The sequence below is a fragment of the Carcharhinus amblyrhynchos genome, chromosome 18 (genome assembly GCF_965287045.1).
Source record: "Carcharhinus amblyrhynchos chromosome 18, sCarAmb.v2.hapA, whole genome shotgun sequence".
Taxonomy (NCBI): domain Eukaryota; kingdom Metazoa; phylum Chordata; class Chondrichthyes; order Carcharhiniformes; family Carcharhinidae; genus Carcharhinus; species Carcharhinus amblyrhynchos.
The window spans coordinates 13,342,884-13,487,062 of record NC_137341.1 but is presented as its reverse complement, the minus strand read 5'-3'; the positions used below and the strand labels follow the sequence as shown (position 1 = coordinate 13,487,062).

Below are 144,179 nucleotides of genomic sequence, written 5' to 3'. Positions count from 1 at the left end.
TTCTTCTTTGATGACGGATTCTAGCATTTTTCCAACTACAGACGTTAAACTAACCAGCCTATAATTCCCTGCCTTTTGCTACCTTTTTTAAACAGCAGCGTAACATTAGCCATTTCCCAATCTTCCAGCACTTCCCCGGAGTCCAGCGAATTTTGATAAATAATTACTAAAGCATTCTCTATCACCTCTGCCATTTCTTTCAGAACCCTGGGATGCATTCCATCCGGTCCTGGGACTCGTCCACCTTCAGTCCCATTAGTCTATCAAGCACTACCTCTGTAGTAATAGTAATCGCATTTAGGCCCTCATCTCCTACCATCCTTCTATCTTTAATATCCGGCAAACTATTCGTGTCCTCCTCCATGAAGACCAAGGCAAAAAACTTATTTAAAACCTCAGCCATTTCCTCATCACCCACCGCTAAATCCCCCCCCTCATCCTCCAAGAGTCCAACATTCACTCTAGCCAGCCTCCTCTTCTTTATATATTTGTAAGAACTTATACTGTCATTTTTTATATTTAGTGCTAGTTTAGCTTCATACTCTATCTTTCCTTTCTTTACCACCTTCTTAGTCATTCTTTGTTGATTTTTAAATCTTTCCCAATCTTCTAATCGTCCACTATTTTTAGCCACTCTGAACGCATCAGCTTTTAATTTAATACTCTCCTTCATTTCCTTAGATAACCATGGCTGGTTATCCCTTCTCCTACAGTCCTTCTTTACCATCGGAATATATTTCTGCTGAGTACCAAAAAAGATCTCCTTAAAAATCCTCCACTGTTTCTCAGCCGTCCTACCAACCAATCTGCGCCCCCAATCTACATTCGCCAATTCCGCTCTCATCCTATCATACTCCCCTCTGTTCAAACAGAGGACACAAGTTCGGGACCCTACTTACTCATCCTCCATCTGCATCAGAAATTCAATCATACTATGATCACTCGTCCCAAGAAGATCCCTAATTCTGCCTGCCTCATTACACAACACCAGATCTAAGCTCATTCCGTCATAAGTTCCGTCATGTACTGTTCAAGGAAACTATCCTGACAGCATTCCAAGAACTCTTCCTCAAGCCCACCATGTCTGACTTGGGTCATCCAATCAATATGCAGATTAAAATCCCCCATAATTACTGCTGTTCCGTTTCTGCACGCATCAATTATTTGCTTGTTTATAGCCCACCCCACCTCAAAGTTATTATTTGGGGGCCTATAGACCACACCCACCAGTGTCTTCCTCCCCTTACTCTTTCTTAGCTCCACCCACAACGATTCCACATTTTGCTCTTTGGAGCCTATATCTTTCCTTACTACCGCCCTGATATTATCCTTAATTAACAGAGCTACCCCACCCCCTTTTTCCTCCCATCTATCCTTCCTAAACACCTGATACCCTTGGACATTCAGCTCCTAGTCCCTGTCACCCTGCAACCACGTTTCCGTAATGGCCACTAGATCATATCCATTTGTGCTGATTTGCACCATCAGCTCATTCACTTTGTTCCAAATGCTTCATGCATTCAGGTAAAGTGTCTTTATACCAGCCTTTATTTGGTAACACGCTCTAAGCCTTCTTCATGGTTCTATCCACTTGAGTAGCAACCTTCAGAGATCTGTAGCTATGGACCCCAAGATCTCTCTGTTCCTCCATATTCCTCAGAAGCCTGCCGTTGACCCTGTAATCTGCATTCAAGTTTGTCCAACCAAAATGAATCACCTCGCACTTATCAGGATTAAACTCCATCTGCCACTTTTCAGCCCAGCTTTCATCCTATCAATGTCTCTTTGCAGCCTGCAAGAGGCCTCCACCTCATCCACTACTCCTCTAATCTTAGTGTCATCAGCAAATTTACTAACCCACCCTTCAGCCCCCTTTTCCAAGTCATTGATAAAAATCACAAGTAGCAGAGGACCCGGACTGACCCCTGTGGTACACCGCTGGTAACTGACCTCCAGTCTGAAAATTTTCCCTCCACCACCACCCTTTGTCTTCTCTGAGACAGCTCGTTACTTATCCAGTTGGCCAAACTTCCTTCTATCCCACACCTCCTTACTTTCTTCATGAGCCTACCATGTGGAATCTTATCAAGTGCCTTACTCAAATCCATGTATGACATCAACTGTTCTACCTTCATCTACACACTTAGTTACTTCCTCAAAGAATTCAATCAAATTTGTGAGGCAGGACTTATCCCTCATGAAACTGTGCTGACTATTATGGCAAAATCATGAACAGCTTTTGCTCAAAAGCAAAAAGATGGGGAAAAGAACTGCAGAGAAAACAAAAAATGTAGAGACAGGAAGCAAATTGGGGGCAGAGGCTACAATCTCAAGTTGTTGGACTCAAGAATGAGTCTGGAAAGCTGTAAAATGTCCAGTTCAAAAGGTGATATGTTATTTTATTACTCTGGCCAGCGGGCACACTACCTCACTGATTCAACTCTGCACAAAAGTCATCAGCTCAGCTCAAACTCACTCTGGCAGGTGCCTCTGATTAGTTTGATATATCCTTAATTCCCAGTACTCAAGTGCTGAAAAAGGGCACAAGCCTGAGTGTCCATTCTCTCCAATCTGATCTCCAACAGGTTTGGGAGCTTTTCTTGTATCACACTCCAACATTTGTAATGTTTTGTTGTTTTTTGGTGATATCATTTTATTTGGATACCAGAATGGTGACACAAATTCAACAACAATCTCTCAATTTTAGTTGTGTTTCCCAGTGAGCCACAGGATTATTTCATAATGATTTCCCAAGAAAAACAGTGCAATGTAATTTTAACACAATGTAGCCAAAACATGTTATTGATTCAAAGGTTTTAAATTTATTTGATGTTTGTTAGACATATAATATTGCTTAATAAGTGATAAAAGTATGTAATTAGTTTACAAAATCCTTTCCAGATATATTTTCCATAGAAACATTTGGTATATTAGAATGATATATGATTACTTCAGAATTTACTTCAGTATCTAAATACATCTACATTTTAGCAACATTCTATTGATTTGACAATAAAGTTTAACTGACAGATGTTTTATAATTGAATAAACACTATTATAGTATCTCTGCAGAACACTGGTGACCCCCCCCCCCCCCCTCAACATTCAGACAGCTTTAGCCATTGGAAGTAGATTGTGGATTCTCAGTGTATCATTATTTTCTCAGATCTTGATTCTCTATATTCTTGTATGTTTGAGCCCAATATTGGGCTCCCTCCCGCATGAAGAGTGGGTAGCAGCAGGCATTTAATCAGGTAATCAGGTGAAAGGTGGCAAATGAGGACTTTGTGGTGGCAGGTCCTCCCCTGGGGGAGATGATGGAGCTGCGGTAACATCACTGGACTTGTCATCTAGAGGGGACTCAGGTTCAAACTCCAGCATGGCATCTGGGCAGTGAGCGGCACAGCTGTTAGCACTAATGCTTCACAGCGCCAGGGACCCGGACTCGATTCCGGTCTTGGGTGTCTGCATGGATTTCACATTCTCCCCATGTCTACATGGGTTTCCTCCCGGTGCTCTGGTTTCCTCCCGCAATCCAAAAATGTGTAGGTTAGGTGGATTGGACATGCTAAATGCGCGAGGTAGAGGGTCTGGTAAGCTGTTCTTTTGGAGAGTAAGTGCTGGCTGAATGGCCTCCTTCTGCACCGTAGGAGTTCTATAGTTCAATGGAATTTAAATTAAATTAAAAATCTAGTATGGAAAAGCTAATCTCAGTAATGGTGACCATGAAACTATCGTCGATTATTGCATAAAGAGCACCGGGTTCACTAACGCCTGTTAGGGAAGAAAATCTGCCGTCCTTGTCTGGTCTACAAATTACTCCAGACCCAAAACAATGTAGTTAACTGTTAACTGCCTTCTGAAATGGCCTAGCAAGACAGTTAGTCCAAGGGCAATTTGGGATGGGCAAGAAATGATGGCCTTGCCAGCAACACCCACATTCATGAAAAAGTGAATATAACGAAGACAAACTCCAGGCTGGAAGACATGTAGATACAACTTCTCAAGCTGCCATCAATTGAGGCCCTTAAGTGGGTACCTAGAGGTGGCAATTGGAGTTTAATGCGGAAAAGAGTGAAGTGATTCACTTTGGAAGGAGTAACAGGAATACAGACTATTGGGCTAATGGTAAGTTACTTGGTAGTGTGGATGAGCAGAGAGATCTCGGTGTCCATGTGCATAGATCCCTGAAAGTTGGCTCCCAGGTTGATAGGGTTGTTAAGAAAGCATATGGTGTGTTAGCTTTTATTGGTAGATTGAGTTTTGGAGCCATGAGGTCATGTTGCAGCTGTACAAAACTCTGGTGCAGCTGCACTTCGAGTATTGCTTACAGTTCTGGTTGTTGCATTATAGGAAGATGTGGAAGCATTGGAAAGGGGTGCAGAGGAGATTTACCAGATTGTTGCCTGGTATGGAATGAAGGTCTTATGAGGAGAGGCTGAGGGACTTGAGGCTGTTTTTGTTCGAGAGAAGAAGGTTAAGAGGTGACTTAATAGAGGCATATAGGATGATCAGAGGATTAGATAGGATGGACAGTGAGAGCCTTTTTCCTCGGATGGAGATAGCTGGCATAAGGGGACATAGCTTTAAATTGAAGAGTGCTAGATATAGGACAGATGTCAGAGGTAGGTTCTTTACTCAGAGAGTAATAAGGGCGTGGAATGCCCTGCCTGCAACAGTAGTGGACTTGCCAACATTAAAGGCATTTAAACAGTCATCGAATAAACACATGGATGATATTGGAATAGTGTAGGTTTAGATGGGCTTTAGATTGGTTTCACAGGTCGGCGCAACATTGAGGGCCAAAGGGACTGTACTGCGCTGTAATGTTGTATGCTCTATGTTCTAGGGAATACTTCGTGCCGTCCTTTGTAGTAAACCAGCATAGTGCAGGGGGGAGCATGACAGGCATCCTGGAATGTTTGCTTGTGGGTTCCTAGAGGCAGGGCCCCACATTCAAAGGCTATTCCAGTGACCCAGACTATGGAAGGGGTAGGCCCACAGAGTCAACTCCCTGCCTTCCTCTCCTGTGGCCCCATTCTCACCACCGCTCACCTGTGGCTGGTTCCACATTTGATCTGCAGCCTCTGCATGTAGAAGTGGCAGCCATCACCACCTCCCTAGTGGCCCTGCTGTATACAAAAGAGCTGCCACTCTCTGAATGGCCAGTGACTCTTGGCGCACAGATCTTGATCCCAGGGGAAGGCCGGTCACAAACCCGATAAAGTAATTATGTGATACAAGATGCAGCAAAAAGGCTGTTTCTCCAGGGGCCAGGACCCCCTTCACAAGATTCTGCCCAAAGCTTCCATATATTTTCATTTGATGAGTAGCACAAAATCCAAATTTACATTTAATTTCAGATGTACACAGTCTTGCACATTTTCGCAGCTTCCTATGAACCAAATTCTTTATCCTTTCAATCAGTATTGACTCGTGGCACAAATTTCAGGATTATGGGTTTTTTAGGCCTCATAAATTCAGACATATCCAGTTCCAATGGGATCTGAAACAGAAAGGGCAATAGTCATACGAGGCCAACAGGAAAGTTTTATTACAGCAATGGATGGCTCTGTCCCTCCCATTATTCCCTCCCCTCAGTTTTCACTTCAACAAATAAAACAAATTAAATTCTCACTGGTGTCTCCTTGCAGGGTACGAAGGTCAAGTGTTGCAACAATGAAGTGAGTGCCATCTTCATCGCAAGTTGGGCAAATCTCATTCCGATGCAGTTCCGAGGGCCCATGCCAAATGGTAGGAACACACAGGGACCCTGAGACTGCTTCTTCTCTTTACTGAACCTGGGTTTTTAAACAAAGTCAAAACAAGTAAATTAAATCATTGTCAAATTTAAATTTATCAGAGTGGATGGAGTGTGAAACAGATTAAACTGATTTTGTCTCAGTAATTCCTTCATTTACTGATTTTCTTGAGCTGCTGTTACACAGATACTGGGTGCCAGTCTCGATGCCAGTCCAGACTGTTGAGTGTTGCCAGATTAATCAACTATGAAGAACAGCAGCAGAGTCAAGATTGATTCTATCCTTATCTGAAGTCCCGCTGTGTACAGGTCTGTTCAAAACCCCAACTTTAAAATGAGCCTAAACATCCAAACAATATATATTTTCTTTGTAAAAAGACAATAAAATGTAAAAAAAAGGCTGAGGATAAATCAAGAAAGGTTATTTTTTTAAAATCATAGAATCCCTACAGTGCAGAAGGAGGCCATTCAGCCCATCGAGTCTGCACCAACAACAATCCCACCCAGGCTGCATCCCCGTAATCCCACTTATTTACCCTGCTAAGCCCTCTAACGTACACATCCCAGGCTACTAAGGGGCAATTTAGCAGGGCGAATGCACCTAACCCGCACATCTTTGGACTGTGGGAGGAAACCAGAGCACCCTGGGGAAACCCACACAGATACGGAAAGAACGTACAAACTCCATACAGACAGTGACTCAAGCCAGGAATCGAACTCAGGTCTCTGGAACTGTGAGACAGCAGTACTAACCACTGAGTCACCATGCTGCTCTTTTTAGTTAACTGGGTGCCACTACTTATAGGTAATCATTTCACTGGCTCAGTAACCTCTGATGTGGAGATGCCAGCATTGGACTTGGGTAAGCACAGTAAGAAGTTCACAACATCAGGTTAAAGTCCAACAGCTACTAAATAAACCTGATGGACTTTAACCTGGTGTTATCAGTAACCTCTAGCCATGATTGAGTCCAACTACTCAAATATTTTAATATCTTGGATAAAATAACCTAAATTACTATCTATAAATGAAATAGAAAGTTATACATACTACAGTTTTAAAAGAACACCACCACACGAAAACCATAACATATTTTAAACTATTAAGAACTTACGTAAAAGTACTGCAAGTCTCTGACATCAGTCTCAAGAGACTGTTTACATTAGATTTCTCACTGAGGTAAAACATACTTAGATTACAGATCACCAGCTGCCTTCCAGTTATGTAAGTGGGGAGCAGAATTTTTTCTGCTCCTGGTCCTGAGCTCTTCAACTCAAAAGTGTCACAACCATCAGTTGGTATTCAATCTATCTACTCTTCAGAATTTTCAAAGGCTGAACACCTTCTCAGAGTGGCGCTATTGGGCTGATGTTGCAAGCGTCCTAGCATTTGGCGAAGGAGCAGTATTCTTCCATCTTGTGGATAGAACAAAATCCCATAGCATTATTCAAAGCAGAGTTCGGGATTTTTCTTCCTACACTGGCCCATATTTATCCTTCAATCACCATAATCAAAAAACTAATGACTTGGTCATTAATCTTGCTGTTTGTTTAGTTTATCTGTGTACAAATTGGCTGCTGCAATATTTCCCCACATGCCACCAATGTCTAGACTTCAAAAGTACTTTATTGAATGTGAAACATTTTGGGGCACCTCAAGGTCATGATAGACATTGTATCAATGCAGCATGTCCATAGGTCTGGAAGCAGATGGTACAGCAGTAATGGATCCTTTTAAAACAAAATAAATTAGGTCTATTGTGTCCATCATAATTTATGCTGACCATTCTCTGATACTCAACGTTTTTATTTTATGTACAATCCAAATTCTGTTTATCGTGAATATTTTCAGTGTTTCACTGAAAATGATTTTTAGTTGAAAACTTTTTGCTTTGATAACAGGAATCATTTTTGAAAGGCATTGCTACAGACTAGGCTATGATATCAAGGTGTCATTTCTACAATAACTTGATTGTTGTTGCAAAGAGTACTTGGGGATTAAAATAATGAGTCCAAATGGAGCTCTTTTGAAAATTGCAGTTTTTTTCAGGACAATTGCAAATTTTCAATCAAATATAGTTTTGTAGAATGATCATTCAGACTCTGTCTTTCTCCGCAGATGGTGCCCGATCAGCTGTGTTCATCCAGTATTTTCTGTTGTTATTCTGAACATTGCTGTCTATCTGGCTGATACTGGATCAAATTATGCAGAGCTCAGTATTGGGTCCTTTACTGCTCGTAGAGCAATAATTCAGATTTAAGTGGGGAGAGCATGATTAAGAGGATTGCAGATGATATGAAAATTACGCATGCGGTCAATAGTGTTAGAGGATGTTTCCACTTGTGGGGAATCTAGAACTAGGGGCACAGTTTAAAGTTAAGGGATCTCCCTTTTAAGATGGAGATGAGGAGGAAGTGCTTCTATCGAAGGGTCCATAGTCTTTGAAATTCTCTTCCAGAGGGAGCAGTAGAAGCTGGAAATTTGAATATATTCATGGTGGAGTTAGACAGATTTTTGATTGACAAAGGAGATAAGGATTATCAAGGGCAGGTAAGAAAGTGGAGTCCAAGGCCCAAATCAGAACAGCCATGATCTTATTGAATGGTGGGAGATGTTCAATGGGTAGATGGCCTACTCTTGCTCCTATTTCTTATTTTAAAAAAAGCTATAGATGGCAGGAAGACATCTATCTATTGGACTGGTCAGGTGGACAGTAAAGTCAAAAATGAAAAGCAGTCAGCAAAAACATGACCTCTAGAGAGGTTAAGCAAAGTAAGAGAATACACAGTAAATGGTAGGTTGAGGCACCTTGGAGTGTGTGTCCAGGTAGCAGGACAGGTCGATCAGGTGAAGGCAGTGCATACTTTATTGGCCAAGGCACAGTATACAAAGTACCTTGACATTATATTAGAACCGAATAGGCCACAGCTTGAGTGTCGTATAGAGTTTAGTCATATAGTGGTCAGCACATTACAGGAAGGATGTGATCGCATTAGAGGGTGCAGGAGGGATTTACAAGATTGCTGACAGGACTGGAGAATTTTGATGATGAGAAAAGATTGGATCAGCTGTGTTTTTTCATTACAAGTGAGAAAGGTGAAGAGATATTTATTTGAAATGTATAAAATTATGGGGGTGCTGGGAGCTGAGATTGTGTGGAAAGCGGATTCCAGTAACAGAGTGGGAAATAATCAAGTACCATAGATATAAAGTAGTTGGTAGAAGAATGAGCGAGGAGTTGAGGGGATAATCTTTTCACCAAAAGGGCAGTGAGAATCTAGAACTCAGTGCCAATAGGGTGGCAGAGACAGAATTATGCATCACATTTAAAAACTACTTGGATATGCAGTGGAGGTGTTGTGGCCAACAGGACCATGGAGCAAGAACTGGAAAGTGGGATCAGGCTGGATCACTCTTTTTCAGACTGCACAGACATAATCCATCTAATAGCCTCTTTCTGTTTCTTTGTTACTCGATGCTGATAGGATTAAGGAGAATCCTAAGGCGTTCTATAGGTATGTCAAGAATAGAAGGTTGGTTAGGGCAAGATTAGGGCCAGTTATAGACAGCAGAGGGAAGTTATGTGTGGAACCGGAAGAGATTGGAGAGGCATTGAACCAATATTTCTCTTCGGTGTTCACGCAGGGGGACAAGGATATAGCTGAGGAGGACACTGGGTTGCAGGGGAGTAGAATAGACGGTATTACAGTTGATAAGGAGGATGTGCTGGATATTCTTGAGGGTTTGAAAATAGATAAGTCCCCTGGTCCGGATGGGATTTACCCTAGGATTCTCTGGGAGGCAAGAGAAGTGATTGCAGAGCCTCTGGCTCTGATCTTCAGGTCGTCGTTGGCCTCTGGTATAGTACCGGAAGATTGGAGGTTAGCGAATGTTGTCCCATTGTTTAAGAAGGGGAACAGAGACTTCCCCGGGAATTATAGACCGGTGAGTCTCACTTCTGTTGTGGGCAAGGTTTTAGAAAAAATTATTAGGGATAGGATTTATAGTTATTTGGAGAGTAATGAATTGATTGGAGATAGTCAGCATGGTTTTGTAGCGGGTAGGTCGTGCCTTACTAACCTTATTGAGTTTTTTGAGAAAGTGACCAAAGAGGTGGATGGGGGTAAGGCAGTTGACGTGGTATATATGGATTTTAGTAAGGTGTTTGATAAGGTTCACCATGGTAGGCTTCTGCAGAAAATGCAGAAGTATGGGATTGAGGGTAATCTAGGAAATTGGATCAGGAATTGGCTAGCAGATAGGAGACAGAGGGTGGTGGTTGATGGTAAATATTCGTCGTGGAGTTCGGTTACGAGTGGTGTGCCTCAGGGATCTGTTTTGGGGCCACTGCTGTTTGTAATTTTTATTAATGATCTGGATGAAGGTATAGTTGGGTGGATTAGTAAATTTGCTGATGACACCAAAGTCGGAGGTGTGGTAGATTGTGAGGAAGGGTGTCATAGTTTGCAGGAAGACTTGGACAGGTTGCAGCGCTGGGCCGAGAGGTGGCGGATGGAGTTTAATGCGGAGAAGTGTGAGGTAATTCACTTTGGTAGGAATAACAGATGTGTTGAGTATAGGGCTAATGGGAGGACTTTGAATAGTGTGGATGAACAGAGGAATCTAGGTGTATGTGTACATAGATCCCTGAAAGTTGGGAATCAAGTAGATAGGGTTGTTAAGAAGGCATACGGTGTCTTGGCATTCATTGGTAGGGGGATTGAATTTAGGAGTCGCAGCGTCATGTTGCAACTGTACACAACTCTGGTGCGGCCGCACTTGGAGTACTGTGTGCAGTTCTGGTCCCCACATTACAGGAAGGATGTGGAGGCTTTGGAGAGGGTGCAGAGGAGGTTTACCAGGATGTTGCCTGGTATGGAGGGGAGGTCCTATGAGGAGAGACTGAGGGATTTGGGGTTGTTTTCGCTGGAAAGAAGGCGGCTAAGAGGGGATCTTATTGAAACATATAAGATGATTAGAGGTTTAGATAGGGTGGACAGTGATAGCCTTTTTCCTCGGATGGAGAAAGCTAGCACGAGGGGGCATGGCTTTAAATTAAGGGGGGGTAGTTATAGGACGGATGTCAGGGGTAGGTTCTTTACCCAGAGGGTGGTGAGGGATTGGAATGCCCTGCCTGCTGAGGTTGTAAATGCGCCTAGTTTGGGGGCATTTAAGAGATCTGTGGATAGGTTTATGGACGAAAAGGGATTGGTTTAGGTTAGTGGGTCATTGTTTTTTAACTGGTCGGCGCAACATCGTGGGCCGAAGGGCCTGTTCTGCGCTGTAATGTTCTATGTTCTATGTTCTATGATGCAGAGACCTTGAATCACCCTACAGCAAGAATCACCCTGACAACAATCAATATACACATTTCTAACAAACTGTGAGTTTGTCTGGTCTTCCAAGGGATCCCATCAGAAACCTACATGTTTTCTTGCTACAGGAGGTGGACAGGAGGAGAGAGGATCTCTTCCCTCAGGGGGCCCAGGAGGACCTCCAGACAAAATACTGTGAAGGCAGTGGAAGCAGATAGCCATTGTGGCCAACAAGCTGTCAGCCTCTGGCACCTGGATGCAGTGCTGTAAGAAGCTCAATGACTTCACACTAATAGTTAAGGTCAGTGAATGTATTAGTATTGCCAGATTCTTACAATGAACCACACACCTCAGATAGTGCTTAATTCAGCACCCACCCTTCACTCACTTTGCAACAATCTGGACAATACTTTCCATCCTTGCTGATGATTGAGAGTCGACTCTTGGGCAGTAATTGGTCTTAGTGGATTTGTGCTGCTGTTTGTGGATGGGACGTTCCCGGGCAATTTTCCACATTTTCAGGTAAATGTCAGTGCTGTAACTGTACTGGAACAGCTTGGCTAGGATTGCAGCTAATTCTAAAATGGCTTGTGTCTTTTTTGTGACCATTCTATAATTCAATGAAAAAAAAACAATGTAATTTGAATTGCTAATACATTCAGTTGAGCCAACAACTGCCTGAATGGGACTGTGTCACACTCCTGTCTAGGCTTCATGTCATTGAGGAGATTGGTTAGTTTTAGCCATTGTTTGTATTGATACTGTTGTTACACAATAGTGGTTTCTCAAGCTATCACAACTGGCTCTTCCAAGGTGGCAGTTCAGTTCTGTGGTGTTAGGCAGCCCTTCCAAAAGAGGAGAAATATACAATTTCCAACATTCCCAAAGTGCTTTTCAGCATTTGTGATAGTTAAGAAAACAGATACAGAAGTTCAATTTAAAAAAGAACCAGAAGGTTGTTGATGGTTTAGCTGATAATGTGCTGAACAACAGAAGTCCAGAATTTGGTGTCTGTTCAGTGCTGGGTTAGTTGGCCTCCAACACAGAGTGGTGATAATAACTCTGAAGTCAGTAGAATACAACCAAGCAAAGCATCATTGGTGTCTGTTCCTAATCATCAGATCTGCTGGAAAGGAGGTGGATATGTTGGTATCTAAAGAGGACATTGTTCTGCCCAGTGACAACGAGCCTTTGACACAAACACAATCATTACTACATACCGTTCAGGTCTGAACTCTTCAGGTTCTGGCCAGTGTGCTGGATCACGATGCAGGACATAGGCAGGAACCATGACCACAGTCCCCTTTGGAACTTTTACCCCACTGAGTTGGACATCTTTCTTGCAGACTCTGTCAATACGGGGTGCAGGAGGGAACAGTCGCAGGGTTTCACATATCACCATTTCCAAATACTCCAACTGCATCACTCCTTCATAGGTGGGAGGAGCCTTCACACAGAAAAACTCTTTTTATAACTGAACAAAATACCAGTGAGAAATAGATGCAATCCAGAAAATAAAAATATTTTGCCAAAGGGAAAGGGAAATATTCTTTGTTGACTTGCAATGGTAGAGAAGATGTTTGCATTTGTGGGAGAGATCAGAACAACAAGGCTGTGAATATAATAATCACTAGTAAATTGTATAGGGAATTCAGCAGAAACTTTTCACCCAGAGAGTGGCAAGTTTTATTTATTAGTGTCACACGTAAGCTTACATTAACCACTGTAATGAAGTTACTGTGAACATCCCCTAATCGCCACACTCTGGTACATTGAGGGAAAATTTAGCATGGCCAATGCACCTAATCAGCATGTCTTTCAGACTGTGACAGAAGTTCAGAGTACTGAGAGGAAACCCATGCAGAAGCAGGGAGAACGTGCAGACTCTACATAGGCAGTGACCCAAGCTGGGAATTAAACCCGGGTCTCTGGTGCTATCAAGTAGCAGTGCTAACTACTGTGCCACCATGTCACCCTCTGTGCTCTATGCTACCAGAAGTGGTTGAGGTGACTAACTTGGTATTTGCAGCCCTCTTTCTATCATGTCATGAGCAACACAAGAACAAAGCAAGCACCATTAAATGCACGATATTCATAATGATCAAAAGCATCAGACAGAGCTGTTGTTGTGAACGCTGTGCAGATTATAAACCTCAGCACATCAGCAAATACTTCAGCTGCATCTACTTGTGTTAGAAATATTGATGCCAGCATATACTGAAACACATTCAATTCCATTTAGCCAAAACACCAAGAACTGAGGCAAGCTGATTAAAATGCAATATGCATGCTAATTATAACCCAAGTGTTTCCATTCGGGGTTATATGGTAACCCATGTAATGGTAATGCAATGTTACCCAAAGAGGTGGGCATTAAGGAATCAATGATCAAGAAACTTGGTTAAGATTAAACCAAAGTAAGACAAAAATTCAAAGGCTGACAGAAATTGACACTCTGGGTCATAAGGAGTAAACAAAATGGAAGAAACTATTAGCTTTCCAACAGGAATAGCCAATTTTTATTATCACTCCTTATATTTCAGAACAACACAGAATAACAGAACAGATTATTCCTAACAGATAATATTTAGATGAAGAACGATCAAGGAAAATCTCAATAGGAGTGCAGGAGGGTGCCATGGAGAAAGTAACAAAATAATTCGATAAAGAGCGACAAATCGGGGTGGGGCAGCAGGGTGGTTTTCAGTTAACACATGGAAGGAGAAAACAGAATTAAGTGAGGAGGATCCAGAGATATTGGACACCACAGTCCAGCATGGAATGCAATATCAATGAGGTCATTTGCTTCAAGGGAGCTCATCATCAATAGGATAGGAACAGCTCTTACTATTCTTTTCCTTCCTACAAACATTTGGCTGAATATTGAAGACATGTAGATGGACTTGACTTCTAAACCCAAAAGATTCAGCACATTGTGGACATTTGAAAACCATCACCAGTAGATGATCAAATACAATTCATTGCCTAAGGCCCTTGGTATTAATTCTCTGAACGCATGGCAATACTGTCTAAGCCAAAGGATGGAAAATCGGATGTAGAAAGTTCATTACTTTCTCTAGTAAGTACTCCCACCAAGTTAAGTTTCATATCAGCAACATGTGCTAAGGAAATGGCCCCCATCGGTAGATCTCAGCTCTGAGCATCAGCCATGCCTCAGCTTCTAGCACTCTCTCCTCAGTCAGAAGATTGTGGTTTTAAATCCACACTCGAGACTTGAGCACAATAATCCAGGCAGACATACCAGTGCCACACTGAGGTCTTTGTGATGAGATTTTAAATGGAGGCCTCTCTCAGTTGGATATCAAACATTTTATGGGAGGTTCTTAAACAGTTTGGGAGTTCTCGGGGCAATTGCTATCTGGTTATTCTCACATTGCCGTGTGTAATGAGGCTGCCGTTTTTTACATTGCAATGGTGATCACAACTCAGAAGTTAGCCATAAAGAGCTTCAGGATGTCCTAGGGTTGTGAAAGGTGCTACAGGAATGCAAGTTCTTTCTTGTCCATTCTCAAGGACTCACGTTGTTTGGAAAAGCCTCATCGATTTCCTGCTGCAGTTTCTTCTGTATGTCTGGGTGCAGCGCCAGATTGTATGCGGCAAATGACAATGTGCTGCTACTGGTGTCATAGCCGGCTATGACAAAGGTCAGGGACTGTGCCAGAATCTCCGTGTCAGTCAGAGCTGCAGAGAACCAGAAGAATCAGAGTATGGATCACAAAATTCACCTTATATATTGATCAAAAGCATATTACCAACTGCATAAAAGTGCAAAATACAGATAATTTAATGTTTCTAATAACTGAGATCGAAACTAAGCACTTGTATTAACATCATTGACTATATTCCCAGCAACCTGGTTGGAACAGATTAATAAGCGAGTCTTTATTAAGAGGACACTGCAAATAAATTGACAGTTCGAATCTCTTTTTAAATCTTGAGGTAAATAGCCACTTTCGTCATCTCGTAAGATGGTCAGCACTGACAAGGTGAATACTGAATGAAATTCCAGTGCCCAGACACACAGGCTGTAAGGATGATTAACCTGTGTCTTGATTTCCCCTGCATTTCCCAGTTCCCAAACTCAGATCCATGATTGGGCAGAATCATGGATCAGATACCAGGAAATTCACACTGCAGGAAAGAGAAAACTAATTCCAGCAGGGGTTAGACACCATCTCCACCCGCCCCCTCCAAAATGTTTTCAATGGGGTCTAAGGGTCTTGGAGTAGATCCCGTGTCTGAACTGTCAGTCAGGTAGGGTATCAGAAAACCAGAGAGAGAGGAACAGTAATAAAGTGAAAAGTGACATTAATTTCAGGAACCAGAAGAATCAGAGTATGGATCACAAAATTCACCTTATATATTGATCAAAAGCATTTTACCAACTGCATAAAAGTGCAAAATACAGATAATTTAATGTTTCTAATAACTGAGATCGAAATTAAGCACTTGTATTAAAATCTCAGAAAGAAATAAGGATGAAGGGAATGAGAAACATTCCACTGATGGTACCTTTGTCTGTTGACTTGCTGACATTATCTCGGTTCTGGGAGCTGGCTTCGGACATTTGAGAATCAACCATCAGCTGCAGAAAATCCACCCGATTCTGAGAATTCAACAAGAACCATGTGAGGACTCAGCTCTGACAACACACAAACAGGTTTCTTAGGAGGCAAGTCCCAGACCTTGCAATTCCAGAGAGGTGCAAAGGAGGAAGTAGAACATATTTCCTCCAGAGAGGCTGGAAGCAGAACCACCCAGGATTCTAGACAGAACGATTGAGACTGTCCAATTAGGCATTCAACATCTTAACAATCTTCTGAACACAAATAATCTCTCCTTTTGATGGTTTTGAATTGATGCTCGCTCACTCCATTCCCTTTAACTATTTAAAGATGTTTCCTTGATCACCTTAACCAAATTTTGAACGTGGTTTTCTTTGAACTGTCTCTATTCCAGTGAGAAGCCTCTACTTTCTTATGTCTCCCCTTGTGTCTAAAACCACTCATCTGAATTTATATCAGTAAAGTTCTCCAAATCCTCGTCAGTAAGTGTTGAACATGGCAAGGAGACAGTTGTTCTACATAATTATTTGTTGTGCTATCAATTTAAACTCTCTGGGCAGAATTCTCCCAAAACATTTCTTCACCCCAAACAGAAAACCAGTGAGATTCCCACTGACAAGGTTGGTGTGATTCAGTTCACAATTCAACCACACTTGGAAATTTTTTTTGAGCCTGGGGAGATTCTCACTGAATTCTCTCACATTTAGAATTTTGGAGTGTGGCCCTAAAGATGCTGGCAATATGGGCTCCTCAGAGGTCAGGACACCCATTTCTAAGGGCACCTCAATCTGAGTGATAACCTGCTATGGGTTTGTCTAAGGCAATGCCAACTCCTCAGACAGGCCGTGCTGCCAGAGGGCAAAGCCAGGGCACTGCACAGCCATGTCCCCAACCACCTGGGGGCTTCAATGGCCTTTGAGACCCCTGGTGTGATGATCACAACTGGTCTCCATTTGTGGAGACGGGTAATGATTCGCATTGGGTTCCCGCTGCCCCAAGGTTCGGTGAATTGCAGGACCATAAACACAAGACCATAAGATATTGGAGCAGAATTAGGCCACTCGGCCTATCAAGTCTGCTTTGCCATTCAATCAAGGCTGATATTTTTCTCATCCCCATTCTCCTGCCTTTTCCACATAACCTCTGTTCCCCTTATTAATCAAAAACCTTTCTAACTCTGTCTTCAAGACACTCAATGACCTGGCCTCCACAGCCTTCTGCAGCAAAGAGTTCCACAGATTCACAACGCTTTGGCTGAAGAAATTGTTCTTCAGCTCTGTTTCAAAGGATCATCCCTTTAGCATGAGGTTGTGTCCTCTGGTTCTAGTTTTTTCTACTAGTGGAAAAATCCTCTTAATGTCCACTCTATTCAGGCCTCACAGTATCCTGTAAGTTTCAATAAGATCCCCCTCATCCTTTCTAGATCCGAATACAGACCTAGAGTCCTCAACCGTTCCTCACACAACAAGCTCTTCATTCCAGGGATCATTCTTGTGAACTTCCTCTGGACCCTTTCCAAGGCCAGCACATCCTTCCTTAGATATGGGGCCCAAAACTGCTCACAATACTCCAAATAGGGTCTGATCAGAGCCTTAGACAGCCTCAGGAGTCCTGCTCTTATATTCTAGCCCTCTCAACATGAATGCTAACATTGCATTTGCCCTCCTAACTGTCAACTGAACCTGCACATGAACCTTAATAGAATCTTGAACAAGGACTCCCAAGTCCCTTTATGCTTCTGATTTCCTAAGCATTTCCCCATTTAGAATGGGTAGAATTTGGTTCCAAACCAACCCTGTGTATTTTGAAGAATTTTTAAATTATGCTAATTTGGTTCTTGCCCTCTGTGGGCATGAATTACTTTGAGATGTGGGGGTTGGGACAATCCCAAAGTGTATTCTGGCGCCAAATGTGCTATCGCAACCCTGCGATTGTCCTGCTCCAGCGTCATCTGCGCATGAGCGTGTGGGGCTGGAGAATTGCAGCCAACTTAACTTTGAATGCAAAATATTCAACTTGAGAAAGAAACTCCTGGTTCTCTGCTGCACAGTCACTGACAGAAACTGAACCAAACCTCTAATTTGCTACTATTCTACCTTAAATGCAGCCCCAGTGTCAGACAACATGCTCTCGTCCAAGAATATCTTTGCCCCACAACAGTCAATACTGTTACTTAACTAAATAAACTCCATTTTGTTCTGGACATTTAATGGAGCAAAGTTCAAACAGCTAATAATCAGGGCAGAACATCAAACAGATTACATAACAGATTACACAATCATAAAACAAATTTCGAAGTGAGATGGAACAGTCATGGCTTTCACTGAGATCCCTAATCACTATAGACCAAGTTCACAACAAGTTACTAATATAGTCATCTCTTGTTGTCCCTCTCCAACTGTTCTTTAACAAAGTCTATTCACAGGAACGGCAAGAATATCTTTTACTATTGTGTCCCTAGTTCTAAAGAAAATGCACGGCATAAAATACAATGGGGTAGAATTTTGGCAGGCATTTGCTCTCCAGCTGTGACCTCAGCAGACGATGGAGAGAAAGGGTAAAAGTAACCATTGACCCCAGCATTTCAACTTTTTAGTGGGAGATTGGAGACCCTGGCAGCAATGCCAGATCTGTGATTGCAGAGCTGCCTGCAACCTGATTGAACTCACTTAAACTGCAAAAAATAGAAGCAAATTACTGCGGATGCTGGAATCTGAAACCAAAAGAGAAAATGCTGGAAAACGTTAGCAGGTCTGGCAGCATCTGTAAGGAGAGAAAAGAGCTAAGTCTAGATGACCCTTTGTCAAAGCTAAAAAGCAAACAATGTGGGAGATATTTATACGATAGGGTGAGGCAAGGGGAACCAGAGGAAAGGGCTGCTAATGGCAGCCGATAGAGCGAATAAAGGATGTGAATGCCCAAAAAGCAGAGAAGCTAAAATCAGAGGGTAAACTGCGACAGATGAAGATGTTGGGGGGAGGGTGGGGACAGAGGTAACATTGAGAAAAGAGGAAGCAAAGGGGGAGAAAATGTAAAGGAAGGGGATAAAGTAGGGGGGAAGAAAATGAAGAACGACAATAAAGAAATAAAAGGTCGAGAACAGTAAAAAAACAAACTGCAAACCTGCCCACTAAACTTCAGTAACTGCAAAAGAACAGAATATTCCCCAGATACCTGTCTGTATAAAAATATTACAACAATATTTTTGCGGCCACTTCCTTTCTAGTTATGAGAGTAGATTAGCAAAGGTCAGTGTTGAGAATGAGAGAGAGGCAGAACAGGTGTAGGAACCTGAATCATTTCACAGTTAGTTTAACACTCACAGTTTGCGCTCCTTTTTGTCTCTTTGCCTTCAAATCTGTCAAAAAGCTCATGAAAAAACCATTCACATGTCTCGGGTAGTAGCTAAAACCAAGTTTTCCCAGGATTGGAATAATGGCCGGAAAAATAACTGGAATAAAAGAAGAAAAATCATACAGATGTCTAATTTCCATACCTCTGCATAGGTATAGAAAGAAGGATAAGCATGAAAGAGAAAAGGGAGACAAAGAGCAAATGAGGAAAAGAGAAATATTCATAATGTCAATTTTCACAACTTAGGAACATCCCAAAATGCTTAGCAGATAAATGAAATATTTCTGAGATGTAATCACTGTAGTAATGTTAGAAACACAGAAGTCAATCAGCAAAATTGCAAGGCCCACAAAAATTGTTATGATAATCAAGTTATGAATGACAAGAAACTCAGAGAATTCCCCATTCTTCAAATTAGTCAAATGGGATCTTTTACAGCCACCTCACAGGAAGCACGTTTTAATATTTCATGCAAAAAATGGTACCACAAAAAAGAGCAGTGTAAACTATCTGGACTGAATTCGACATTGAGCTCCCAGTCCCAGGCTGAATTATCAGCCTGAATCATGTGGTCAAGTCTCCAGAATGTGGATTGAACCCACAATCTTCTGACTCAGAGACGAATGCTATCCACTGTGAATGGATTCTGAATTTCCATGGTCCCAAAACACACTCAGTAATCAGTTTGAACAAATGGTAGAGAAAAGCCTCCTGGCAGTTTGTGCGATTGTGAGTGATGGGTTCACATAGATAAATTTAGATGTAATATCTAATGATATCATAGAAAGCATTTTTTCTGGTTGTATCACAGCTTGGTATGGCTCCTGCTCTGCCCAAACCGTAAGAAAACTACAAAAGGTCGTGAATGTAGCCCAATCCATCACACAAACCAGCCTCCCATCCACTGACCCCATCTACACTTCCCGCTGCCTCGGCAAAGCTTCCAGCATAATCAAGGACCCCACACACCCTGGACATTCTCTCTTCCACCATTTCCCATCAGGAAAAAGATACAAAAATTTGAGGTCACATACCAACCAACTCAAGAACAGCTTCTTCCCTGCTGCCATCAGACTTTTGAATGGGCCTACCTCACTTTAAGTTGATCTTTCTCAACACTCTAGCTATGTCTGTAACACTACATCCTGCACTCTCTCGTTATCTTCTCTATAAATGGTATGCCTTGTCTGTATAGCGCACAAGAAACAATACTTTTCATTACATAGTAATACATGTAACACTAATGAATCAAATCAAGTCTGCTGTTGAAGACTTGCCCAACCCTTCCTTAACTTTAAAGAATTTTCCCACAATATTCCTGAAACATTGAAGCAAGGACCTGGGAAGTGGAGTAAAGAACAGGGTTTCTCCTCAAAGAGAAAGAGGTCATTACACTGTTTTCACAAAAACAAAACAATTTTTTTGAATCACTTACAGGAAAGAATTAGCATTGGATCAAAGAGGTTGAATTTTACTAGTTCCTTGGCATTTCTAACAAATAGGTCATTGGGGTTGTTGATGGAATCGACATCCACACTGAGCGCAGTGCTGGTGATCACATCCATACTGTACGCTCCAAAGATACTGGCAGAAGAGAAATGTCTCTGTTACAACTGCATACAGCTGAAAGAAATACTTTTTAAACAGTTGACCACTGAGACAAAGTAAACCACTCCATAGAAAGTGAAGCTCAGAAACAGGCCATTCAACCTAACTAGTTTGCACCAGCATTATTGCTCCGTCCTAACCTATCAACATAGTGTTGATTTTTTTCTCCTTCCACGTTTTATCTATCTTTCCCTTAAATATATTTATCCCAATTGCCTCTAATTCTCTTTGTGATAACAAATTCCTTGTTTTTAACACTGATCCCATTGAAGTTATTGGTGACTTCACTGCCTTTTCTCTTGTTCTCCCCTGCGGGAATTATTTCCTTTAGTTACCTTATCGAGTCCTTCATATTGTTAAAGACTCCTGTCAAGTTATCACTCAGCCTTCTAAGAGGAAGAGTCCGAACATTTTTTGATGAATAGAAAACCTCAGTTCCGCTATCATCCTTGTAACATCATTATTTTGCACCTTTGTGGAGTAGAGTTGCACCTTTGTGAATGTGGAGTTTGCATGCGCTCCCTGTGTCTGCGTGGGTTTCCTTCAGGTGCTCCAGTCTCCTCCCAGAGTCCAAAGACATGCAGATTAGATGCACTGGCCATGCTAAATTGCCCTTTAGTGTCCCAGAATGTGTAGGTTAGAGGGATTAGCTGGTAGCTGGTAAATGTATGGGGTTACAGGGATCGGGCCAGGGTGGGATTGTTGTCGGTGCAGACTCAATGGGCCAAATGGCCTCCTTCTACACTTTAGGGATTCTATGATAATTCACCAGTGATTCTGTTGGGTAAAAATTTTCTTCATACCTGTTTTGGGAACAGGGCTGTGATTCACAATCTGCCTGAGCCCATCCCCAATGAGTCAGGGAGCACTGCAACTTCATGCTACCTCCTCATTTGAATCATTTCAGCTTGCAGCCCAGCACATTGTCCTCTGGCTGGCTGGATGTGGTACACAGGGCCTAATAATGTGAGACCAGTATGTGTTTCCACTAGCATCCACCTCTAAGGGAATCCGCACTGACTGATAAGAGTCTGCTGCTGCCTGTGCTGCAATTGGATGAAAGGGAAATGGAGAACCAGGGCACAGAGAGGTCTCCACAATTAGAATACAGCACTGGATGTCATGGAGATGGAGATCAACAGGAGGGGAGAGGCCATGTTTTCATGGGGGAAGGATCATCTTCTAATGGGAGTGAGGACAGGTGTCCTGGAAAGCACACTCCTGGAGTCTAACCTCAAAGACCTGGCGTTAGTCTGTACTATCTACAAGATGTGCTGCAGGAACTCACTCAGTCCTTTAGCTAACTCAGGTGTTCTGTCATGCACATGGCTAATGGTAAATGCCGAGTTGTTCAAATCTCAAATCAAGAAATCGGAGAAGGGAAACTTGAAACAACTGCCCCATCTGTATTTTTGCAATTTGATATAATAGGAAGATTTAAACTCCAATTAGTACTCAATTGCCCTTTCGTGTCAGGGAGATTAACAGGGTAAATATGCAGGGTTACGGGAATAAGCCTAGGTGGGAATGTTGTCATTGCATGTTCAATGGGCCGAATGATTTCTTTCTGTCCGGTAGGGATTTTATGATTCTATGAAACTCACTGCTGCAGCTTTTAATGCAGGCTGACACCATTTCTGGGTCCCTACATTGATCTTTTCTGATCTCCTGCACCATCTTCCTAGCTGTTGAATACATAAGAATGAAGTGGAGTCACAGCAACCACACCAACCATTGTGGAACGGGAATCCGGAAAAGAAAAGGACAAACAATGTACTGGTTATGGACCTTTGATCCCTCTATCTGCCAAGTTTTGGTCTCAGACACCGCCAGGAAGATCTTGGTGGTGTCACCGACCTGTTCCCAAATGGCCACTTAATTGTCACTAATTTGCTATCCAACACTGCCAGGTGGGGTATTCGCTATCAGTGTAACCCAGCTCACCAAAATTATACTGGGTAGGTGCACCAACTGTCTTTAAGACTCTCCCCACTTTCTCTGCAGAGCTGATAACATGTTGGAACATGGAGCAGAATGGGGCGAGGTGGGGAAAAATGAAATTCAAGGAATTGTCACAACAATTTAATTCCACAGGAAAAAATCAAATTGACATGGGGAAATTCTAGACAGCAATTCATCAACATTCTCAGCTATCATCATTACCCAAGGACAAGAGGAAATAAAGCATTTAAGCTCCTCATAAGGATATAATATAAATGTAAATTTGGTTCTCCAGGCTTTATGTTCATGAACTGCAGTAAGAAGTTAGTATGTCCCATCATAACCAGCTGATAAACAGGTATAACCGGTTGACACAGGTTAAATGGAAAAGTCAACGATAAGTCGAACGTTAATTTCAGTCCAAGACCAATGTGAAGCAAAGTGAAGATAATTCAATGGGCTAGGAAAGGATGGAGATGTTCAAAGATCTGCAGTTACACAAATTACTCACTCTCTCATATTGGCAGATTCATTCAGCTTTGCTCTCTTTTCTGCATTTTTCACAAGATTTCCTGCATAGCGTTTGATTATTGGACATATCTGGAGAAGGAAAAGAAAAGGACAAACAATGTACTGATGTCAACGCTGGTCTGACCCAAATATGTCATGTGTTTTCCCGGATATTTCATCACATGACCCAGCCTCACAACCCGCTGCCCAGATATTGCCACGTTGTGGTTTGCCAATGTCCATCTGGTGATCAGATTTGGAGAATGGAGAGACATGCAAAGAGGTTTAAAAAGGAAGCTGGTGTTGCAGATACAATCCTGGAGTTCCTCACATCTTTCTGCAGTAATGAGACACCTTACACTCTTATGTTTCACTCTCATTAGCTAAAATCTTCCCATCACTTCAGGATGAACTTGATCTGGCAAAGGGCAATCCATCACTCCTTCATTTTCCAACAGAAACTGTTCATCAGAATTTCTTTCACAATCCCATAAATCTCATTAAAAAAACTCATGGTACTTCATCTGTGAAGATGATCTGCACACTCCTTCAAAACTCACCAGTGGAAACCCCACCTTGTGCCCAATCCCACATCGATTACTTGGTCTAGGTGATCTATGTTAGCTGCATCTCTCAACACATTAAACCAAACAATCTTCAAATCAGACCTCAGATTCACCTTAATTTCTTTTCTGCCTTGGTTTTCCTTAATCTCCTCCAGTGAGTCAACTCTGACCTTCTGTCTATCCCTTACACACATTAAGAGCTTTTAGCCACCTCACTCCGACACTGGAACTTTGTGTTTTCTCACATTGCGCCTTTTACGCCAATCTTTCAGGTACATCTCCCATCAAGAGTTAGTTGCTGATCCTTTTTGTAGTTTTCCTCTGTAAAGTATTTTAAACCCACTCTATGAAGGTAAGAATTAGTAACAGTAATCAGATGGATAGATAATCTAATCACAATATCTAGCTGCCACATCTGAACCTCTTGGTCACAGTATAATTCACTCAAGTGAAGTATTTTTGAAGGTTTTCAACATAAACACGGTATCCTTAACAATTAGGCAGATAAAGATTGAAATTACATCTAGTCAAACCCACCCTTGCAGCACTTTCAGTAGGAAGCATTCATGTTAGTTTATGTTTCATCAGATCTTTTCATAGAAGCCAGGAGAGTCAGGTGCTGTTACCTTGGATGAGATCGTCAAACAGATGGCTTTTAGGCTAAGACATAGACTACAATTGATGGGATGCCTTCCAAAGGAACAATTTTAGTTAGAAATGAGAGTACCTTTTAATGTAAACTCGAATATTAAGCCTAGATTCTCAGAAAATTCTTGAAAATGCTGAACTGGAGGAAAGACGGAGTCTAATCACCTCACAATCTTGCAGATGTTAACAGATTACATATACACATGTTCATCACTTTGTATTTTAACATCTAATGGGTGGGACTCTCCAGTCTCATCCATGGCAGGACCATTACGAGTGAGCACAGGAAAATTGGTGTCCCAGCCTAAACATTATTCACTTTCAGCGGCACCAGAAAATTCCAGCTACGAATGAGTACAAGAGAATTTTGGCCAATGCTTTACTACTTATGCATGTATCAGCATCTTCTGTCATGGCTTCAGAAGAAGTCAATTATGATTGTCTGATTTTGGATATAATTCACTTGCCGATACATCTTGCATATCACAAGTATAACCACAGCCAAAGAAGTTGATAATTGGGGTGTGGGATGGGGAACGTTACCTCTTTCAATCTCCCACTGGTGAAGGTTGGTGAAAGCACACTTCGGATTCTCTTCCAATGGTCATCTTCGACAATCAGAACGGACTCATTAAATAGCCCATTCAGACCAAAGTTCTACAGAAAAGGTAGGAAGTCTTAACATTTATTTTAAGTCATATATCAGGTTTAATGACATACTATTTCAGAATCTGATTTCTGCTGAAACTGCACAGTGTGTGTTCAGGCTGTATAAGGAGGGGTAAACTTAAGGGGAGGGGCGCAGGGTAGCAGTAGGATTGAACTGAACATTTTTGGGGCATAGAGGAAAAGACAAAATGTTACTAGAGCTCCATGCTGTTTACCACATACCCTGAAATTTTCCCAAAGCCATATTGGCTAATGTGGTCTTCAGGCCATCATGATGGCCCCTAAAATAGGCAGTAGACACATTGGAAAGCCCCTGATCCCCATTTCAGGCCTAATTTTGGAAATTCACGTGATTTGCAAGTATTTGGCCTCAGTTCTTTAGTTCCTTTGGTGGACTAACCAGAGATCCCTAAGCATACGGCTGGGAAACTGGAAAAAAGCTGCTTTTCCATGTGGCAATCTATGGTAACATAGAACCAAGAGGAGCAGGAATACACTTTTAATTCCACAGCAACCATGCCAACCCACCTTCCTCCTGTTCAGCCGCTTACCCACCACTGCTGGAATCAGTGACCCATCCTTGAATTCAGTAAACTGGCATCAGCAACTTACCAGAATTAATCCTTCGAAGCCTGTGGTCCAATTTGAGATAAGCCTGTGGCCATATTACCTGTCTTAGATTTGAAAATGAGCCTCGTACAAACCGAGAATTCTCTCTGCCTGCGAATGCTGAGACAATTACTGAGGCCGAGATTGACACTTACGTACAAAGGCGACAAGGCAGTTGAGGTAAAGATGAGCCATGATGTGACTAAATGATGGAGCAGGCACGGGAACGTAAGAAGCAGGGCACTGACTTATTCCTTTTGGTCTTTTGAGTGTACTGTCCCATTCAACAAGATCATTGATTTTCTACCTCAACTCCATCCACTTGTACAATCCCCATTTTTGATTTAGCGTTTATTTATTAGTGTCACAAGTAGGCTTACATTAACACTGCAATGAAGTTACTGTGAGAATCTTCTAGTCACCACATTCCGGCGCCTGCTCGGGTACATTGAGGGAGAATTTAGCATGGCCAATGCACCTAACCTGCACGTCTTTCAGACTGGAAGGAAACCAGATCATCCACCGGAAATCCACAGAGAGATGGGGGCAATGTGTAGACTGAGCACAGACAGTGACCCAAGCTGGGAATCGAACTTGGGTCCCTGGTGCTATGAGGCAGCACTGTGCCACCGTGCCACCCCTTAATTATAATTAATATCTCTTAATTCACAAAAATTATCAATCTCTGCAGCCACTCTGCATCTTCCTCTGGCTTACCTTCCAACCTAAATTTACATTGTCATTAAACATGAAAATGTCACACTCAGTTCACTCTTCCAAGTCATTAATGTAGACTGTAAATAGCTGAGGCCCAAGTACTGGTCCTTGTGGTAGACTGTTTGATGCAGCCTGCCCATGCCTAAAATGTCCTGTTTATCCCGTTCTTTGTTTTCTGTCCATTAACCAATCCTCAATACATGCTCAATTATTAGTCCCAATTTTGCATAATAAATCGTGTGACTTCTTCTCAACTGTTACTTGAAAATCAAAGGCACTGTATCCACTGGTTCCTCCTAATCCAGCCTACAGGTTGTAGTTATATTCTCAAAAAAATCAAAAATATGCTGTAAATGTTTTGTATTTCTAAAGCCGGGATTTTCCAGGACCATACCACCCCCGCACCCACACAGAGTGAATCACTGGCTGTGTAATGAGATCAGGTGCACATAGTGAGCTGTGTCATGCTCCCGCTGTGAGGTTCAGGTTTCATGTGTAACTGCCATCAATCTGCTGTATAAAGCAACTGTTCCAAAATGAATACCTGTCAAATACACAGTTTTCGTTTTAATGCTTAATCTCCTCTTCAATATCCCCTGTTTCCTGCCACAGTCTGAAAGACACGCTGGTTAGATACAGTGGTATTGTGAATTCTCCCTCAATGTACTTCGACAGGTGCCAGAGTGTGATGACTAGGGGATTTTCACAGTAATTTCACTGCAGTGTTAATGCAAGCCTACTTGTGACTAATAAATAAACTTTTAAAATAATTTTTAATTTTGCACATAACGTAGAAAATATGTATGTTTTGTAATTAAGCTACTCGACACTAGTCAACTATACCAAAGCAAATGTTTGTTCTTTTTCTAAGCAATTCAGAGATGTGCGGGTTAGGTTGATTGGCCATGGTAAATTGTCCCTTAGTGTCAGGGGGTTTAGCACAGTAAATACGTAGGATTATGGGAATAGGGCCTGAGTGGGATCGTTGTCGGTGCAGACTCGATGGGCCAAATGGGCTGCTTCTACACTGTAGGGATTCTGTAATTCAAATCCATTTTTGAAAATACCTGCAAATATGATAACTACTTTCCAGATCTGAACTTTATGTAGGAGGGGGCATTTATTGCTCGACTCCCCCCCCCACCACACATAAAGATTAGTTTCAAACTCACCAACGCACTAAAAGGCTGCCCTGCAACAATGGTACACTGGGGGCAGCCTAACAAGATTGTCTGAACAAGCTTCCACCCCTCCCGTCAAGTATATGTTTCCTTCTTGTTGGTTTCTTTAACCACCTGCTGCAGAACCAATCTAGCACCTATGTCCTTTAGGACTTGGCTAGTTCTGTCAACATTGGTACTACCGAGCCACTCTTGGTGATGGGCATTATGTCCCTCGCCCAGAGTACATTCTGTGCCACGGCCACTCAATGCTTTCTCCAAATGGTGTTCAACATGGAGAAGTCCTGATTCACTGGCTGAGGGATGAGGGGGTGGTGGCAGGATGGTAACCAGCAGGAAGTTTTCTTGCCCTGGTTTGACCTGATGCTTTGAGATAGAAGATAAATTTCCATGCTTATAATTGGGATACCACACATAACCCCTGGAATAGTTCATCAGGCAGATATTAATGAGACTAAACCACTTGCCTCAAATAGTTCACATTGGTGAAGCAGGAATACAACGAGGGGGAGGAATGACGAAAAAGGAAGAAGAGGAGAATTAGTACAATGATGAGGAGGAGGCAGTTGTGCAACCCACACAGCTACTCAAAATTTGCCAGGGCTTGTTCTTTAATTGGATTACAGTTGCTTGCAAAGTGTTGATGCAACATGATATAGCCACAAATAAGAACTATTCCATTTCAATAGATTACTGTCATTATAATGCATTATGAGATTTGAATATCAATCCTGGATTGAATTGCACCCATCGCTGCAATCTCCACAGTCAAAATAAATCACCTCATGTTCCTGTAAGCATCAAGTTGTTTCACACCAGAGAATTTCTCACTTCTTTCTTGAGTTATTTTGTCATTACAGTGAAATGAAATTATACATTTCAAACCCCAACACCCCTATAGCTATCAGTGGGTTGGAAATTAGAAATAGACATTTCCCTTGTTTCTTGTCTTGAAAAAGAAACAATCTAACTCAGAACTGCATAAAATTATCAGTGATCAGGGCTCTTCAGAGATCATACAGGATGTTGCATCTCTATTGTTAATAAACCCTCTCTTGTCCATCACAAATCAGGATGTGGAAACCTTGTCACTCCACTCTGTTACATGAGGGTTGCAAGTTCCAGGCAACAAGTCAGATAAAGTTTGGGCAAGAAACACTTTCTATTCTATCTCAACAACATGGGTCAGTCCAAACCCCCACAGATCAAACTGGAACAGGTAACCAATGGGAATTTGATTGAATCGAGAGAGATGGACATAAAGATAGGAGTTTAACCCACAGCATTAGTCCATTCGGTCTCCCCCATCAAACATACGCATCTCTTAGAACTCCTATAGTTTTTATTTGGTAAGCCTAACCTTTACCCTGCATATTATGTGATCAAAACACCAGATGAAAAAAAACAGGGAATTCAAATTACATTCTAGCTGAACCACCAAAATGAGTTTGGACAAAAAGAACAAAGGCTTAATGCAGTAGCGAGGAGAACTAATAAAAAGCAAATAACCTTCACTGAGGGTTAATGCTTACCCGCCTGTTAGTGAACACAGTGTAAAACTCTTTTACGAAGACGGTTTTAATCAAGTCAACATCCATGATAGAGAGAATGGGCAGTCGCCCATCGTAACTCCTGAAGGAAAAGGCAGAAGTGTTAGAAAGTGAATCTGGGCCATAGATAAATTGTAGAGCCTGACTTGGGAATTTGACTGACATATTGCAACAACTTTGGATGCTGTGAACAGCCATTTCCATCATTATAATGATATTACAGGCATGTAGATTTCTTCATAGAAGTAATAACCAATTTCCTTCATAGAAGTAATAACTGATCTCCAAATTGCAATATATAATGCAGGCTGCAGTAACACCACAACAACGTCAATGATAAACAGTTTTGCCTCACAATGGCATTTTAGCTGCAGCCCTGGTAGGACATCTCACTCTTTCTATCCTTTATACAAACCCATGATAATAGGATGAAATGTAGTTCTGATATTGGATCTGGTGTGGCACAGGACACTAGGGTTTTCAGCTTGTAGACAATAAAGTAGAGAGATATAGATTAGCACATATCTCAAGTGTCCAATCCCACCTAATCGTTGAAAGGCAAACACATCCCATGAGGGAGAGTTACCTCAATACCAACCCTTGCAAATCTCCTAATGAACAGCTGCCCACCATCTCACTCTGTCTGAGGCCAGAACTCACCCGACGAAGAGGGGAACCTTGAAAGCTTGTGAGTTTACTATCAAATAAATCGGTTGGACTTAAACCTGGTGTTGTTAGACTTCTTACTGCATAGAGCATGGACAGACGTTCAGACAAATCTCCAAGCCACTGCCAGAATTCCTTATACAAGGAAAATGAATTGATTCCCAGCGGATTGAGGCTTCACCTCATTATTCCAGTGAATTGAATGGAGAAGCAATCCTTCCATGTCTAAACCCAAACAGAGTGAATTTCAGGCTCAGTGCGAATATTCCACTGGAGACAGATCATCAGTTTGAATGTTTGCAGAAGAGCCAATTGTATTAAGGTTGCATACCCCTCCCTGGAAACTACAGAACTCAATACAAACATGGCATCTATTTGAGGGCAATGATAAACATGAAAGTACTCAGGCCAACAGTGTCACTCAGTGTAAACATAGTGCCTTTAGAAGGTTTTTTTATTCATTTGTAGGACATGATAGCACAGTGGTTAGCACTGCTGCTTCACAGCTCCAGGGACCTGGATTCAATTCCTGGCTTGGTTCACTGTCTGTGTGGACTTTGCACACTCTCCTCGTGTCTGCATGGGTTTCCTCCCACAGTCCAAAGATGTGTGGGTTGATTGGCCATGCTAAAAATTGCCCTTAGTGTCCTGAGATGCATAGGTTAGAGGGATTAGTGGGTAAATATGTAGGGATATGGGGGTAGAGCCTGGGTGGGATTGTGGTCAGTGCAGACTCGATGGGTCAAATGGCCTCTTTCTGTACTGTAGGGATTCTAAGTCAGGACATAGGCATCACTGGCTGGCCAGCATTTACTGCCCATCCCTAGTTGCCCTTGGAGGGCAGTTGAGAGCCAACCACATTGCTATGGCTATGGGGTCACATGTAGGCCAGGTAAGGACAGCAGATTTCTCTTCCTAAATGACATCAGTGAACTAGATGGGTTTTTCTGACAATCGACAATGGTTTCATGGTCATCAGTAGATTATTAATTGCAGATTTTTTTAAAAATCGAATTCAAATTCCACGATCTGTCGTGGCGGCGTTCAAACCTAGAACATTAGCTGAGTTTCTGGATTAATAGTCTAGTGATAATACGACTAGGCCACCACCTCTCCTGAGTAATAAATATGTTAATGTCAAGACTGCTCGGAATAATCTGTGCCTTTAAGCTTATCATCTGTACAGCAGATCTTGAATTACATTTCACATTACTGGAGTAAAATGCAGTTTTGAACTGGATAAAACTCTCCACTTTTGTACCCATTACTGGCTGATTAAATGTACTCACCCCCATATCTTTCCATACTTCTTGTAACATTTTACATCAAACTCTAAAATACCCTGGTCAGGAAGAAAACAAAACCATTAGCAACAGTATTCACAGAACACTAAAAGGCAAAATAACTTACTTATTCTGCAGTGGGAAAGCAAGGGACTTAGTTTTTAGATGCTGCTGGAAGGGAACATGGAGAGCAAAATTTCACCACTTCTGACCAATATGGTCACAAGCCATTCCCAACAATGGGATGGAGTGGGGTGGGGTTGGTGGAGGATCAAACTGCACAAAAGCAGCAGGTTGCCAACTAAGCCTATGAGCAAGGCCTTCAAAGGCTTAATGTCAGAGACTGACTAAAGTCTTCTGGGAACAGTGCAGTTATTGCAGAGTTACCTTCCAAACAGCAACCAGTGCTCCAGGCAGTCTTTGAGGACCCAGTTGACTTCTTGGCTTAGCTGAATCTACAGATCGTGCCTTCGAAAATAGTGACACATCTGATTTCTACTTTTAAATTTAGAACTACAAATTTAGAACTACTGGCAGGGAATATCCTACCCTCAGAAGGACACTATGTAAGCTTGTATTACCCTAAAGTCAAGGAACAAAATGCTATGGATGCTGGAAACCTGGAATTAAATCAGAAAACCTCTCTGGGGTGAAAAGCTGAGGGGCAACTCGCCAGATTGGTGGTGAATTCATCACCAACTTTTCATCAGCAAATGCGGAACCTTAGGGAAATGTCAAATTCTGCCCAATGATTCAGGCTAGTGACTTGTGTTGGGGTTCTTACAAATGATCTACTCACAAGAAACTTCTAGAACCACTGCTGCATCTTTTTAACTTCATTCCACATTTTGACAGCAGCCCCATCCCATTGATTGTTTCAGGTGATTGGATGGGGGTGCTACTCAATTGAAATATTGTCTTCCTGATGAAAGATTAACCTAAGGTTCCATCTACCCTGCCAGGTGGATGTAAAAAAAAATCCCACAGCACTGTTTCGAAGAGGAGAAAGGGCACTTTCTCTGCTCTTCTGGCCAATATTTATCCCTCAACAAACATTACCAAATGTTGGGGTGGCAAGACGACACAGTGGTTAGCACTACTGATTCACAGCGCTAGGGACCCGGGTTTGATTCCCGGCTTGGTCACTGTCTGTGCGGAGTCTGCACATTCTCCCCATGTCTGCATGGGTTTCCGGGTGCTTTGGTTTCCTCCCACAGTCCGAAAGACATGTGGTTAGGTGTACTGGCCAAGCTAAATTCTCCCTCACTGTGTCTGAACAAGTGCCCGAGTGTGGCAACTTCATTGCAGTGTTAATGTAAACCTACTTGTGACTAATAAGTAAACTTCTACTTTCAATCAAATCTGACATCAGGTTATTATCACATTGCTGCTATTGACTATGTACAAATTGACTGTTGCATTTCCTACATTACAACAGTAACTCCATTTCAGAAATATTTCACTGGCTGAAAAGCGTTTCGCAATGTCCCATGGTTGGAAAAGGAATCATTAATATTATTTATCATCACTGTAAACCAGGCAGAAAGAATAGACTCCAAGCTGGAGAAAGCCACTTTAGGATGAAAAACTTGGTCCAGAGATGAGTCTTAAGAAGGTTTGATGAGATAGAGGGCCAAATCTTCAAATCTCTGAATTGTCGGAAAGATATGATCCAAGATGTGTGTCAGAAACCGGCACAAGTCCTGATGCACTGACCTCCATGGGACCTTCCCAGAAGTTTCAATTCTGAAGGGTAATTCTACTGCTCCATAGATCCCTCCAGGAATGTCTCCAACTGAGTTAGTGTCGGAAACTGTGGACAGTTTCACAATACTTACCACAGAATGTTCAACAAATTAAAGCCTGATGCAACTCCTGGGTAACTCCAGAACAGACCCCCTCACCTCAAATCACTCCCACTGACCTCTGCCCTCGATTACTCCCCTGACCATCTGACTCCTCCCTGGACTGTCTATCCTGCCTGACCAGACTACCCCGACCCATTTACCCATCCTGCCTACCACCTCACCCATTCTACCTGTTCATTCATACATTCATCCCCTCACTCATTCACTAACATTCACATTGGATATTTAAGCTTATCATATGGAAATGCCATAAAAAGGGGACATATCCGGAATTCATTACCACAGGAAGTAGCTGATGCCAAAACATTGAACGTAATCAAGAGGCAGCTAGATATACTACCTGGGGCAAACAGGATCAAAAGTTATGGGGGAAAAGCAGGATTAGGCTATTGAGTTGGACAATCAGCCATGAAGGTGATGAATGGCAGAGCAGACTTGAAGGGTCAAATGGCTCCTATGTTTCTTTCCTGTCTTTCCCCCAACTCTTGCAATCAAATGGAGTTGTCTGAGGGATGCTCTACACCAAATTTCCAGTAACATTGGATTTGGAAGACCTGGCAAAAAATGTAGAGCTATTGAGGTGAGGCAAGGATCAAGCAAAGCAACAAACTGTTAATAATTGCCGTTCCTCAGATGATCCTGGCCAATGAGATTGAAGGAGATAATTCCAGAGCTTAAGGCCAAGACAGTTGTTGGTGATGGGGTGAAGCAAGTGGAGAATGGACAGGGGACCAAGGATCAAGGAACACACAGGTTCTGAGGTTTGTGAGGAGTTATGAGAATAGAAAAAAAAGCGAGGCCACAGAGGGAGTTAAACAGAAAAATGTGAGTTTCAAAAAGGTGTTTGAGGGCTGGCAGCCATTGGAGGTTGGGGGGGGACACAAAGACCATAAGATCAGAAGGAAGGAGTACAGTACCATTTAATAGTTTCATACACTAATCAGTTTCTGAGCAAATTAATATTTTCTGATATGATGAGCTTTGAAACATGTCAACTAGTGCCTGAACTATAAGATAACAGAATACAATTTAAAGAGCCTTCCCAAACTATGCAGAATCTGCAATTCTGACCTGGGAGGTGGGGTGGGGGGGTGGCTGGCTGGTGCAACTAATTTTGTAGGCAGGAGCTGACCTAGTCATGTAGAGTCAACTAGGCTTGTACTCGTTGGAGTTTAGAAGAATGAGGGGAGATCTCATTGAGACGTATAAGATGATGAATGGGATGGATAGGATAGAGGTGGAGAGACTCTTCCCGCTCAAAAAAGACAGTAGGACTAGGGGGCACAGCCTCAAGATAAAGAGGGGGGGCGGTTTAGAACGGAGTTGAGGAGGAACTTCTTCACTCAAAGGGTGGTGAATCTCTGGAATTCTCTGCCCGTTGAAGTGGTGGAGGCTGCCTCGCTCAATATTTTTAAGACGCGGGTTGATGGGTTTTTGATAAGAGAGGGGATTAAGGGTTATGGGGAGAGGGCGGGAAAGTGGAACTGAGCCACGACAGATCAGCCATGATCTTATTGAATGGCAGGGCAGGCTGGAAGGGCCAGATGGCCTCCTCCTGCTCCTATTTCTTATGTTCTTATGAGCCTACACCTCGTAAACACATGGGGTTTGAAGCATAAAATTCACTAATGATTAAAACTCCCTCATGTTTTACACTGGTTCACCTGAGCTGTCATCAGCAGTGCAGAATTACAGGCGAGGCCAAAGTTTGCATTGAGCATTTAATAAGCAACATAAAGAATTTCAGCAGCACGCTACTCCAATCATGTTTCCTTTCCCCATCACCACGGTATCATTAATCTCAGTCTGGCTGTTAGGGAGAAAGAGAGATGAAAAAGCAGTGGCTTTTAATCTAACTCACAACTGGCTTCTCTCATGAACCTCCTAGCAACCAGCAAGAGAAATGATCAGAATCCTGTAAGTAGGTCGCCTGCTAATCCATTTGGACCAGGGAAGAAAGGAAGTTTACATGTATTCTTGGCACAATTAGTAAACCCAACCACTTCAAAAACATTTGATGCGAAATTCAGTTCTCGAGGTGCTACAGAATCAGAGTTGTTTTTTGGATGTGTATAGCCCCACCAGTGGTTTCAAGCACAGCCTGCTGTAGACAGTGCTCTCGCAGGAATTTCCAACATGTAGTGGAAGCCTGAGAAGCAATGCAGTCCAGATGTTACACAGCATAACCATTGACACAATGCTAGGATCCAGAACTTGGGCAACAAGATAAGCCAGATGCAGAACCGTGCGGGGAAGATCTTTTTGATATTTTCTTCTACTGCAAATTGTCTGGAAGTACCAGGCGGCATAGATTTGATTCCTGACTTGGGTGACTGTCTGCGTGTAGTTTCCACATTCACCCCTTGGGTTTCCTCCAGGTACTCCGGTTTCCTCCCACAGTACAAAGATGTGTGGGTTAGGTGCATCGGCCATGCTAAATTACCCCTTAGTGTCACAGGATGCGTAGGTTAGCGGGATTAGCGAGGTAAATATGTAGGGTTACTGTGATAGGGTCCACGTGGAATTGCTGTCAGTGCAGATTCCATGGGTCAAATGGCCTCTTTCTGCAATGTAGGGATTCTATGATTCTATACCCTAAGATATTTCTGGAGGCCCTTTATGTTGAACTCCTTGATTTGCTGGAGTTGTTGCTTCATTCTCACAAAACAAGCAGAGCTGGTAAATGAATCATTCATGGCGCAGATGGAGGCCAGTCATGCCTGATCCCAACTCTTCACTAGCCTTCAAGTTACGTACACTGTCAGAATCAAATTTGGTGGATTTGAGTCTCAGAAGAAGCGATGGAGTTTCTTTATCAATGCTGAGCAGTTGCTTTCACTTTTCATTTTTGGGTTGCTGTGGATAGGATGTGACAGTTCTTTTTGCCTGAGGACAGGAACTCAGAAGGGGGAAGGTTAGGGTAAGGCATGAGAACAAGGGGGAGTAGGGTAGAACGCAAGAGGTCCATGGACACACCATCAGCAGTTTGCCCTGGCAGATGGCGAAATGAGGACGAGTAAGAAGTTCAGAAAACATACAAGACTGGAACACAAGGTCATTCTCAATACGTGTCCTGATGCACTGTATTTGGGTAATATTCCTGCCATAGCTGAACTGCTGGAGGAATATAGAGGCAGCGAGAGATGAGTGTGAGGCTGGCAACATTGCCAAATGTGTGAGGGTCAGGTGGAGTTCCAGGATATTAGGCAGTAATCTCAGAGTTCCAGGGAATGCTTCTGGTGAGTGATAGAGGGCATTGTGCATTGAGCCATGTGAGAGGTTATGGCATGTGGGAAATGTCATGTGAAGGAGCACTCACTGAGATCGGCCACCTCCATGAGGTTATTAGACTTTTGACACTATTGCCAGGTTCTCAGGTCAAGACGGTGCAGGTTGATCTCCCTGACACTCCCCCTCCCCCCACCACCCCACCCCCTTACTTGCCATTCCATTCTGAGAGTGGCCGTTCAGGGCATCCTAGCCACCTGCAGAATCATGCATGCGGTTACTCCTTCTATGCCCCCTCATCTGTCACCCTGGAACCTGGCATCTCCCCTAGTGTTCACTTTGTCAACATATAAATTCTTCAGTGAAGCTTCCTTTCCCAGTGAAAGTCTGCCTTTAAGAAGAGCAGACTGACTGAATCTTGTTTGTCTGAACTATGGGGACCCCTGTTGTGTGTAGAGGCTGCTGGCAATGTTAAGACAACAGCAACATGGGAACCACTCAGGCAGCTACTGCCAACAAACAGATGAGGTGGGCACAACAATTCTGGGCACTGCTCATCTCAATCTGAATGGGTACGGGCAGGTCATAAACCATGCTCAAAAAAAAGAAACACAAATTTCCAGCCCTTCGTGTTCTACATGACATATCAACAAAGAATGACGAAGAAGTTGATAAAGAAAGGAAGGATAAACTATGAAGCTGGGCTAGTGCTAAATATAAAAAAGGATAGGACGAGTTTTTATAAATATATAAAAAGGAGAAGGCTGTCTAGGGTGAATGTTGGACCCTTAGAGGATGGGAGGGGGGATTTAGTGGTGGGGGATGAGGAAATGGCTGAGGCCTTGAATAACTTTTTTGCTTCGGTCTTCACGGAGGAGGACGTGAATAGTTTGCCGGGTGTTAACGATGGAAAGATGGAAGGAGTGGAGGGCCTGAATGAGATCACTGTCACTAGACAGGCAGTGCTCGACAAACTAGAGGGACTGATGGTGGACAAGTCCCCAGGACCGGATGGAATGCATCCAAGGGTTCTGAAAGAAATGGCGGAGGTGATAGTGGATGCCTTGGTGATTATTTTCCAAACCTCGCTGGATTCCAGGGAAGTGCCGGAAGATTGGAAAACAGCTAATGTTACGCCGCTATTTAAAAAGGGTGGCAGGGAATTATAGGCCGGTTAGTTTAACGTCTGTTGTAGGAAAAATGCTTGAATCCATAGGAGAAAATAGCAAGGCATCTTGAGAAGAATTGTTTGATAGAGCAGACCCAGCACGGATTCATTAAGGGGAAGTCATGCCTGACGAATTTATTGGAATTCTATGGGGATGTGTCTAGCGCGGTGGATAGAGGGGAACCGGTGGATGTGGTGTTTCTCGATTTTCAGAAGGTGTTTGATAAGGTGCCGCACGAAAGGTTGTTACAGAAGGTTAGGGGGCATGGAGTTGGGGGTAGGGTGTTAGTGTGGATAGGGGATTGGCTGTCAAATAGGAGGCAGAGAGTGGGTGTCAATGGGTGCTATTCGGATTGGCAGTTGGTGACTAGTGGAGTGCCCCAGGGATCGGTGCTGGGGCCTCAGCTATTTACCATTTATATAGATGATCTGGAGGAGGGAACCGAGTGTAAGGTGTCGAAATTTGCTGATGACACAAAGATTGGTGGAACAGCAAATTGTGCGGAGGGTGTGGAAAGTCTGCAGAGGGATCTAGATAGGCTGAGCGAGTGGGCGAGGACCTGGCAGATGGAATACAATGTTGGCAAGTGTGAGGTTATCCACTTTGGTAGGAATAATGGTAGGAAGGACTACTACTTACAGGGTGAAAAGCTGCAGCATGCTACAGTGCAGAGGGACCTGGGGGTCCTTGTGCATGAGTCGCAAAAACACAGCAGGTGGTCAGGAAGGCAAATGGGATGCTGGCCTTCATAGCGAGGGGGATTGAATATAAAAGTAGGGAGGTCTTGCTGCAACTGTACAGGGCACTGGTGAAGCCGCAGCTGGAGTACTGTGGGCAGTTTTGGTCGCCGTACCTGCGCAAGGATATTTTGGCCTTAGAGGGAATGCAGAGGAGGTTCACTAGGCTGATACCGGAATTCAGGGGGTTGAGCTATGAGGAGAGGCTGAATAAACTAGGCTTGTACTCGTTAGAGTTTAGAAGAATGAGGGGAGATCTCATTGAGACGTATAAGATGATGAAAGGGATGGATAGGATAGAGGTGGAGAGGTTCTTCCCGCTCAGAAAGGATAGCAGGACTCGAGGGCACAGCCTCAAGATAAGGGGGGGGAACAGTTTAGAACGGAGTTGAGGAGGAACTTCTTCACTCAAAGGGTGGTGAATCTCTGGAATTCTCTGCCCGTTGAAGTAGTTGAGGCTTCCTCGCTAAATATATTTAAGACGCGGGTAGATAGGTTTTTGGTAGGCAAGGGGATTAAGGGTTATGGGGAGAAAGCGGGAAAGTGGAACTGAGCCACTTCAGATCAGCCATGATCTTGTTGAATGGTGGGGCAGGCTCGAAGGGCTAGATGGCCTACTCCCGCTCCTATTTCTTATGTTCTTATTATGTACACGATACACAGTACTAGCAATGATTGTACTTGCCTTTTCAATTGAGAGTTTTTTAAAAAAACAATGCATTAATTAGCCAAGTTGCAAATTAATCCTTTTAAATTACTGAGCCCGGTCAGTGATGAACCATTGGCACGGCCAATCACAGGGGTATGAATTTGAACTAGGCTCTACAAATACTCAGTGAGATTGTCCTTCAGAAACATCTCCCCAGCTTCTGGCTGGTTCACTAAATGTGCACTTGGGGTGGGAAAAGAAAGACAGTCAGCACCAGCTTTGCTCTGCTCAGAGCCTCCTGTCACCCAAACATTAGCAGGAGGTTCAGAAACGTCTCTCTGAGCTCTCAGTTAAAGTAAGAAAGAGGACTATGGCAGAACAGTTCAGTCAAGTCATAGTTCTAACAGAGAACTGGAGAAAGGAAAAACAAACAAACCTTTCTGTAATGGTGAATTGTTCCAATGAATGGCAGCGGCCTTGGGCCCGGAACTCCAATCCTTCTAAATAATCCATATGGTAAAACACTGTACCTGCAAATTGAGTTGAATGGTTACAAGCTTATAGACAACAAAACACACATTAGTTAGCATGAACTTAATCAAATATATCTTCCAGTTAATAAAACAAAATGTTCTCTTATATTCAAACACCAATCCTATATCAAAAAGGTATTGTCACTTAAAGGTGTAAATAATATTGATCAACTTCAAACAAGATTCAAACCATTCCCGGAATGGTTAACAAGCCAAGGCTTTCTATTCCAAGTCTTGGGATTGCTGTTGTTGGTCTCCCTTTTAATCTTTGTCAAGAGAAGGTGGACTAGGCCCTCACGAGGGAAGGACCGTCTGTGCCCTGCTCATGTAGATTCAAGTTCGGAGAATGACGTTCGTTCTAATGTTCCCGAAGATGTCTTTAAAATAATTTCCAAGATGGAAGATCTTGAAACGAGGATGAAGCAGTTGGAAGAGTATTTCCAGATAATAAGGAAAAGTCATGCTTTTCCCAATAAGAAACCAAACCGTACTCCGAAGTATATTTAACAAAACTTCATATAGTGTTAATGTTAGCCTTGCTTAATAAATAAACTTTAACTTTATTTTAAAGGGGGATTAGCAGGGTAAATATATGGGGTTAGAGGGATAGGGCCTGGGTGGGATTGTTGCCTGTACAGACTCGATGGGCCGAATAGCCTCCTTCTGCACTGTAGGGATTTTATTTTATTTTTATTTTAAGATTCAGGATTTAGAGATTCGGGAAAAGATTGTGGATCATTTTAAATCTCTGCTACAGCAGAAACCCTGCAACATTCAGGTCATATAACAATTTGTGGATATTGTAAATTTGGTGGCAGCAACCTGACGATAAGTTTAAACATCTTTGTGCAGTGGAACCATGGGCAGTGAATATTAAAGCTGATGGTTCCTGGCTAAGTCAAGAGCAGCAGTAATTACAATGCAAGGTCAATAGAATATATTTCGCCAGTCAGAAGCTTAACCCAACTACGGTAGGTGAATCCAGGAACTGTCTTTCAGCTCACCCCCTCCCATCCAATACCAAATAAAGACCACCAAAACAAAGACAGTTATTCCTCTATCTAATGGATAAGCAGCTCAATTGTTTGGCACATGATGTTAGACAGCATACTAATTAGGATCCATTGTATACTATAGCTAACATCTTCAATAGGTCTGCTGAAATTTTTGAAAAGAGAACAGGTGACAGCCGAAGAGATGGACACAGAGCCCTGTCCATGTTAAAAGGTGAACGAGTTGCAGATTCATGTGGATATTCCATATTGTTCACAGCACCAAGTGCCTGGATGTATTGTCTCCTCTACCGCGTCACTGACCCACTGAACAACTCAGTTCTCCAAGGGGTGAATTTTTTCATCCCTTTCCTCACACTGACTACTTTGTGAGAAGGATCTCCATGAACGTCATTCAGTGACCAGTATTTATTTGTGGACTAAGTTGGTAAGAGTTGAAAGAATACTCCATTGTGGCACCACCCGCTCACCCACCATCATGACAGCGTCTCTTCTTGTCCGAAGCAAATGTTGCCAGAAAGAGTGAACAGTAGCAGAAAGCCTGCCCACTTTCCTCAAAGCTGTTAGGTTCAATTCTGGCATCTTCAACCAAGCTGTAGCTCAGCAAAGGGCAAGGATCTGAGTGGCTCAAAACTTACCAACATGCCATTGAATTCAAACACACACTCTGGCTTCGCTAAGAGACCAGAAGTTGATGAAGACTTTTGCCTCAGGAGGTTCTCCTCCTAAAGAAAATGACCCTTGAAAAGCTGTTAACTATAGACATTCTACATTAGATAAAATGCATTGTACCTAGGGTATTACGTTATGCAAGGCTTCATGTGAACATAAAGAAACCATGGAGTGGGTAAAGGCTATTCAGATGATCATTCTGTCCAATGTACCATTAATCGCTCCAATATCTAACTCACAAGAAAAGCCCAAATTAAAGTATTTAATTTGAGATAAAACTTCCTGAATATATTCAGTCTGCAAGTAAACAAGTTGCTGCACGGAATATCACGTGCGACTTAAAAGATATCTTTTATATCTTTATACTGTGGGAATTATGACAAGAAATATTATGCAACCATGTAACTTGGCCTTGGAGGGAGTGCAGAGGAGGTTCACAAGGCTGATACTGGAGATGAGGGGGTTGGACTATGAAGAGAGACTAAATAGACTGGGTCTGTACTCATTGGAGTTTAGAAGGATGATGGGGGTATCTTATAGAGACGTATAAGATAATGAAAGGGATGGATAGGGTAGAGGTAGAGAGATTCTTCCTGCTCAGAAAGGACAGCAGGACTAGAGGGCACAGCCTCAAGATAAGGGGGGGGGCAGTTTAGAACAGAGTTGAGGAGGAACTTCTTCACTCAAAGGGTGGTGAATCTCTGGAATTCTCTGCCTGTTGAAGCGGTGGAGGCTACCTCGCTGAACATATTTAGTCAAGAGCAGCAGTAATTACAATGCAAGGTCAACAGAATATATTTCGCCAGTCAGTCGGGTAGATAGGTTTTTGGTAGGCAAGGGAATTAAAGGTTATGGGGAGAAAGCGGGAAAGTGGAACTGAGCCGCGTCAGATCAGCCATGATCTTATTGAATGGCGGGGCAGGCTCAAAGGGCTAGATGGCTTACTCCTGCTCCTACTTCTTATGTTCTTATGTTTGGGTCAGCCAAGAAAACAGCCCTTGTACATCTGCAATGTCTTGTATTACAATCCCTGGCCTGGAGAATAGTTTCTTATTGTAATTCCCCTTTCCCTACTTATATAAAAGTGAGAAACATATCCCTTTCACACAGAGCAGTCTTGAGAATTCAAAGGTTATCCAACTTCATGCAACTAGCAGGGTCCCGCAAAACATTTGTGGTCAAATTTGTACCTCTATTGCAACAGTATTTCTCTCTTCACAGGATTTCTAGATATTCCTTCAACAAAGACTTTAAACAGAAGCAAAACTTCTCGCTCTGAAAAAAGCTACACAAAGCTGTTCACATGTGAAAAGCAAACCTCAGAATATAAATGCAAATGTTGCTATTTGTTTACATTCTTTATAACTTGTTTATCATCACAGTGTATCACAGGCTAAATGGGAACCATTTATCCAAACTCGAAAAAGCAGGTCTACATCCGATGGATGTGATAGTATTTAAAGGATAAGCCATTCAAAAGTCCATTGACTTCAGGAGCGGAAAACTCTGCCGGTGGGAAGTTCCACCCCCCATTTCCTTCAGACCTACCTGTTATCATTTCAGAATGATCATTGGAGAAAACAAGTTCTTAATGACCAAACACTGGCTGAGGGTTCAAGTTTTGCAGCGTTATTATTATAACTGATCCTTTCTCGAACTTTTGAGTACAGCCATGTCTTTTCGAATTGGACCATGCGGAAACTCCCCACTATTTTGTCACACACAAACCAATTCCAACATCTCCACCACCCCTTCCCATGTCATCTCCTCCTTCCCTGTCCCTCATAGGGTAACCTTGCCATTGGGCACCCTTACTAACCACTATATTTGTTCTCCATCAACTGCCCCCAACTTACTGACACCTCTGCTGACTGTTGGCACTCGCACCTGTGTCATGGCCTCTCTAGCAGTATGTGCCATCACATAATAACCGAATGCCCACCAAAAGACACACCCCATATGGACAGCACACAGTGGCAAAGTGGTTAGCACTGCTGTCTCACAGTGCCACGGACCCAGATTCGATTCCCAGCTTGGGTCACTGTCTGTGCGGAGTTTGCACATTCTCCCCGTGTCAGCGTGGGTTTCCTCTGGGTGCTCTGGTTTTCTCCCACACTGTAAAGGGTTAGGTGGGTTGCAATTCTCAATTGCCACTTAACATCAGAGGGATAAACAGAGTAAATATCTGGGATTGCAGCCTGGGGGAGATTGTGGTCCGTGTAGTCTCAGTGGGCCAAATGGCCTCTCTCTGTACTGTATGAGTCTATGATAAACTGACCAATCAAAATTGTTCATTCTGAAATGGAGTAATGATAAACAGCCAGAAGAAGAAGGATTTCAGAGTGTTTTCAATTCCAGCCTGGGCTGAAATCCCACAGATATGGATTATCTCCTCAGAGTAAAATCTCACAAATTCCTCCCAAAGGGAGGAAATCTCTGAGCGCTGTAGGTTTTAATCGTTGCTGGGGACAGACACTGGTTAAAGACGATGTGAATCTGCAGAGACGGTACAACTGTTTCCTCCCTCCACCCCATTAAAATCAGCTTCTCTGTACCCACAACAACAACACCTCACCCCAAGGAATTCCCATTGGGATGAACCTCCTCCCTGAGATCGCCTGCATGATCACAGACCCCCTCCCCAGCCCCCAAAAGGCTGATTTGTTGGGATCCGTGCTCAGGGTGCAGGAGGAGGGGGAAATGTCCCGGAATCAGCCCCGAGTCTCCAGCACCGGCTCCGCTCTGTGGGGATCAGAGACTGAGGAGCCACCAACTGTTTAAAACAAACTTGGTGAGAAATGCTGTCAACTTTCCTCATGCTAACACTGAGTTCAGTTCAGCTGTCTGAGTATTTTCTGATGTGGAGATGCCGACGTTGGACTGGGCTTGTGGGTTTACTATCAAATAAACTGGTTGGACTTTAACCTGGTGTTGTGAGAGCTGGGAAAGAAATCGATCAGACACTTACCAAGCCAACAGGAGCAGGAAAGTGAGGAGAAGGATCCAGGTCTGGTTGGACAGAGCGGCCCGGATCAGCCCCAAACTCTGTGCGAAAAGGACAAGCATCCTGAGAGAAGTCAGGATACTGCGAGTCTCGGCTGGGCACTGGGTGTCTTTCGATAGAGAGTCAGTGACGCTGAGGCAGAGGGCGAGGCTGTTCAAGCAAGGAAAACAAACCAGGAAAGGCAGTGAGATTTACAAACAGATGGGAGTATTGTCAGGACAAGGTGTCACTTCTTAACGCAGCAGTTTGTACCTCAGTGTCATTTTTTAAAATCTCTTTTTAGAAATTTTCACGTTAACTTCATTGCAATAGCACTAGTAAATAAACTTTAAACATAGCTAATATACCCAAATGATTTAAAACTACAGTGTTTGATTTTTGGTATGATAGTGAGCTGCCTTCTCGAACTACGATGTGGATATGCCGGCGTTGGACTGGGGTAAACACAGTAAAAAGTCTGACAACACCAGGTTTTAGTCCAACCGATTTATTTGATAATAAACTCACAAGCTTTTGGGTTAGTCCCTTCGTCAGGTGAATGGAGAGTTCTGGCCTCAGACAGAGCATATAAAGCACAGACAGTTTAGAGATTACTGATTGGAATGCGAATCTTTACACCTAACCTGCTGTTCAAGTTTCAGGACTTGAACAGCAGGTTAGGTGTAAAGATTCGCATTCCAATCAGTAATCTCCAAACTGTCTGTGCTTTATATGCTTCTCAGGACTTGAACAGCAGGTTAGGTGTAAAGATTCACATTCTAATCAGTAATCTCTAAACTGTGCTTTATATGCTCTGTCTGAGGCCAGAACTTTGCATTCACCTGACGAAGGGACTAACCCGAAAGCTTGTGAGTTTACTATCAAATAAATCGGTTGGACTAAAACCTGGTGTCAGACTTTTTACTTCTTGAACTACTGCAGTCTGTATGGTGTAGGTGCACCCACGGTGATGTTAGGTATTGACTTACGTTGCCCATGTTATTCTGGGTGATATAACAGCTGGGTTTGAATGTTACTGTTGAAGGAATCTTGGCAAGTTATTATATGGCATCTTGACAATGGTACTGGGATTACAGTGCATCAGTGGTTGAGGAAATGAGTGTTTAACATGGTGGATGGGATGCCAAACCAAAAGCTTTGGCCTGGGTTTTGTTGAGCTTCCAGATTGTTGGGGTGGAACTGCACTGAACCTGGCATAGCAGAGATAATTCCATCAAACTCCAGGTTTGTGCCTTGTAGATGATGGAGAGGCTTTGGGAATCAGGAGGTGAATTATTCAACACAGAACCCCCAGCCTCTGATCCACTGTAAAAGCCATACCATTTATGTGGCTATACATATCTTCTTGTTGACGGTCATTACCTGACACTTGTGCTTTGAATGTTACATACTGGGCTCATTAATTGCCACTTGTCAGCCCAAGCCTGAATGTTGTCCAGATCCACAAGTAGGCATACGTTAGCACTGCAATGAAGTTATTGTGAAAATCCCCTTGTGCCCATATTCCGGCGTCTGTTCAGGTGCACTGAGGGAGAATTTGGCATGACCAATGCACTTAACCAGCACGTCTTTCAGACTGCAATGTATGTAGTGAGTCAGAAGGAATGTGTGCAAGTGTTGATTTACATATCCGACAATTTAGAGAAACTAGTATTTGATAAAGTAACACGTAAAAGAAATATTCACAACATTGAAGTCCCTGTGAATTAAAGGTGCAGTAATTGCATGTATCCAACTAAAAGTCAGAAAGCAGACAGTAGGTTGAGTACTGGTATTTCAGGCAGGAGGGACAGTGTTATTCTCCCAAAGTTAATATTAGCACATTGCTCTTCATGATATATTGGTGACCTGGACTTGGGTGTACAGAGCAGCACAGTGGCAAGCACTGCTGCCTACAGTGCCAGAGACCCAGGTTCAATTCCCAGCTTGGGTCACTATTTGTGTGGAGGCTGTAATTTCTTCCCGTGCCTGCATGAGTTTCCTCCGGGTGAGCTGGTTTCCTCCCACAGTTCAAAAGATGTGCTGGTCAGGTGCATTGGCCATGCTAAATTTTCCCTCAGTGTATCCAAACAAGCGCCAGAGTGTGGCAATTCGGGGATTTTCATGATAACTTCGTTGCGGTGTTAAGCCTATTTGTGACACTAATAAATAAACTCTGAGCATAATCTCATAGTTTACAGGTTGTATAAAACTCAGAAAAACAGCAAAAAGGATAATATTAGAATGTATGAGGTGGTAGACAGGTGAAATAGAAAGGCGTCTGGAAGACAGAATTAAACTCAGGAAGTAGGAAGTAATTTAATCTAAATGATACAGTTTTAAAAGCTATGCAGGAATAGTAGGACCTGGTGACAAATGTCTTTCAAAGTGGCTGAATCTGCTGAGAAGGATGTTTAAAAGGCATACAGAATTATTGGCTTTATTTATAGAAGCAAAGAGTACAAAAGAAAGAAAGTCACCCAAACCCTTCAGTGGCATGGTTAGACACCAGTTGGAGTGTTACAGCTAAGCAGGTTTTTCAAAGAGAGCTGGGATAAAGGCTAATTTTCTTTAGAGCCTGGGCTGTGCCCTGTGCACTACATAAAAAGGTTGAGGTGGAGTTGAAGAGTTTCAAATGTTCATAGATAAAACCAAACAGGTATACCAAACCTTTAAATTGTGTGAAAAACATAAAAAGCATCTCAGTGGCATTGTTGAAACTACCAAAAGAGAATTTGATCAGAGATGAGTTGTTGACACCCAAAGAAGCTATTTTGGACTTAATGTCTCAAAATGAGAACTCACCACTTTTGAATTTAGAAGAAGAGCTCAAAAATGGAATCACAGCTACAGTGAATAAAGAGGGTGATAATTTGACTGTGGACTTAGGGGAGATATTCTTTGCAGGGTTAAAGAATGAGCATAAGAAAAAAAAATCACAATTCAGAGTCCCTGAGCTAATGCTATGTCATATGTACTTGCTTCTGTTTGGGCTAATCCCTTATAACTTTGTAAGTAAGAAGTATAATTGGGGGAAAAATGAAAAGAATATCTGTAAATAATAAAATATTTGTTCGAGGTTTGTGAGGGTTAAAATTTGGCGTTTTTTCAAAGACATTTAGAGGGAAATGAGAAAATGGCTGAGACCTTACACAAGTTTTTTGTGTCAGTCTTCACGGTAGAGGACACAAATAGCGTACCGATAATTGACGGTCATGGGACTGTAGGGAGTGAGGAGCTTAAAACGATTACTATTACTAAAGAGGTAGTGCTTGGTAGGCTAATGGGACTAAAGGTAGACAAGTCCCCGGGTCTGGATGGAATGCATCCCAGGGTAATAAAAGAAATGGCAGAAGTAATAGCAGGTGCATTAGTTGTAATTTTTCAAAATTCGCTGGACTCTGGGGAGGTGACAGCTGATTGGAAAACAGCTAATGTAATGCCACTGTTTAAAAAAGGAGGTAGACAAAAGGCGGGTAACTACAGACTGGTTAGTACATGATGGCACATTCTGGCTAGAGAGGCTGTCCTAACAATTCATTGCTATTGTACTGACTACTATTTACGTGCAGATGCAGGCCCTTTAAACCTTTTTTAAAATCATTTTTGGTTTCATCTGCTGGTGCACTCTTAAGATGTTCCATTCCATTCTGTCTCATTGTGCAAAGTGCTGCACCGCTCCATTACTTTGTTGTTTCCCTTCATCTCCTCTTACATAATCCCTCCCGCACTATTTAGTTTAAAGTTCTCTCCACCACCCTAGTTATACAATTCACTAGAATACTGGTCCCAGTACAATTCAAGTCTAAACGATCCCAAATGAACAGCTCACACCTTCCCCGGTATTGGTGCCAGTGCCCCATGAACCCAAACCCATTTCTCCCACACCAATCTTTGAGCCACCTCTTTTATTTACCCTTTGCTTTTGCTTCAGGTAACAATCTAGGCATTATTTCCCCTGAGGTTATTAATGTAATCCCAAGCTGTTTATACTCCCTATATGGAACCTCTTTCCTAATTATGTCTATGTTGTTGATACGTACAACGATCATGAGCACAGGATCCTCACCCTCCCACTGCAAGTTCCTCTCAGCCCGGAGCAGATATCTGGAACCCTGGCACCAGATAGGCAACACATCTGTCTGGACCCATGCTCTTGACTGCATTGAACAGTATCTATCCACTGACTATACTGTCTTCTATCTCTGCCACATTCCTTTTTTATCCCCACATCACTTGAATGGCATCTTTCGCCTCTGTGTATCCTCCAGCCAGATTTATTCATTAACTTGAATTCTCCAGCTCTATGCTGGGTTTTGTACTCATCTTTGGAGCACCAGTGTACGGTTCTGGGTTACTGGTCCAGTAAAATTAACACTGTTACCTTTGGGATCTGAAATGAGAGGTATTTTGGTTTGCTACCAAGTAGATGAATTGGGGTGGGCCAAGATTACAAAATATTTAGGGATGAATTTATTCAGTGATGAATTTATATTATTTTATAAAACAAATCTCTGATGACCAAAGCAGATATGTAAATTCCTACTGACCTTCTAGATTCCCTTTTCTAGATACACTTTTTTCATGAATTGAATAATGAAAATGATTGCAGTGAACTAGATAGAAATTTAATGGGAACAATTGTTATGGAGTGCTGCACTCTTTAAGGGTGAAGGGCTTATTTGGACTTAGTGCCCAACAATCAGGTTATTGTCCTTTTCAGAAAGGCTAGGCAGAGTTTTGGCTCATTACAAACTTGCAGTTCATTGACGTGCAAAGCGCCCCCACAACCATCTTGAAGAGACCTGTGCACGGCTAGATGTCAGGCTGAGGACAGAATAAACTTTACCTGTTACTGTTCTCCACATCTGATTAAACTGGCAACATTTTATTGTCCAGACTCACATCAAGACTGACACCCAGTGTCCATGTAGCAACAACTCAAGAAAAATCAGTAAGTGTAGGAATTACTGGGACAAAATCAGAGTTACAATTTTGAACTGTTGCATTCTCTACCCACTTTGATCTCTAAGCAAATTTCACTTGTTTTGTCTTTGTCGATAATCCAGGTTCAATAAGGAGAACGAGGAGTTTCGGGATCCCTGTGCGTTCCTACCATTTGGCATGGGCCCACGGAACTGCATTGGGATGAGGTTTGCACAACTTGCGCTGAAGATGGCACTCACTTCGTTCTTGCAACACTTGACCTTCGTGCCATGCGAGGAGACACCGGTGAGAATTTTAATTGTATTATTTGTTGACATGAATACTGAAGGGAGGGAATAATGGGATGGACAGAGCCATCCATTGCTGGCCTTGTATTACTATTGCTCTTTCTGTTTCAGATCCCATTGGAACTGGATGTAACCGAATTCATGAAGCCTAAAAAACCCATATTCCTGAAATTTGTGCTACGTGTTAATACTGATTGAAAGGAATACAGCACTTGGTTCATGTGGAGCTACGAAAATATGTAGGAGTGTGTATATCTGAAATTAATCATAATTAGGATCTTACAAATGCGTCAAATGAAAATGCATGGAAACTTTTATAACTCAACAAAAATATGTATGATCAGAGTAAACAATATGATATGCAAAGAAACATCCATGCTCTACCTCCAGGTGTTAAAACTTGGTTAGGTGCATTGGCCATGCTAAATTCTCCTGAACAGATGCTGGAGTGTGGCGACGAGGGAATTTTCACGGTAACTTCATTGCAGTGTTAATGTAAGCCTATCTGTGACATTAATAAATAAACTTTAAACTTTATCTGAATGTTGAAGGAGTAGCTAGTGTTCAACACATATATTAGTGAACATCTGTCAATAGAATGTTGCTGACTAATCAATTTTTTTATATTGAAATAAATAATTTGTGCTTATAAACCTATTTTATAAAACTATTTGACTATGGATAGTCTAGATATACTATGTTTTCTATACAAAATATATTTCTAAAATAATTACATATACTTTGCAACTTTTAAAGCAATATTGTCTAACAAAATTCAAATAAATATATATTTGTTGAGTTCAGTATCACCTTTTGGTTACATTGCAGGCTTTTTGTTGGAAAATCGTTATGAAACAGAGACTGTCAGGAAAACAGGTAGTTTTAAGTGATCTATATTTGCATTCTTAAATATCAGAAATAGAGTACTGATTTAAGTTGGTTGTGTTTTAGTGTAAGAAAGAGTGCAACTCTAGATAAATTCAAAGGTGTTTGCATATATATGGGGGTCTTGGTATCAGTTCAAACAGTGTACCTGTTGTGCTGAGGGAGGTTATGACACATAAAGTAAACAAGCTTGGGTAACCAGATGACACTTAGCAACCCTATCTGAGTGATAAAGGAGTTATTAGTGTACAACACATACATTAGGGAAACATCTGTCAACAGAATGTTGGTCTATCAGTGGTTTTTTTATCCTTTGATATTGAGATAAATAATTTGTGATTATAAAACTATTTAGGGCAATCTTACCGACTCATCCTGCCAATCAGTCAGTGAGGCGAGCGGTTGGGACAAAGGCACAAAATCAAGTTCGGCCTACCTTTTCACTACTCACTACCTTCCGACCCTGTTTTGCCAGCGAAATCAGATTCACACTCAGGAAGGGTGCAAAGCCAATTTCAAGATTCATGACATTACCATGTCTTCAGTGAGGCCCAGGTGTCTCTTAAAATTCTCAGTGCCAATTTTTATTAACTTTGCATTTAGAACAGTTATGAATTCAGTTTCTGATTGGACATTCTACATCCTAATAATTCTCTGTATAAAATTAATTTTGCCGAATCTCTCCTTTTTGACGGTTTTGAACTGATGCTCTCTCACTCCATCCTCTTTCACCATTGCAAAGATGTTTCCTTGATCAGCTTGACCAAATTTTGAACCTGATTTTCTTTGAACTGTCTCTATTCCAGTGAGAAGCCTCTGCTTTCTTTTGTCTCCCCTTGTGGTTAAAACCACTTATCCTGACTTCTGTCAGTAAAGTTCCCCAAACCCTCATCAGTGAGTGTTGAACAGGGTAAGGAATTTACTCTGTACTTGACAGGTTGGGATCAATTGCAACTCTCGACCTTCAACTTAATCAATTTACTTTGAATACGAAATTCACCACTTGAGAATGAAACTCCTGCTTCTCTCCAACAGAATCACTGACAAGACACTGAATCAAACTTTTAATTAGTTACAATTCTGTTGTAAATGCAGCCCCAGTGTGGGGCAAGATCCTCTTGTTCAGTTTATCTGCAAGAATACCTTTGCCCCATAACAGTCAATACTTGTATTTACCGAATAAATTCCATTTTGTTCTGATGTTTAAGGGATCAAAGTCCAAACTGAGAGTGCATCCAGGCACCAAGCGTCAAATTGGTTACATCCTACAGCTTACATTTTAACAGAGATTTGAAAGGAGATGGAATAGTTGAGACCTTCACCAAAATACAATGGAACAATAAGATTTCAAACAATCATAAACCAAGAGAAATGATCAAGTGCTTTTCTTGGGCAAGGGAAACCTTCTGCTGATTGTCACATACCACCCCCACCCTGCTCCTCAGCTGTTGAATCAATATGTGTCCCATGTCAAAAACCACTTGAAAAAAGCACAGAGGGTGGCAAGGGCACAAAATATACTCTGGGTGGGGACTTCAATGTCCATCAAGTGGCTCAGTAGCACCAGAAAGATTGATCTGGCTGTGTCCTAAAAGAATAGATGCTAAGTTGGGACTAGCATCCCAACCTAGCATCTATGCAGGGGGTGAGGGAACCAACAAGAGGTAAAAATACACTTGACCTCATCCTCACCAAACTTCCTGCTGCAGATGCATCCATCCATATCAGTAGCATTGACGACTAGACAGTCCTTATGGGGACAAACCATGGAAACTCTCCATTGTGTTTTGTAGCTGTGGTTAAAGGGATACCTCTGGATAGATCTAGCAACTCAAATCTGGACAACCATGAGGTGCTGTGGGTCATCAGCAGGGGCATAATTGTACTCAACCACAATCATGGCCCAAAATTGTCCCCCACTCTACCATTAACACCAAGCTAGAGGATCAATGAAGAATGAAGGAGGGCATGTCAGGAACAGCATCAGGCATACCAAGAAATGAGGTGCCAACTTGGTGAAGCTGCATCACAGGACTGTTTGCATGCCAAATAGCATAAACAGCAAGTGGCAGACAGAGCTAAGCAACCCACAACCAATGGATCAGATCTAAGCTCTGCAGTCCTGTCATATTAATTTGGGAATACTGGTGGACAATTAAGCTACTTATTTGAGGAGGGGGCTCCACCCTCAATGATGGAGGAGCCCAGCACATCAGTGCAAAAGATAAGGCTCAAAAACTTGGAACGATCTTCAGCCAGAAGTGCCAAGTGGATGATCCAACTCTGCCTCCTCCGCAGGTCCCCAGCATAACAGGTGCCAGGTTTCAGCCAATTCAAATCACTCCATGCAATACCAAGAAATAGCTGAAGGCACTGGATATTGCAAAAGCAATGGGACCTGACAACATTCCAGCAATAGTAGTGAAGGCTTGTGCTTCAGAAATTGCCACGCCCCGAACCAAGCTGTTCCATTGCAGCTACAACACTACATCTATCCATGAATATGTAAAATTGCCCAGGTATGTCCTGTCCACAAAAAGCAGGACAAATTCAACCTGATCAATTACTGACAATTAGTCTACTCTCGATCATCAGCGAAGTGATGGAAAGGGTCATCGACTGTGCTACCCAGCAGAAACCCAATCATTGACACTCGGTTTGGGTTCTGCCAGGGCCACTCAGCTCATGACCTCATTACAGCCTTAGTTCAAACATGGACAATAGAGTTAAACTCCAGAGATAAAGTGAGAGCGACTGCCCCGGATAGTATTTGACCAAGTGTGGCATCAAGGAACACCAGCAAAACTGGAGTCAGTGGCAATCACAGAAAAATACTCACCCCATTGGTTGGAGTCATTCTTAGCTCAAAGGGAGATGGTTGTTGTTAGAAATCATTAATCTTAAACCTGAGACATCACTGCAGCAGTTCCTCACAGCAGCGTTCGAGGCCCAACCATCTTTAGCTGTGTAAGAAATTAGCTAAACAGCATTGATTCCCTCTCTGGAATGGCCATTTCTAATCAGGCAACAATTCTAAACAGTCTCTGGAAAGGTCAGGGTCACTTGGTTCATGAGTCCATGCTGATATTTCAAAGTTGGTAGGATGGTGCCTTGCCCTTATCTATGCGAGTATTTAGAAAGGACTAGGGAATGAGCCTCAGCCTAATGTTAACTGCAAAGCTGACTTTGAGCATACCCCAGGGTGTGGAGGAAGGTGGGGGGGACATTTTTGAGTACATGTCGGGGGGTGGGGGGGACATTTTTAGGTACCTGTCCTGTAGGCATTGGTCAAAGGGGTTTGAATAGATGATTGACACTGAGTAAGCTAGGCCCCCGATAAGCCATTCCTTATTTCCTATACCGGCAAAACCAGATATGAATTGTTAAAGCTATCTCAATATCCTAATAAAAGCTTATCAAGGATACACTCATGTCTTCATGACCCACTTTTACAATCCCCAGTACCTCATTCACTCCTGCTGCTCCTGTCTTCTTTGTTGAACTGTCAGTCGCATTCCGTCATTTGCCAATACCAGTGTGATTCTTGGCTTCACTTAATAAATACTCAATGCATGTTTATTTATAGCCTAAGACTGTTGTTCCCCAAATGTCAAGCCAATGACACCTCAACTGCTGTGGATCCCACTCGTGTCATCAATCTTTTGATTTTGGATTTGGGAGGTCGCAGATACCTAAGAAAGACATTTGACTATTCATAAGTAATTTTAAGGTTTATCAAGAAACAAAAGGATTAAAACTTCAGCTTTAGCTTCATAAAGAAAGGTGCTTGCAAATCTATAGGTGAGTTTAAACGCCTGCATTGTAATGAGATTTTATGACGTTGAAGCAAACAGTGTTTTAAAAAAAAATCAAGCTGTTGCTTAGCAACCAGGAGCCACACTGATGCAGCAAGAGTATGAGTTCAGTTTGGAACCAGGTAACCCAGAGGCAAATAGCTTTGCACAGGCACTGCCAGTACAAACAGGACAATACAGGGGGACAGAAAGTCCCAGAAACTAAAGTTGAAAGTCACAGAAACTAGGGAATGGACAGAAGAAAGTTCCAGGATGACTATGAAGTCAAAGGAATAAAGAACAGGCATTTGAAAGGTGCTGTTCACTGAAGTTAAAGTATAGAGCATAGAAATCCCAATTAAAGACAGGGCTGCAAGGTGCAGACCTGAGGACATCTTGTGAGAAGCCAGATATCTAAGGTGATCAAAATGTTGGTGACACCTGAATGCAATCTGTGAAGCAGTGTTCTGTTGGCATGGCTAGGTATCTGAAAGATTGAATGGAAGTTTGATTCCATGTGGTAATCTAGGGCAGAGGAATATAAAGGACAAAGAACAGTACAGCATAGGAACAGGTCCTTTGGCCCATCAAGCCTATGCTGACATGTGATGCTTTTCTAAACTAAAGACCTTTTGCCCCTACATGGTCCATGCCCCTCCAAACCCTGTCTGTTCATGTATCTGTCAAGATGCCTCTTAAACATTGCTATTATATCTGCTTTGACCATCTCTGCCAGCACATTCCAGGCACTTACCACCCTCTGTGTAAAAAAACTTGCCACTCACGTCTCCCTTAAAACTTCCCTCTTTTACCTCAAATGTATGTCCCCCGGTAATTGACATTTCTACCCTGGGAAAAGACTCTATCCGTTCTATCCATGCCTCTCATAATTTTGTAAACATCTCAGGTCACTCCTCAGCCTCCAATTGGAAGGAGAGGCTGAAACCATGGAGCTGAATCCATGATAAAGGCATCCAAGCAAAAGCATTGTTTTCAAGAAGATTCCAAGGTATATTCTTTGTGAGTGGAATTTTGAAACCCTCGCGTGGAAGACATAGTTTCAGTGAGACCAGTCAGCTGACCATTTGACAATCATCTGGGGGGCATTTAAGGAGAAATCTACAGAAGTTGTTTTGGGTGGCATCTATCATTTGTTTTCAGCTTATGGTGTATCTGGCCACATTTTCCCTATAGTTTACATAGGCTGTGTATTTAGTGAGAACAATAGAGTATAGCTGTGTATAACTATAAAGGTGTAGCTGGGGTGAAGGAGTAGTACCTTATCATGAATCTTTCCTTGTTTAATAAATTTTTTTTGTTAAAAGTTCATCAGCAGTCTTGTGACTCTGCTTATCCACCTATCTAAACGAAAAGTAAAAGTTAGGATCTACCAAGCCAGATTGTACTCTGAGAGCTGACTTGTCCAATAGTAACATCAGTTGGGATGGTAACACTTTCTAAAGAGGTTCAGAAAGGAACCAGTGGATTGGAGAAAGTCCACGATTAGTTGGCCCTCAGTGCATGTGTGTGAATCTACAGCTGAATAAATAGTACAATGAGTTGTGATTCCTGTTTTGACCAAGACCGCAAGAATCTACAAAGGGTTGTGGACAAAGCCTCCCATCCATTGACATTATCTACACCTGCTACCAACCCATCGAACCTGCACCAACAACAATTCCACCCTGGTCTGATCCACATTATCCAACATACTTACCCTGCCAATTCCCCTGACACTAAGGGGTAATTTACCATTGCCAGTTCGTGTAACCTGCACATCTTTGGACTGTGGGAGGAAACCAGAGCACCCAGAGGAAGCCCATGCAGACAGGAGGAGACTCCTCACAGACAGTCACCCAAGCCAGGATTTGAATCCAGGTCCCTGGTGCTGTGAGGCAGCAGTGCTAACCACTGCCACTGTGCTGCCCACTGTTCAGGAAAAATAAGATTCAGTCAGTCTGCTCTTCTTAAAGGCAGACTGTCACTGGGAAAGGAAGCTTCACTGAAGGCTAGTGCTACAATTTAAACATTGCCAAAGTGAGCACTCTGGGAGACATCAGCTTCCAAGGTGACAGATGTGGAGGGGGCACAGGTGGAATGACCCCATGCATGATTCCACAGAGGCCAAGTCATTCTCAAGGACCGCTCTCAGAATGGAATGGTAAAGCAGGGTTGATCAGTTATGTCAACCTCCAGAACCTGGCAGAATCATCATAGAATCCTATAGTGCAGAAGGAGGCCATTCGACCCATCGAGTCTGCACCGACCACAATCCCATCCAGGCCCTATCTCCATAACTCCACATATTTATTCTAGCTACTCCCCCTGACACTACTGGACAATTTAACCCAGACCCTATCCCCAAAACCCCATGAATTTACCATAGCTAGTCCCCTGACATTAAGGGGCAATTTAGCATGGCCAATCCACCTAACCTGCACATCTTTGGACAGAAGTGCCAGAAAAAGTCTAATAACCTCTTGGGGGTGGTTGATTTCAGTGAGTGCACCTTCACATAACATTTCCCACACGTCATAACCTCTCTCGTAACTCAATGCACAATGCCCTATCACTCACCAGCAGCATTCCCTGGAACTCTGGGATTATGCCTACTATCCTGACACTCCACCTCACCCTCACACACTTAGCAATGTTGCCAACCTCACACCCATCTCTTGCTTCCTCTATGTACCTCCAGCAATTCAGCTATGGCAAGAACATTACTGAAATACAGCGCAATGTTATCACTCACATTCTGCCCTCTCTACTTCTGGAGAGCAGAGACCTATAACACATAACAACATCTGTAACTCCAATTGTCTACATCATGGGGTTGGCAACAACAGAGCACATAACATCTGGGTGCTAACTCGACTCCTAACGCACTCTCATCCTGCCAACTACCAGGACAAGCTGCTGATGGCGTGACCATGGACCGCTTGCTTTATACCACACTGCCCCTCATCTTACTCTAATCTCCCCCCTGTCTGCATTCCTGCTCTCAGGCACTCAGGAACATGGCCAGCCAGGAGCAGCCCAAGGAGGAAACAAGAAAGCAACAACACAGCTTTGATGAAAAGACTGTCACTTTACCTGATATTCATTGAATCCAAATTGGTGGTGCATACATGTAGCTTGGGGGCTGGTGAAGAGTTGGGATCAGCACATGGGGAGTTATCTGGGCATGGGTGGAGAACAGCTAGGTCATGGGTAGAAGAAACTGCCTTTAACTTCTGTGTTCAACCTCTATGTGCGCTTTCAGGTTAGTTTGTATATGAGATAATGACCTGATAATCTGATTAGGTAATGTTGATGGAGGGATAAACATCAGCCAGAACAACAGGGAGAAGTCTGCTGTTTTATAACATTGTGGGGTCTTTTATGTCCGGCAGAGAGACAGACAGAGCCTTGGGTTAACATCCCATCAGAAAGACACTACTCAGTCAGACGACACCTCCATCTGAGGTGATGGGGCCACTGTCTCTCCATGTCCTTATCTCACCTGCTGATTGGGTGAGCATGGCTCTGTGAAGGACATAGCTGTGATCGTATAGGGAGTGGAGAGGGTAGCAGGGAAGCTCAGGTGGGAATGGGAGCAATTTTGAGATTACATTGCCCTCTGTTCTCTATTGGAGAATACAGTGAGAGAAACTATATATCTAATGGCAGCTGCACTTCTCCAGCATGGGTGATTTGCTGGTGATTGAGGTAGATAACATAGCTGCATATAAGGGGAAGCTGGATAAACACATGAAGGATATAAGGACAGAAAGACATGCAGATGGGATAGGAAGAAGCTGGTTGGAGGATAAAACTCTGAATAGGCATCTCTGAAAGTGATTTCAAACTATCTGTGATTGGTTCCTTGAAGTCACATGAATGTCCCCAGGCAAATATCGGTGGAGTTAAAAAGATGCATCAATGGTTCTGTAAGTTTCTTATGAATAAAGTGTTTGTAAAAACACCAAACATAGATCATTGACCTGAAACATTGGGCAGGATTTTAAATTTCCCTGGGGTTCAGGCATGCCTGTGATATCATTATAATGATGGAAGCTGGCTATTCACAGCATCCAAAGTTGTTGCAATAAGTCAGTCAAATCCCTAAGTCAGGCTTTACAATTTATCTATGGCCCAGATTCACTTGCTAACACTTGCTACCTTTTCCTTTAAGATTTACGATGGGCGGCTGCCCATTCTATCATCGATATCGACTTGATTAAAACCATCTCCGCAAAAGACTTTTACAATTTGTTCACCAACAGGCGGGTAAGCATTAACCTTCACTGAGGGTTATTTGCTTTTTATTATTCTTCTTGCTACTGCAATAAGCCTTTGTTCTTTTTGTTTGAACTTGTTTTGGTGGTTCAGCTAGAATGTCATTTGATTCCTTTTCTTTCATCTGGTATTTTGATCTCGTAATGTGTAGGATAAAGGCTAGGCTTAACAAATAAAAACTATAGGAAGTGTGAGACAAACATATGTTTGATAGTTGAATTATTAGTGTCACAAGCAGGCGTGCATTAACACTGTAATGAACTTACTGTCACCACATTCCGGTATGCCTGTTAGGGTGCACTGAGGGAGAATTTAGCAAGGGCAATACTTGTACGTCTTTTGACTAGGGGACGAAACCAGAACACCCAGTTCACCCATGCAGACATGGGGAGAAGGTGCAGACTCCACACAGACAGTGACCCAAGCTGGGAATTGAACCAGTTCCCTGGCACTGTGAGGTAGCAGTTCTAATCACTGTGCCACTGTGCCAAATGGGCCAGTGATGTGAGTTAGACTCCTATTTCAAGTTCGAACACTCTTGGTTCAATCAAATTCTCATTGGTTGCCTGTCCCAGTTTCATCTGTGGAGGTTTGGACTGACCCATGTTGCTGAGGTAGAATAGGAAGTGTATCTTGCCCAAACTTTATCTGACCTGTTGCCTAGAACTTGCAACCTCATGTAACAGAGTGGAGTGACAAGACTTCCACATCCTAATTTGTCTTGCACAGGAGGGCGGTTTATTAGCAATAAAGATGCAACATCCTGTATGATCTGTGGAGAACCCTGATCACTGATAATTTTATGCAGTTCTGAGTTGACTGTTTCTTTTTCAAGACGAGAAACAGAGTGAAATGTCCATTTCTAATTTCCAACCCACTGACAGCTATAGGGGTGTTGGGATTTGAAATGTATAATTTCAATTCACAGTAATGACAAAATAACTCAAGAAAGAGGTGAGAAATTCTCTGGTGTGAAACAACTCGATGCTTATAGGAACATGAGGTGATTTATTTTGACCGTGGAGATTGCAGAGATGTGTGCAACTCAATCCAGGATTGATATTCAAATCTGCATAATACATTATCATGACAGTAATCCATTGAAATGGAATAGTTTTGTTTGTGGCTATATCATATTGCATCAACTCTTTGCGAGCAAATGTAACCCAATAAACAACAAGTCCTGGCAAATTTTGAGTAGCTGTGTGGGCTGCACAATTGCCTCCTCCTCATCATTGTACTAATTCTCCTCTTCTTCTTTCTCTTCATTTCTTCTCCTCCTTGTATTCCTGCTTCATCGATGTGAACTATTTGAGACAAGTGGTTTAGATTCATTAATTTCTGCCAGATGAAGTATTCTAGCGGTTATGTCCTGTATCCCAATTACAAGCATGGAATTTTCCAAGTTAAAGGAAGAACAAGATTTGATGATTAGATCATTTAATATGAAATAGTGCTGTAAAATCCTTTGGGGCCAATGGAGAATAATTGAAACTGTGTAAGAATTGTCTCATTTCTGGGGATTTGTCAAGCTGACAATTTAGAGAATGAACGAAGACTCGCTTTGGCAAAGTTTACCACAGCTGAGTAAATTAATTATTAAACATATGCATGCTGATGCAGATAAAGTTATTTCCTGCCGGACTGCCCAGAGAGGAGATTAAGCATTGAAATGAAAACTGTGTATTCAACCAGTATTCATTTTGGAACAGTCAATGGCAGTTACACATGAAACAGAAACCTCACAGTGGGAGGATGGCACAACTCACAATGTGCACCTGATCACCAATGACTCACCCTGGCAACCTCTTTGAAATACAAAGGCTAGGATTCTCCCAAAAAAATTCGAAGTCCCCAGTTCACATGAAAATGGGAGTAACTCGTGTTAATTTTTTAATGGGATTTACCAATTCAATCTGCCACATTCTGTGTATCACAGAGTGCCCTAGCGGGATTCACGCTGAAAATCAGGGGTGGGATCTACTCCTGCTGGTGAGGCTGGCAGCATAGTGCTGAGTGGACCATTGCGTATGTGCTAGCCTGATCATTGGTCAGCCCCAGGAACCCCCATCACTGCCCTTCTGACTCCCTCCCACCCATCCTCTGATCGCTGAATTCTTGGACTTCTCCCGGAGCTCCCCAACCCCTGGCCAGACCTAATCTCCCCAACCCCCTCATGTACCCCCAGCCCCAGCAGTCCTGACCTCCTTGAGAGCCCCTACCAACCTCCACCCTGATAGCCAGTCCTGATCATCGTCGTCCCTCCCTCTGCCCACGATCCCAGCACAGAATGGCAGCAGGGCCCCATCACTCCTACTGATTGCCCCCCCCCCCCTTTTCTGGCCCTGCCCTCTTGGCATTGCCTGCTGCCGTGTCCCTTGACACTGACTATCTGCAGTGTCACTTGAGCTTTGCCAGTTTGCCCCTTGGGCAGTGACAGGGTGCCAGGCTGGCACTGCCCAAAAGATACCCTCCTTAACTCCTGGATGGGCCTCCGTGCCCTCGCTTCCCTTCAGCGGGATTGGGTCACCTGTTCCCCTTTAGTAGGGAGCAATTGTAACCCCCACTGCAGTGAATCACTTCCAGCAGCGGGGAGAGATGCTAGCAGATTTGGAGAAATCAGTCTCGCACAAGATCATGATATAGAAATGGTGATTAGAATATTGAAATCAGCTCCGCGCTGGAAATCTCAAAGTCTTGGTCCTGGAGAGGCCGTGACCCAGCAGGAAGCCTGCGTTATGACCCCTGCTGATATCTAATGATTGTGGGGGGGCTTTATTTATGGGAGTTATTCCCAATGCTCGAGCAGAGTAGGGGGCTTGGAGAATTGCCCCTAAAATATTCCATTGAAGCAGGCTATTCAGCCTCTTGCATCCATGCCAGACAGAAATATTATCTAACTTAATCCCGTGCTCCTGTCCTTTTTTAAATGCAAGGGTTTCTGCCTCTGCCATTTTACTGGGCAGCAAGTTTCAGGCTTCCAGCACCCTCTGAGTGGAAACATTTCAACTCCCTCCAATCCTTCTACAAATGACTTTAAATCTAAGCAGCTGGAGTTGACATTTCTGTTAAAGAAATGGTTCACCTGTTTCTGAATACAGAGTGAAGTGGACTATTTTCTGGGCAGATGATCTAATTCATTGAGATGTCCAGTCTGGACACATTACTGTACAAGCAAGAATTTTAAAAAATAATTCACTAAATTTCAGGGTGATTTCAGGTGACTTGGGTTGCCAACTCTTCAGGATTGCCCTAAACTCTCCAGGAATTTGAGACTAATCTCCCAGGAGCAGTGAGCAACCCTAGAGAAAAATCAGAGAGTTGTTTTTTTCTATTAATTATTTGAACACTTGGTGATCCAATGACAAAGGGGGAATCTTACCAGAAAATGACAGTGTTGTTTCCAGCCAGTTTTCTCTCCAGATCTTAAGACAGTTTGTCAAAAGGGGCCATATTTTAGGCCATAATGCAGGGGGTGGGGCCTCAACAAGCCGGTGAAACCCGGCTGTATAGAGATTGGGTGCCATCTTTAAAGGGAACCCCAATCAGAACAGCAATAAACCTCCCTCCCCAGCCCCCACAATGTCTCAGGTGCCCCCCTTCCCATCCCCAATTGGTGTCAGCACTTCTCTCCTTCCCCTGCAATCATTGGCCCTTCCCCCTGCCAAAGGCCCCCATCCCCTGCCTTACCCCCTCCCTTTTCCACCCCCCCCAGCCACCATCACATACAAATAAAACTCCCTCCCCCAATGAAGTTCTCACTTGGGTCCACTCCTTGGCACATGTTGTGCATGGTACCATCCTGATAGTGCCATCCTGTGTCAGAGGGCCCTGTCAGGCCATGGATCTCTCTCCCAGGGAAACCCCCACAGCAGGTGAGCCTTTTTGTAAACCTTGCCAACATGACATCAAGCCTGTGTGTTATCAATATACAGCGAGGGCTCAATATGTGGCTGGGAGAGCATGTTAATTATACTAACATTTATTCAAATATATGTAAATCAGGTTCACGCTTGTTATGGGCATGACCCTGATGACATCGCCAGCCAGGAGTGAGGAAGACCCAAGATCACGATCTCGCCATCGAGATCTGCAACTTCTGGATCTTGAGCCCCCACCAGCATTTGCATGGACGGCGAGCATGGGCTCAAGATTATTTCATAGAGTCCATGTCATTGCCTGTCAAGAATAACCTGACAGTTTATTCTCCCAATTAGCTTTCAAAATGGGTTGTGAAATGATGGGTTTTTGTTTCATATTATTGGGAATGTGATGATATTCCGTAAAGAAGGCCGGCTGTGTGTGCACATGCGTGTTGTTTTTCACTTTTGTTAATAAATCCTCATTTTCAGAACACAAAAAACAAAGCACTGTGTGGGAGGGGAGAATGGCTAGGAGACCAGCCATGTGGGACAATTGCCATGAATAGCACCATCAGAAACATATACATGAGGTGATTGTGCACATCGTCATCTTCTGGTTTGCCAATGAGAGAATGAACAGTGTATATTTCACACCATCATTCTCGTGGGAAATATAAATGCCATCTCACTGTCCAAAACATTTGCCAGGATTTGAAGTATCTGTCCTAGGAAAGTTGGTAACTATTCATTATTGTCCAAGATTGACACAGAGCAAGTGTTAACATATTATCCTTGTGAAATTCTAAAATACATGCGTCCACAGACATAGGCTGTGGCAACTTTCAGCTTACAGTGGTTCACTTACTCCATGTGTATAGTCAGATTGGATAGTTAGATGTTCTTTCCGCGAGTAGAAAAGTCAAGTACTAGGGCACATAGGCTTAATGTGCGTGGGGAAAAGTTTAGAGGAGATGTGCGAGGCAAGTTTTTTACACAGAGAGTGGTGAATGTCTGGAACACGCTGCCTGGGGAGATGGTGGGAGCAGGTACAATAACGGCATTTAAGGGGCTTCTAAATGAATACACGAATAAGGTGGGAATGGAAGGATACGGACTCCGTAAGTGCATATGACTTTAGTTTGAGCAAGCACCATGATGGGCGCATGCTTGGAGGGTTGAAGGGTTTGTTCCTGTTCTTTGTAGGTTCCATAGTCCAAGGGTGCAAATACAATTAGTCCTGTTGGATGCCATAGATGTTTCTCCATCTTAGAGACTAGAAACCTGCTGATTGTAGATCCACCAGCATGCCATCACCGCGCACCAGTCACAATCCATGGAATTAAACAGACATCGCAAGGCAGATCAACCTCAAACTATTCCCATCAACCTCAATTCATGACCTAACATCAAAATATCCAGAATGTTTCAACAAAATTGACAGTTTTAAGGGAGCTGCCACATTACACAACAGAAACACGATTGAAGGATGGTCTGATTCAATTCAGCATGTCCACAAACACACATGGAATAGATCAGACAAGAAAACTTCCAAGAGAGATTCTCTATTAGCCAGGTATGAACAATGAAATTGAAGTCATCATCAAGAAGTGCAAGGCATGTTGAGTCAACATAAAGCACTATCAATTCCTCATGAGGTTTCTACCCATCCTTGATCCAAAATTTAATCTGACTCCTTTCAGGTCCATGGCACTGACTCCACCATCATCATCATTGACTGCCTCACTAAATACCACATTGTTTGACAATTGCACAATCCGTCGGACACAACTGTCATGCATGCTAAGAGCTATTTTCAATTTATTTGCTGTGCCTAATGGGGTTATTATGAATAACTCTGCATCTTATTGGTGAGCCATTTCAGGATATGGGAGAGATATAATATCAATCACACTGCTTCTTCTTCACATAACCCTAGATCTAAAACGTAGCTGAGCGAACTACTAACATGGTGAAATCCCTAATTCGTAAATGTAGACAGATGAAACAGAGCCTACATATTGCAGTGTTGCATTTTGAGAGCAACAGCTTTAGATCAGTTACTTCATCACTGGCAGAGCTCAGGTTTGGCTGATCAGTGTGTACCAGTTTACTTGGGCAGCACGGTGACACAGTCGTTAGCACTGCTGTCTCACAGTGCTAGGGACCCAGGTTTGATTCCCGGCTTGGGTGATTGTCTGTATGGAGTTTGCACGTTCCCCCCCATGTCTGTGTGGGTTTCCCCCGGGCGCTCCGGTTTCCTCCCACCCTCCAAAGATGTGCGGGTTAGGTTGGTTGGCCATGCTAAATTGTCCATTAGTCTCAGGGGGACTAGCTAGAGTAAATATGTGGAACTATGGGGATAGGGCCTGGGTGGGATTGAGGTCGGTGCAGATTTGATGGACCGAATGACCATCTCCTGCACTGTAGGATTCTATGATACCTACCCTTACCCGTTCTATTTTCTCAAACTCGAGAACAACTTTTTAAACAGCGAGAGAAGATGCCCAACGTGCCCAATAAAATTCATGACCCCACAGAAGGTGTGTGGCGACCAGCCAAATTGAGAAGGATTTGTTCGGAACCAAGGCCCCATGAAGTAGTTTCATATTAAGGCACAAAGATGCAACATGACCGAGGATAAATAAGATCCATTTCAGATAATTGACCACTATTGTTCTATTGCATCTAGGACAAGATCCCAAATATAATCAAGAATAATGTCCAACAATCACAGACCCACAATTCACTGTGAGTAATTATAGAAACCTCCATACAAAGTTACCATTACAAGATCTGTGTCTACATGCAGATTACCTGTACATTTTAGAGACTCCTAGCTGAATCTGGTATACGCACTTATGCAAACATGAACGTATATTGTTAATAATTGTACTTCTTGGGAAGGGCGGAAATAAGTATTTCATAGTGTCACAAGTAGACTTACATTAGCACAGCAATGAAATTACTGTGAAAATCTCCGAGTCCCCACACTCCAGCACCTGTTTGGGGACACTGAGGGAGAATTTAACATGGCCAATGCACCGAACTAGCATGTCTTTCAGACTGTGGGAGGAAACCACAGCACCCAAAGAATACACACGCAGATACGGGGAAAACGTGCAAACTCCACACAAGCAGTGACCCAAGCCAGGAATTGAACTCAGGTCCCCAGCGTTGTGAGGCAGCAGTGCTAACCACTGTGCCACCATGTGTCCTAAAAAGAGGATGTTGTATTATGCCTTTAAGGATTTGCAGCATGACATTACCAGATGTTTAGCAGAGCATAGCACACAACTCTATATCTTTATATCTTTGTATAACTGTTCTCATGTGCCTAGTCGAAATAAATGAAGCCATGTGTTTACCTAATTCTTTATGAATAATTGGTGTCTGTATATCATAATAAAAACACATCCTTGTTGATCTTTAGAATGAGCTTGAGGCTGACAGAGGCATTGCTGTTCAGGGGGTAGAATCTTTGGTCGTGAAGCACAAATAACATCTCCAGTATTTATTTGTTTTTATTTTGGAGTATTGTTTATAACGTATCTTAAACCAGGAGCTTAATGCCCTCTGGTCTATTGACTATTCTAGATACTTGCCATGATTTGCTATGCAACAGGACCATCACACTATCTCTTGTGTCTAACTTAAAATTCACGAAATGACCATTTACCAATATGTTCACATTACAAATGAGAATCGCAACCCTTAATTTCATCCAAGAAGTATTGTTGGACAATTTCTTGGCATGGCTCATCCATCTCGTGGACTGTTTTGGGATCCTACGCATGTCTTGCGGTTTTGGTGCTACAACGCTGACAAGGTGCCAGCATCTGTCATTTTGCTTTAGTATTGTCTCCCTTGTGTGATGATAGTAGGCAGTTGCTACAGATTTTTTTTATATATTTCTATAGAATGTTAAAATTTCAGCATTACTCTACAAGCAGTCAGTGTATCTGGAAATATTGTAAAAGCAAGTTAATTACTCATTTCAGTGAGGACTTTGTTACTTTGATGGAGCTAATGGACATTTTGTTTACACAACAGATTCCTGGAGAAGTTGATTGACAGGGCCATGTGATAATGTCATTAAAGAGCAGTGCTGGGTCTGTAGCAGAGAGAAAAGTTTTTGCAGTTTGGAGCTGGAGTTTTTTCAGCTTGAAGTTGTTTGAAGACAGAGGTAAGCTACTCTAAAACTCTCTCTGTTTCCACAAAATCTCTCTGCAACCATCAAGAATGTTAACACAATTTATAGCAAGTAAGACTGGGTTTGCTGTGATTATTTGAAAGTGATTTTCATCTATGCGTGAATTGGACTGATTTGGAACTGAAACAGTCATAAACTAGAAAGTAAAGTTGCTTCCTTTCATTTTTAAATATTGTTCAACAGTTAGTGGTTACACTGTTTGTTAGAGTTGTGTTTAAACTGTGTTATTCAATAAAGCTTGCTTCACTATATAAGATCCCTAATTTGTCAATGGAATCACTCTGGAAAGATTTATCCTATCATCACATTATTAGTCTGACTCCCTAATATAACTTGGGATTCTGGTCCAGGACCCTATCATTACCCTTTTGTTGTTTTACTAACCGGATTGTTGGTGTTGTTCTGTACCAAAGTTTAACTTTGCCATGTGGACCTATTCTGCTGTCAGACTTCAGATTATCTGACAATTTGGCTTGTTCCAAAGTCAGGTCAAGGGCTTCAAGTTTATTGTGGTGTCCAGATCATCAACAACATGTCCTGGTCCCTCCTTGTTGATATTAAAGATAAGAAAGCCCACCAATATCTCTACTTTCTCAGAATATTATGGAAGTTCAGCATGTCTACCATGACTCAATCAACTTCAACAGATGCACTCTAGAAAACATTCTTTTTGGTTGTATTGCTGTTTGGTATGGCTCCTGCTTTGTCCAAGACCGCATGAAACGGCACACACTCAAAATCTGGAGAGTGCAATTCACGCTGGCGAGTTTCCGAGTTCCAATCCTCCCAGTCCTTTTCCGGTGGAGTTGTGTGAAATAGGCCATGGGAGCCCAGGAAACTCGTTTTAATACATTAGCATGTCGCTAGCTGGATGGAGATATCGTCACTCAAGGACCCAGCTGTCAAATAAGCGTTTAGGAGTGAGGTGAAAACATGCCCTATTGACTCTTTTTATAGCTTAATGTTCCTGTCTTATCTGGCTCAGATATTGTTCCAGTCTGGATTTCATCTCTCGCTTTGTCAGATATTTTCAAAATAAAGTTCTCTCTGTTCCTAGTTGTGTTAGTAAGTGTGAGAAACACAGCTCACAGTTAAACAATTTAGTCAAGTCAAGTTCTGAAGGAGCAAGATTTTATTTGACGTTCTTGCAAGACCGGGTGTCTAGCGAAATAGGCACACCTTGCATAGATTTGCAGCACATTTTATACTTTTTTACAAGCATTGTAATGGCTTTGCAATGTGTTGTTCTCCCCTAATTGGTGGTCCCTGTCCCATCTATGTGTTGTCATTCCCCTATTGGCTCAAGGTGCCCCAAGTTCCCATCCCCTCTACTCTCCATCTAACCAGGTCTCCTGTTATCACAAGAGTGCATTAGCAAACTCATCCATCTTATCCAACACTGTTACATGTCCAGTTCAGATTGGCGGTAATCAATCCTTTGCCAACTTAATCACTGCTGTCCCAACCATCTCAGTGACCTTTTCCCCTTTTTATGCTTAGTTGTAAAAACAACACATCTTGCAGACCATTTGCTTTTTGTAACTTGGCCTCTTACATTCCTGCAGGATGTGGTGTATGCTTCACTGCACATCACATCTCTGGTGTTATCTCCACATTACAGGCAGTCTTTTTATTATCCCTAACTAATGCTGTGTTAGCAGCATCGAACCTTATGTCCTATGTTTATGACTAAACTCACAGTTGTTTCCATAATGTGGGTTATCAATGTGCCTGACTATATCCAATCTATTTAACTTTAAGCTATTTCTCTATGCTCTACAGATACATGTGTTAACAGCATCTTTACCTATTGCTCACAGTAAGTCTGGATGCCTCTCAAAGAATCATTCACAAATAAACAAATTAGCCTGCCATGGGTCTCCACGGATTAGGGATTATTGTGCGTTTCCAGCATTTTCTGTTTTCTTCTTCTGATTTCCGGCATCTGCAGTAACTTTGTTTCAAGACCGCATTGCTGGATTGTTCTTGTGCTTAACAAAAGACTTTCTGTCATTTTACAGAACATTAGAGGACTTGGCAAATGCACTCAGATACTAATCAGTCAATGTTCTGACCCAGTCTAACCCTTCACTAAAGAATTATGTTTCTGGTTGAGGAGAACAACAATCCCAGTCCCAGCAGACAATAGTTTGTATGGGAAAAGCATCAGATGTTGGATAGACTTCTGATCTCTGCATCAAACTCAGTCCAGCAGAACATGGGGTTTTAGTTGATCAGACTGTAGAGCAAGCTGTCAGGACTCCTTCCTTTTTGGCCTCGAGAGCAAGATACTGGGGGGTGAGTTAGAAGAATGGACTCAATGATTTAATTGTCCTGTGTGGGAATGCCTTTACTCCTGACCATCCATTGAAAGGCCATCCAATAAACTACAAACATCCTGAAATATTAAAAAGGAACCAAGAATGTGTTTACCCTTGACTTTCAGCCATCTTCACACTGAATATAGGGAAGGATATAGCTAGGCACAGCTCTCAGCTGGAGATGGACTGAAGCAAACAGAAAAGTTTAAAGGCTATCACGGGTACCAAATGTTTTCTCAGGGTTCATACTATGTGCAGGAAAAATTGCTGGGTTTCATCAACAGCCACAGAAATCCCCGAGAATATTTTGGTCTCGCAATGAATTCCTTTGCTCAGGAGCAGAAATTTCCTCTTTTCCACTGTCTTCCCACACTGCAGTGTGTAACTGGGGCTCAATAGCAGAATGTGAGTTAGAGGTAGCCTCCATCTAGCTACTTATCTTGCCAGCAGACAAAACATTCAGACAAGTTAACGGTTTACAGTGCTCATGGGTTACTTTTGTGAGGTGATCGCTGTAACTATAGGAGGGAAAGATAGATTTCTTTAATAACTTATCCGAAGGCCACAGATTAATTTTGATAAACCTACAAGGTTGCATTGTGGTGAATTCAGCAACCATTTGAAAATATCTCAGCTGGTCATGTCCATTCTGAGGCCCCCACATTACGCTGCAGCCCCTGTATTTCCCTGATCTCCTGTTTTCTCCATTTGGATGAGAAATAATTTGGTAATGAAAAAGGGAATGCTTAGACTGAGTTCCCATGAGGGACACCATGACTTCTTTTCAAAATGAATACCCCATTTTCTGTTGTTGTCACAACCAGAAAGTTAATCTTTGCTTTCTAACTTTTCAATTTATCTATTACAGTGATGATTGGACTTGCAGACTCCTGAATTTATGCCCAAAGATCTGCTGTGGGAAAATATCATGGTGTGAAACTAGAACACGGGCAGAACATCAGTGAATGTTTCTGGATTCTTGGTCACAGAGTTTGTTTAAATTCCAGGAAATTCACAATGTGTTTTAATGCAGCTCTTACAAAGTCACTCTAATTGGCCTCTTTTAGGTAAGTCACTCTAATTGGTTGTTAGGAGATGGTTGTTAGGAGATGGATGTAGGCACTCAGCCCCCGAGATCCCACCTGTCACCCTCTAGATAAAGATCAATAACTTATAAAAATAAATTTGAATTCCACGTTAGTGACTGAAAAGTTCATGGAACAAATTTCTTCATTTCAAATGATTTTTTTACTGTGACAAACATCCCAGCAAGTAACTTATATGTTGTCAGGACCTGTACTTCAAACCAACGTTCCTGTTCTACTTTTAATTCCAACTGAGATTTTTTTCAACTTTATAATTTTTGTCAGCGTTCCTGGAACCAAACCAACATGTCACAGCTCCCAAGAATTCATTCCAATTCTTCCTCAGTTTCCGAGCCTGAAACTTAGACTTCCCCAGAAATCTCCCTCTCAATCTCCCTGGAGGATCCCATTGCCAATCTCATTTACTCACTTTACTAGGCTGTCCTGGCAGTCACTAATTCCTCATGAATTTGGATTTTACCAGCCTGAGCTTGGGCCTCACTCATATCCTTTCCACAGCGACTCTAACTCTTGGGTTTCTGTGGACAACTTTGTTCCTTGTCCACATTCTGTACTGTATGGTTTGTATGATTCAATGAATGGCAGTAAAAATATTGGCGCTTGTGAATTAGTGGCTCATTTTATACTCCATCCAATTTTATTTGAGGCAAAGAAGATCAGCCAGTTGTCCATAGGTATAAACAGTCAACCCAAACTTGCATTATCCAAACTGATAATTCAATCGGTCCAGACACAAAATCATTGAAACAGGATATTGTAGTCAAATGATTTTAATTTTATTACACATGGAAAGGTGCTTGAAGAACTGAATAAACAGATGCAATTAAGTTGAAGAAATTCTTTACAGAAATAATTTCTTTAGAAAATATTTAATATATGGGAGTGACTGCCTACTGATAGTCAAATAGTTTTGTAATCAAAATTCTGATGAAACAGTGCAATTAGTAAAAGAAATCATTTACTGATACATTTTGCTGAGAAAATATATTGGAATGACAGCCTATCAATATTCAAAGTTTTGTAATTAAAAAGCTTCAGTACAATATCTAAGGTTAGATAACATTTTTAGAACTTCTACCAGATAGTAATATTCTTAACACATTTTCCTATTCAATAACCATTATTATAGTATCAACATAAAACACAAGCGTCTTCCTCAACATTCAGGCAATCTTAGCAATGAGAGATGTAACATGGACACTCATCACTGTATTCCTGTTTCCTGTGATACTACTTATTGTATTTCCATGGGTTTTCATTTCCCACATTGTGGAAAATGCAATCTTCGTGTAGTGTGAGACATAACACTCCTACATATTTTCACATTTACCGAGTTCTTTATTCCTTTGGAGCAGCATTTACTCGTGGCACAAATTTCAAGATGATGGGTTTTTTTGGGTGCATGGGTCCTTTCACATCCAGTTCTAATGGAATCTGGAATAGAAAGAGCAATGGTGATGAGGCCAGCGGGGAGGTCCGACTTCAAATATGGTTATTTCTGGTCGAAGGCCTTTTCTATCCATCAGCTAACATCCCCTAATTCCCTCCCCACTGCTACAGCATCCAATTAAAACACACAAAAAAATTAATGCAACTTCACAACATTCATTCATGCCTTCAAATAAGTTTGAATTCTCACCGGTGTCTCCTTGCATGGCACGAGGGTCATGTGCTGTAAGAATGTAACTAGTGCCATCTTCATCAGAAGTTGGGCAAATCTCATCCCAATGCAGTTTCGAGGGCCCATGCCAAATGGTAGGAAAATATTTGGATCCTGAGACAGTCTATTCTCTGCACTGAATCTATTTATATCAACAGAGATAAAACAAGTGAAATAAATCTGTCAAATTTGCTAGGATATAGTTTAAATTTATCAGAATAGATGGATTTCAAACAAACATTTGAAAACGGTAGGTGTACATTGTTTTGTCCCAGCAACTTCTTCACTTGCTGATAGCCAGTGGTACACAGGCACTCAGTGAAATTCTTGATGTGACAGCCCAGACTGAGATTTGTAACCAAACTAATCAACGGCAGCAGATGAGGCTGATACCATCCTCAACCAACATCCAAAATCGTGAAAATCGGGATGCAATGTATGTCACAGGAGCCAACATTTGCATATTAAAAAGGGACCTGACTGGTAGGTGGCCAATGCAGTAGTGGACGCTTTGAAAATGACAGCTCCCCAATCTTCGGTGTAAATGAGGAGTTAAGTCTCCTGAATCCCATTTCAAATTTGTATCAGAGGAAGCATCATTGTATTTGTTCATCAGGAGACCTCTCTTCAACATCAAGTGAAATTTAGAATGCTGACAAGATGTCTCCAAGATAATGGAGAAGATCTGAGGGCACAGTCCCAATGTCACATTATGGACAAGACTCCTATTCATCCAACACTGGAATACAATGAACTGGGTGCCAATGATGATATTTGGGCTGTTTTTGATGATAGCTGCTGCCAGTTAGCCCATCCTCATGCCATGTCTGATACCTAGTAATTCTGTATCCTGTGAATTACTGCCACACAGCTTTGGGGTTGACATCACAAGACCAGATCCTGTACCTTTGCCACATGTACTCATGTCTGGCACAATGATTAATCACATGCATGCCCTTGCATGATGAGCCATCAGGCTGTGAGAGGAGACACACACACGCATACTCGAAGAGCAATTTACCATGGCCAATCCACCTAACAACATTTTTGGATTGTGGGAGGAAACCAGAGCACCTGGCGAAAACCCACGTAGACACATAAGTATCCTATATACCTCTGAAAGGTCATCTTTCATCTATGCAGAGTACTATGCTGAGCTCATTAAAAATCCCCATGGGTAGGAAGTTTTTATGCAAATGAAAAAGATTACGATGAATATATAGCAGCCAAGGCCATGGACAGTGTTGTGTGGGGGGGGGGGGGGGGGGCGGCAGTGACACAAGTCATTACTAAGTACCTTTCCGGTCTGAACTCTTCAGGCTCTGGCCAGTATGCTGGATCATGGTGTAGGACGTATGCAGGAACCATGACCACAGTATTCTTTGGAATGTTTATCCCATTGAACTGAACATCTTTCTTGCAGACTCTGTCAATACGGGGTGCAGGAGGGAACAGTCGTAGGGTTTCACATATCACCATTTCCAAATACTCCAACTGCATCACCCCATCATAGGTGGGAGGAGCCTTCACAGAGAAAAAAAAATTTAAGGACTGATTAATGAAAAGTATTGTCACAGAACAAGAGAAATATTAGGGCACAACTTCCAATGAAGTGACAATCGAGTTGGATTTCAACACCACTTGAAATTACTTCCTGTGGGTGCAAAGTTCAGGAATCAGGTCTGGCAGTGGGGGATCTATATTGAACATTCTGAATGGTTCCCAATCCAAGGCAATTGCTTAAAGGATGTTTAAACTTCCTGGATAAGTGCCATGTAATCCTCATCTGAGAACTTCCACGAGGAGTTAGCAGCACATTTTTGGGGTCCCCTCAGATACACTACCCTGGAGCTCAGACATTATGGGCCCAATGAGCAGAATTTTATACCCCGCCAACACACACAAAACAGGTTTTCTGGTGTTGGAGGTGGCTTGACATTGGCCTTCAGTAAGGTATTGCGGTCTCACCCAAGTCAATGACCATTTGCATTGCTCGCTAACCACCGGGGAACTCACCGCATGGCATTGCCTCAAATGGGATCAGAAGATCCCCTTGACGGAAAGGACAGCAAAATCCCACCTGATAAGATAATCACTAATAAATCCAATAGTAAATTCAAGAAGAACTTCTTTACCCAAAGAATGGTTAGAACGTGGAACTGGTTACCACAAGGAGTGGTTGAGGTGGAAATCTTGATAAATCCACGTGTGAGAAAGAAAGGTTGAAACGATGAGATGAAGAATTATGAACACCAACACAAGACCTGCTGGGCTCAATAGCCCGTTTCTGTTCTGTAAATACATTATTTGTCATGCGCACAAACCACAACAATCATCATTAAGTGCATTATACTCAATGATAATCAATGAGGGAGATTGTAGATATTATGGACACCATGCAGATTAGGCCCAACACATCAGTAAATCGACTTACACTGCACCTATTTGGGTCAGAGGCATTGATGCCAGAGTTACTCAAACACATTCAATTCATTTTAACCAAAACAAGGCTAGCTGTTTAATATGCAGTATGGATGCTAATAAAATCCAAGCATCTCAAAATATGCCTCTTCTTACAGGTTGCTATTGTGACATAGTGTTACCCAATGAGAAATTATGGATCAGGAACATTAACCTATTCAGGCCATGAGTATGGAGCAAGTTAGAGTAAAGGAGATACAGGAAATAGAGAATTATATTTTAGGAACATGACTTAAATAATAATTGGAAAGGGGGATTACTTTTTCTTATCCAAGGTCACAGTGGAGGTGGTAATTTATTTGAACACTAACAAAAGACAGGTTGTATTCAGGTAAACAGAAAAGAACTTGGGTTCCATTCTGGCTGTTGATGTGATGTACTACAGTATGAACATCTGAAATTACTGATACTACTTTAGCATTGAACAAGGGTGTGTACTCATGGTCTCTTATTGTGCTTAAACCCAAATGTAACCATGCAGGGATTTACAAAGGCATATTCTTACCTATTAAGAATACCAGTGACATGATGGGAAACACGGCGGGATTTTCCGGCCACGCTCGTCCCAAGGCTGGAAATTCCTGCCTGAGGTCAACAAACTTTTGCATGGTTCACCCCCACCTGCTGCAATTCCTGTGGCAGGCATGACGGGAAAATTTTTCCCACTATCTTCAGGGTGGTGGAGGAAGAAGGAAGAGCACAAGCATGAGAAAGAGAAAGTACAAAATAAGTATGTGGAATAAACTACTAGATTTCTAACAAGAATGTCCATTTTCCTATGGTTTAAAAGTACCTAGCATCAGAGAACAGACTATATATTTGCTGTCTGTAGTGCTGGGAGGTGATCAAAGAATGAAACAGGAAGATCTAAATTGAAGGTTTGTTGAGAGTGTGGGTGTGAGTGAGTTACCTTCTGGATCAAAAAAGCAGAATAAAAAGATGATCCATGGTGACATCAACACCCACCATCGAATGCAATGTAAACTACAGCTGTTTCAGCATCAGCCATGCTTCAGCAGCTAGCACCTCAATCAGAAGGATGAGAATCCATGCTTGAGCATAATAATCCAGGCATCCCTTTAAGGAAGGACATCTGCCACCCTTACCCAATCTGGCCTACATGAGACTCCACAACAATGTGATGGCCTCCTAACTGCCCTCTGAAATGGTCCAGCAAGCCACTCAGCTCGAGAACAATTAGAAATGGGCAACTGCTCTTTGCCAGCGGTACCCACAACTCATGAAGGAATATAAAATGCGGTACTGAGAACTTCCAGAGGAAATGTTAAACAAAGGCTCTTCTCAGTTTGATGCAAGACATCTCAGGGCAGCATACCAAACAGCGAGGGAGTTCTCAGGACTAAATTTACCTGCTCATTGTCACATTGCCAATTTGTGAACAGCAATCACATTTTATTTTACAGCAGTGACTACGATTGAGAAATTAGCTGTAATGAGTTTTAAGATGTCAAAAAATCATCTTTATCCACTCTTGAGGACTCACTTTGTTTGGAAAAGCCTTATCGATTTCCTGCTGCAGTTTCTTCTGAACATCCGGGTGCGTTGCCAGACTGTGTGCTGCGTATGACAACGTATTGCTGGTAGTCTCATACCCAGCAAAGACAAAGGTAAGGGCCTGTGCCAGAATCTCCGAGTCAGTCAGAGCTGCAGAAGAAATACAAGAATGTAAGAAGAAATAGGAGCAGGCGTAAATCCCTTGGCCCATTGAGCCCGCTCCACCAACAGTATAATCATGGCTGATCTGGGGCTCAAGCTCCATTTTCCCACTGGCCCACCAAATCCCTTAATTCCCTGATATCAAAAATCTGTCCATCGCAGCCTTAAATGTGTGGAGCTCCATAGGCTATGGGGTAGAGAATCCCAAAGGTTCACTTTCCTTTCAGTGAAGAAATCTCTTCCCATCTCAATCCAAAATGATTGACCCTTTATCTTGAGACTGGGCCCGAATGAGACATACACAGTTAAGACTTCTGTAATAATGGATTCCAGCATTTTTCCAACAACTGATGTTAAGCTAATTGGCCTGTAGTTCATAATTTTCTCTCTCCCTCCTTTCTTGACAAGCAGTGCTACATTTGCCAATTTCTAACTGATTGGGACCATTCCAAAATGTAATGACTTTTAGAAAATTGTAGCTAGCACAGTATCTCTAAACCTCACCTTACAATGTAGGTGGTCAAAATCTTGGGTTTTTCAATGCTAATATTCATTTTAAAAAACCCATAGAGTCCCTCCGGAAAGAGGCCATTCAAGTCTGCACTGACTCTCCAAAACAGCATTTTGCACAGGGCCTTCCCCATCTTATCCCCATAACCCCACACAGTTACCATGGCTAATCTACCTAACCTAAACATCTTTGGGCTCTGGGAGCAAACCAGAGCACCTGGAGGAAACCAATGCAGACATGGGGAGAACGTACAAACTCCACACAGCAAGATGACCCATGGCCGGAATTGAAACCCCGGTCCTTGATACTGTGAGGCAGCAGTGCTAACCACTGTGCTGCTAATATTGCCAATTACTTAAAAGCACATTGATAGATAATTAAATGCCACATTAAATCATGTACAAAAATTAGTGTTAATTTCAGAAACAGAAAGAAACAAGGATGAAGTGAATGAGAAACTTTCCAGTGATGGTACCTTTGTCTGTTGACTTGCTGACATCATCCTGATTCTGGGAGCTGGTTTTGGACATTTGAGAATCAACCATCAACTGCAGAAAATCCACCCGAGCCTGAGAATCCAACAAGAACCATGTGAGGACTCAGCAATGACAGCACACAAACAGTTTCTTAGAAGGCAAGTTCTAGATCTTGCAATTCCAGAAAGGTGTAAAGGATGAGGTAGAACATGTTTTCTCCAGAGAGGCTGGAAGCAGAATCCATCCAGGACTCTAGCCAGAGAAGAGCAGTCGAGACATGCAAGCACGCACCCACCTCCCAGGCCCTTATTGTGGTGGCTGCCTGAGATTGAACTGACACAAATGCACAAGAGGGTCCATCAGCATGATGCTGTCCATGAATGCCAGCTTGGCATGGAGATGGAGGACAGGAACTGGTCTGCCCTGGCACAGCATTGTTCAGCACATCAGGAGCTGTGCAGCACTATGGCAGGTAGCCTTTGTTGCACTCATCTTAAAGTCTCTGAGTAACAGAAAGCTGCTTTGTGCATGCCAGTCTTAGCAATTGGGTTTGACACTGTCAATATGATTTCCTGCTGGCGTGATGCAATATTGGAAGGCCTGATAGGATAGTGGTGGGGCAGCCATTCAAATGAACAGTCATGAGAAGAAAATGGCATTCACGCCACCTGTTGCTGGGATGAGTGACCCACTATTGGGAAAATTGCAATGTAATTTTTCTGACGTTTTGGCTCCTGCCAGATTCTCCATGCCTACCCACCACCACACCTGTCTTAGGTGGTTTGGAGAATTCTGCCTTTTGTTTCCATAAACATGGTATACAATTGGAATAGGATCAAAACTGAGTGGCCAGTGGGAATCCCCATTACTTTCCCCTGCTTGTGATAGAGCAGCAGTCCTGGAACACCAGGCGTGGGATATTCTGTCCCAACTCGCCCCAAGACTAGAAAATCCTGCCTGAGGTCAACAGGCTTTTGCATGGTCTGTATCCCGCCTGCTATGATTCCCATGGTGGATGGAACGGAAAAATTCTGCCCCAGATCTTTCGCCTTTCACAACAGAGGAACACTCAGCTAAATGGAACTACATTTACTTCTTCACTTAGTTCCATCCCAAATAGCCTTTTAAAATTATTTTTACCCACTTCTCATTTAAATACAGATTCGCTTTCTGGTTGGGCATTAATTTTGCTTAATTTCTCTCCCTTTGATAGTTAGAGAGCATAAATTTAAAATCATCATCTCGCCAAAGAACAATTCTTTAGCTTTACCTTCTGATGGAGTTTGTGCTTTCAAAGCTTGCATTTTTTGAAGCAGATGATAATTGAAAAGGGAAAGAAACTCAGATTGGAAACCAAAACCACTGGGAGGCGGAAAATGATTGAAACCATGAGAAATGACACAGAACCATCAGAGCTCAGATGACAATGATGATTCCAGTGGTGCAGTACAGGTAGGCTGAAGATGACAGGGGTAAATTCCAGAAGCTGAAAGTTGTCAAATGTAGAGTTGCTGCAGCTGTTTTTACGACTTGAAGGCTACATCCTGGAAGCTATGAGTTCTTCATGAAGGAGATGGAGTTTTGAAATATTTTGTGACTGGAATTGATGACATGTATGCAGAGTGCACAGCCAAGTCAATTGGTAAGATATGTCCGTTGTATCTATCATTTAATGTGCAGTTTATAATGAACTGCAATGTACCTCTTTCTTCATTATTATCATCTTACTTTTGATTTTGGGTTTTCTCTGGTTCTTAAGGATATGACCTCTTCAATCTTCCCCCTTCTCATTCTTCTGTATGCAGGGCCTCTGGCCATCCTTCAGAGTGTGTCACCAGACCCAAAATCTTAAGAGTTCTGCCCCATTGCTAGCAGGTGCCTTCCTTGACCATAGCTGGTTACACATTTGAAGAATGAGGGGCAGGACATGGAGACTATAGCATAATGTCTAACTAGGGACAACAAAAATCCAGTTGCTCATTTATCCTTTGCTCCCTGCTCTTCTGCTCCACACCACCCCCCCCCATGCTATCGCTAGGACAACAACTAGCTGTACTGCCCGAGGCTGTCCACTCTGTCCACCGCCTGTCTCTCAATGGCCAACCTCTCTACATTATTTAAACTCATGTTGAGATAATTCCCTGTGGAGACAATGGCTCCCTACTCTCTACCTGCCTCTCTTCACCTGGTCTGCCTCAGACATTGCATGAGAGAAAATTCCAACAATCCCCTGTTAATGAGCTTCTCCAACCTGGGTGAACATATCTAGTGCCAGCCCAGCAGCAGGTCAACTTGTTTTTTTAAGCCCTGTCCGTCCCTGTTCTTTTCCCACCCTCTGCAGGACCTGAAAACTCAGCCCTTGACCTTCAACCAATTTAATCAACTTCACTCTGAATGCAAAATGTTCAACATGAGAAAGAAACTCCTGCTTCTGTCCTGCACAGTCTCTAAATCAAACCTTCCTACTGTCAATGTAGCCTTGTAATGAACAACATCTTGTTAATTCATCCGTAAGAGTATTTTTGCCTCACAATAGTCAATAATGTCTCTCAGCCAAATAAAGTCTGGTTTACTTCACTGAAATGCCCAAGGCAAAGTCCGAACAGGTAGAGATTACATCTTACAGGAAATTTGGAAAGCATTTTGAATGAGTGAGGCCTTCACTTAAATACAATTTAACAGTAAGATTTCTGATTCATACTGAGCAAGAGAAAGAGATCAGACAGACTGTTTTCACTCACACCAAGGTTACTGATACATTCACCTCCTCTCCCTCCCAGTTCCCTCAATGGATCTATTCACAGGAAATCCAAGAATATTTTATTACTGCTGGGTCCCCATTCCCGGGATGAGTGGCTTATCTTCTGAGGAGAGGTTGAATAGAGTAGACCTATACCCACTGGAGTTTAGAAGAATGAGAGGTGATCTTATCCGAACAATATCGATGGTTCTTGAAAGGGTTGCTGTTTCCTCTTGTGGGGGACAATAACTCGGGAACTTTAAGAATAAGAAGTCTCTCTACACACAAGCATTATCTCTTCTCTCATTGGTGTGTGGAATTCTCTTCCCCAAAAGATTATGGAATCTAGGGCCGGAATTCTCAGGCCATTCACACCAACAAGATGCTCTGCAGAATTCTATCCTGGATCTTTAAATTTATTCAAGGTGTAGTTAAATAGATTTTTATTAGGCAAGGGAGCAAGGGATTCTGGAGGTGGTAGACAGAAAAGTGGAGCTGAAACCACAACCAGATCAACCATAATCTTATTGAAAGATGAAGCAATCTCGCAAAGCCAGATGGCCTACTTTTGCTTCTAAGTCCTATGTTCCTACGAAGAAACTACACAACCTAAAATACCACAGGGTAAAATTTGTGCAGGTAATTGTTCTCTAGCTGTATCCTTGGCAGAAGCCTGAGAGAAAGGGCAGAAGTCATTGTCCCTGCCATTTCCACTTTCCAATGGGAGATAGGAGAGCCCAGCAGTAATCTCAGGCCAGTGACTGTAGAGCTGATTCCAAACAGACTGAACACAAACTGTACCCTACCTGCTAAATATTAGTATTTGATCTGATTTATTATTGTCACATGTATTAGTATACAGTGAAAAGTATTGCTTCTTGCACGCTGTACAAAGCATACTGTACATAGAGAAGTAAAGAAGGGAGTGCTGAATATAGTGTTATAGTCATAGCTAGAATGTGGAAAAAGATCAACTTAATGTGAGGTAGGTCCATTCAGAAGTATCTCTTTGGGGAAGCAATGGCCTAGTGGTATTATCATTAAAACTATTAATCCAGAAACTCAGCTAATGTTCTGGGGACCATGGCAGATGGTGGAATTTGAATTCAATTTTAAAAATCTGGAATTAAGAATCTATTGATGACCATGGAACCATTGTCGATTGTTGGAAAAACCCACCTGGTTCATGTACGTCCTATAGGGGAAGGAAATCTGCCATTCTTAACTAGTCTGGCTTATATGTGACTTCAGAGCTACAGCAATGTGGTTGACTGTCAACTCATCCTCTGAAAAAAGGCAAGTCTGGATGGGCAAGACACCCAAATAAAAACTCAGGTACCTTGTCTTCTAATTCGAATAATATTGCAGCAGCCAGCTACAAGAATAAGGCAGAAAAAGTTGATCAGTGATGAGGGAGGGAAAGAGAAATGTATAAGAACCCAAATCATTTCTGTTAGTTTAACACTCACAGTATGCACATTTTTTTGTCTCTTTGCCTTCAAACTCGTTAAAAAGTTCATGAAAAATTCATTCGCATCACTGGGGAAGAAGCTGAATCCAAACTTTGTCAGAAGTGGAATAATGGCAGGAATAACCACTGCAATGAAAGAAACAACAATCAGATAGGAAGATTAGTAGCCCTGCACATGGATAATAATATGAGTGTCACTAGCCAATGCAGCATGTCCATTTCAATTGCCCTTCAGGTGGTTGAATCGCAGCAATCCACCTGGTGTACGTACAGCCACAGCGCTGTTAAAGAAGGTGCTCTAGGACTTTGATCCCTGGACAGTGAAGGAGTGACAATTAAGTTCCACTTAGTCAGATTGAGTGTGGCCTGGAAGGGAACTCACAGGTGCTGATGTTGGCAAGTGCCTGCTGCCATCCTCCAGCAAGGTGCTAAGGATTGCAGGTTTAGACATGCTGTAGGAAACAGTCAAATTGCATCCAGTAAAATCCTAGATCAGCAATAAAGACAACAAACTATTTCAGTGATACTGTTTGAGAAAGAATTTTATTGTTCTTCAAAATTGCCATGAGATCTTTTACACCCATACGAAAGGGCATAAGGGGTCTTGATTTAATGTTTTAACAGAGAAATGACACCTCATAGTACAGTGCAGGATTCCCCTGTACAGAAACAGTCTGGGTTAGTACAGTGGAGGGTTCCCCTGTACTGAAACAGTCTGGGTTAGTGCACTACGGGGTCCCTCTATACTATATTGTACTGGGTTAGTGCAATGTGGGATTTCCCGGTACTGAAACAGTCTGGGTTAGTGCAGTGTTCCCTTGTACTGTGCTGTAACAGTCTGGGTTAGTGCAGTGTTCCCTTGTACTGTGCTGAAACAGTCTGGGTTAGTGCAGTGTTCCAATGTACTGAAACAGTCTGGGCTAGTGCAGTCAGGTTTCCCCTATACTGAAATGGTCTAGGTTAGTGCAGTGCAAGTTTCCCCTATACTGAAACAGTCTAAGTTAGTGCAGTGCAGGTTTCCTCTGTATTATACTGAAACAGGCTGGGTTAGTGCAGTGCTGGGTTTCCCTATGCTGTACTGAAACAGTCTGGGTTAGTGCAGTGCTGGGTTCTCTTATACTGTACTAAAGTAGTCTGGGTTAGTGCAGTGTTCCCCTGTACTGTGCTGAAACAGTCTGGGTTAGTGCAGTGCAGGATTTCCCTGGACTGAAACAGTTTGGGTTAATGCAGTGCAGCGTTCCCCTGTACTGTACTGAAACAGTCTGGGTTAGTGCAGTGCAGGGTTTCCCTGTACTGAACAGTCTGGGTTAATGCAGTGCAGCGTTCCTCTGTACTGTACTGAAGTAGTCTGGGTTAGTGCAGTGTTGGGTTTCCCTATACTGAAACAGTCTGGGTATTGCAGTGCAGGGTTCCCCTATATTGTACTGAAACAGTTTGGGTTACTGCAGTGCAGGGTTCTCCTGGTACTGTACTGAAGCAGTCTGGGTTAGTGCAGTGTTCCCTTGTGCTGTGCTGCAACAGTCTGGGTTAGTGCAGTGCAGGGTAGGGTTCCCCTGTACTGTCTGAAACTGTCTGGGTTACTGCAGTGCAAGGTTCCCCTATACTGTACTGAAACAAAGCTAATCCTACTGTTCTGCATGTGGCATCTGTAATAACAATAGGCTCTGCTTGCACCTCATCTACATTGAACTTATCGTAAACTTGCTCCTTTGTCTGCTCCAAGCTTTCCATGTTGTGTGCAATTGATTGAGGTTTCCATGAATGAAGGTTTATTTTTCAACATTTACCTTGTTCTTCGCATCCCTGCACTTTTCGCTAAATGTGCCTAAATGTTGTGTGAGTGACAAACAGCGTCCATAAACTTTCAATGATTCAGTGAGGCCCTCCACACCTAAAACAGTCCACTGCTTTTACCTTTCTGCTTGCGGATTCTTTTTATACTTGGCTCCCCCACTTAAGACCATCATTTGTCTGCTGAATATCTCTGGCATCACTGGCAGCCATTTCCATGCCCTGAGAAATGTCTAGAGCCTTCTTAAAATCACTGTGGCTTCCCCTAACAACCGACACTGAATGCTGTCCTTGCTAATACTGCAGACCAGCCTTTCACTGAGCAAATCTTCGAGAACTCTCCAAAATCAGTATTCTGAAAACTGGCATAATTCTGCCAGTGTTTGGAGCATGAGCTTCGCCAGCATTTACTGCCCATCCCTAATAGCCCTGACTGGCTAGGCTAGCATTCATTGCCCAACCCTAATTGCCTTTGAGCAGGTGGTGGTGAGCTTCCTTTTTGAACTGTTGCAGTCTGAGGTGTAGGTATATCCACAGTGCTGCTAGTGTGGGATTTTCAGGATTTTGACCCAGTGACAGTGAAGGAATGGCAATGTATTTCCAAATCAGAATGGTGCTTGACTTGAAAGGGAACCTCCAGTTGATGTTTGTTCTGTATTTATATTGATTTCAGAGAAGCTGCATTAAGCACTGTATAATATGTACATGACAGTGAAGTAACTCCCCCAATCGTTAGTGAGAGAAAACTGCCAGAGTAAAGATTGAACGCACCTTGTAAATAAAGCTCCTTTAGTTTATCAGCCTCCATGCCTCCTAGTATCAATTCCACAATACACAACACAGAAAATAGTGATGAGGATGTTGAATGGCGCCTTCTAGCGACCGGGAAGAAGAAAATAAATTGTCAAAGAAGTCAGGAGGAGGAATTTGAAGGAAAACTCACGTATGTGCTCCAGGCAGAACGGGCTCGTGGCCACAAAATTGCTTTGCATAGCAAAAACAGAGCTGGGGTAGAAAATAAACAGGCTGAAGCTTGGGTTATGCCTGGTTTAGATTGGGAAAAGCAAGGAACCTGATGAAAACACATTGCAGAGATTCTTCCATTAGAAAGAAAATGGCAGGAGTATTCTACTCTGAGGGATCCTTTAATGAAAATGTGGGGTGGTGGAGATCCTATATGGAACACCTTGATCTTTTTGTGCAAGCAAACAAAATAGCAGAAGATATTAGGGTTCCCACGTTCTTGAGCATAATGAGGGAAGTGTAAACGCTTATGTTCTTATAACCTCTTCAGAAGTTCAGTGCAGCCAGAGAATCCAGACACCAAGACATACGATTCCGCAAGCACATTATTCACTGAAGCCTTCAGTGATTGCGCAGTGATTCAGGTTCCATAAACGCAATCAAGAAGAGTGGGATATGTTGCATAATTAAAACTTGCAGAGTACTGAGAGTATGGTGATATATTAAATGATACAATCTGGGACAGACTCATCTGTGGTTTGAAAAGTGAGGCACCACAGTTGCTAACCTGACTCTGAAAATTGCTATTTCAATGCAGTTGGCTGTGAAAGAAGCTCAGCAACCCAGTTTGTGTACTCAGGGACAAAATGTCAGCTGAGTCGATGCTTAATAGTTTCGAAACTAAAACTCAGACACCCACATGCCACCGAAGTATGAAGCCAAGACATTCGGCTATGGAATGTGATCAATACTTTTGTACAAGCCAAAAGTCACATTCAATTCCTGACGCATTTTGACCCAAACTTACCCCCACAGTTAGCATCTCCCTATGGTGTTGCAGCGGCAGGATCCCACATCACGCCATTTGCATTGCAAACATTGAGCAAAGCTGAAAGTAATTACATGCAAATCGAAAGAGATACCTTAGGAATATCCTTGGGATAAAGAGATTCCACCAATTCCTGTATGAAAGAAATTTCACACTGTTGATGGGTCATTATCTATTAATGACAATTTTTGGACCAAATACAGGAGTACCACTGGCAACAAGTAGAATGCAGAATGAACATTGCATCTATCTGCATATACATGCACTCTCAAGAATTGATAATCAAATCATCATTGTAATGCAAATGGCCTTTCTTGATTATCATTATCACGTAGTTCGAGTGGAAGCATCATCTTTTTTGAACAGGTGGACAGCATACCTGTTACTTTAGGACAAGTAAAGAAGGAGTGATCCGATACTTTCGAAGTGAAGTAGTGGAAAAGAGACCAGGAAGCAAGACCTCAGAACTAAAACTTTACTTGAAACCATGGTACAGTCAGGATGTCTTCTTTGGGGGCTAAGAGTAATCATTCCATCTCCATTAAGATGACTAGTGCTAGACAAATTGCACGAGGGCCATTGTAGTATTATGCAAATGAAAGATAGCGAGGAGCTATTTCTGGTGGCCTGGGTTGGATATAGAAATAGAGAAGAAAGCTGGAACATGTTATACATAGGCAAAGGTGTAAAACCTGCCACCATTAGCAACATTGTATCCTTGGGAATGGCGAGAAGAGGTTTGGAAATGGATACATGTGGTCTACGCAAGATCTTTTGAAGGATACATGGTCCTAATTACAGTTGATGTTCATTCAGAGTGGCCAGAAGTCACCATAATGAAGTAAACTTCATCAGAAAAGGCAACCAAGAGGTTAGGAGAAATCTTTAGTAGATTTGGATTCCCTGAGTAACTAGGGAGTATAATGGACCACAATTCATCAAGAATTTGAAAGTTTCTTGGAAGAGAACAACATACAACACATTAGGTGAGCATCGTACCATCCTGCTACAAATGGACTAGCAGAACGCTTGTACAAACAATGAAGCACCCATTAAAGACAACCAGGGAACAAGGTTAATTCACCAAATGTCTGAAACGATTCCTACTCATGTACAGGAATACTGCTCACTCTACAGCAAACATTTCTCCACAATTACTGCTGGTGGAGCAACAATTACATTCAGCATTCTAATTATTGAAACCTCCAAAAACGAAAGAAATCGCTCCAATGAAACGACAAGGTTAGATTAAATGGCAGGCAAACAAAGCTAAACAGCATGTCTTCTGCCAAGGACAAGAAGTTCTGGCTAGGAACTACCCTACAGGAGAGGAATGGGCTCCTGCCACAAACATCATAAAGACTGCAGCACTACCTGCCTTGTATACTTTCCAGGCCTGGGACGATGTCATCTGGAAAAAGCATGTGGACCAGCTGTTGGTGGCAGAACCGATCCACTGGTGATAGAACACCAGTCAAAACAACCGCCACTGACATTCATACCAGAGAAACTGAGCAACCAACAGGATGCCTCCTCAATCAAAAGAAAAAATTCCTCTACCCTCACTCAACTGATATACAATAAAAATGTTCCATCACTTACCACTTAGGAGAATTAAAGGGTTGAGGATGCTGAATGATATTATTTTCTTGGTGTTGACTAAAAATACATCATCGGGGTTGTTGATGGAATCAACATCTATACTGAACGCAGTGCTGGTAATCACATCCATGCTGTACGTCCCAAAGATCCTGGCAGAAGGGAAAAGGGCTTGTTAATCAATTTTAACAGCTGGAAGAAATAAAGGGATACACTGCAGGGATAGGCATGTCCTAGTCTTCTGCAACGTACATGGACTCAGGCCAGATTCTAAAACAAGGTTCACAGTCCATCAACAAAGATGTGAACCATGTTCTACATGAAGGGATTTAAAAAAACAAGTTGAAAACGCCATCTGATACCCGCCAGGCAAAGGCATATCTCATCCCCTACAGCCCCTCCTATCCCTCTACAGGACTGATTGTGGACAAGTCCCCAGGACCGGATGGAATGCATCCAAGGGTTCCGAAGGAAATGGCGGAGGTGATAGTGGAGGCCTTGGTGATTATTTTCCAAACGTCGCTGGATTCCGGGGAAGTGCCGGAAGATTGGAAAATGGCTAATGTTACGCCGTTGTTTAAGAAGGGTAGCAGGCAAAAGGCAGGGAATTATAGGCCGGTTAGTTTAACGTCTGTTGTAGGAAAATTGTAAGAATCCGTGATCAAGGAGAAAATAGCGAGGCATCTTGAGGAGAATTGTTTGGTAGAGCAGATGCAGCACGGTTTCGTTAAGGGGAAGTCGTGTCTGACGAATGTATTGGAGTTCTATGAGGCCGCAGCTGGAGTACTGTGTGCAGTTTTGGTCGCCGCACTTACGCAAGGATATTTTGGCCTTGGAGGGGGTGTAGAGGATTCCGGAGTTGAAGGGGTTGAACTATGAGGAGAGGCTGAATAAACTAGGCTTGTACTCATTAGAGTTTAGAAGAATGAGGGGAGATCTCATTGAGACGTATAAGATGTTGAATGGGATGGATAGGATAGAGGTGAAGAGACTCTTCCCGCTCAGAAAGGACAGTAGGACTAGACGGCACGGCCTCAAGATAAAGGGGGGGCGGTTTAGAACGGAGTTGAGGAGGAACTTCTTCGCTCAAAGGGTGGTGAATCTCTGGAATTCTCTGCCCGTTGAAGTGGTGGAGGCTGCCTCGCTCAATATTTTTAAGACGCGGGTTGATAGGTTTTTGATAGGCAAGGGGATTAAGGGTTATGGGGAGAGGGCGGGAATGTGGAACTGAGCCACGACAGATCAGCCATGATCTTATTGAATGGCGGGGCAGGCTCGAGGGGCTAGATGGCCTACTCCTGCTCCTATTTCTTATGTTCTTAGACCACCACAAGCCCCCCTGCCTGCCTGCCACCCCCCTCCAAAACATTCTTCATGGCTCCTTATGCCTCCCATCCCATTTTCAAGCCCATTCAGCAACAAGACACTAAACAAAAGCAATGAATCCAACAGAAAGCGACACTAGAACATCTGCTAAAATGAGCATGTAATGATAATTTTCCACTAAAAATAATTCATTTTTTTAACAGGTTTCAGGGCTTTCAGGCAAGCATGACTCCAGGTGGAGAGGGTAAATTAAAGGAGATTTCTAATTTCCCTGGCCTACATCTGGGAGACTATTTCTAGCTATCAGCCAAATTTCTCAGGAGGCTGAAAAGGTCCCAGGAGTGTCAACAATCTATTCCCAAACAGCCATTCAATTGACACTAATTGGTTACATAGCATTGCAAGTTGGATATCTGGTGCTCAATGATCCTGTCTTTGTTCAGTGGAGATGGAATCCATCAGGTAATTGATCTGGTATCCACCTTCCCAAAAGAAATCCCTGTCTTCGTGCAGCTGACAAGGTTCCAACCAAACTGTTGGAACATGGAACAGAATTGGATTGAGGTGGGAGCCAGAGGAATTGTCACAACAATTTATTTCCACAAAACCAGATCAAAGTGACATTGGAGAGATCTAGACAATAACTCAACCACCTTCTTAGCTCTTATTTTTACCCAATGACTTAAAACCAGACAATGATTGGAATTCCTCATGAGGATAAAATGCTGTATCTGTCTGTTCAGAATGGAAGTTGCATGTTTATAGTGAGAGCTTAGTGCGTCTCAATACATCCCTCATCAAGAAAAAGGTACAACTAGTTCACACAGCTAAGATCATGGAAGAGTCAGTGAACATCCACTCATTTCCCTTTGAGACCAGTGCACAGTGAAAATGATTGAATTGCCCAGGAAGGGTTTGTGATGGAGGATCTCAGATCTGTCACCCAATAGATAGATTACTTACTCCTTCATGTCGGCAGATTCATTCAGCTTTGCTTTCTTTTCTGCATTTTTCACAAGATTTTCTGCATAGTGCTTGATTATTGGACACATCTGAGGAAAGAAGAAAATGGCAAACAATATACAAGAGGTTCACAAAGCTGATCTGCACCCAAATATGGTGCATGTATTCCTGGAGATTTCAACAGATTTCATGCAGCAACAGGACATTTTACATTCTGCTTCTCCTCAGCCAAATCTTCCCATCACTTCAGGATTACCGTGACGAGCAAAGAAAATCCTTAGCTCCTCAATCTCCAAACAGATTGCCCACTCGCACCCCCTTTCCCAGCCCCCTAAACCACACTAAATACGCAGAACTCATGTTACTTGATCTGTGAGACGATCAGCAAGCTCCTTCAGACCTTAGACACACTGCCTGATCTTCAACCATCACTGGGCTTTGGAGCTTCAGCTGCAACTGGTATCACTGCAGTTCATCCATATGGTTGAGAGCTTGGAGAATGACACATGTATAGATGTGGCCACCCTGGAAGTTAAGTGTATACAGGGAGAGAAGGATTGAGTACCACCGGGCAGTCAAGTAGAAACAAGCACGTAGTGCAGGAATCCCAAGTATATCTCACTTTCCAACCAGTATTCAGTTCTGAATACTGATGGAAATGTTGGTTCACCTGGGGAGTGCATTCAGAACCAACTCCACCGCACCATGGCTGGCTCAACTGTACAGGAGGAGGGGTGTGAAGAAGATTGGAACAGCAATGGTGATAGATGACTCAATAGTTGGAGAACCAGACAGGTGTTTCTGCAGCTTCAGAGATAAATCCAAGATGGTATGTTGACCCCAGGTGCCAGGGTCAAGGATGTCACTGGTTGCGGAGCACCCTGGGAGAGGCAGAGGGTGAAGAGCCAGTGGCCATGGTGTCAGTGACACAGATAGAAAGAAAGATGTGATCCTGAAGGCAGGTTTTAGGGAGCTAAGTAGGAAATTAGCAAACAGGACCTCAGAATTGGTAACCTGGAGATTAATCCCCGTGCGAACACAAGCAAGCATAGAATTAAGGCAGATTAATGTGCGATGGGGGAGTTGGTGCAGAAAGGAAGGCTTTCAATTCATGGGGCATAGGGATCAGTACTGGGACCTGTTCAGGGTGAACAAGTTACACCTAAACAGAGAAGGACCAATTTCACTGCAGGCCAAATTGGTGATTCTATGAGGGAGCATTAAACTAACTTGGCAGGGTGTGGACACCACAAACTAATATTATAGAGAGATGCCAAGTACACAAGAGTATTAGGAGAGATAGTATGAAGGTAGGAAATTGCAAGATATGAATATAAAAGCAAAATAATGCAAATACTGGAGATGGACCAGAATTCTCCACCTTTCCAGCCGCGTGTTTCCCGCTAGTGAGAGGTGACACATTGTTTGCTAGTGGCGGGATTGTCTGGTCCCACTGCTGTCAATGGGAATTGTCACCTCACACCAGCAGGAAAACCATGGCCGGAGGTGAGCAGAGAATCCTGCTCGCATCAATGACCAGAGAATTCCAGCTCTGATATTTAAGAGAACAGAGAGTGCTGGAAAAACTTAGCAGATCTGTCAGCATCTGTGGAGAGAGAGTTAATGAGCGGGATTTTCCTCCTCCTCTGTGGAATGTGTCACAGCAGCAGGAGATGGCACACTGCTTGCTGGCGGCGGGATCCTATGGTCACGTCACTTTTACAGTAAGAAGTCTCACAACACCAGGTTGAAGTCCAACCAATTTATTTGATAATAAACCCACTAGGTTTTGGGGTTTGCCCCTTCGTCAGATGAGTGCAGCTCATCCTCTTGAGTCTCACCTGACGAACGGGCAAACCCCAAAACCTAGTGGGTTTATTATCAAATAAATTGGTTGGACTTCAACCTTGTGTTGTGAGACTTCTTACTGTGTTTACCCCAGTCCAACGCCGGCATCTCCACATCGCGTCACTTTCATCAAGGCTTCCCGTTGAATGCACCCTTGTCGTTGGGAAGCCTTCAGCGGCTTTGTGGCATTGGCGGAACCAAAAGATCCCCCTGGCATAAATGGCAGCAAGATTTCGCCAAATGATTTTGAGTCCAATATGACTATTCTTCAGGACCGGAATAGGAAGGAATGTGATGTGATTTTGCTGTTTGGGCAAGTGGAGCAAAAGGTTAAAGGTCAAGGGAGCTAAATGATAAAAGAATTTTCTAGAGCAGCATTTTTCCAGTCCAATGAAAAAGGAGGCATTGTTCGATCTGGTTCTTGAGAATGAGGTGGGCTAAGTGGATCTAATACCAAATGGGTATATTTAGAAGACATTGTGATTATTGTGTCATAAGTTTTAGGTGGACTATGGAAAAGGACAAAGAAACGTCCAAGTTAAGAGTAATTAATTGGGGGACAACCAACATATCTAATTCAGATAAATCGGAACCATTGATTTGCAGGTCAAACTGCAACTGAACAATGATTTGCCTTTAAAGAAGAGATAGTTCAACATATATTCACACAAAGATCAAACGCAGAGTAAACAAACCCAGAACCCTCTGGATGATGAAAGTGATAGAAATGAAGGTGAAGCAGAAAAGTAAAGTGCTTATTACAGACATCAGGTAGATTATTTAATTGAGAACCAGGCTGAATATGGAAGGCTCAAAAAAGAATTAAAAATAAAGACGACATTTGGTCAGATGTTCAAAAGCTTGGTCAAAGAGATATGTTTTAGAGGAAGAAGTGGAGAGGTGGAGAGATGTAGAAAAGGAATTCAAGGCCCTGGGACTGGTCAATTGAAGACACAACCAATGATGGAGCAATTATATTCCAGACTCCACATTGACTAGAATTAGAGGAGTGGAGATATCTTGCAGGGTTGTGGGGTTGGAGGAGAATACAGAGACAGGGAAGGAGTGAGGCCATGGAGAGATTTGAAAACAAGAATTTTAAAATATGGTTGGGAGTCAAAGTAGTTCTCGGAGCCCAAAGGTGATAGAGGAATGACGGTTAAGTGTTAAGAAACAGGCAGACTTAAGATGACCTCAAGTTACTTTGATTTAGTTTCTTATATTACAGTTCTTGAGTATATTAGCATTCACCCTCAGCATATGAAGTCAATTATTATTGGGTGAGTTTGCATTTAACTCACTTGTCCACGTTCTTAATCTCACACATCACAAGTACAAGCACAAATTGTAAGGTGGGGTCAGTTACCTCTTTCAGTCTCCCACTGGTGAAGATTGGTGAAAGCACAGTTCGGATTCTCTTCCAGTGATCATCTTTGACAGCCATGATGGACTCAGTCAGTGGCCCACTCAGAACAAAGTCCTACAGAAAAAGTAGGAAGATTTAGCCTCTTGTTTATTTTTATTACAGGTCAGGTCCAACTAAATTAACTCATCATTACTGTTAAACCTGCACAGAATGTTCACAGGTTGAATGGGTAAAGGTAGTGTGGAGGAGGAGGGAGAAACTTGTCACGATCCCAGTTAGTGTTCTAACTGGACAGGAAATGGAATCCTGGCTCAAAAGAGCTTCATGTCAATTCTAGTGAGAAAACTGGTTTGGAACTTACCAGCTACACTGGTCTGTTTTCCCAACAGATCTTGTCACTGTCAAAAAAGAGTGAACACGGTTTGCACCATCACTTTGGTGGGGCAGGGACTCAGAGCCACGAATCGTTCCCACTGAGATCGGATGCCTGTTCACTAAAATAAATCTCCCCCTCCCCACGACAGAGACATCTATGGCCCTCCCCTCATTCCCAATCATCCTGGCATTCCCCCACCAATCAATCATCGGTGGCATCGCAGCAACCCCCCCCCCCCTTCCAAATAACCCTGGCATGACCTCCCCTTCCTCCCACCCCGCCTCCAATCAATAAGAGCCCTTGAGACTTGAGGGCTCAGGTAGTGCACTGGAAAGCCTTAGATTAGCTAGGAGGGAGTTAAAGAGTGAGTTAAGAGGAGCTAAAAGAGGACACGAGAAGACTTTGGCTGATAGAATTAAGGAGAATCCTAAGGCGTTCTATAGATATGTTAAGAACAGAAGATTGGTTAGGGCAAGATTAGGGCCAGTTAGAGACAGCAGTGGGAAGTTATGTGTGGAACCGGAAGAGATTGGAGAGGCATTGAACCAATATTTCTCTTCGGTATTCACGCAGGGAGACATAAATGTAGCTGTGGAGAACACTGGGTTACAGGGTTGTAAACTGGATAGTATTGCAGTTGATAAGGAGGATGTGCTAGATATTCTTGAGGGTTTGAAAATAGATAAGTCCCCTGGGCCGGACGGGATTTACCCTAGGATTCTCTGGGAGGCAAGAGAGGCGATTGCAGAGCCTCTGGCTCTGACCTTCAGGTCGTCGTTGGTCACAGGTATAGTGCCAGAAGATTGGAGGATAGCGAATGTTGTCCCATTGTTTAAGAAGGAGAACAGAGACTTCCCCGGGAATTATAGACCGGTGAGTCTTACTTCTGTTGTGGGCAAAGTTTTAGAAAAAATTATTCGGGATAGGATTTATAGTTATTTAGAGAGTAATGAATTGATTGGAGATAGTCAGCATGGTTTTGTGAAGGGTAGGTCGTGCCTTACTAACCTTATTGAGTTTTTTGAGAAAGTGACCAAAGAGGTGGATGGGGGTAAGGCAGTTGACGTGGTATATATGGACTTTAGTAAGGCGTTTGATAAGGTTCACTATGGAAGGCTTCTGCAGAAAATGCAGATGTATGGGATTGAGGGTGATTTAGTTAATTGGATCAGGAATTGGCTAGCAGATAGGAGACAGAGGGTGGTGGTTGATGGTAAGTATTCGTCATGGAGTTCGGTTACAAGTGGTGTACCTCAGGGATCTGTTTTGGGGCCACTGCTGTTTGTAATTTTTATAAATGATCTGGATGAGGGTATAGTTGGGTGGATCAGTAAATTTGCTGATGACACCAAAGTCGGAGGAGTGGTAGATAGTGAAGAGGGGTGTCATAGTTTACAGAGAGACTTGGACAAGTTGCAGAGCTGGGCCGAGAGGTGGCGGATGGAGTTTAATGCGGAAAAGTGTGAGGTAATTCACTTTGGCAGGAATAACAGATGTGTAGAGTATAGGGCTAACGGTAGGACTCTGAATAGTGTTGATGAACAGAGGGATCTAGGTGTATGTGTACATAGATCCCTGAAAGTTGGGAATCAAGTGGATAAGGTAGTCAGGAAGGCATACGGTGTCTTGGCGTTTATTGGTAGGGGGATTGAATTTAGGAGCCGCAACGTCATGCTGCAACTGTACAAAACTCTGGTGCGTCCGCACTTGGAGTATTGTGTGCAGTTCTGGTCCCCACATTAGAGGAAGGATGTGGAGGCATTGGAGAGGGTGCAGAGGAGGTTTACCAGGATGTTGCCTGGTATGGAGGGAAGGTCCTATGAGGAGAGACTGAGGGATTTGAGGTTGTTTTCGTTAGAAAGAAGGCGGCTAAGAGGGGACCTTATTGAAACATACAAGAGGATTAGAGGTTTAGATAGGGTGGACAGTGATAGCCTTTTTCCTCGGATGGAGAAAGCTAGCATGAGGGGGCATAGCTTTAAATTAAGGGGTGGTAGTTATAGGACGAATGTCAGAGGTAGGTTCTTTACCCAGAGGGTGGTGAGGGATTAGAATGCCCTGCCTGCTGCAGTTGTAGATGTGCCTAGTTTGGGGGCGTTTAAGAGATCCGTGGATAGGTTTATGGATGGAAAGGGATTGATTTAGGTTAGAGGGTCATTGCTTTTTTAATTGGTCGGCGCAACATCGTGGGCCGAAGGGCCTGTTCTGCGCTGTAATGTTCTATGTTCTATAATCGTTGGCATTGACTGCACCAGAACATCAGCAGCAACCCCATCACTCTGGGTCTGCTCCAGTCCCCACTACAAATAAATGAACCCCCATACATGAGGCTCCGCTGAGATCACTGCCAACCTGTGCTGGGGCATTGCTAAGAAACTGCCTGACCCATGTCCCTCTCCCCCGGGGACTGTACTGTACATTTGCTTCCCTGGGGGAGTCCCACCGTGACAGGGTCATGTCTGGCTGAGCATCTTGTAAACGTGGCTGACATGACATTATGTTGACAAGGTACGAAAATCTCATGGGGGAGGTTAGATAGATTTAAATTTAATTAAATGCATGGAAATCAAGTTCTCCCCCCTTAAAAACGTGAACCTGATTACATCACCAGCAATGGGTGGTGAAAATCAGAGATCACAATCTCACCAGCCAGGTTGGCGATTTCAGCCGGTGGTGCCAGTGGAAACTCCCACGGGTGATCTCACAGATGAAGAGTGTGGGCTCAAGGTCCCACCTGTTAATCTTTTTTTTAGAGATTTGGGTGGGACAGAGTCATAGGACCACTAATTTGTTTTAACAAGGAAGAAAAACATTTATTAAGTATGGAAGTTTGATTATGATACAATACTCCTTTATTCCCACCTTAGTTTCACAAATATACATAGATTTTAAAACTTACATGGGTTACAAACTACCTTAATCTACAATGTTCTCCCTAAAAAGTCCCTTTAAACATCCAAGCTAGCTGTGAAGGCACACACTCTGCTCTGAACCAGAGTGAATTTCTGTGAGATGATTCTTAAACCTTGAGCTACCATCCCTCACTGAACTCCAGCTTCCACACGAGTGATTTTAAATTCCACTTTTAAAAAGACACACTTTCAAATCTTCGTTTGAACAATGCTTTGCCTCAGATGCAATCATTAAAGATTCAGTTACAGGCTTTACAACTCCCTCATCAGGAATTCTTTGTCTTGACTGTTGTACACACTCTTCACAATTGCCTTAACATCTCGATTCCCACATCATGTTAAGATTGCGCCACTTGATTTACTGTAATATCTTCAACGAGGTCGATGAAGCTGGCCTCTTGGAGTATGAGCTCCTTGATTGAGGCCATAATTGCTTGCCCAATCAGAGATCCTCACCTGTATATAAATATGGGAGTGTCGGGTCTACTGGCACTCTGGATTTTGACTGTGTACCTTAAGCACCTTTTGACTCTATTCAACACTGCCAGCCCATCTTCCTCTCCTCCTCCCCACACTCCTCCACCACTACCAAACCAACAAGAGTCACTGCTCGAGCTACAGGTGACCCGGATCAGTATTCAGCAAAATAATTGTTCATAGATCGCTAGGCCTAACTTGAGATGGCCTATTTCATAGAATCATCACAGCGCAGACTGCCATTAGACATATTGGCCAGAATTTTACTGGCACACCCGCCCACAACTCGCAGAACAGAATTCTCCGTTGGCTGGGGATTTTACAAGGCTCGCCTGAGCAAGGTTGTAAAATACCAGCTATTGTATCTGTACTGGTTCTCACATGGAACAATTCCCATTCTGTCACTCCCCACCCTCTCTCAACATCCAGGTATTGTTGTTTCAGGTATTGTAGTTCACAAAATATAGCAAAATTTACAACACAGAAGGAGGCCACTCTAGCCCATTGAGTCTGCATCAAGTCAAAAAAAACAGGCAGCCTAGTCTCATTTTCCAGCATTTGCTCTGAAGCCCTGGAGGTTACTGGACATCAGGGCATTTGAATGAGTTGAGGACTCCCGTCTCTTCTATCTTCTCATGCAGTGATTTCCAGACTCCAATCACCCACTGAGTGTAAAAGCATTTCCTCATCTCCTTTCCAATCTTTCTCCAAATCATTTTAAATCTATGCCCCTGGTCACAGCCCACACTGAGAAGGAGAACAGGTCCACTTCGCCTAGCCCCCTCATAACTTAGTACATCTTGATCAAAATCTCTCCTCAGCCTTCTCTGATCCAAGCTAAACGATATCTAATCTTTTCTCAATGCTGCAATTTTCCAGTCCTGGTAACATCCTTTATACCCTCTTCACTGAAATGAAATGCTTTTGCTGCAGAGAGGTGGTAAAAAAATGCATGCAGTTGTGGCCTAACTGGTGTTTTACATATCTCCAGCATAATCTCACTGCTCCAATATTCTATGCCTCGATTAACAAAGGGAAGTATTCCATAGACCTCTTATCAACCTTATCAACTTTTCTCGCCAGCAGAGGTTTCTGTGGACATGCATTCCTCTATACTTCTCAGCATCCTCTCATTTATTGTGTGATCCTTTGTCTTGTTTGACCTTCCCAAATGCATCACCTCATATTTTTCTGGATTGAATTCCATTTGCAGTTTTTCTAATTCATTTCAGTTGCGAGGGGAGATCAAGCAAGTTCTCTTTGGAACACAGCCACTTAAGAGGTGGCCCAGTGGGATGTTTTCAAAGTGAAGAGTGGTATTATTGAGAGTAAATATGGAAAAATGGCTCCTCTGGAACATAGATCAATAACTAGAATTCTTGCAAAAGGTTTTAAAGAGGCAATGAGGGAAATATCTTCCCATTCAGAATTAGAAGGACTGAAATGTTTTACTTGAAAAACAATTTCCACAAGTTAGACAAGTACATGAGAATAAAGAATTTTGAACAAGATCATTGGCGAGGCAGGAATGTGGGATGAAGCAATACCTCTCTTTCAAAGAATCAGCACGATCACAAGTCAAAAAGCTTCCTGTGCTGAAAGTTACCATGGTTAGGATTTTCCAGGCCCATCCATTGCCAGGATCTTCCTAAGATCAATGAATGCACCCCCCATGATGGATCCTGTCCCCGACAAGGCTGGAAAATCAGAGTCTAAGATTCCATTTCAGATTTGAAAACCGGCCTTGTGATAAATCTGGATGTCTCCCTACAGAAAGTGTGGTCTATTTATTTATTCATTCGTGTCACAAGTAGGCTTCCACTAACAGTGCAATGAAGTTACTGTGAAAATCTCCTAGTCGCCACATGCCGACGCCTATTCAGGTAACACTGAGGGAGAATTTAGCATGGCCAATGCACCTAACCCACACATTTTCCAGACCGTGGGAGGAAACTGGAACACCCGGAGGAAACCCAGGCAGACACCAGGAGAACATACAGACTCCGCACAGATAGTAACCCAAGCCAGGAACCAAACTCGGGTCCCTGGTGCTGTGAGGCAGCAATATTAACTACTATGCCACTGTTCTGATCTGGGACAGTTACAATGTTAATGAAGTAAAAATATTGATGGATTATGAAGCCAATGGTAGATAACTGGAGTTGAGGGCCAAGTGAATCATGATGTAACAGAATGTTGGAACAGGTTCAAAGAGCTGAGTAGTCGATAGTGTTCCTAAATTAATTTCTATCCTTTATGCCTCAGCACCATTGTACAAAGGTTGTCAAAGTGAGTTACTGGCTGTGTAGTGGGGTCAGGTGTGTTTTTTATACATGCATCATCATCCCATTGTTGGTGTGTTTCTTCCATCAATGTGCTGCACCAATCAACTATTCCTGAATACATTCCTATTAAATGCACGACTCTCATTTTAATGCTCATTTTCCTTATTCTTTCCTCTCCTCACACACACTTGCCCATTGCATCTTAACAGCATTTATCTGGACAGTCACTGCAATAAATACAGAACACTTGACTTTACACACTTCATAAATTATCTGCAATGGTTAATCATTATTTTGCTCCAGGTAACTGCAAGTATTTCTCCTAGCACTCAGTTTAAAACATACCCCGAGACGTGATCATTCTACAAGCTGCCTCCCCATTGTGAATTATTCCCTTGTGGCACCAAGAATTCTAGGACACATCCTCACAATTAAATAACCCCACCTTCCATAAAAATTATCCAAAACATTCTGTGCTACGACCTGGATACCACACAAACCCTGGGATATTTCACTCTCATCGTGGCTAAACTGCTTGCCTCAAATTGTCCACATTACTGAAACAGGAACATAAGGAGGAAGAGAAGGAGGAAAGTTAGAACAATGACACTTTCCTGCACCTTTAGTTTTTGAGTTACCTTTGATGCAAACAGCAGATGAAACGTTAGAAATTCATCAACAAAAATATTCAACTTCAATGCACATAATTCCAATAATCTATTATGTACAGCCCATGAATATAAATCATACATTTATATGCTATGTATCATGAGTCGATTCTGTTCCTTCAACCTTCACACTTCTCACATCTTAACTGGTGTTATTTCTTCATTACCTTTAATGAAATTCCACATTTCAAACCCAAATATTCCCCCAATGCCCTTCAACTGGGTTGTTAATTATAAATGAGTATTTCACTGTTTTCACTCCTGAACTATAGTTTAACCCAGGACTCCACAAAATGAGCAGTGATCAGGATTCTCACTAATATTGGATATTACACCTTCTGGTTACTGTTAATAAATCTTTTTCTATCGAACATAGATTATCAGGGTGTGTAAATCCTGTCAATTCAAGACAATTACACATTTCACTTTCCGGGTACATGTTCCAAGCGACAAATCAGATAAAGCTTGAGCAAGGTAAACGATCTATTTTATCTCAACAACACGGGTTAGTCCAAACCTCCAAAGGTCAAACTGAGACAGACAATCACTGAGAATTTGATTGAATCCAGAGAGCTGAGAACAGGAGACTAACTCATAGTGCCAGCCCATTAGACAGATTTTTGATCCACAAGGGAGTTAAAGGTCATGGGGAATGGGCAGGAAAGTGGAGCTGTGGCTACAACTAGGTCAGCCATAATCCTATTCCATGGTAGAGGAGGTTCAATGGGCCAAATCGTCTACATCCATGTCTGCGTGGGTTTCCTCCAGGTGCTCTGGTTTCCTCCCACAATCCAAAGATGTGCACGTTAAGTGGATTAGTCATGCCTCTTAGTGTCCTGACTGTGTAGGACACTAGGGATTAGCAGGGTAAATACGTGGATATATCCTGGGTGGGATGCTTTGTCGGAGACTCGGTGTCGACTTAATAGGCCAATTGGCTCCTTTCTGCACTGTAGTGATTCTATGATTTCTGATTTTCTTACTATGAGGCTCCTCCCAGCCCCATACATGCAGCTTTTGTTTGATAAATCTGGCATTTGCCTTGGGCTGCTATGAGATTATAACAGCAAAGAAAATAGGTGAATCAAGTTAGATCATAGCTAAACCTCCAAAGCATGTTTAAACAATCAGATAAAAGAAAATGAGGGTTATTGGAATCACGAGAAAAGAATTAGCTTTCGGTGCAGATCAATGCTTACCCGCCTATTGGTGAACAAAGTGTAAAATTCTTTTATGAAGATGGTTTTAACCAAGTCAGGGTCCGCGAGGGACAGAAGGGGCTGGCGCCCATCATAAATCCTAGAGGAAAAGGCAGAAGTGTTAGAAAGTGAATGTGGGCCAGAAATGAAGTGTAGCGATAGACTGGGGGTGTGGCCTGGGCAAACCCCACTTATCTAGACTTGCCATAACCACTTTGGATGTTCCTGACAGCCAGGTCTCCATCACTATAATAATGTTACAGGAGCGTTTATAGACATTTCCCTGTTTCAGTAATGGAACATGTCTCAAATTGCAGTTGAATAATCCAGGCAGTTACACTACAACCACATCAATGGGAAACCATCTCGTCTCACTTCAGCGTTACAACTGTAATTCAAGTGTAGCTTGAATCAGGTGTCGGAATCCAAATGGCACCTAAATGCAGATGAGTGAGTTCATTCTGTTTCACTTCAGATTCTCACAAATAATTTATGATCCACGAATCATGTTTAAACCAAAGACGCTCTGGCTGAGTTGACGGAGGGTAAATTCCAACTGGTCAGCACTGCTGGAACAGATTGCAAGTCTGCTAATTGCCAGAGCTGCAGATTCAGTGTGAGATTGCAGGAAGAGGGAATCATACTGTGCAGAAGGGACCCTTCGGCCCATCAAATCTGCATGCGAGGAACGTCTGAACTCCCACCTAATCCCAATAGCCAACACTTGGCCCATAGCCTTGAATGTTATGATGTGCCAAGTGCTCATCCAGATCCTTTTTAAAGGATGTGAGGCAACCCGCCTCTACCACCCTCCCAGACAGTGCATTCCAGACTGTCACCATCCTCAGGGTAAAAAAGCTTTTCCTCACATCCCTGTTAACCCCCTGCGCCTCACTTTGAACCTCTGCCACCTTGTGACTGACCCTTCAACTAAAAGGAACAGCTGCTCCTTATCCACTCTGTCCATGTCTCTCATATGCTTGTGCACCTCAATCAGGTCCGCTCTCTGTCTTCTCTGCTCCAACGAAAACAACCAAGCATACCCAACCTCTCTTCATAACTTAAATTTTCCATCCCAGGCAGCATCCTGTGAATCTGGTGAATCCTGTGAACCAAGACATTGGTAAGGCCACACTTGGAATACTGCATGCAATTCTGGTCACCCTATTTTGGAAGGATATTATTAAACTAGAAAGAGTGCAGAAAATATTTACTAGGATGCTACTGGGGCTTGATGGTTTGAGTTATAAAGAGAGGCTGAATAGACTGGGACTTTTTTCTCTGGAGCACAGGAGGATGAGGGATGACCTTATAGAGGTCTATAAAATAATGAGGGGTATAGACAAAGTAGGTAGTCAATATCTTTTCCCAAAGGTAGGGGAGTCTAAAACTAGAGGGCATAGGTTTAAGGAGGGAGGGGAGAGATGTAAAAGTGTCCAGAGGGGCACTCTTTTCACACAGAGTGTGGTGAGTGTCTGGAATAAGCTGCTAGAGGAGTAGAGGTGGGTACAATTTTATCTGTAAAAAACCATTTAGATAGTTACATGGGTATGATGGGTATAACGGGATATGGGCCAAATGCGGGCAATTGGGATTAGCTTCGGGGCTTTAAAAAAAAATAAGGGTGGCATGGACAAGTTGGGCTGAAGGGCCTGTTTCCATGCTGTAAACCTCTATGATTCTGTGACTCTATGAATCTCCTCTGCATTCCCTCCTGTGCAATCACATCTTCCCATAATGTGGCAACCAGAACTGCAGACAGTACTCCAGTTGTGGCCTCACCAAAGTTCTATGCAACTCCAACATGACTTACCTGCTCTTGTAATCTATGCCTCGATTGATCAAGGCAAGTATCCCCTATGTTTTTTTCATCACCTGTTAACCTGCCTTTCCGCCTTCAGAGATCTGTGGACAAACAAGCCAAAGTCCCTTTGCTCCACAGATATTCCTAGTGTCCTACCATTCATTGAGTACTTCCTTGTCAAATTACTCCTTCCAAAGTGTATCATCTCATACTTCTCAGGGTTAATTCTATCTGTTATTTATCTGCCCAGTTGACCATTCCATCTATATCTTTCTGCATCTCAAGACACTCAGCTTCACTGTTAACCACTTGTATCAGCAGATCACTAGAAATTAATTGCTGAATATATTTCCACCTCCCCAGCTAGCCTGATTGACAGGTGGGTAAATCTGCAGTAATAAGCTGTAAACACAGTAAGAAGTCTCACAACACCAGGTTAAAGTCCAAATAAACCTGTTGGACTTCCTACCCTGTTTACCCCAGTCCAACGCCAGTATCTCCACGTAATAAGCTGTAGCCAGGGACCAGGCAGTAGGTAGGCATAAAAAGGGGGTGGCATTGGGGTGGGATATTGTGGAATGAGTTCAGGCCTAAAAATGACTTGCAAATAAAAAAGCAAGTAAAAATCAATGGAGGCAGATGGCTTCCACAAAACCTTTCACTGCAAGGCTCATCAAAGCTTGGGCTGTGTCGGAGATTGGAGGGGCAGTGATGGGAGGGTTGCTATGCTAGTCTGTGATTGAACTGGCCAGCATATGGGAGGCTGGCAGTGTGGGGCTACTGCACATGTGCCGATCTCCGCTATGACATATTGGCGCATGAACAATGGCCCACTCAGCACCATGCTGCCGGCCTCTCCAGTGAGATTAGACCCCACTGACTTTTATCGTATGAAACAAGCTTGGGCACTCTGTGATGCACAGACTGTGGGAAATTCATTTTGAAAATCCCACTGAAAAAACTAGCGGGATTTACTCGTGTTGACACAAATTCGACACGCAATCTTTTTGGGAGAATTGGCCCCAGCATCCTTAGAAGTGTAATAATTGCATCAGTGTCAAGACTGCTTGAAAGAATCTGTGCCTTTAAGCTGTGTTGATCATCTATTCAGCACATGTTGAATTACATTTTACATTACTGGAGTAAAATGCAGTTTTGAACTGGATAAAAATCGATACTTACATACCCATTACTGGCTGATTAAATATACTCACCCCCACACCTTTCCATACTTCTTGTAGCATTCTACGTCAAACTTCAAAATACCCTGGTCAGGAAGAAAACAGAAATCAGCAAAAGTATTTACGTAATACTAAAAAGTAGAGCAATAATGACTTAAACTGTGGTGGGGCACCAAGAGGGAAAAAATACCAGCTAGCATTATTTAAAAGGTAAATGACATTAAAAACTGAACCACTTTTATTCCTTTCAATTAAAAAGGATGGCTCCTCTCCCATTATTTGAAAAGACTGCCTCATATGACCTCCAAAGACAGAAGCGACACTTTCAAAAGATGAAATAAGATCATTTGGGTGAACTGATCGATGTCAGGGTTTATCCTGAGCCTCTTCCTATCAGTATATCTTTGTGTATCCTCTATGTGTTTATCTAGATTCCTCCTAATTGGATCTGTGCTATTTGCCTGAATCACTTTACAGTAGCAAATCACCCATGCTGGGGAAGGGCAGCTCTTGTTAGATGTACAGTTCTCTTTCCCAGTGAGGGAGGGAAGCAACTCATACAACAGAAAACAGAGGGCACCGTAAACGGCTCCCACTTTTACCCAAACTACCCTCTCCGTTCCCCAAAAAAACCATCCTTCACATAGCCTTGTTCTCCCAGCCAGAAAGTGAGAGGATGTCAGGGAGGCAACTTCAGCTATTTCAGGTGATTGCATGGGAGTGTCACTTGAAGGAGTAAACAGTGTCCTTCTGATGAAATATAAATGTGAGGCCATGTCTGTCCTCTCATGTGCGTGTAAAGGTCCCACAGCATTAATTCAAAAAAGAGGAGGGGAGTTCTCCCTGGTGTCCTGCCCAATGTTTATCCCTCAACCAATGTCACTGTAACAGGTCAACCGGTCATTATCGCATCGCTGTTTACTATGTGCAAATTGGCTGTTGCATTTTCTACATTATACTTAAAAACTACTTCAGAATGGAAGGTGCTAGAAAATGCACAATGTTCTTTAACATTGTTCATCATCATGTGAAACAGACAGAAAAAATGGACATCAAGCTGACAGAGGACACATTAGGAAAAAACTGGGCCCAGAGGAAAGTATTAAAGGAGCATCTTAAGAGGGGATAGAGACAGAGGTCTGAGGATGGAATTAGAGTATACAACCTAGATGGTTGACAGCATAGCTCCCAATGGACGTGAGACCAAGGATCATAGCGCGCTCAGAGTTTTGAGAGCGGTTACAAAGATAGGAAGGGCAAGACCATGGAGGAATTTAAACATGAGAACATGAGAATTTAAAAAGTGAGACATGGAAGTGCTGACAGTCACTGGAAGTTATGGAGAACAGGGCAATTGGAATCTAGGACTTGGGATACACAAAGTAGAGTTTTGGATGAGGTTCAATTCACGGATGGTGGAACATAGGAGACCGCCAAGAGATCATTGAAATAGACAAGTCTGGAGGTGCTGAGGTCGTGGACAAGGGTTTCAGCAGCAGGTGGGGTGAGGCATTAGCAGAAACAAGATTGATCTTCTACCCTTCCCTTGGCCCAGATTTCACTGGGTGATTCATCAACGATTATTAACAGAATATTGTGTGACTGTATCTCAGTGTTCTGCTGGAGGAATTTGTCTCTCCATTCCCTCCTACAGAGAAGGCATCTGGCCTGCAGGGCAGCCAAGTAGGGGAACTCTCCAGAAATAAACAAACAAAAAAAAACCCCTCAATTCTAAAAATATTAACGTTCAAGTAACCATAAAGATCAAATCACTTGAGACTTGTCCAACCCCAAACTTGTGATGGCACAAAAACCACAAAACATCAATTACATTAACAACCCCCATGTCCCTCCCTTTAGGTTTCACTTGATTGTACCCTCACCTCTGAGTCACAAGGTTCAAGTCTCATTCTAGGACTTCAGCAGAAAAATCAGAATTGATACTCCCGGTACAGTATTGAGATAGTGTTGCACTAAAAGCGCCGTTTTCCGAGAGTTGTCCTTCAGCTCTTCCTGGTCCCCTGCGGATTCGCCCACCTCCTTGTCTGCTAATCCGGAGGCTCTCTGCCCTGGTGTTCGCTTTTCCATCATTTAAATTGCAGTGATACTCTTTAATACAGATTTCCTTTAGAGGGGACAGCCTGATTTTAAGAAGACCAGGCCGTTAGACCACATGCTTTCTGAACTACACTCTTCAGTCTGCTGCTGAGGGCGGAGGCTGGGGGTAATGGTAAGAAGTCAGCAATGCAGGACCAGTCAGCCAGATTCTGCAATCAGTCAGACAAGGTGGGCGCACCAAATTTGCACATTGCCCACCTCAATCTGAATGGGTATGACAGGCTACAAGTCATGACTCCACATTCCCAAAATATAAATATCTATCCTATTAGTGCCCCACATTGCCATTAATTCAATGTTTCCCCTTCTAACTGTGTTATAATGCACAGTTATGATGTAACATATTTTTTTAAAAACTGTTTTAAGGTTACATTAAAAATTCACCACAGATTGAGTTTTCAGACTGAATTAATGTAGCTCCAAGCTACCAGAGAGAATTCTGGATTTCAGACTGGGACCCCTATTTAGGCAGGACAAAAAACAATTCTTATTTAGTTATGGTTAACTCTGGTTCCTTTTCTTCTTTTGTTATTGTTGTTTTCAGCAGAGGTTTGTAAATTTGAAAGCCAGGCCAGGAGGTGGGCTTAAGAACAAAAGTTAAAAATTTCCCAATTTAAAAAAAATCATGTGCTAAAATAAATAAAGCTGTAATTGTGAAAATGAGCAATGTTGTCTGTTGCCCATACCCTCTCTCACCCTGAGTTGGCCCCTTCTCCTCCCCTATCCAACGTCAGTATCTCTCTCTTCCTCCTCGGACATTCTCACACTCTCAAAGTTACAGCTACTTCACATGTACTGGATCTGCCATCATACTGGCCTCCCTCTCTCCCATGCTACTGCTCCAGTTCCTCCAATAACAGAGTCTGTCTCTCCCATGCTCACTGCTCCAGTCACAGGTTCCCTCCTTCCCACCCTGGCTGTTCTTCCAATCATAGATTTTGTCCCTGAATGAATGGCAAGATTAGGTGGGAGGGAACCTGTGGCTGGAGCAGCGAGCCTGGGAGAGACAGAATCTGTGACTGGAGATGCAACTCCTCACTGTCTCTCTCTCTCTCCCCCCCGTGTTCACTTCTCCTCAGATTGCAACCCTGATTGGTTTTTCCTCACTCAATGTCCGCAATTGTTCAGTCTTCACTATAGAGGATACAAGTAACATCCCAGAAGCAGCTGTAAACCAGAAAGTGGAATGGAGGTCGGCACTCAGGAAAATTCACCAGAGAAGTGGAACTGGGTAAATTGTTGGAGCTGTGGGCTGACAAGAGCTCAGGTCCTGATGCAATTCATCCTAGTGTCTTAAGGAAATGGCTAGTGAGATAGTTGATGCATTGGTTTTAATTTTCCAAACTCCCGAGATCCAGAGGTCTCATTTATTGGAAGATAGCAAATTAACCCCTTTATTTGAAAAAGGAGGGAGATAGAAAGCAGGAAACTACAGGCCAGTTAGCCTAGCAGCTCTCATAGAGAAAATGTCAGAAGCTGTTATTAAAAAGTTTATAGCAGGGTATTTGGATGAGCTCAAGGTAATCAGGCAGAGTCAATATGGTTTGGTGAAAAGGAGATCATGTTTGCAACTTATCGGTGTTCTTTGAGAAAGTAAGAAGTGATGTGGATAAAGAGGAACCAGTGGATGTATTGTACTTAGATTTCCAGAAGGCATTTGATAAAATGCCACATCAAATGGTTATTATGGAAAGTGAAAGCTCATGGTGTAGGAGGTAACATATTGTAATGGTAGAAGATTGGTTGAATAACAGGAAGCAGAGAGTAGGTAAAAACAGGTTTTATTTCCAGGCTGGCAATATATGACAAATGGTGTGCCACAGGGATCAGTGCTAGGACCTCAGCTGTTTACATTTATATAAATAGTGGATTGAAGGTATGGTTGCCAAATTTGTTTATGACACAAAGATAGGTAGGAAAGTATGTTGCAGAGGACATAAGGAGGCTACATAAGAACATAAGAAATAAGAGCAGGACTAGGCCATCTAGCTCTTCTAGCCTGCCCCGCCATTCAACAAGATCATGGCTGATCTGAAGTGGATCAGTTCCACTTTCCTGCTTTCTCCCCATAATCCTTAATTCCCTTGTCTATCAGAAACCTATCTACCCGTGACTTAAATATATTCAGTGAGGTAGCCTCCACCACTTTAATGGGCAGAGAATTCCAGAGACTCACACCCTTTGAGTAAAGAAGTTCCTCCTCAACTGTGATCTAAACTGCCCCTCCCCCTTATTTTGAGGCTGTGCCCTCTAGTTCTGCTATTCTTTCTTAGCGGGAAGAATCTCTCTACCTATACCCTATCTAGCCCCTTCATTATCATATGTCTCTATAAGATCCCCCTCAGCCTTCTAAACTCTAACAAGTACAGACCCAGTCTATTCAATCTCTCTTCATAAGCTAACCCCCTCATCCTCAGCCTAGTGAACCTTCTCTGCACTCCCTCCAAGGCCAATATACCCTTTCACAAATGCGGCGACCAAAACTGCACACAGTACTCCAGTTGCAACCTCACCAGTACCCTGTACAGTTGCAGCAAGACCTCCCTGCTTTTGTATTCTATCCCCCTCGCTATAAAGGCCAACATTCCATTCGCCTTCTTGATCACCCACTACACCTGCAGACTGGGTTTTTGCGATTCGTGCACAAGGACCCCCAGGTCCCTCTGCACTGTAGCATGCTGCAGCTTTTCGCCCTTTAAATAATAATCCCTCCTACTATTATTTCTACCAAAGTGGATAACCTCACATTTGCTAACGTTATACTCCATCTGCCAGGTCCTTGCCCACTCGCTCAACCTATCCAGATCTCTGTGCAGACTTTCCGTGCCTTCCACGCAATTTGCTTTTCCACTCATCTTTGTGTCGTCAGCAAATTTTGTTACCCTACACTCAGCCCCCTCCTCCAGATTGTCTATGTAAATGGTAAACAGTTGAGGCCCCAGCACCGATCCCTGTGGCACTCCACTAGTCACCAACTGCCAACCAGAATAGTACTGATTCCAACTCTCTGCTTCCTATTAGACAATCAATCCTCTATCCATGCTAACACCTTACCCCCAACTCCGTGCACCCTAACCTTTTGCAGCAACCTTTTGTGAGGCACCTAATCAGATGCCTTCTGGAAATCGAAAAACGCCACATCCACCGGTTCCCCTGTCTACCGCACTAGTCACATCCTCATATAAATCCAATAAATTCGTTAAACACGACTTCCCCTTCACGAATCCGTGCTGCGTCTGCTTGATCAAACCATTCTTTTCTAAGTGTCTTGCTATTTCTTCTTTGATAACGGATTCTAGCATTTTTCCAACTACGGACGTAAGTAAGTTAGATGAGTCAGCAAAGATTTGGCAAAATACAGTACGATGTGGGAAAATGTGAAGTTTTCCATTTTGGCAGAAGAATAAGAAAGCATATTACCTAAATGGTGATAGATTACAGAGCTCTGAGGTGCAGAGGGTGATGGGTGTCCTAGTGCGTGAATCACAAAAGGCTAGTATGCAGGTACAGCAAATAATCAGGGAAGCTAACAGAATGTTAACATTGGTTGTAAAGGAATTTAAAAAGTAGGGAGGTAAGGAATGTTTCCTGGTATGCTCAGCATGCACTGGGCTGGCCTTTAAATACAGCACCCGGATCCTGACAGCACTGTGGTGATGGCAGGGTGGGCAAATCAAAAGCTGATCACCAGCAATATGGCCATACCTGCCTTCTTTATCAACTAGGTCCTGCACCATTTGGCATAACAAGCTGCCATTGTGGTCGGCAAGCTCAACACCACTTTTTTCCACCTGACATTGAGCTTTGCCAATAATGGGAGAAATCCCCAGCTTTTGAATATTCGTAAAGCAGGGGTGAAGAGATTAATGGCAAGCAAAGGGTGATAGATTCATGCAGATCAGCAGATTTGAGATTACTGTCAGATCAGCCATGATCTTATTAAGAGAAGTGGCCTATTCCTGTCCCTCCTTCACATGCTCACCATGGAGAGGAAATAATGCAAAGTAATATCGTACAAGGGACATCCTTTAAATTTTCCATGGGCAGCTGTGATATTTCAAGGGTGAATTCACCTGCTGCTATTTTCACCCCGATCGCCTCTCATCCAAACTTCAGAGACTTCTCTCTCAGCTAAAGGAAGAAAGAGGACTACGGCAGAAAGGTTTAATAACAGTTGTAACTGGAGTTATTGACATGGTGGAGAAAGAAAAGACAAACAAACCTTTCTGTAATAGAGAAATGTTCCAAAGAATGGCAGTGGCCTTGGGCCAGGAACTCCAATCCGTTTAAATAACCCAAATGGTAAAACACTGTACCTGCAAATTGAATTGAATGGTTACAAGCTTATAAACAAAACACACATTGGTTAATATGAACTAAATCTGCTGCAAATTAGTTCCTCAAAAGAAGCTTTCATTCAAACACCAATCTTCTATGTAATATATCACTGAAAAACATAAATAATATTGCACCTTAAAACAAGGTTTAAGATTTGGTGATTTCGAGAGATTGCAGATTGTTTGCTGATAATATTGCATTTTAAAACAAGGCCATTATGTAGTTCTGTTAATATTGGGCATCATCCTGGGGGTGGAACAATTACTTAGAGCCTCCAAAGAACAACCCTGTCCTTAATATTAAGTTAAGCTTTCTTAATGAGATAGGGTTTCATATCTTCGGAAGGATATCCTTGGGATCCACTGTGTAAAATCATTCGCCTAATATTGTGTAGGAAAGGGTCCTTTTGGGTCCAGGCTTTAATCTGCCTTGCTGACATTGGCAACGTCTCCAACAACTTCAGAGTCATCACTACCTCTTCCGCTGTCACAGCCAGGCTTGTGGGCAGCGGCAGACAACACAATGCATCCACATTAACTATTCGGGACCCACTGTATGGAACAAATTTAAATTGTGCTCCGATGAAGTGTGCTTGGAATTGTTTCTGAATTACTCATTAAAAATGTAGGGGGTGATTCTCCCATCCCGCTGTGCTGCTTTTTTAGCACAGCGGATTGGGAGACTCCAGCAACGGCCGATTCACACGATTTGCACTGGGCATCCAGGTCTTCATTCATTTCCCAGCACCATTAGTTCCATGCTGGAAATCGGCATACTGCTTCATAATGTATTCATTCTCAAATGAGGTGAATCCCATTAACGGTCCCTGGACTGAAATTTCCAGACCTGCTAGCCTCTCTCCACTGCTGTCAGGAGTTTAACGCAGCGGGGTCTAGCCCTCTAAATTGTCAGGAAACGGGGGAGGGGGGGTGCCCCCAGGCATTACCACCATGGCAGTGCTAGCCTGGGCCTGCCAAAGGGGCAAAGTGGCAATGCCCAGTGGCATCTTGGCATTGCCCACCAGGCATGGGCTAGTGCCAAGGGAGCAGGGCGATCTGTGGGGGTGGGAGATCCTCCTGCCATTCCACAGTCGGTATCAGTGATGGAGGGAAAGGGGCCAGCGATCAGGGATGGTCATCACGCGGGGAGGGGGTGGTGTGTGTGGGGGCAAGAGATTGAGGCTGCAGTGGGGGGGGGTGTCCAAGCTGGGCCCAGTCATGTAAGAAGTCTCACAACACCAGGTTAAAGTTCAACAGGTTTATTTGGTAGCAAAAGCTACGAGCTTTCATGTCCCGCTGAAAAAAAGTGTGATTTACTCCAGTTTTTATGCAAATTCAACACTTTTTTTGAGAGAATCCCACCCATAGGTTTTATATTGGACAATGATATATAGTTTTCCCATAACCTGGGACAGGGTGTCACAGTTCCAAACTCCTGTCAGTAAAAACAGGGAGCCTAATTATCATCCAGTTGAACTACAAACTGGCTCAAGTAAAAACATTAATGTATCCATTTCAGCAGTGGATTGTACTGAGGCCTTCCAAAAGCCTGCAGAATTACCAAGTGGAGTTTTTCAATGGGAAAGGCTGAGGCCTCAAAAGGTGGCCCTGAAGATGACCTAATACTAAACCAAAATTGCTGGCCAGCGTTGAGACACAAGGAATCCGGGCAAGTGGACACTTTACAAAAGACCTTTTAAAATCCCAGAAGGATCAGAATGTTGTGACTTGGGCAGAAGAAAAAGTATTGGAGAAAAATAAAAGCAGAATGGGGAAACAGTTGGCTTCACACAAAAAGAACTAAAGAGGACGTGTTCAGAATAGGACGTGGAGTAACAGAAAGATGTTAAAACATTCAAAGGTCAGACCAAATCGGAATACTAAACACTTGCATGAACATAAAAAAAACTCAATATTTTTGATCAGAAGAGACCAGTTGTTGGCATACAAAGAAGCCATTTGAACTTGTCTCAAATTGGAAACTTGACACCTTTGGAGTTTAGAAAATGCACTATGGCCAGGGCTAATAAAGAGGGTGATAATTTGACTGTGGGCTTAGCTGAGACATCCTTTGCAGAGTTAAAGAATGGGTGATTTAAAAAAACACTTACCATGATTCAGAGCCTTTGATGTTTAAATCCTGTTAATCCTATCTGTCACAGGTATTTGTTTTTGTTTGGGTTAAGCTGTTATAACTTTGTAACATACCTGTGACTGTCAGAAAAATTAGATTATCTGTAGAGCATGTAATAAGATTTGTTAGAGGCCTATGAGGATAAAAACTTAATGTATTTTTGAAACCATTATTTTAAAAAATCACCTTCAGGATGCTGAAGCTTTTTTCCTCCCTATCCCCCCAAGTGTTAGAAGACGGGAACTTAGCTTGGCCCGAGCACTCCTATCTCCTAACAGACCCAAGAGTTTTCTGGACATCTTCACTATCCAAGGTCTCTTACCCACCCTGCCCCGGATCTCAGCCATCCAGGACATCAGGCAAGCATCCACGCGGGTGGAGAGACAACAGCCAGTTTTGGTGCCAGAAAATGGAGTCCAGAAGCCATCATCTCATGTAAGAACACCATCCGCCAGGTACACGGTATCTACTCTTGCAACTCGGCCAACGTTGTCTACCGATACATTGCAGTAAAGGATGTCCCAAGGCATGGTACATTGGGGAGACCATGCAGATGCTACAACAATGGATGAATGAACACTGCTCGACAATCACCAGGCAGGAGTGTTCCCTTCCAGTCGGGGAACACTTCAGCAGTCACGGGCATTCAGCCTCTGATCTTCGGGTAAGCATTCTCCAAGGCAGCCTTCACAACACACGACAGTGTAGAGTTGCTGAGCAGAGACTGATAGCCAAGTTCTCCATACATAAGGACAGCCTCAACCGGGATCTTGGGTTCATGTCACACTATCTGTAACCCCCACGACTTGCCTGGGATTGCAAAATCTCACTAACTGTCCTGGCTGTTCTCACTGCATCCTGAAAGCTACACTCAGTGCCATGAGCTGCCACGTGAAGACACTCGACACCTCACTCCAGCAGCACCAACTTACTCTCCTCAAAGCTGTCCCTGTCCCAAGTCTTTTTAATCTGTGCTTAATGCTCTCTCAACTCACATTGTCTGTACCTTTAAGACTTGATTACCTGTAAAGATTCACATTCCGACCATTATTTTGCAAATTGAGTTTGTTCTTTATATATCCTGTTTGTGAACAGAACTCCCACTTACCTGATGAAGGAGCAGAGCTCCAAAAGCTAGTGCTGCCAAATAAACCTGTTGGACTTTAACCTGGTGTTGTGAGACTTCTTACTCTACTTTCCAGCATGTGAAAACAGGCTCCAGCGGACTGAGCGGACGAGACCATTGGAAGGTCCAAGGGTCAAGAAGGTGGTCTCTGCAACGTTGTGGAAAGTGAAGAGCAGGACAAGATACAGAAGGTGTCCTAGTCCCATCTCCAGCTGTCTTGACTCTTGTCTTGCCACTGGATCTAGATGGGAGTTGGGAAGAGAGAGTGAGGCTGATGCTGCGCAGCTCTCCCTCACTTTAATCCAAATCAAGCGCTAGTCTCAACACCATCATCATCATCATCGTCTGCCCTACCTGGTGCTGCCTCACCCACGAGGCTGTCAAGCTTATGAAGCAAGGTGCATTGCTGAATCACAACTTTAGCTTGAGTTGAGCAAGTCCAGAGCCACCAGCACAACAACTACAGTGCCTACACAAGTCTGTCCAGTATGTGCCAGACATTCTGTGCCCAAATTGGCCTGATCAGTCATTTTCGGACACACCACATCCAGCCTCAAAATGACCAATGGTGTCGAGATCCTCATCAACGACAATGGACGATCAACGGCTCTACTTTTATTATACCCAGGGCATTATTTCAGGCAAGGTTTCACCAGCAGCATAAAGAAAAGGGGGAAAAGGCCATTTAGCCTTTGAAGATCATTCCTTCCCATGCACCAGATATCACTGCACTAACTTCAATTCCACCCTGCATGTAACTTCCAGGATTACAGGTACTTCCAGGATATACAACATTCTTCGAACTGCTGTTCTCACTGCATCCTGAAAGCTACACTCAGTGCCATGCGCCGCCACGTGAAGACACTCGACATCTCACTCCAGCAGCAGCAACTTACTCTCCTCAAAGCTGCCCCTGTCCCCAGTTTCATTTCATCCTACGTCTCATTCGATGCCTTAACAAGAGACTTTTCCTGTTTCTTGCAGATGTTAAGGAACTCAAGCTTTTAAAAGCTTTGACAAAGGGTCATCTGGACTCGAAACTTCAGCTCTTTTCTCGCCTTATAGATGCTGCCAGACCTGCTGAGATTTCCAGCATTTTCTCTTTTGGTGTCACTGCCTTTGTCTAACACTTTGCATCAGCCCATACAAATGATACAGGTAGAAGGGGGCCATTCAGCCCATTTAATTGGCCAATTAAAAGACACCAAGGTGACCTTTCTAATATCATCTTCCTGCATATAGCCCATAGTCCTGCAGTTTACAGCACTTTAAGATGTCCATCCAGGTACCAGCATCACATAGATTTAAACACAGGTAATATGATCAGCCTTTATAAACAGGATCTTGTATTACAAATCTCTGCAAAATACAATCGATTCTGATTGTGAACTCCCCTGTTTGTGCAGAAGTGGGAAATATGAGCCTATTATACAGAGCAGAGTTGAGGTTTCCAAATTGTGCATCGCTGCAGTGTAGCGTAAAACAACAACAGAAGTTCATCCTGTTCTGAACGGGAAATGTTCTGAAGTAAATGTGCCCAAAGATTTAAAGCCCAGGAACATTGATATTTTCCTCTCCCCAAAATAATATCCCCTTCAGATCAGTACCCATCCAATGGAGGAGGGAACTCATCCTCTGGGCGCTATGTGGTTACATTATTTCCTCGGGGATCGATGTGCAGAGCCAGTGGAGCGAGTTTTTCCCGCAAAATCCTATTAAAATCAGATTCTCTCTACCCCAATTCCTAAATAAATCCCACTATGATCAGCTTTTATCCCTTATCTCCTCCCTGAGTTCGCCCGCATTAACACAGACCCTTCCTCCCTCTCTCTCCCCCAGCCCCCAAAAGGCTGATTTGTTGGGATCCGCGCTCAAGGGGCAGGAAGAGGGGGAAATGTCCCGGAATCAGCCCCGAGTCTCCAGCACCGTCCCCGGCTCCGCTTCGTGGGAATCAGAGACTGAGGAGCCACCAACTGTTCAAAACAAACTTGGTGAGAAATACTGTCAACTTTCCTCATGCTAACACTGAGTTCAGTTCCGCTAAGTATTTTCTCCCAGGGTCAAAGCCCGGAAAGAAGCGAGAAAGAAATTCAAAGCCCGGAAAGAAGCGAGAAAGAAATCGATCAGACACTTACCAAGCCAACAGGAGCAGGAAAGTGAGGAGAAGGATCCAGGTCTGGTCGGACAGAGCGGCCCGGATCAGCCCCAAACTCTGTGCGAAAAGGACAAGCATCCTGAGAGAAGTCAGGGAACGGATACTGCGAGTCTCGGCTGGGCACTGGGTGTCTTTCTAGAGAGAGTCAGTGACGCTGAGGCAGAGGGCGAGGCTGTTCAAGCAAGGCAAACAAACCAGGAAAGGCAGTGAGGAACGACCTAGGTGTGTAAACATTGCGTCTGAACAAAAAATGACTTTTAATCTGGGCGTTTCCACACAGGTTCAAGTTTGAAAAAAAATCCTTTTTGAAAATGCACAACCCTCAAAGCTCAAATCATATAAAATTAAATCAACATTAAAAAATGAAATAATGTTTCAGTCTTGGCACCCCCCAGATCACTTCAACAGTAAATTAGCACATTTCCACAGGTGAGCCATTGCATCATTAGTCTCTTCTGCCTTCCCCACATAACAATAAATGAAAAGATAAAACTTTCATTCATATAACAGCTACTGCTCTTTTCCAAATTCAAACTGCATCTGCCTGCTTTTTTCTTTCTCTGTAAGCCTAGCTCCATCCACATATGTTCTTTTGTCAATCAACCTAATCCCCAGACATACTCCCATCTTCTTCCATTGGGAAAAAAATACAAAAGTCTGAGATCACATACCGACCGACTCAAAAACAGCCTCTTCCCTTCTGCCATCAGACTTTTGAATGGACCTACCTCGCACTCAGTTGATCTTTCTCTACACCCTAGCTATGACTGTAACACTACATTCTGCACCCTCTCCTTTTCATCTCTATGTATGGTATCCTTTGTCTGTCTAGCGCACGAGAAACAATACTGTGAAGAAGGGGGAATTCATAACCAACTAATAAGATTTTCAGACAGAATGCAATCTTTCAAAAGACAGGACATTAGTAAAGAGTTAAACAATTCCTGAAACAAGTTAATAGCTAACAACAGATTACATATATGAAACCAACTTTGTGGCCTCATCTACAGAGACTACAACACCCAGTGTTGTCATTTGATCCAGCTCATTACATTCTGTTTCATTGCTAAGGGAACTCCTCTCGGAGCAGGGACAGCAGGTGGAATCAAGTCATCTAACTTGATATGATATATTACAGGTAGCTTCCCAAAGATGTCGCAGTTGAATAGGATGGAGGAGGAGAAAGTGGGTTCCCGGACACGCGTCCTTTGTTTGAACAGAGGGGAGTACGGTAGGATGAGAGAAGAATTGGCGAATGTTGACTGGGGGAGCGCGTTGGAAGGTAGGTCTGCTGAGGAGCAGTGGAGGATCTTTAAGGAGATCTTTCTTGGTGCTCAGCAGAAATTTATTCCGATGGTTAAAAAGGACCGTAGGAGGAGAGGTAATAAGCCGTGGATAACGAAGGAGGTGAAGGAAAGTGTTAAATTAAAAGCGGAGGCGTTTAGAGTAGCTAAGAGTAGTGGGTGAGAAGAGGATTGGGAGAGGTTTAATTGTCAACAAAGATTGACAAAGAAGTTGATAAAGAAGGGTAGGAGAAACTATGAAGCTGGGCTAGCGCTTAATATAAAAAAGGCTAGCAAGAGTTTTTACAAATATATAGAAAGGAAGAGGCTGGCTAGGGTGAACGTTGGACCCTTAGAGGATGAGAGGGGGGACTTAGTGGTAGGGGATGGGGAAATGGCTGAGGCCTTGAATAACTTTTTTGTTTCGGTCTTCACGGAGGAGGACGTGAATAATTTGCCGGGTGTTAGCGATGGAAAGGTGGTAGGACTGGAGGGTCTCAATGACATTATTGTTACTAGAGAAGCAGTGCTCGACAGACTGGAGGGGCTGATTGTGGACAAGTCCCCAGGACCGGATGGAATGCATCCAAGGGTTCTGAAAGAAATGGCGGAGGTGATAGTGGATGCCTTGGTGGTTATTTCCCAAACGTCGCTGGATTCCGGGGAAGTGCCGGAAGATTGGAAAACGGCTAATGTTACGCCGTTGTTTAAGAAGGGTGGCAGGCAAAAGGCAGGGAATTATAGGCCGGTTAGTTTAACGTCTGTTGTAGGTAAAATGTTAGAATCCGTCATCAAGGAGGAAATAGCGAGGCATCTTGAGGGGAATTGCTTGATAGAGCAGACGCAGCATGGTTTCGTTAAGGGGAAGTCGTGTCTGACAAATTTATTAGAGTTCTATGAGGATGTGTCTAGGGCGGTGGATAAAGGAGAGCTGGTGGATGTGGTCTTTCTTGATTTTCAGAAGGCGTTTGACAAGCTACCTCACAAGAGGTTATTGCAGAAGGTAAGGAGGCATGGAGTTGGGAGTAGGGTGTTAGCGTGGATAGAGGATTGGTTGTCAAATAGGAGGCAGAGAGTGGGGGTTAATGGGTGCTATTCGGATTGGCGGTTGGTGACTAGTGGAGTGCCCCAGGGGTCGGTGCTGGGGCCTTAGCTATTTACCATTTATATAGATGATCTGGAGGAGGGAACCAAGTGTATGGTGTCAAAATTTGCTGATGACACCAAGATTGGTGGAACAGCAAATTGCGCAGAGGGTGTGGAGAGTCTGCAGAAGGATCTAGATAGGCTGGGCGAATGGGCCAGGAACTGGCAAATGGAATTTAATGTTGGCAAGTGCGAGGTGGTCCACTTTGGTAGGAAGAATGGTAGGAAGGACTATTACTTACGTGGCGAAAAACTGCAGCAGCCGACGGTACAGAGGGACCTCGGGGTCCTTGTGCATGAGTCGCAAAAACCCAGCCTGCAGGTGCAGCAGGTGGTCAGGAAGGCGAATGGGATGCTGGCCTTCATAGCGAGGGGGACTGAATATAAAAGTAGGGAGGTCTTGCTGCAGCTGTATAAGGCATTGGTGAGGCAGCAGCTGGAGTACTGTGTGCAGTTTTGGTCGCCGCACTTACGCAAGGATATTTTGGCCTTGGAGAGAGTGCAGAGGAGGTTTACTAGGCTGATACCGGAGTTGAGGGGGTTGAGCTATGAGGAGAGGCTGAATAAACTGGGCTTGTACTCGTTAGAGTTTAGAAGAATGAGGGGAGATCTCATTGAGACCTATAAGATGATGAATGGGATGGATAGGATAGAGGTGGACAGACTCTTCCCGCTCAGAAAGGACAGTAGGACTAGGGGGCACAGCCTCAAGATAAACGGGGGGCGGTTTAGAATGGAGTTGAGGAGGAACTTCTTCACAAAAAGGGTGGTGAATCTCTGGAATTCTCTGCCCGTTGAAGTGGTGGAGGCTGCCTCGCTAAATATTTTTAAGACGCGGGTTGATGGGTTTTTGATAAGCGAGGGGATTAAGGGTTATGGGGAGAGGGCAGGAATGTGGAACTGAGCCACGACAGATCAGCAGCGATCTTATCGAATGGCGGGGCAGGCTCGAAGGGCTAGATGGCCTACTCCTGCTCCTATTTCTTATGTTCTTATGTAGGTCTTTACATTCTACCATGATGGGAACCTGGTACTGCAGCATGTGTGTATTTGGACCAAGGTGGATTAACCCCAATGTAATGCTTTCCTGATGACCCAACATCATCAATGTTGGTCAATGACATGAAACTGGAAGCTGCCCTGTGTGCAAGGGAGAGTGGCCACACCTTCCATACACATAGTTTGTCCACGATAGGCCATGAGGACCATCTAAGTTAGAATCTGGTGCAGCTTATGGATCGATTTCCTGCAGTAACTGCTGGAGCAGAACATTTCTTTGGGCAATGTTTAGCATGGTGAAAATCTCACCCTTCCCCATGAGGGAGTCAATATTCTCACAGTCAGGAGTTATTGGAGGCTCAGTTCTTTTGGTTACACTGATTGAGCTCCAAGTCATTTACCCTGTTCATGCTCCAAACCCCAAAACAATGATTGGCTGCAATGTGGCTGGTGGCACAGGCAGGCTGCTGTGGTTTGGATCTGCAGCATTTCACAAAATGGTTCCATTTAAAGTAAACTTTATTTATTTATAGTCACAAGTATGCTTACCTTCACACTGTAATGAAGTTACTATGAAAATCCCTTAGTTGCCACACTCTGGCACTTGCTTAGGTACACTGAGAGAGAGTTGAGCATGGCCATTGCACCTAACCTGCACATCTTTGGGCTGTGGGAGGAAACCCGAGCACCTGGAGGAAAACCATGCAGACATGAAGAGAATGTGGAAACTCCACACAAACAGAGACCCAAGCCAGGAATTGAATCTGGGTCCCTAGCACTGTGTGGCAGCAGTGCTAACCACAGTGTCATTCCACAGTTGCCACATTTGTTACAGCGTTTACCAAACGCCAAGCATGTAGTTCTGTTCTGTGAGTGGTGATTGCCAAAATTAAGGCAGGGTGTGTTCTTTATCACAAAAACTTCAGTTTCCCACTTTAACTTTTTGCTGCTTATTTCTGACTGGTATAGATGGTGATGGCAGATTCCAGCGTGAAATCCTTCTTGTGAAGAAACTGCAGACAATATCACCATAGACTCCACACACAATGCGATCTCTCACAAGGTCATCGGTGAGGGTACCAAATGCACATTTTGTTGCTAGGATTTTTAGTGTCACGGTGTACAATTGAATAGATTCATCAAGTTTTTGGTTGGCAGAATTGAAAACATGTCTATCCAATATAATATTTTTGAGTGATATGCATATATGTTTGAATGTTTTTAGCAACATCTCCGGGTTCTCTTTCTGTTTCTCCATTATAAAAACAAAAGACTCAAATTTCTCCACTGCCTTGGGACCCACTAATTGAAGAGTGCACCTGTATCTTCTTTGGTTTGTCTGAGAGGCTGGCACCACAATAGATGTGCCATTCTTGTCAAATTTTGTCCAGGCGTCTGCAATGTTTTCATCAAAGATGAGTGGGTCAGTGTGGCAAAGTCCCTGTGGTAGTCTGTCAACTCCTGATGCCGTGTTTAAAGTTTAAAAGTTTATTAATTAGTCACAAGTAAGGCTTACATTAACATTGCAATGAAGTTACTGTGAAATTCCCCTAGTCATCATGGTCCAGCGCCTCTTTGGGTCAATGCATCTAACCAGCACGTCTTTAAGAATGTAGGAGAAAACCAGAGCACCCGGAGAAAACCCACATGGACACAGGGAAAACATGCAAACTCCACACAGACAGTGACCCAAGCTGGGAATCGAACCACGGTCCCTGGCACTGTGAAGCAGCAGTGCTAATCGCTGTGCTACCCTGCTGCCAATAACTGGCAACAAGGGAGTAACAACAAGGAGGACTTGTGCAGTCCTGAGCAGCTCTTACACCTTGTGTGTCTGCCGTACCCTAGGAAAAACTCCTGTTCTACTGACATGTGGTCGCCTTTGTACCCATGTCATCCCAGCGTCCACATGATCCCTGTCTACACCCCATTGGAGAAGTCACCCTGCGAGACTTTGTTCAATAGGATGTCGCATCTTATAGGGTCTCTTTTAAATAGATTCTGCTGACTTTGTGTATCTGCTTATTAAAATGTAATATAATTCATTGTAGCAAAGTTTGCAAATTAGGGACACTTCTCTCAATAGCACTACTTCCATTTTCATTTCATCAGGATTATTGAGCATGCTCAGTTTTTTTGTCAAACGCCTTCCACTCGCCAGTTCAGCCCCCCATCCTCCGGCTCATCCACCGTCGCTTCCCGCCAACCACTCTGCACCCTCCCTCCTAGTCACAGCTCATCTCACGCGTCGGCCCACCCCAGGCACCCCCCATTTACAGCGAGGCTTCCGGAAAGGGAAACAACAAATGAGAGGAGCGGGAGAATCAGAAAGCAGAATCGTCGAGCAGGAGTGACATTACCTGGCTGGGGTAACGAAGCGGAGAATGGAAAGGAAGTGGTGAGTGAGAAGGATTGGTGAGGGAATGGGAGGGAAGTGATGACTGGGATGTTCGGAATAGCCGGAAAAGAGAGAAATGGATAGAACTTTTAAGTTACTAAGAATTGGTAAGTTAGGCAGACTTGGAGCCATCAATTCAGGCAGCCAGTAGTTTTTTAATGTAAAAGTTACAGGTCAGGAACATATTTTCATATGAGAAAATGATTTTTGTTTAGCACGTTTTTGTTTAGCACATCTTTTAAGAATCCAGTAGGGGTGTCAAGCGAGGGATAGCTGTAAATAGACTGCTGTGAAATAGATTGTCTTGAGTTCCATCTCAGCGCCACTCACTGTCTGATACAGCACATCATTAGACAGCCTGCACGTGTACACCTTTTCTGTTTCTCAGCCTCCGGACTCTTGTGTTTCTCCAGTGGCAGTCAAGCTTTCAACTACCTAGATCCTACCCCCCCCGTTGCAGAATTCCTACCCGCCCCCCCCCCCGTTGCAGAATTCCTACCCGCCCCCCCCCCCGTTGCAGAATTCCTACCCGCCCCCCCCCCCCGTTGCAGAATTCCTACCCGCCCCCCCCCCCGTTGCAGAATTCCTACCCGCCCCCCCCCCCGTTGCAGAATTCCTACCCGCCCCCCCCCCGTTGCAGAATTCCTACCCCCCCCGTTCCAGAATTCCAAACCCCCCCCGTTCCAGAATTCCAAACCCCCCCCGTTCCAGAATTCCTACCCGCCCCCCCCCGTTCCAGAATTCCTACCCGCCCCCCCCCCCCCGTTCCAGAATACCTACCCGCCCCCCCCCGTTCCAGAATTCCAAACCCCCCCCGTTCCAGAATTCCTACCCGCCCCCCCCCCGTTCCAGAATTCCTACCCGCCCCCCCCGTTCCAGAATTCCTACCCGCCCCCCCCCGTTCCAGAATTCCTACCCGCCCCCCCCGTTCCAGAATTCCTACCCGCCCCCCCCCGTTCCAGAATTCCTACCCGCCCCCCCCCCGTTCCAGAATTCCTACCCGCCCCCCCCCCGTTCCAGAATTCCTACCCGCCCCCCCCCGTTCCAGAATTCCTACCCGCCCCCCCCCGTTCCAGAATTCCTACCCGCCCCCCCCCGTTCCAGAATTCCTACCCGCCCCCCCCGTTCCAGAATTCCTACCCGCCCCCCCCCCGTTCCAGAATTCCTACCCGCCCCCCCCGTTCCAGAATTCCTACCCGCCCCCCCCATTCCAGAATTCCTACCCGCCCCCCCCCCCCGTTCCAGAATTCCTACCCGCCCCCCCCCCCCCGTTCCAGAATTCCTACCCGCCCCCCCCCCCGTTCCAGAATTCCTACCCGCCCCCCGTTCCAGAATTCCTACCCGCCCGTTCCAGAATTCCTACCCAAGTACTACTGCCTCTCTCCTATTGGTCATGGAAAAGGAAAGCATCCCTTTCCATGACCAATTGTTTTGTCAATACCCTACCCCAAAAAAATTATATCCTTTGGCTTGCTGTCCACTTCTTGTACCCTCGTTTGGCTAATTTTCTTGATTGAGTTATGAAGTTTGAAGTTGTTCAGCAAATGTATAATAAAATGTGAGGACATAATGAAATTATCAGTAACTTAAATTTGAGTAGTTTGTTGAGTTATTGGAAGGCTAGTTAGGAAGTGTTGAGTAAATTATTTTAATGTTGGTTGATATGGACAGAGCTTAATTTAATTTTATACTTACAGATTTATGAAGCAGTGATAAAATCAATGAAGCGAGGAGAAGAATTAAATGTGGAAAGTTCAATATATAACTAGAAGATGATTGTACCATTCATTTAATTGTTCATCAACGGGCTAAAAATGGCAATGAATGAATTAGTTTCATTTAATATTTGGAGACTGCATCATCAATGGAGAGAGTGAAAAGGAGTACACATGGGAATAAAAATTAAATGATGAAGACTGGATGAATTAATTTGGAGGTTATGTATTTAATAATCATTAGCAGTGTGTTAAGCAATATTACCAAATTAATTATTTATATTGTTATTGTGGCTCAGCAATTAACTATTTATTTTGGATGCTGGCAGATAAGCCAGGAGCTAGAGCAGACCTCGTGAACCAGTTGAATGAGTTGGGCGGAGTGTCAAACCATACTTGCCAACAGTGAAAATTGCCCATCAAGAGTAAGAAAAAAAGACAACATTCAGTCACTTCTTGTAAAATAGTCTGAAAAATAATACCCCATTTAAACAAGAATCAGTAAAATAGCTTTCATAGGATATATGGGGATGTCACCAGGATGACACATTAGGGAAGAAACACTTTTTTTAAATTCATTCGTGGGACATGGGCGTCACTGGCTGGCCAGCATTTATTGCCCATCCATAGTGGCCCTTGAGAAGGTGGTGGTGAGCTGTCTTCTTGAAATGCTGCAGTCCATGTGCTGTGGGTTGATCCACAATGCCATTAGGGAGGGAATTCCAGGATTTTGACCCACCAAGGGAATGGCGATATACTTCCAAGTCAGAATGATGAGTGACTTGGAGGAAGACTTGGAAGTGGCGGTGGTCCCACATATCTGCTGCCCCTGTCCTTCTAATTGGAAATGATTGAGAGCTTGGAAAATGCTGTGTAAGGATCTTGGTGAATTTCTGCACTGCATGTTATAGATAGTACACACTGCTGCTACTGAATGTTGGTGGTGGAGGGAGTGGATGGGGGTGTCAATCAAGTGGGCTACTTTGTCCTGGATGGTGTCAAGGTTCTTGAGTGTTGTTGGAGCTGCACCATCCAGGCAAGGTGAGAGTAATCCATCACATTCCTGATTCAAGTCTTGTAGATTGCTGGCATGCTTTGAGAAGTCAGGAGATAAGTTACTGCTACAGTATTCCTAGCCCCTGACTTGCTCAGTGATGGTAACACCATTAAAATGTCAGAGGACTGAGAGCAGTGAATAGCACTAAGGTATAAGATAGTTAAGAAATGAGTTTGGTCCCGGACCAGAACCCAAGTTATATTAGGAAGCCTCACTGGATCCCAATACTTTCTCTGTTTTGGCATAAATGTAGGAAAGGGTACTTCTTTCCAGGAATAATTCCACTGACAAATTAGGAATCTTTTATAGTAAAACAAACTTTATTTAATAACACAGTTTAAACATAACCTAATAAATAGAGCAGTTTAACTATTAAGAGTTAAACAATATTTAAAAATGAAAGGAAGAAACTTTACTTTCTAGCTTATAATTGTTGAAGTTCCAAATAAGCAACAGTCCTCTTAGAGATTTAAAAAAACACTTTAAATACAGTTAGCAATCATAAATTTACTCATAAAATTGCAAAAGCTCCTTTCTCCTGCTACGATCGCCATTTATCACATGACCCTGTCAAACAACTTTAATCAGAAATCCTAGGGGAACTTCCTGTACAAGTATGAGTGCATTTGCTCTAAGTAACAAATTCCTAGCTTAAAATGTGTTATTAACTTGTTTCCATCCTCTTGAGCTAAATGTTTTCTGGACACACCTGCTACTGGCAGAAAAAGAATCTGAAATTTTAAACATTCCCCTTAAACAAGAAAAAACAATATATTAATTGCATTTATATCATCACAAATAGGTGGGATTGACAGCAGACAAATGAGAAGCAGGGTAAGGTGGTGAAGTGGGACACTTAGGAATAGTATTTAAAATATATATAGTATGTACATTAATAATCTCAGAGGCATGATGAGATACTTGACATTCTGGAACTGTTCACAACCTGTGTAAACATTAAAAGAAATTCAATTTCTGACAAGGTGGAGGAGTTCAAGCCAAAAGATCAGATATTATCAAATAAACTCACTAGATCAAGAATGTATTAGAATAGCCAGCCATTAATGTCTATTAACAGGATCCTGTAGCCATTGGCAAATGGTCTAGCAGTAATACTCGGAAGTAAGAATTCTAAAAGGGTGTTGGAAACTGTACAATTTTGAGAAGTTTCAAATAGAGGGTTTGGGAGTTGTCCCAGGCATGCTTGAATGAAAGTGTTTTGCATACTTGAACGTGGCACATTCCAGAGTGACTGTTTTTCTCGACAGCTGACCGGTTTGGTAGGCATGCACGTTAATCCTGGTAAATAAGGGTGCTGAGTTGCACAACAGACTTTGATATGATACTAAGAACAGAGACCTGGCTTAAGGCAAGAGAGGATTGGGATCTTCAGATTTCCTGGCAGGAGGTTATAAAGGAGAGGCAGGGAAGGAAAAATAGAGGGGGTGCTTTGTTGGTCAAATAAATATTATAGCATTGGAGGGAGCCAATGTAACTGAGGGGCTAAAGACAATGGAGGAGATCTTTCAGCTATTCACACCAGCAGGATCTCCCAGTCTTGCCATGGCATACAGCCACCACAGATTTCCCAGTGACATGGAATGGATTCAATGAGAAATCCTCTTGACAGCTGTGAGACCAGAAGATCCCACTGCCAGTCAGTAGTGGGCCATCTCCCACTATCAAGAAATACATCACAGAGAGGCCACAGAATCTCAGTCCATGTCTACGGTTGGAATTCAAAAACAGTAGAGGTGTTATGTTATTGAATGTATGCTGTGATAGGATAGAATGATAGGAGGAGGTAGAGGAGCAACTATATAGGCAAATTACAGAAAGGTGCAAAACTAGGGATTACTGATTAATGTGGAATTTCCATAGTCTAAATATAGACTGGGATAATATGGAGAAAAGTGGCAAAAGAATTCACAAAATATATGAAAGACTTATTTTATATCCCAGCCCAATAAGGAAGTTGTGCTGTAGTTCTGGGGAATTAAGTGGTGTGTGTTTCAATGAGAGAGCATTTCATTATATCATCAGGTTTATTTATATATGTTATGGGAAAGGACAAAGTACAGTCAAGCATAAATAAATAAATGGAGAAGTTGACGAGGGATCTGACTCCAGTAGATTGGAATCAAAAATGGAAGGCAAAACAATAGTTGAACAACCCATAGCCATTAAAGCAGAGATGGTTCACAGAAACACGTAGCTACGTTCCTGTGAGGGAGTATGAAAAAGAATCCAAAATATCAGCCATGGTGGTAATGAATGGCAGAGCAGGTTCAATAGGCCATATGGTCCACCCTGCTCGTGTTGTATGTTCTTTATCCAATACTTGATTGCTAATGGGGTGTGTTCCAAGCCATAATGTCGTCCTCCAAGGCAATCTGCAATTTCCCTCCCTGAAAGGCAATAGTCTATCACCAGCCATGCACTGACTACTAAATGCTGTTTTGGCAAACAAGGCTGGGCAAAAGGAACCTCCTTTCCACCTCCATCATTAAAACTTCCATCACTATGTTTGAAAACCTGGGAGCCCGCGCTCTAGTCTGTGGTTCCTTTTGCTGTCCTCTTCATTCGAGCTTTGCAGACCTGGTTTCAGCAGCCTAGGAGCAGCTCACATTTATGAGGTGCAGGTTAGCTGTCTACCATCTTGGCCCTGAAACACTGCTGGGCCTTTCGAGTATACAACCAGTCAGCAACACATTCTGACCTGGGCTGCAGGTAGACGCACAGGCAGCACAAACCTGTGTGTCAACTGCCTCAATGGAGCCAGGCTTGGATTAATCACACTTTGCAATCCCCACACTTATCAGGCCTAATCCAGATGTTTCTTCTCTGACATCTTGCCCTGACTTCACAGCTGAGAAGGGGGGTTGATGAGGTGAGTTCAAGTGTAATAGCTTTGAGTGGCAGCAAAAGAAACTGGCAGTAGTGAATTAGTGATTTATTTTTGTGAGAGAGAGAGAGGGAGAAATCAGTCTGCTGGCTATAGACCAAACTTACATTATCCAAATTGAAAATTTAATTGGTTCAGACATAAATTGTTGAAACAGGACACTGCATTCAAATGATTTTAATTGGATTTGAATCGTTATACCTGAAAAATTACTTAAAATAACAGAGCAAATATATGCAATTGGTTTGAGAAATCCTTTACAAATACATTTTTTTAGAAAACATTAAAATGGTTGCCTATCAAAAGTCAAATAGTTTTTGTAATCACAAATGATTCATTAACATATCCAAGGTTACAAAAATGCATCTTTAATAAATTTCTACTGATCCACAGTAATGTTCAGTTAATGTGTTTTCCTATTGAATAATCACTATTATAGCATCAACATAAAGCTCCAGTGATTCTGTCAACAGTCAGACAATCTTAGCAACTGGAGATGGTACATGGGATGTTCATCAATATCCTCATTGCCTCCAATCCTAAATGTTTTTTTGGATTCCATGGGTTTTCATTTCCCACATTGTGGAAAATTTCAATGAAATTTTCATTCTTCCCATTCTTCTAAGCACCTGAGAACAGGAGCCCAATTTACTCAGCCTGTCATCATTGAGCAAGCCCCTCATCCCACAAACCAATTTAACAAATCTTTGCTGCACTGCCCCCATTGCAAGTAAATCCTCCTTTGAATTACTGCCTTTTGGAAATTCAGGTATACTACATCCATCAGCAGCTCTTTATCTACTCTACTAGTTAAGAACATAATAAGAACTAGGAGCAGGAGTAGGCTATCTGGCCCCTTGAGCTTGGTCTGCCATTCAAAAGATCATGGTTGATTTTCTCATGGACTCAGCTCCATTTACCTGCCTGCTCACCTATTTTTGCCTTAAAAACATTCAACAAGGTAGCCTCAACTGCTTCACTGGGCAGGGAATTCCACAGATTCACAACCCTTTGGGTGAAGAAGTTCCTCCTCAACTTAGTCCTAAATCTGATCCCCCTTATTTTGAGGCTATGCCCCCTAGTTCTAGTTTCACCCACCAGTGGAAACAATCTCCCAGCTTCTATCTTATCTATTCCATTCATAATTTTATCTGCTTCTATAAGATCTCTCCTCATTCTTCTGCATTCCAATCAGTCCAGTCTACCCAGTCTTTTAAGGGAGTTACATTCTCAAAAGACAAAAGGATTTGTCACCAGCATTTTTATTTAGTAGAACTATGTTGACTTATTCTAATCATACAATGCTTTTCGAAGTGTATTGTTAAGACTTCCTTAATAATACATTTTAGCATTTTCCTAACAAATGATGTTCAGCCTACTGGCCTGCAATTGATTGTTTTCTCTGACTCTCCTTTCTTGAAGAACAATGTCACATCTGCTAGCTTCTAGTATAATGGGACCAAGCCTGAATCGAAGGAATTTTAGAAAATCATAGCTGACACATACACTGGCCGGAATTCTCAGACTTCGTCCGCGGCTAGAATTCTCCAGTCCCACTGCTGTCAATGGAGATTTGACTGAGCACCAAGTTCTCCATTCTCGCTTGCAGTGGGGGCATTGCAGATTTCTGGCCATTATCTCTAAACCTCACCTTACAATGTAGAAGGTAAAATGTTGGATCTTCAATGTTAATATTTTTAAAAATAGAGGTGTATTAATATTGTCAACTGCTTAAAAACACAATAATTGGACACCGCAGTAAATTAAGCTATGTACTAAAATCATTGACTTTATTCCCAGCAGCCTGGGTGGAACAGATTACAAACTAGAGTTTAGTAAGAGGACACTCTAAATAAATTGACAGTTCGAATCTCTTTTTAAATCTTGAGGTAAATAGGTATTTTCATCATCTTGTAAGATGGTACAGTAGGGAATGGATTAATGAACTTTATAATACTTGGAGATTGGTAAAAAAAGTATTGTAAGATTTGTATCTGACTTGTTTTCATGTATCCCAGACAGTTGCAAGATTTGTTTTCGTGTGCCCCAGACAAGTAGACTGCAGCTGTCCTTGCTGTTTGTTTTTATTCCAAGTCAATCCAATCAAATCCAATTCAGAGTCTCAATAAGTTGAGACATTCCTGACCCAAGTTGACAAGACAGGGCTCTCACTCCTGTCGTGGGCTTGATCTACATGATCCAAGCTGATTGGAGTAGGCATAGCTCCTCCTCCAAGGCTTGATCTCATTTGCATCTTAGCCAAAAGGCCGAGATGCCGCTTCAAATGAAGCTGAACTGTAACCTAATGACTTCAACCAAGCACAGCATGTCATTACTACACTTGATCTTAACCAAAAGGCCGAGAAGTCCTTGCTGTTGTACAGAAGTTTATGAGAGCTCGTTCAGAAATATAGCTGACCAAGCTCGTATCTATGTGTCTTTAATATTGTGGTCTTCTGCCTAACATAGTGAAGCTTGTATTCCATAATATATTCATATATATTTGTTATGCACTGCTTATGTGTCATGTACCAACATATTATACATATATGCTATACAACTTATGAACATAAATTGTTACACCGGCCCTGTTAATTTAACTTGTCTTGTCGGCCTATATGTTAGCTAAGGGTTAATCACACATGACAATTGTGGCCTTGAGATAACCATGAAGAAATGCCGAGGCAGCCATGTTCCCATGATGGAGGACAATCCACAGCCTGAGAACTTGCTGAGACTGAGAAGATGCTTACATGACTGGGGGGATATAAATATGTGCTCTTAAGTTGTGTTTGGAGAGAAGCTTGGGGAACTGCTGTTAGGTACCAGGTGTATCTCCCAAAAGCTTTTGAATACACTTGCTGTACTTTGACTCACAATTGGTCTCAGAGGTATCTTTACCTACAACAGATGGTCAGCATTGACAAGGTGAATACTGAATGAAACTCCAGTGCCCAGACACACAGGCTGTAAAGATGATTAATGTACGTCTTGATTTTCCCTGCACTTCCCTGTTCCCAATTTCAGACCCATGATTGGGCAGAATCAGACACCAGAAAATTCACACTGGAGTAAAGAGAACAACTAATTCCAGCACACCACACAGCCCCTACTCCCCCGCTCCCCCAGAATGTTCTCACATGCTCCTCACTGGGGCTAAGGTGCTGGAAGTGGATCCTGTGTCTGAACTGTCAGTCAGGTAGGGTATTTGAAAACCAGAGAGAGAGAAACAATAATAAAGTGAAGAATGAGTGTTAATTTCAGGAATAGAAAGAAACAAGGATGAAGGGAATGAGAAACTTTCCACTGATGGTACCTTTGTCTTTTGACTTGCTGACATCATCCTGACTCTGGGAGCTGGTTTGGGACATTTGAGAATCAACCATCAGCTGCAGAAAATCCACCCGATCCTGAGAATTCAAAAAGAACCACATGAGGACTCAGCCATGATAGCACACAAACAGGTTTCTTAGGAGGCAAGTCCTAGATCGCGCAGTTCCAGAGAGGTGCAAAGGGGGAAGTAGAACATATTTCCTTCAGTGAGGCTGGAAGCAGAACCCATCCAGAATTCTCCACAGAGAAAGCTGTCCGGACTGTCATCCATTTGTATCTGCTCAAAGATTAATCCAGGGGGTGTCGGAGGAAGTTCCTGATTGACTCTGCCCATTACATTTTCTCCAGGTTTAATGGAACTCACGTTACATCATTACCAGCTGAGTGAAAATCCCTGGGATCCCCTGTGAGGAAGGTAACTGATGCCAGAGGGACCATCATTCGATCCCTGCAGGGAGAAGACATATTTCTAAAACTTCAAATCTCTGGCGTTCAAACTACCCGCTCCCCTGACAGGTGCGGCAGAGGTTAGTTCCAATTTTACAATCTGTAAGTTATTCTGTTTCATACAACTAGAACAGGATCATGCTGAGAGCAAAAATTTAAAACTATCATCTCACTAACCAGTGGAAACATTTTCGCTAGGCTTACCTTGTGATAGAATTTGTGCATTCAAAGCTGGTAATTTTTGGGACAGACCCTAATTGAAAGGGAAATAACAGGAAACTGACCATTCCAGTTGCTAAGAAAAGTAAGACTGAAACTGAAATTGGAAACCTATACCATTGGGAGGCTGAAACCACATTTAAACGATCACAGAGCCAAAAGAGCCCGGATGACAATGATGACTCCAGTGGTGCAGTACAGGTAGGCGGAAGATGACAGGGACAAAATCCAGCAGCTGAGAATAGGCAAATATAGAGTTGCTGCAGCCTTTTTGTCACTTGAAAGCAACATTGATCTACACCATCCTGACCATCACAAGCAGGGGAGGTTGCCACTTCAGTGAAAATCAAATTGCCTGTGGAACTTAAGGCTGGTATGCATCAGTGCCAATAAGGAAACAGGCTGCAGCCTAGAAAAAAAGCAAAAAAATTCTTCATGAGGGCGACAGAATTTTGAAGTACTTTGTGACTGGAATTGTTGACATAAATGAGGAATGCACTATCAAGTCAATTCCTAAATATCTCTCATTGCATCTATCATTCAGTGTGTAGTTTATTATCAATGCAATGTGCCTGTTTATTCATTATCACCTTACTTTTGATTCTGGGTTTCTTCTGCTTCTTAAGTCATCTCCAGTTAGGATCTATCACCAAATATGGAGTTATGACCTCTTCATCTTACCTCCATCCCCTTATTCTTCTGTTCTGTACTCCTGTAGGTGGGGTTCTGGCCATCCTTCTGAGTGAGTCGCTCTCCATTAACACTGGGCCCAGAATCTGAGAATTCTGCCCCATTGTCAGCTGCTGCCTTTCTTGATCTCAGCTCATTACACATTTCCCCTTTGACATCAAGAAGAATGAGGGGCGGGACATGAAGAGGAATGAAGGGCAGGACATGGAGACCATACCTTTTTCATAGGATCTAACTGCGGATGACAGAAATCCTCTGTCATTATCCTCGATAACCTTGCCTTGTGCTCTTCTGCCCTCACAATGCTGGTAGGACGACAACCAGCTGCAATGCCCAAGTCTGTCTGCTTTCCCCACCACCTGCCTCTCAATGGCCAACCCCTCTACGTTATTTAAACACATGCTGAGGTAATTCCCTGTGGAGACAATGGCTCCCTACTCTCTACCTGCCTCTCTTCACCTGGTCTGCCTCAGACATTGCATGAGAGAAAATTCCAACAATCCCCTGTTAATGAGCTCCTCCAGCCTGGGTGAACATACCTGGTGCCAACCCACCAGCAGGCCAACTTGTTTCTTTAAGCCCTGTCCATCTCCTGTTCTTCCCCCATCCTCTGCAAGACCTGAAAATTCAGCCCTTGACCTTCAATCAATTTAATCAACTTTCTCTGAATGCAAAATGTTCAACACGCGAAAGAAACTCCTGCTTCTGTCCTGCACAGTCACTTAGTCAAACTTTCCTACTGTAAATGCAGACCCGAGGCTGGGTGACACCTTGTTGTGGGGGTAGGTGGGCAGATAGGAAAGTGGAGCTGAAACCACAACCAGATCAGCCACGATCCTATTGAGTGGTGCAGCAAGGGCAGAATGGCCTACTGCTGATCCTAAGTCCTATGTTCCTATGAGGAAAATACACGACCTGAAATAACACGGGTTAGAATTTATGCAGATAATTGTTCTCTAGTTGCAGCCTTGGCAGAAGCCTGAGCGAAAGGACAGAAGTAGTGATTGTCCCTGTCATTTCCACTTTCCAGTGGGAGATTGGAGAAACCCAGCAGTAATCCCAGGCCAGTGACTGTAGACTGAACACAAACTGTTCACCCTGCCTGCTAAACTTCAGTAACTGTAAAAGAACACAATACTCACCAGCTATCCGTAACAATGGTGTTGTAGCCATTTCCTTTCCAGGAAAAAGTTGGTCAGTGTTGAGAGAGAGAGAGGTTCAGGAACTCGAATCACTTCACGGTTAGTTTAACACTCACACAATGTGCAATCTCTTTTCTCTCTTTGCCTTCAAACTCGCCAAAGCATTCATTAAAGACACATTTGCAGCTCTGGGATAGAAGCTGAATCTAAGCTTTGCCAGGAAAAATAACTGGAATTTAAAAAAAATCAAAAATCAGAGATAGTGCAGCATTTCCATTTCAATTGCCCCTGAGGTGGTGATGGTGAGCTGCCAATATGTCTATCTGGCGAATGTACAGTGCTGTTGGGGAGGGACTGCCAGGAGTTTGTTCCCATGACAGTAAAGGAGTGGTAATTTAGTTCCAATTGTGCGAGATTTGGAAGGCAACTTACTTGTGGTGATGTTCCCAAGTTCCTGCCGCCATTGGTCTTCTAGGTGGTAGCGATTGTGGATTTGCTTGGAGCTGTGCAGGTATGAAAGTTGCAGTACAGATTTGCAGTGCTGTGTTCTCCTATACTGTACTGAAGCAGTCTGAGTTAGTGCAGTGTCCCTCTGTACTGTACTGAAACAGTCTGGTTTAATGCAGAGTAGTGTTCCCCTGTACTGTACTGAAACAGTCTGGGTTAGTGCAGTCCTTCCCTGTACTGTACTGAAAACAGTCTGGATTCGTGCAGTGTTCCCCTGTAGTGTACTGAAATAGACTGGGTTAGTGCAGTGCAGTGTTCCCCTGTACTGTACTGAAACCAGTCTGGGTCCTCCCCTGTACTGTACTGAAACCAGTCTGGGTCCTCCCCTGTACTGTACTGAAACCAGTCTGGGTCCTCCCCTGTACTGTACTGAAACCAGTCTGGGTCCTCCCCTGTACTGTACTGAAACCAGTCTGGGTCCTCCCCTGTACTGTACTGAAACCAGTCTGGGTCCTCCCCTGTACTGTACTGAAACCAGTCTGGGTTAGTGCAGTGCAGTGTTCCCCTGTACTGTACTGAAACCAGTCTGGGTCCTCCCCTGTACTGTACTGAAACCAGTCTGGGTTAGTGCAGTGCAGTGTTCCTCTGTACTGTACTGAAAGTTTTAAGTTTATTTATTAGCGTCACAGTATGCTTAATGAAATGCAATGAAGTTACTGTGAAAATCCGCTAGTCGCCATGCCTGTTCGGGTATACTGAGGGTGAATCCATCACAAGTAGGTTTACATTAACATTGCCACTTGGTGCAATCTTGCATGTGTACTATTGACCCTGATGCCCTCTCTGCCTATTTTTGTGACCTGTTTGCTGCCTGTGTTCGGATACACTGAGGGACAATTTAGCATGGCCAATGCACCAAACCAGCACGTCTTTTGGACTGTGGGAGGAAACCAGAGCACCCGGAGGAAACCCACGCAGACATGGAGAGAACATGCAGACTCTGCACAGTCACTCAAGCCGGGAATTGAACCCAGGTCCCTGATGCTGTGATACTGGCTGAAGGGAAATGGGTTTGTTAACCAATTTTAACAACTGAAGAAAGATATTGTCTCTTGATAGTGAAGACATAGGCCTAAAATTGTTGCCTATCAGGCACATGCACTTGGCAGGCTTGGAAGCGGCGATGCAAGTCAGCCCTGGAGCACAATTTACCACAGGCTGGCCAATCAATGACCATCTAGTGTGAAACACACTATGTGAAAGGCTGAGCTCTACCTGCTTTAACTATGGTCAGAATTTTATGTATAAAGTTCAGGTGTGCCTCAAATCTGGAAGTGGGTAAAATTATGTCAGGTCTGCATCCTGACATCTTCACACCTTAGCACAATATTTCGGTTAGGGGGCACACATGCACGAGTTGGAAATGTGCCTACAATCTGGAGGATGGGAACTGGGAGCTGCTGAGAATAGTGAGGTTGTAGACACTTCCAATGTGCTGTCTAAGGGGGACAGTCACTGCAGGGCTGCCTGAGGGAGTGCTAACTTGCAAAAAAAAACAGATGGAAAAAACTATGACATGCATATCCCCGCAGCAGAATCACACACAGATCTTAGTCCCCAGATATCTTTGTTAATTATATTTGAGCTCTAACCTTTCATTAAGGTTGCAGCTCAAAGATAGAGGCCGTCTTGTCCGTCAGCCTGCCCACCAACTGTAAAGGCACTCAGAGAACATGAAATCCCAGTCAGTTGCTGTTTATTGAACTGAAATTGGCTATTTGATGGTCAACGCGCACATTTCCAACTTGCGCATTTGCACCCACCAACCAAAATATTATGCAAGGGCATCTGGTGCGATTTTATGCATTTCCGGGTTTGGGGTGCACCTGAACTTTATCCACAAAATTCTGGCCACTGCTAAATTGTTACATAGAATGTACAGATACAGACCACTGGTCAACACCAGTGGTTTTGCTCCATACACGTCTCTTCCCACCCTATCCAATCCAACCCTATTAGCATATCATTCTATTCTATTCTCTCTGGGTTTCTCCTTCAGGGTATCTATGTAAGCTGCCTCGATCACGTGTCGATTTCCACAGTCCTAAGATTCTGGATAATGACAAACATTGTTCCAGGTTACCATTTGCGACTATCACATTGACAGATATCACTGTCGCTCTCTCCGGCAAATGGAAAATTTTGACTGGGCTTTCACTGCCTCAGCATGATTCAGGTGCCCTGTGAAAATACCAGGCAGGCCCCAATTCCAGGATTCTCGATCCCATTCCTAGGCTGTCCGAGTTTCAGGGATGTCTTTTAAGGATATGGGCTGGTTCAGGTTGCTCTGACATGGTTGGCTCTGTTGCAAGAATAGACATGTTTAATCTTCTGCAATGTTCATAGAGTCACGCCAGGTTCTAAAACAATGTTCGCAGCCCATTTGGGGGAGGGTGGTCATGAATCATATTCTGCATAAGGGGACTTTTAAAAGGTAAGTTCAAAGGTTCTCCTCATGCTACCCATGCAAATGTGTGTCCTCCATACTCTATGGCCCCTCATGTCACGTGGCCCAAGCTCAGCTCCCTAGAAAGCCTCTACAGCTCCTTATGGTCCCCACGCCACTTCCACGTGAATTCACCCATTATGCAATGAACAGGAACAAAGACCATGATTTAATGGCCGCGTTAGTCACAGATGCAAATCACGTAATGGCCACAAAATCTCATGAGACACAAATCTCAACAGCAAGATCTCGTTTTTTTTTTGTTCCCACCTCCCACCAGTGATGCTAACAGGACCATGCCCAGGAAGGACAAAAGCCTAATTCGAATGAATTATCCTTGGCAGGTGTCATGATACAACATCCGCCCTCATTGTGTAGATCCACCCAGCCAGCGTGACATCACAACAGCTTTTTAAACTGGGAACCAGTTGAGAAGACCATACCAAGGATGCACAGATGAGTGTAGCCCCTGAGGGGTGAGAAACTTGCCTGGGCAGTGCCCCTGGCACTGCTCCCTGGCACTAAGGAAAATCAGCACCAATTTGTTGAAGGAAAATAGTGTTTAGCTAACCTGCCTCTGTCTTTATATAGTACAGATGGTAGATTATGGTAATTGATGCAATGCACATGGGCTACAAGGCATTTGTAAGCAAAGTTAGAGCTCATGGACTAAAAGAGACAACTGCAGCACAGGTACAAAATTGGCTGAGCGACAAGAAACAGACTAGTTTTGAACAGCTGTTATTTGAACGGGTGAAGATTTATTGTGGGGTTCTTCAGGAGTTGGTGTTAACACCCTTGCTCTCCCTGAGAAGAACAGCAGCCATTTTCCTATGTAATAGGTATGACCGAAGATGGGGAAGAATTTTCCTCCTGGTTCCCAGTGAATGCAATTCGGCAAAGGTTCTTGATGCCACACCCGCTCAAAATGCTTCCTGGATGTCAAGGGCTTTCTCTCACCACACCTCTGGAATTCAGCTTTTTGTCCATGTTAGGACTAAGGATGCAAGATGAACCGAGTGGCCTTGGCAGAACCCAAACTGAGCATCACTGAGCAGGTTGTTGCTAAGCAAGTGCTGCTTGATAGTGGGGAGGTCGATGAATCAAATTGACTGAAGACTGGCATCTGTAATGCTGGGGACCTCTGGAAGAGGCTGAGATGGATCACACATTTGACACTTCTGACTGAAGATGCAATGCCTTGGTTTTTGCTGGATTCCCCCTTCATTGATGAACCTGTCCTCAGAGCTGCCTGTAGCTGTGACACTCTAATCCTAGCAGCTCCATGGGGGTGGGGATTAAAAGAGATCACACTTATTTCTCCAGCCTTAATCTAGGAGACTAAATCTAGTGATCTGCCAGGCTTAAGCCTCAGCAGGAGAGCCTGTCCACAGTTGAGAAGGTCCCAGCAGAGTCACCAATTTATCTCCAAGCAGTCACTTTGCAAGGCGAATATCTGGTGCTGCTATGACCCTGTCTCTGACAAGATGATTTGGAGATGGAATCACATCAGGTAGTCGATCTGACATCCACCTTCCCAAAATAAATCCCTATCTCCATGCAGCTGACAAGATTCCGTCCAACATGGAGCAGAGAAAAAAAGTATCAGAATTGTCACAACAATTCATTCCCATAAAACCAGATCAAAGCGACATTGGAGAGATCTAGAGAGTAACTCATCGACCTTCTCAGCCCTCACTGTTCCCCAGTCAGGGAAAACCAAACAGGGTGATTGAAATTCCTCATGAGGATAAAATGCTGTATCTGTCTGTTCAGAATGGAAGTTGCATGTATATCGGCTACAATGAGAGCTTAGAGTGTCCCAACACATTCCCCCCCCACCAAGAAAAAAGTGCAACGGGTTCACACAGCTAAGATCATGGAAGAATCAGTGAACATCGCACTCATTTCCCTCTGAGACCAGTGCACAGTGAAAATGATTGGATTGCCTAGGAAGGGTGTCTGATGGAGGAACGCAGAACTGTCACCCAACAGCTAAATTACTCACTCTTTCTTGTCGGCAGATTCATTCAGCTTTGCTTTCTTTTCTACGTTTTCCACAAGATTTTTTGCATAGTGCTTCTTTATTGGACACATCTGGGGCAAGAAGAAAATGACAAACAATGTACAAGAGGTTCACAAATTGCACCCAAATATGCTGACATGTATTTCTGGAGATTTCATGCAGCAACGGGACATTTTACATTCTGCTTCTCCTTAGCCAAATCTCCCCATCATTTAGGATTACCGTGACAAGCAAAGGAAATCCTTAGCTCCTCAATCTCCAAACAGATTGTCCACTTGCACTCCCTCTCCCAGCCCCCTAAACCACACTAACTGTGCAGAACTGATGCTACTTGATCTTTGAGACAATCAGCAAGCTCCTTCAGAACTCAAACACACCACCTGATCTTCAACCATCACTGGGCTTTGGAACCTCAGCTGCAACTGGTATCACTGCAGCTCATCCATATGGTTTAGAGCCTGGTGAATGACACATGTATAGATGTGGCCACCCTGGAAGTTAAGTGTACACAGGGAGAGAGGGAATAGGTGACCACCAAACAGAAACAGGCAGGTAGTGCAGGGGACCCCTAATGATTCATTTTCCAACCAGTATTCAGTTCTGAATACCAATTTAAGAGATGGTATATTGGGGAGTGCAGCCAGAATCAAGTCCTCGGCACCTTGGCTCGTTCAGCTGTACAAGGGCTGTGGATGCTGGAGATCAGATATAAAAACAGGAAATGCTGGATAAACTCAGCAAGTCTGGCAGCATCTATAGAGAGAGAAAAACAACACTGTGTCCATACAACCCTTCTTATGAAAGAGTCATGTGGGCTCAAAACATTAACTCTGCCTTTCTTTCCATAGATGCTGCCAGACCAGAAGAACTGAAGTGACGGGTGATTCTATAGGTAGGAAGACGGACGGGTTTTTGAATATAAAGTCTCAGGAGGGAATTGAGAAAGCAAATCTGGGAATAGGTAGGATGACCAAAGGCTTGGTCAAAGAGATATGTTTTAAGGAGCATCTTAAAGGGGGAAGATAAGGTAGAGAGGTTTCAGAAAGAAATTCCAGAGCTGAAAGCACAGTCAACAGTGGAGCAACTATAATTTGGGATGCACAAGAGGCCAGAATTAGAGGAGCAGAAATATCTTGAAGGGTTGTGGGGTTGGAGTGGGTGAAAGAGATCGGGAGGCTTTGAAAACAAGGTGTTGTTTGACTGGAGCCAAAGTACATCAGTCAGTGTAAGATTGGGGAAGGAGACTTGCTGCAGTTAAGACACAGACAGAGTCTAGGATGACCTCAAAGTTATTTTATATTTTAATAGTTATCATGAGTATGTCAGCATCTACCTTGATATGAAGTCAATTATTATTAGATGAGCTTACATCCAGCTCAATTGTCTACATACTTCAACTTACAAATCACAAGTGAAAGTACAAACAAAGGGTTCAATCGGTAGGAATAAGAGGAATAAGCTAGGGATTCATTCGCTACCTCTTTCAGTCTCCCACTGATAAAGTTTAGCAAAAGCACACTTTGAATTCTCTTCCACTCCTCATCTTCGGTCAGGAAGGTCTCAATCATTGGTCCATTCAGACCCACATTCTGCAGAAAAACTACAAAGACTTAAATTGTTTATTTTTAAATTATATATCAAGTTCAATTACATTAATTCATAATTTCTGCTAAACCTGCACAGAATATTCTCAGGCTGAATGGGGAAGAGGGGGGCAACTGGATCCACTGCACCTTTCCTAGGGCTCAATGCAAAGGAAAAATATGGCAAGATCAGTTTCCTCACCCAAGGATCCCTGAAATGCACCTTAGGACAAATTGGGTAAGTTGGCCCTCAGGTCTTCCTGGTGGCCCCCAAAGTAGACTCAGCATGGGACCTAATCCCCACCTCAGGGCTAATTCTGGAATTGTGCAGACTTGATTCCTCAGTGTTTTGGTTCCTCATGTGGACCAACCAGAGCTACCAAACTTGTCTGTTCAGCTGACAACAAATAGGTACTTTGTTTTGGTGTAAACGTTAAAATTAATAAAGGAGCGTGAATGCAACCCTTGAACATAAATCAGACATTAATATTCTATATGAGTTGTATAGTTCTTTTAATTGCCACAATAATGTAAAAAATAACCAATCATCTATTGGCCGTGATCACGTAATGGTCACTAAATGTCATGAGAGGCCAAAAATGTGAATCTCAATGGCGAGATTTTGGTGTCGGATTGGCCCCTGACCCCTGCTGGTGATTTAGAGAGGTTCACATCCAGGAAGAGTGAGGATCTGATTTGAATGTATTATAATGGGGAGTGACAAAGTATTGGTGGGCTTAAAAATGGACATGTTTCCAGGTCTGGATGAATTGTATCCCAGGCAGTTGTGGGAGACAATGGAGGAAATTGCAGGGGCTCTGACCCAAATTTTTAATTCCTCCCTGGCCATCGGGGAGGTGCCAGAGGGCTGGAAAACAGCTAATGTGGTCCCACAATTTAAGAAAGGTTGTAGAGACAAGCCATGGAACTACAGACCAGTGAGTCTCACATCTGTGGTCGGGAAACTACTGGAGAAGATTCTGAAGGGGAGAATCTATCTCCACTTGGAGAGGCAAGGTTTGATAAGAGATAGTCAGCATGGTTTAGTCAGAGGGGTGTCATACCTAACAAATTTGATTGAATTTTTTGAGCGTGTAATCAGATGTCTGGATGAGGGTAGTGTGGTTGATGTAGTTTATATGGATTTCAGCAAAGCCTTTGACAAAGTCCCACATGGGAGACTTATTAAGAAGGCTAATGCACATGGGATATAGGATGACCTGACAAGGTGGATTCATAAATGGCTTATCGGTAGGAGACAGAAGGTGGTGACAGATGGCTGTTTTAGTAACTGGAGGCCAATGACCAGTGCGTACCATAGGGATCCATACTAGGCTCCCTGTTGTTCATCATTTATATAAATGATATAGATGACTATAAATCAGTACTAATAGGATCAGTAAGTTTGCCGATGACACAAAAATTGGCCGAGTGGCTAACAGTGAGGTTGAATGTTTTGGGTTACAGGAAGATATAGATGAGATGGTCAAATGGGTGGATAAGTGGCAGATGGAATTTAACTCTGAAAAGTGTGAGGTGATGTACTTTGGAAGGAGTAATTTGACAAGGAAGTATACTATGAAAGGTCTGACACTGGGAATTTCCGAAGAACAAAGGGATCTTGGCATATTTGTCCGTAGATCTCTGAAGGCAGAAAGGCAGGTAAGTAGGGTGGTGAAAAAGGCATATAGCACAACTTGCCTTTATCAATTGAGGTATAGATTACAAAAGCAGATAAATCAAGGTGGAGTTGTATAGAACTTTGGTGAGGCCACAGCTGGAGTACTGTGTGCAGTTCTGGTTGCCACATTATAGGAAGAACATGAACGCACTGGAGGGGGTGCAGGAGAGATTCAGCAAGATGCTGCCTGGGATGGAACATTTAAGTTATGTTGAAAGGTTAGACAGACTTAGGTTGTTTTTGTTAGAACAGAGAAGATTGAGGGGCCACCTGATTAAGGTGTTCAAGGTTATGAGGGACATGGACAGGGGTAGATAGCAAGCAGCTGTTCCCCTTAGTTGAAGGATAAGCTACGAGGGGACACAGTAAAAGTGAGGGGTAGGAGATTTAGGGGGGACTTGAGGAAACACTTTTTCACTCAGAGGGTGGTGATGATCTGGAATGCATTGCCTGGAAGGGTGGTAGAGGCAGGATGCCTCATATCCTTTAAAAAGTACCTGGATCAGTACTTGTCACGCCATATCATTCAAGGACATGGGCCAAGTACTGGCAAGTTGCATTAGGTGGGCAGGTCACGGCATTTCATGCATCAGTGCAGACTCAATGGACCAAAGGGCCCCTTCTGCACAATAGTATTCTGTGATAATAGAACTAACGGGCATAAAGCCACAATGCCTGCCCTCGTCGTATGGTCCCAGCTTCCCACTGAGATATCACGCCTGGATTCAGGCAATGACGACACTCCAGGCACTCAAGGTAAGTACAGCCCCCGGGGAAGGAGGGTGGGGGTGGGGGGGGGAACATGCCAAGGGGCAGTGGCAGGAGACACTCTTGAGGGACCCCTTAGTTTTGGGGGGTGGGGGGGGGGGAGGGGATGGGTTGGGTTGGGGAGGGATGAGGGACAGAGTCTGTCAAGAAGATGGCCCATTTATGTGTGTGTTGGGAGGGGAGGGGTTCCCATTTCAAAGGGTGGCAGGTTCCCATGTCAGTAGGGGGTACCCCATGACCATGGAGGGGGGTGGGGGGCTGGGCCTCAGTTAGCGTAGGGCAGGGAGCTCCAATTTTGTTTTTACATCGGAGTTTGGATGCCCTTCAAAAGGATGCTCCCTGTGTTGTGGGTTTTTCAGGCCTGGGACAGCACTGAGAGAATTCAGCCCATCGTGTTCCAATAGGCATCAAGTTGTTTCACATCTTCAGATTTCTCACTTTGCTATTTTTTTCATTACCTTGAATGAAATTATACATTTCAAACTCAAGTATTCCCCCAATGCCTGACAACCGGGTTGTTAATCATAAATGAGCATTTCACTGAAAAACAGTCTAACTCAGGACTCCACAAAATCATCAGTGATCAGGGTTCCTTGCTCATAGGGTAATTATACCTTTTAGTTACCGTTAATAAATCTTCCTTTTGTGCAGGGTGTGGTAATCCCATCAGAGTTCAAGACAATTACACATCCCATTCTCCATGGAATGAGGGGTGTAAGTTACAGGCAACAAGTCAGATAAAATTTCGATATGTTGTAGCTTCTATTCTACTGCAAGCATGTGAGTCAATTAAAACTGAACTAGAAAAACCCAATGGCAATTTGTCTCAACTGAGAGAGCTGGAGATAGAAGACAAAACATAGCATCAGCCCATTAGACAGATTTTTGATCTATAAGGGAGTCAAAGGTCAAGAGAAATGGGCAGGAAATTGGAGTTATGGCCGCAATCAGATCAGCTTTGAATCCACCAAATGGGAGTGGAGGTTCGATGGGCCAAATGGCCCATATCCGCTCCTATTTCTGATATCTCACTTTCTTTATAAGGCTCCTCCCAACCCCCACACCTGCAGCTTTTCTTTGAAAAACCTGGCATTTGCCTTGCATGCCATGAGATCAGAACAGCAGATAAAGAAGACAGGTGAATTAAGTTAGATCATAGTTAAACCTCCAAAGCATGCTTAAACAATCAGATAAAGAAACTGAGGGTTATTGTAATCATGAGACAAGTAATAGCCTCAGTGCAGATCAATACTTACCTGCCTGTTGGTGAACAAAGTGTAAAACTCTTTTATGAAGATGGTTTTAATCAAGTCAGGATCTGTGATGGCGAGAATGGGCTGGCGCCCATCATAAATCCTAGAGGAAATGGTAGACCTGTTAGGAAGTGAATGTGGGCCATCGATAAAGTGTAGAGGCCGACTGGTGGAGTGGCCTGGGCAAACCTCACTCATCTAGACTCACCATAACCACTTTGGATGCTTCTGACAGCTCAGTCTCCATCACAATAATAACATCACAGGAGTGTTTATAGACATTTCCCTGTTACAATAATGGAACATGTCTCAAATTGCAGTTGAATAATCCAGGCAGTTACACTACAACCACATCAATGGGAAACCATCTCACCTCACTTCAGCGTTGCAACTGTAGCTCAAGTGTAGCCTTAGAATCAGCATCCTTAGAAGTATAATAATTGAGTCAGTGTCAAGACCGCTCAGAATGATCTCTAGTTTATCACCATCCGTCTACATGTCTTGAATTATATTTTACATTACTGGAGTAAAATGCAGTTTTGAAGTGGATACAAATCTACACATTCATATCCATTACTGGCTGATTAAATGCACTCACCCCCATATCTTTCCATATTTCTTGTAGCATTCTGCATCAAACCCAAACATACCCTGGCCAGGAAAAAAACAGAAATCAGCAAAAGTATTCACGTATTACAAAAAGAAAGAACAATATTACTTAACCTACAAGTGAGGGCACCAAGAGGGAAAATATATTAGCCAGCGTTATATAAAGGTAAGTAACATAAAAACTGAACCACTTTTGTAGCTTTAATTAAAAAGGTTTGTTCCCCTCCAATTTTTTCAAAAGACTACCTTATGTGACCTCAAAAAAAAAGTTATAACAGAGTCACTTTCAAAGGTGAAATGAGGTCATTTGGGTGAACTGGTTGATGCAGATGTTTATCCTTCACATGAGTCTCTTTCTATCAGTATATATTTTTGTTCCTTGATTCTTCATGTATTTATCTAGCTTCCTCCTAAGGTGCACACATACACGCAGACCACACCCTTACCCTCTCACATAGTCAATTTTATTGAAGATTCCTTTTTAACTTACCAAATTAATGTTCTGACATTGCTTTACATTTACTCGGAAATTGTTAACTTATTTAATATCTCAACATGTTTTGATATTCAGTTTATTGTACTTCCAAAAATTATGTTTCTGAATTTTTCTCAGAGGCTCCTTGAGTGACCAAAAAACCGTGAGTGAAAATCCTTACTGTGTGAGTGTAGTAGTGAGTGACTGACCGAGTGGGAGTGAGTGACCAAGTGGGAGCGAGGCAGTGAGTGAGTGAGTGACCGAGCAGGATTGGGGCAGTGAGCGACTGACTGACCGGGTTGGGAGGGGTGAGGCAGTGAGTGAGTGACTGACCGAGTGGGGGTGGGGCAGTGAGTGAGTGACTGACCGAGTGGGGGTGGGGCAGTGAGTGAGTGACTGACCGAGTTGGGGGTGGGGCAGTGAGTGAGTGAGTGACTGACCGAGTTGGGGGTGGGGCAGTGAGTGAGTGACTGACCGAGTGGGGGTGGGGCAGTGAGTGAGTGACTGACCGAGTGGGGGTGGGGCAGTGAGTGAGTGAGTGACTGAGTGGGGATGGGGAAGTGAGTGACCGAGTGGGGGTGGGGTAGTGAGTGAGTGACTGACTGAGTGGGGGTGGGGGAATGAGTGAGTGAGTGACCGAGTGGGGGTGGGGCAGAGTGACCGAGTGGGGGTGGGGCAGTGAGTGATCGAGTGGGGGTGGGGTAGTGAGTGACTGACCGAGTGGGGGTGGGACAGTGAGTGAGTGACTGACCGAGTTGGGGGTGGGGCAGTGAGTGAGTGAGTGACTGACCGAGTTGGGGGTGGGGCAGTGAGTGAGTGAGTGACTGACCGAGTTGGGGGTGGGCAGTGAGTGAGTGACTGACCGAGTGGGGGTGGGGCAGTGAGTCAGTGACTGACCGAGTGGGGGTGGGGGAATGAGCGAGTGAGTGACCGAGTGGGGGTGGGGCAGTGAGTGACCGAGTGGGGGTGGGGCAGTGAGTGACCGAGTGGGGGTGGGGCAGTGAGTGACTGAGTGGGGGTGGGGCAGTGAGTGACCGACGGGGGGTGGGGCAGTGAGTGACTGAGTGGGGGTGGGGCAGTGAGTGACCGACGGGGGGTGGGGCAGTGAGTGACCGAGTGGGGGTGGGGCAGTGAGTGACCGAGTGGGGGTGGGGCAGTGAGTGACCGAGTGGGGGTGGGGCAGTGAGTGACCGAGTGGGGGTGGGGCAGTGAGTGACCGAGTGGGGGTGGGGCAGTGAGTGACCGAGTGGGGGTGGGGCAGTGAGTGACCGAGTGGGGGTGGGGCAGTGAGTGACCGAGTGGGGGTGGGGCAGTGAGTGACCGAGTGGGGGTGGGGCAGTGAGTGACCGAGTGGGGGTGGGGCAGTGAGTGAGTGACCGACCGAGTTGGGGGTGAGGGAGTGAGTGAGTGACCGACCGAGTTGGGGGTGAGGGAGTGAGCGAGTGACCGACCGAGGTGGGGGTGGGGCAGTGAGCGAGTGACCGAGTGGGGGTGGGGCAGAGAGCGAGTGACTGACC

General features: G+C 43.3%; 2 protein-coding genes and 1 long non-coding RNA gene across 4 annotated transcripts; 1 reads left to right on the top strand and 2 right to left on the bottom strand.

Annotated features, from left to right (window-relative positions):
- Positions 1-2,814: 2,814 nt before the first annotated feature.
- On the bottom strand, positions 2,815-44,115 carry LOC145354858 (cytochrome P450 3A24-like). Its single transcript, XM_080206402.1, has 14 exons — positions 44,090-44,115; positions 43,802-43,987; positions 39,052-39,145; positions 30,971-31,023; positions 28,998-29,097; positions 24,833-24,946; positions 23,077-23,165; positions 20,452-20,600; positions 18,986-19,113; positions 15,610-15,703; positions 14,618-14,778; positions 12,297-12,523; positions 5,639-5,801; positions 2,815-5,506 (listed from the first exon to the last, which is right to left on the bottom strand). Exons 1-14 carry the CDS (start codon positions 44,098-44,100, stop codon positions 5,420-5,422), a joined length of 1,656 nt encoding a protein of 551 aa, XP_080062528.1. The 5' UTR covers positions 44,101-44,115; the 3' UTR covers positions 2,815-5,419.
- A 519-nt stretch (positions 44,116-44,634) lies between these two features.
- Positions 44,635-49,649, top strand: LOC145354654 (uncharacterized). Of its 2 annotated transcripts, none has more exons than XR_013888892.1 (3): positions 44,635-44,685; positions 48,886-49,048; positions 49,162-49,649. It is a non-coding gene; the product is annotated as an uncharacterized LOC145354654 (long non-coding RNA). The 2 variants fall into 2 exon arrangements; XR_013888891.1 differs by lacking the exon at positions 44,635-44,685 and adding an exon at positions 48,711-48,770.
- Positions 49,650-70,272: 20,623 nt separating this feature from the next.
- Positions 70,273-114,137, bottom strand: LOC145354857 (cytochrome P450 3A30-like). Its single transcript, XM_080206401.1, has 13 exons — positions 113,961-114,137; positions 108,451-108,544; positions 102,144-102,196; positions 99,126-99,225; positions 91,209-91,322; positions 87,995-88,083; positions 85,709-85,857; positions 80,522-80,649; positions 76,312-76,405; positions 75,153-75,313; positions 72,465-72,691; positions 71,147-71,309; positions 70,273-70,941 (listed from the first exon to the last, which is right to left on the bottom strand). The coding sequence occupies exons 1-13, from the start codon at positions 114,056-114,058 to the stop codon at positions 70,846-70,848; spliced, it is 1,566 nt and encodes a 521-aa protein (XP_080062527.1). The 5' UTR covers positions 114,059-114,137; the 3' UTR covers positions 70,273-70,845.
- Positions 114,138-144,179: the final 30,042 nt, after the last annotated feature.

Bases quoted from the DNA above. Each gene is read 5' to 3' on its own strand.
- LOC145354858 (XM_080206402.1), bottom strand. The intron at 19,114-20,451 runs GTAAGTGATTCA...CTTTTATTCCAG, and splicing joins TCCAATGCTAATTCTTTCCT to TTATTTTTCCGGCCATTATT. The intron at 12,524-14,617 runs GTGAGTCCTTGA...TTCTGTGTGAAG, and splicing joins ATGAGGCTTTTCCAAACAAC to GCTCCTCCCACCTATGAAGG.
- LOC145354857 (XM_080206401.1), bottom strand. From the start codon at position 114,058: ATGCTTGTCCTTTTCGCACAGAGTTTGGGGCTGATCCGGGCCGCTCTG. The intron at 99,226-102,143 runs GTGAGTATATTT...CTTTTCCTCTAG, and splicing joins AAGTATGGAAAGGTGTGGGG to GATTTATGATGGGCGCCAGC. The intron at 71,310-72,464 runs GTACTTAGTAAT...TGATATAAATAG, and splicing joins GAAGAGTTCAGACCGGAAAG to ATTCAGTGCAGAGAATAGAC.